Below are 144,179 nucleotides of genomic sequence, written 5' to 3'. Positions count from 1 at the left end.
AATTGATTATGCTATTGTTTTACTGGTCTCTAACATTCCAACATACATCTTAGTAGTAATGTGACAGTAATGTTGAGTCCAATCTTTAATTTCACTGGAAAGACTTCCAACATCCAAGATGTCCTCTCTCAACATATCAAAACCATCAAATTACTTAACTAAACCAGACATAAAAAATGATGCACAGATCAAGCGTACTGGATTGGTATCAGCAATGATACAGATATTACTGAAGACATCGAGTCAGACAAGACACACCCGTCACTTACTTTTCCGATTTATCAATCAAGTGTTTAGTCTATAAAATATCAGAAAATAGTGGAAGAAAACCAATTACACCAGAGACGTTCAGTCTTCAAATTGCTGGTTTGGTCCGACCAGCAGACCAAAACTCAAAGATATTCTATTTACAATGATATAAAACAGAGAAAAGCAGCTAATCCTCACAAGCGAGAAGCCGAAACCAGCAAATGTTTGCCATGTATGCTTGAAAAATGACATAAACAATGAATCAGTTATCCCAATTGTTGTTAACAAATTTTCTGTAAATCGACTAATTGTTTCAGCTCCAGGCGTATCGATTTTGAATACTGTTTTTAGTCACATTAAGACTGTAACAACACGATTTGTATAAATCGCCTGTAAAATAAAATTTGGACAAACCTATATAGGATTTTGTTTTATTAGTGTCTTCACTTGGAAGTGATGTGGAATTACAGACAGAAACACAGATTTTAAGGAAACTAAATTATAAGATCTACTATCTGATCAGTATTCAACATTAGCCACTAACTTGAGTTTAGATATGGGAATCCGTATGGGGAGATAAAATGCAGTAATAAGGCATTCATAATGAGTAATATAAACATGTAAGCATAAATGTTATTTTCATACAGCATCTGGCTCACCACGTCCCTCACACACAGCTGGTCAAAGCCATAACATCTGCTCACAACCTGCTACTCTTATGGATTAAACATATCAAGCCTAAGAGATCAGAGATCTGCAGACAGCTGACTCACAGCAGTGCACTCTGGATCCACTTCAAATTTAGGGAATGCAACAAGGAAATGAGATTAAAATCATGTAAAAATATCTGAGAATTATTTTGACATTAAAATGACTCAAAAATTCTCAGGAAAAGCTTTTTTCTATACCACAAATGAAGTCTAGTAAACTACTGTACAATTACGATGTGTTTTAACTGTTTGGACAGGGGTTAGCCCCCTAACCCTATCTGTCACAATAGAGTCACCATCTAAAAAAGTTTGGGAAACACAGTCCGAAGTATAAACTACCCGTACCACAACTGCAGCCGTTTTGACTGACATGTTTATCACTTCACTGTCAGGTTATTTTTCAAATTTACCACACAGTGTGCCATCTAAACAAGTCCCCTTAAAGCTCAGACAACACCCAAACTTTTACCAAAACATTCATGAACTCGATCCTGCTGATCCAGCTCCAGCTCATCACACATACCTGGCTTTTTTCTTTAGGGAGGATGGCTTTATGCGCTTTCTCCCCGCTGGGCTTTGGGAAGGACGGAGCCTGAAACGGTTCAAACTGGTGCGTGGAAACTGCATGATGGACCCGATCCTGCTCACCAATACCTCCTCTCCTCCTCCCATATCCACAATGCTAAAGGAATCCATGAATTACATTCCGGCACAAAACCTAGCTTTATCCAGTCCTGTTGGACACCATGTGAGTGCGGTGTAAATCTGTGCACTGCTCCGGTTTCTCTGTGCGCTGACAGTAAGTGTTGTTGTAAAGACTTCACTGAGTGGCTGTGTGGTGTGGAGCTGGAATGCAGGACGGAGTGACGACACTCTGCACATCAACACATTATTCATACCTGTCCCCTCCCAAGTCACCCTGAGGTAACACGCCCTGCATTCATGCCTGATGGCCATCAAAGCTGGTTTAAACAAGAATGTTTTACATTTGTTTTAAACTAGTTAAAACACTTTGGGCTATAACGTGACAATTACCTTTACCTAGTCCAGGTAAAGGTCTGGGACGTAAACTTTATTGGCCTTTTAGTGAAAGCTACACAACTTTACTTGAGCTTATTAATCAAGGTTTCTGTGTTGAAAAGATGAGGCATGGCATCAGCTATTTGCTTTGCTGTTACTATTAGAATTAAGTTAATCAAATGGATGAAGATGTTTTCTTCTTTTTCAAACTTTGTGGTTGATCTTGCATTGCAAACATTGTGGCATGCCTTAGCAGAAGATAGTTACTTATTGTAACATCCTAGTTCAACTTCATACCTGAGCCCTTAAAACTTTTGACATAAATAACTATCAGGTGGCTGAGTGTGGATGTGATGTAATCTCTATGAGAACAAGGTAAAGCAAGAGAACATGTCTCAAATTCCTCAAGTGCAACAGGTCTGTCAACATTGTCTGTGAGCTGCACCGTAACCCCTCACAAACTCAGTGACTTATATCACTTTTTCATTCTTTCTTGTCATGCTGATGACAGCCAATCTATCAGCTGAATATGTAAACAGACAGAATCAGATGCCTGGTGAGATTAGGAGAAAGGTGAGAAAAAGGTACTAGTGGTTTTGACACTGATTTTCACACATTTCATCTCAACAAAGATGTGTGTCCTACAAGGAAGAGCCTAACCAGCTACTTCAACCTCTACAGTTTGTCTTACGAGTGTTGAGCCTGACCAATAACTAAAATGACCTAAAACAAAGTATGACAGCAACATCTCCATAGAATACCCTCAGAGGACAAATTATGAAGAGGAAAAGGAGAAGAAGAAATCTTCATTGTTTGCCTCAAGAATCAAGAGGAAAAGCAGCATTGTCTTATTTTTAAACCTGGTAATAATACTCCTCACCATGCCAACAAGTTATAAAGCTTAGCCACAAAACAAAACACATTGTCCATGCTACTTTTCTAAATAGACAATTAAAAACAGGGACTACTGAAAATGTCTGAAAATGTCAGGGTGTTGTGATTGTTTCTTGTTTAATGGGCCCCAAACTAATACAGAGAATCAACAGGAAACCATCCAGTCTGAGAGAAGAATGGACAAAATGTCAAACTATTGTCTTATGTTCATACTCAGCACTGTGTAAAACAACACAAAGTAACCCCAACAAGAAACACGGTAATCCACTTGAAAAAGCGGCTCGCATAAAGTAAAACTGTTAAATCCTCATGGCTTAATTCCATCGCAAGCCTCCTAGCTGGCAGAGAATGCAACAGTTTGCTCACACAGTTTCTTGTCAAACCATGTCACAGCATGTAGGGTCTGTCCTATGATACAGAAAATCCTAAACAAAAGTCCCTAAAAAAACACAAAAAAGCACCAAAGTAAAACCAAAGTGTGGAGTTAGACAGAAGAAAACTGTTTTAACAACCTTGCTCAGCACCCATATCAAGATTAACCTAATAGTAGTGAAGTAGCTTAATCCATACATGAGCTTCAAGTCCCAACAGCCCCCGAGTCCACAGCGGCAGCAGAGTTCTAATCCTACCTGGCCTTGGCCCATGCGATGGCTCTGCCCGAGAGCAGCAGCAGGGCCGCCAGACCACTTCGCCCCCACGGCATCCTGCTGATGTCCCCCCTAACTGCTTCAAGCTGTGGGAAACAGCAGCTGCCTGCCCCTGGCAAGCTGTTTCCTTGTAATCTCTTCAGAGCAAAACACATAAGAACAAGGATGGTCTCACTGCTCTGGTAGGCACGTCACTATATCGCATCCTGGGGCAGGAAAGGAAGTCTGCATGGGGGGTGGGGGGCCGGGAAGGAGAGGAGCTGAGGGGTTAAATACTTAACTGGGGCTGGACAGAGGGCAGAGACTGAATGGCTGGTTGGATCGACAGTGCTGGAGCTGAATGTATTGGGCGCAGGACACAACAGCTGCATGCTTGACTGAGTGGCAGGCTGGCTGGCTGGCTGGCATGACTGTTTGGATAAAGTTATTCTGGGGCTTCATCATTTCCACCAGTGGGACAAAGAAAAGTGGAAAACATCCTTTGTTATTGGCAACATGCTAACATTCATTTACTGATTTACTCAAACGCAGGAATCTGCTTGACCTGTCTTTATGGTTGTCATCCGTTACTGGAGGCCATGATCCAATTTACTGTCACTTATTTACAGCAGGGTTGAATATCAGTAAATAGCAGGCAGGTCTCAGCTTGTCCACAGACACTTTTAAAAATGGGAATTAAATGACAGTGGCTCTTGAACTTTGGATCAGGCCTATAAAAGAAAAGAACAATAATGCAGAGTAGGGCCACAAACAACTCACAATACAACCTGTGTCCTGATACACCTTTTGGATATAACATGGTTTGACATGGTTTAAAACCAAAATTGAAATCCGATTTGCTCTTACGTTAGGAACCCTCAACACAGGTCAGTTGGGACCAGTCTGCAAACAGTTTCAAAAGCTAAAACATGGTAAAGTCATTATACTGTGCATAGATTGGAACAAACTACCAAAAGATCTTTTTGCATGAAATGTGCTCTACAAAGAAATTAGTCTTGCCTTGTCTTGCCTTTTTTTTAGAGAGCTGTGAGAGCTTAGTACTTAGGATTGGACTTTGTACCACAGCAGTGTTGAGTAATCTTAAGATTATAAGAAATGTATACAGTGTTTCTAGGAACATATGTGAGCTACTAGCTACAATGGTGTAGCTGACTTTGTTCACAGCAAAAAAAAACACTGGGACATTGAGAAAATGTGCTACCCTTACACACTGCACGTAATACCCACTAAGGAAAAAACATTTTTAATTTCTTTCACATCAAAGAAAATAACGTCACATTCAATCTAATCAGCTCCTAGATGAGGTTTTCTGCACAAATTTGTTCCTGTATTAAAAAAAAATGTTGCCATGTCAAAACAATAATTACTTTGTAGATACAAATTCCAGTTGTACAGTTTAGAACTAGTAAACTCAATACAAAATCAATTGGCATTTGGTGTGGCTAAAATCAATTGTGGCACCTCTCTGTTGTACAGTGAGAGATATCTGGTGGGATCAGTTTGAGAGTTTCAGCTCTCTGGCAGTTTGCCCAGTCATATCGTACACACAGTTTGTCTCTAACCAGATCAACACAGATTAGGGAGACCACAGGGATCCCTCTTGGCATTTGGCCTTTCTTACCTGCTCTCTGTCTACTCACGGTAACTCACTCCTCTAAGTCTTCTCCATAGTCTAAACAATAAACAATGGAGAAGTCTTTGTGGTCCCCAGTGTTGTGTCTCTTATCTCTCTAACCTTGAATTCAGTTCAGTAAAAAACACCATATCTGCTCTCCTGTAACTTCCCCAATGCCGTCCTTCGTTAAAATGTTTCTTTCCTTTCTCTCGAATTATCTCTGACTGTTGTACCTGGTAAGTCAAGCCTTTTCTCGCCTTCACTGACACTGTGACCTTAGCTCACAGATATGCCTTGAGAGAAAGGAGAGTGGAGAACATGATGGCATGTCACAGTGTGACCCTACAGATGGCATGTGACAGCCAGCTCAGCCTCATGGCCTGCTCATCCACCTCTTGGCAAGTAAAGCACAGAGAGTGAATGGGATGGGAGGGGATGGTGCAGGAAAGTGGAGCAGAGTAGAATACAGGAGAGAGAAAAATTACAAATAAGAGAAAAGAGGGCAAATTCTGATGGAGGAGGATAATACAGGAGAGGAGGAAGATGTACAGTAGAAAGAGTGTAGGAACATGGACAAAATCAGTACTGTTGGCCTTTGCTAAATGTTTAAAATGTGAATACAAATCAAGGACAAAAGAAGAAAATGTGTCCCAGGCTGAGGCAGACTCACTGACACTTCCAGATGGCTTGACTAACAACCAAATGGTGACAGAGCCAGACTAATGCTGCCTGTCACTTATACCAATAACTCAACACACACAATTAAAAACGTGGTTGCATGACAGCATGCTGTATATGCTCACACATACAGAAACAGAAGAGGCGAATGAACTGTGATGAACTGTGTCATCAAATGCTGGAGTTCATTTGATGCAGCTGATGAAGGATCATTTTCGATCCAATGACCACAACACTATCCTTCACAAGCCAACGAAAATATAGTGTAGATCTGCGGTGAACAGCTTTGTCACCAAGACCAGAGATTTTTATGGGATGAAAAAATAGGTCATGCGCCTGTGATTTTCCTCTTATACCTACACATAGGCAGAACTGCGCTGTAGCAATGGAATCCCTGCATTGCACCCACAGAGATGTGGGTGTTTCTGCTCATCATTATTTATAGCTGCGAAGTTTGGAATTCGTCTGGGCAATGGAGCTGAACTTGTTCTGAAAGCACAGATGGGATGGTGAGTTGGAGAAAGCTTTAATTATCTGGTACATATACATACTGATGCATCATTCAAAATAAAATAACTTTACAGTGGCCATCTCATAACTCTGTGCATCACTGAGGTTTTCTTTCTGTCAAAAATGTTCTTATGTCACGATTTCACCTGAAGCAGGGGTCCTGAAATTGTTTTCAGTGAGCTGAATTATTACCAAATGAGCTCATTATTTTACTAGTGCTGGCCAGCTGGGTATCTTTCAAAAATGTTCAATACAGATAGCTACCCGTGAATTCGATACAGGTAGACTACTTTTTTCAATACCATTTTATAAAAAAAAAAAAAATTACGATGTAAATCGTTTTTTATTCTTCAGCTCCTTGACACCAATGTTACGCACACTGTAATTAAAGCCTCTCAAAATACAACAACACACACGTGAGCCCCGTCTCTGTGAGTAAAGTAGTGTTTTTCCTGCATATGACCTGCATGGCGCTGCATGCTTATATATATAATAAAGAAACGAAACGAATCAAGCGCAATATTAGAGCAGTACACTGCAATAGAATTTACGGAAACAGTTGCTTTCAACTACATTTCTGTTATTGTGCAGCAGACAATGCTGTGCTGAACACATGCAGGAAGAAGAAAAAACGCCCATAGCAACAGGTCGGGATACCCTAGCAACCAGAAACGCTTCACGACTGGAGAACAGGAACACAAAGCCAAACAGCCAAACACATTACAACCACATATAGCTAGGTCAATTATTGTACGTCTGTTTCTAATACACACGACCTCTTGTTCAAGATAGCATCAGTTTTTTTCATCAGAGAATTTTTTTTTTTACAAATTGTAAAAGGTTAGCTAGCTAGCTAACGGGAAACAAAGAGGTCGTCTAAAGTAGCTAATCTGAAACAGTTTACGTTACCTGGGGAAACCCCGGCGACACCCCCGGCGTGAGAAGGCTCGACTGAGTTTGAAAAGCGATTTTTTTTTTCATGTAGCACAACAGTGATGAGTCTGGCTGTGAACGGTGACAACAAACAGATGACGGGTGAGAAGCTCGCCCTGCCTTCACAGATGAGATAATAATACATTCATGTATGAGAGAGGCTGCTCTCCTCCACTAACGGTCCACGTTATCCTTCACACGTTGCGGCTGACGTCACCACACCGGGCCTCAACAACAACAAAAGTGCCATAGGATGTACCTGTATACCGGCTGTGTGTACAATATGTTTACGAACTGAGGTGCCATTTGACCAACTCTGGTTTCTGCAAGAAATAATGCTTCAATGAAAATCCCCGGCTCCACCTGCATGCAAATCTTGTGATCTCTTGTCATTCCTAGAAATTTGAGAGAAAAAAATATGTTGGATTAAGAGGATCCTCAGTTAAACTCAACCCATAATCTTGTTGTTTTTAAATCCTGTCATCTGACAATTTTAAAGACAAATGAAAGATTATTCTGGAGGAAACTGAAGGATTAATTTGCTCATCAGACAAGTGATCTAATAGAAATCACGAATGTTATTCAACACATCGCCATAAAGATAAGAACCAGGAAATACAACTTTCTGTCACTGATTTAATTTTGAAATTTGTAACATTTATACAATACGTCTAAGTTTTCTAAGTCTCTCCCATCTTTTGCATTATTCGTCACTGAATTTAGAAATGACATTCAGTCTCTTATCAATCATAAGAAATGTCTACTATTTAAAGAGATTTGAAATTTGTAATTTTTACTTTTTCATCACCCTTATTCATTTATTTGACAATATTTTAATCAATATGTATATATTTAATATGTAATTCTAATTCCAAGTTATTCCATGTCAATTTGCATTTTTACAATACATTATTATAATAATAGATGTCTTGGTTCTATATTTGAAAAACACATTTATGGATTCTAATGGCATCATCCAAACTGACCTGACACGTATTACCTAGTAAAAGCTTCACCATGGACTACTCAAATAAAGTGAGATTTTATATGGCTGATGTGCTCTGTGTATTTTGAAGTTGAATGCCTTTATAAATGGCTTTTATGGCTGAGGCAGAAGACAAACTTTTTAATACCTTCACTCTGACTGCTAGGCTAAAGCATTTAACTGTAAAATAAAACGATTTGAATAACCCTTGCTCTCCAACAGCTTTGCATACTGGGATACGAAGTAAACCACAAAGAAGGAATACAGGATGTGTTAATATGACATTATCTTACTGTAACACAGCAAGGTTGTGTAAATATGCAAACTCTGATTTCCATTTAAATTGGTCAGTGTACACGAAATCTTCACTTATCCCTGTGATGTAAAGCCATGCAGATCCTGTAATTGTTAAAAAGAATAGTTCTCAGGAGACTCAGAATTTGTTGAATATCAAATTGTGTCGCATTCCACTAAATACCTGTAGTGTCGTGGACAGTGAGTGTAAATATGAAGACCTGTCCAAACATGAAGCAGGACAGGATAGATTACTCATCGGACCATCTGACCCTCTTTGGCGCCTGTCACAAATTTGAAACATGAATAGCACTTGAATCTTGAGTGAGTCACAATGTGACAAAATTCATGGCCCAAGGTCTACTTATTGAAGGCCACAATGTGCAGCTAAAAGTCAGATCATTTACAGTAAGTGCACCTTGTGCTTTCTCGTCAAACTGTTTTTTCCAAGGTCGCTAAAGAATCCTTAAGCTCACAATCAACAATGTATCAACTATTTATAATGGCAAATGAAAAGCCCCAGCTGACTCAAGTTTAGACCGCAGCCTCCTTAAACACATTCACAGCTGTTTAAACATGCAACATTATTGGTTATGTTTAGCCATACTAGCAGCACAGCTCCAGGGATGGCAATGTCAGCCGGTCAGTTATTGGTCCACCGATTTGGTCCGGACTAAAATATCTCAACACCTGCTGAACGAATTGAGATTACATTTTGTACAGACATTCATGGTCCCCAGAGGATGAATCCTAGTGAATACCTGCAGGATCACAACAATCAGCAAATACCTGCAAGACTAATGCCATTCCAATAAGCCTCAGCTGTACTTTGTGTTTAATACTAATTAGCAAGTGTTCACATGCTAACACTCTTAACAAAGATGTGTTAGCATTTAGCTCAGATCACCTCTAGAGCTGCAAGCATGGCTCTCAGTCTTATTTTATTATGGTTGGTGTGTGGGTGAAAAGTTCATATTGGTTATGGATTTGGCTTTGAATGGGATTAGTAAATTGAAAAAATACACTTCAAACAACTAGTGGAAATGTAATCTTTATTGTGTTACAGTAAAGATGTTAACATGAAGTGTGCCTATAATCGACATGTATGTATCAACCTATCACGTTCTCACATCACTGGAGAAATAAATCACTTACACTGTCGATACAGTACTGCAGTTGGAGTTATTTATTTGTAGATATCCCATTTCTAACATACTGTAAACGCAGCCTGACTCATGCATTCCATCCCTGCAGAGTGTCTAGTTGCAGCTTTTAGGTGGAAAGATCATTCCTCCTGGACAGATAACTTCTCTCTGGCATCCTGTTTTTGTTTCATTGTCTTCTCAGCTTTCTTGCAGACAGTCCATTTCATTCCAGGGTTGTGTGTGTGTGTGTGTGTGTGTGTGTGTGTGTGTGTGTGTGTGTGTGTGTGTGTGTGTGTGTGTGTGTGTGTGTGTGCGAGAATGTGAGGAGGAAACACACACAGACAGAAAGAGACAGGAAAAAAAAGAGAGAGAAACACAGTGATAGAGAGCACAGAGGGTCTGTAAACAGCCCACTCTCTTCCTGCCATTGTTTCATCTCAGGGACCCACATGAGGCACGACTAGGCTACGCCTCCTGGACATCAGCTTGCTCCCCCTCCTCATTGGCCCACTCCTGCGGCTGCTCTGCGTTTCCATGGAGACAGATAATATGCCTGCAGATGATTGCATTCCCTGCTGAAAGGCATTCATGGAGGCAATAATACAGAACAACCTGGAATTCTGACTGTTAAAAGAGCACCATAGATATAAAAACAATTCATGTGTGTCATCACTTAAGAAACATTTGGTAAACTTTTCCATGAAATAAGAAATTGAAACTTTTATCCTCTGACATTTCGTTTAGCGCCATCATCAGATCAAAATTTCAGTTTGTCAGCTTAATACTTGGTATGGTTTATGACTAAATATCTAAAAATAAGATAACATTCCCATCAGCCACAGCTGCACTTTGTGTTTAGTGCTAATTTCTAAATATTAGCATGCTAACATTGAACCTGCTAAACATCAGTATGTTAGCAGGCAGATGTTTAGCTCAAATCACCTCACAGAGCTGCTAGCACGGCTGTAGACTCTTAGGCTGCGTCTCATTTCTCTGTCTTAACCCTCTTAGTCTTTTTAAAGGGTATTTTAGGCTGAGACATCAGATAATTGTCTGAAACCACCATTGAGCATTTCATCCTTCAGTTTATCTGAAAACCTTAAAATGACCAATTATGGAGATACATGACACAAAACCTGTTTGGTGTGTGAGCTCCTTTTATGTGAATGGGTGTTTGAATGTCTATGGCACTTGCATGCATATTTCCACAAGGGAGTATCTGTGTGCATTTTTGCATGACCTCATAACAAGCTTGACAAATGATTGATTGAAACCCTATCTGCAGTGTGGAGCCTTATCTGTGCTAATGATCAAAGCCTCCTTTAACACTGAGTCACTGAGCTCCACTGAGCCATTTCACACACATGAACTCTTCCTGTCGATACCTGCTGTATATAGTTTAGGCTAGAGAGAAACTTATTTGCACTGATCAGAAAAAAACATTGATGCCCCATGTTTTTTTAATTTTTTTATTTATTTATTTATTTTTAACAGCATTTATTTAAAATAGTGAAGACTCCCTGGCCTTGTGCTATCTAGTGTTGTGTGTGTTTTTAAGGTCTGTTGCTGTTCTGTATGTATTATTGTTTGTTTCTTTTTACTTTTATGTTCTCATGTATTTTTTTTAAATAATTTTTACTCTCGTGAAGCACTTTGTGGTCTTGCTTTTCGAAATGGTATACTAAATAAACTTTACTTACTTACTAACTTACTTACCACTTACTTACACTGACATGCATTCAGTTGGATTGCTAAATTCTTCCCCTCAGCTGCTTTACTGTAGTAGACCTTGGAAAAGGGCCAGCCATCTGCTGTTTTGTGAAACCTGCCCTGCTTATGTGGTCCAGTGGATTATGTCGTGAATAAAAGCTTGTGTTTGGTTCTGTGAAAAGACTGAGTCAACAGTTTGCTGCATTTCATCACAAGTTTATCATTATATGAGCTTGCAGTGTTTCATGCATTTATATTGCACATAATTAGGTAGGAAGAAGGCAAATTGTGTCTTTTCTGAATAACATTTTTGGTTGCAAAAACAGGACAAGAAAATGTCACAAAGCAGCAAAAATGACTCTAGTTTAAAACACAAAGAAATCTCACGCAGTAAAAAAGAAAATAACTTGTTAAATATTTTCATCACTGCCTCTTTGTATTGACAGCACAGGTTAATGTTGATGTTGATGAAAGTTTGTCATTTAATTCATTCAGATGTATTCTGTCCTCAGCCTACCACAGCTACTCTACTATACTTACAATTATGGATTATTTTTCTGCTGTTGGTTTACAAAGAAGGGTTTTAACATGAGTGGAGCGATTACATACATTCACAGACAATGGACGTTATTCAAGCAGGGCTAAAACCGCTTGCTATTTTTAACCACTTTTATTCATACTAATATCCTGCTTTGGGATTAAGCCTGATTTAAACTAGGCAACAAAGTATTTGTGGTGGGATGTGAGCTCAGCAGCACGAGTTGTGATGACGTTTGATTAGGGAATTAGATGGCGAAAAAGGGGGAAAGAAAGAGAAAGAAAAAGACAATGAGCTAATGTAATGATGTAAATGAAAATGACACTAATTTTAAGACTGGGATCAGAATGATAACTCATTTCTCATGACTCAGAATGAACTCTCTGGACACAGGAGCAACTCACTTCTTGCCAAATATTCTGCTGTCATATCAAAATGATACAACTTTAATGAAACCTGTACAGTTTTGTTGTAGAATATATAAAATGTGATAGTCCACCAGTGGTCATTCTTTTTTTAATTAACTTTGTCATCTTCTCTCTTACATGTTCTTCTTTGTGATTCCTATGCAGTAGATTTATTTAAGGGGCATTAGTGTACTGAGTGATCAGAGAAAGTGCACCTGACGTTTTGCATGTTCAGTTTATCTTGCGCATTAATACGAATAAGTCAGCATGGTGCACTGGAAGGCAGTGCTTATTCAGCAGTCTATAATAGCTGTTGCTCAGTTGCTTAGGTAAGTAGAAACTGAGAGAGCATTACTAACCTCACTGTCACTTTGTTGTTCATGTGTTGAGGGACTGTAGTATAACACCACACCAGCGACCCTCTGTGTCATAATGTGGGTACTACAGAAGAGTCATCACGTAAACACTTTGTAGTCCTTACAACAAAATAATTTAAAAAAAAAATCCAGCAGGACATGAAGGCACAAAGACAGTGATGGTAAGTGCAAGCCGTGCCACGCTGCATGATATTGGCAACATAAATAGTGTTACTGTCTGCATCAATATTTTTTGTCATTGTTTCAAATATTTTACATGTAATTTACTAATGAGGCCACTAGAGAGAGCTCTTATCTTTCTGTATGCAAAGCTAAGCGGGAGAATGAGGGTGAATGGCATCATTTTGTTATTGCAATTTACTAACAGGGGGGACTATTTCTTGCAAAAACGTGTTTCTGCACGATCTATCACCATCCAATCTAAATAGATGTAGGGATGATTTTCAGTGCATTTATTTCAAACCAGGTGGTTTCTCTTGATCTATTCTGGAGAGAGTTATGTGTTCAAACTGCCTTTGATCAATTGTTTGCTCATTACTTGTTCCAAGTGCAGCTGTTAACACTCTAGAGGCAGTGATTCAAAGAAGACCACACATCTCATTTGTATACTGGTTGATTTTTATCTTGAAGACACTTGGCTGCAAACACATGTTTAAGGTGCAGCTGACTGGCAGGAATAGCTGTGCAGGGAATGATGAGTGTTGCACCAGATGGAGTTTTTTGCCTTGCATGGGGGAACATAAAGAGTTGGTTGGTATAGGTGGGGATTACACAGGGCTTTTTTTGTTCTTCTCACTTATCCTTACTTAGCAATTGTATATGGTCTAGAATGCTTCATTCACCTTTCAGTGGTCTATCAGATTTAAAAGAAAGTTTTCAAAGCTTCACTAAAACTGCACTGTCAATGTCTGCAGTCCATCTTAAACCTCGGTGGAGCTCCCACAGAAGCTTTGCTGCAGAGTCAGACCGCAGCATGCCTCCAGCAGAGAGCGAATTACCCCTTTGCTGTTATTGTTGGTGGATGTTTTAAGATTTGGAAACCTGCTGTGTCATTTTTGCACACACTGAAATAGAAACAGCAACTTCCGTACAGTAACTGACAGAACAGCTTAGACTTCTTGGTCATGATCTATACATAGATTTACATTTTAGGCATTCACACTCACTGGCACAATATGCAATATGACAGAGATACAATGCCTAGAAGAGAAAGAAGCAAGATGAGAAATCATTTCTATATTGTTGCCAGTTCAGATGAAAGAGAACAGTATGTTGCCAAAGACGAGTCACAGTATAATCTGGTTTACTGTCAAATCCTCCAAAAGAACACACAGACCTGCAGGTCTTACATCAAAGCTGCATTATTGTTCCTCTCACCGTGACGTGTGAGTGGTAATCATTGGCTGCTATGACAGGATGCATACAAGCTCGATACTCTGTTTGAGTGGCAGAATCTTATTGACGCAGATTGAATATCCTGTCTGCAGTGATGGAAAGTTCTGTACTTACAATTTGTATGCTACTTTATACTTCTATTCCACTACAATTGAGAGGGAAATACCAACATTTTTTAGGTCACTATTTGTATGACAACTGTAGTTACTTTACAGATAAAGATTTAACATGAAAAGACATATGTGTGTGTGGTATAACTGTCAAAGCTAAGGGAAAAATGTGAATTTCCCCTTGCAGGATAAATAAAGGCATATCTTCTATATATGCTTATAAAATACAATGTATTGCTAATGATTAATCCAGTGGTTTTTGGCTTGTGACCTCTTACAAAAAAGCAACGTCACGTCATTCTTGTCACGTTTGAGATGTCTATTGGTTGTTATCAGTTCCACCAAAGAGATGTTTCCCCTCTAAACTTCACACATAGTTTCATTCAAATATATGTTTGAGCTCCAAAGAGGTAAAACTGTCCAAGACTAGAATAAAATAAAATAAATATATATATGTGTGACGCACATTTGTTTTTTGTTTTTTTTTCATACATCATTAATCAACTTACGACCCCCCAGATTTATTTTGTGACCCGTTAGAGGGGCCCAGCCCCTATTGTGAGTTTGGAACCACTTGAATACAGAACTGTATAGTTAAAACTAGCTCAAACTCGATTACCTACAACATTAAAATGCTACTTAAAGTATGAAAAAGCAAAAGTTCTGCAGAAAAAAGGCTACATTGATGAATATGTTAGTATGACATTATTAGATTGTTTATATTGTGTTGTAATAAGGTACATTTTGCTGATAATACTTCTGAACTTACTACTGCATTTCTACATGGTAGCATTGTTTAAGTAAAGAATCAGAGTACTTCTTACACCACTACTGCAGTTCAGACATTTCACTATCAAACAAAACTACAAACTTATCAAAACATTATAGTGACACTGTGGATTCACAGAAAACTATATTGATACATTTGTGGATGACAACAAATTAATTGCTTAAAGTGTTTAACATTTCTGTTTTTATGGCTTTGTTCCAGTTGCTAAATTCATTAGTCCTCTCTTCAGCTGAGACATCAGCAATATGCAAATAACTTACAGTTATTTGCTCCCAGGAAACACAATTATTTGTGGATTATCTTTCCTTGGGCCATAATGATGACACCATCCTTTCAGTTCTCAGAAGAATTGCTTGCACAGCAGAAGTTTTTGCAAAAAAAATAAATAAATCTTCCACATTTGGATTTTTTGAGACTGCAAAAAAATGTAATTCGTGGGTGTTCAGGTTTGTAGGTCAATGGCTGATGTCATTTTTTCTTTGGGAGTGTTAGTAGAAAAAATGTGTAAAATGAAATGTCTTTCCACTTTACTGCACTTTACAGAAGAGTTAGAGCAGTCTGGATGAAGTGAATGTGGTGATTTATTTTCATACATATATAAATTTTCTGCATTCTGCAACGCCATTTTAACCATAAATAAAAACATATTTTCTATTACTGGGCATTGCAGATAGTATGTGAGAGTAACCAGAAACGAGAGATCAGTTGCAAACAATTATCTTCTCTTTCAATCATCTCCCTCCACCCTCCATACTGTTGCTGTCACAGTTCATTCAAATCTCTTGAGTCTGCTTGCTATTGAAAAATGCTTCTGTCCCCAGGAGATACACCCCCCCCCCCTCAGGAGCCCTTACAGGCAATTCAGCAGCAGACACTATTTCAATTTTCCATACCTGCAAAGTGTTCTTATTTTCTAGTTGAATAAACAACAAGAAAATAATTTGCAGTGGCTACATTTGCATCTCTATGACGCATACATGCTCATGTACTCTCCGAGTGCATTGCTCTGAGGGTCAATGCACACATTAAAGTCCCTCTTTACTCAAAAATGTATTTTGCTTGTTGTTCACTTGGATGTTCAATTGGACCTTCACTGTGAGGAATGATGTATGTGCAAAGTTTAACACAGGATATTTTCAGACAGACAGAAAGAGAGTCATGACAACTGTGATGACTGTCTGTAAGGATACAAAAGCCCAGAAGATTTCATTATTCTAAAGGACAATCAGCCCAAAGGACCTTGATCTGTTTTCGGTAGCTTACTTTCTAACAGTTTTGGAATCAGATCATTTTCTTAAAGTGACTATATGTAACTTTTAAATGTTTCTGAAACTGTGTAATGTTCCATTTGATGATCATAAATGACCTGTAACAGCAAACAAGACTAACAGTGAAAGCAATGCTATTTTTATATAGATTTTATTAATGCCTTTGCTCGAGTCCGACGGCAGGTAGATGGCGCTACAGAGCACACATTCTGATGGGTCACAGATTTCAGTGTATCACTATTGTATCCAGCCAGGTGTGGCAGGAGATTTCTTTATATTGGCCTAATTGTATTTTAATGTTATTTTAGAAGTTATCTGATGTAGTTATGGCTGATACTGGGGCAGGGCCATCACAGGAAAAGGAAATGAAACGAAGAACAACTAAAAGCTAAAAGGGAAAGTGAAAGACGACGTGTGAAAACCCGAATCACAGCTCGGTTGGGCTTTCAACAGATGGAGACAATTACGGGATTGTAAATGCAAAAATTGCAAAACCGACCCTAAATTGGCCTTCAGGTATGTAATATGTCTATTTCATCCATAAAATAACATTAGATTGCGCAATATGGTTGTGCGTCAGTAGTCTACATTAAATCACGTCCCCCTTCCATTTAGCGCCTGTTTTTTATTCCTTTTAGTCCGTGTTTGTGTTTGCCTACTATCTTCTTTTCTCTTGTCCTCCTGTCCTTGGGTTTCATGAAATGTGCTATATTAATTTAAGTTATTATTGTGTTCGTTGCTACAACAAACTCTTAATGCTTTGGCTCGTGACACAGTGACATTGATACCCAGTTTAGTTCACAATATAGCCAGGCTAAGTTACCGTATGCAACACTTGAAATGTAACGATGCATCTGTTACTTATTCTCTTAGTGTAAATGAATGATTTTGAAAACATTCATCGCAACTATGTGACCTCCCGGTAACGCTAACTCAGTAATCTAATGGGGGTAATACAGCACCGTAAAGAAAACACCTTTACGACAGCATGTGGTAAAAACACTACCGCTTTTGTCCAAAGTGGCCGCTAGAATCAACACAAACTGAAAGTTACAAATAGTCACTTTAAGCAGTAACACTAATGTAAAAATACAATAAAGTTTTACTGTTACAATAAAGTTTTACTGTTACTACAATTAAAGCTACAAGTAAAAGTCATGCATTCAAAATCTTACTTACAGTAAAGGGACAGTTCACCCCAAAATATACTCCATGAGTACGCTACATTCTGTGCGTTGCTACGGTTGGCGGGTGTAGTTTGGTAGAAATTGTTCCTTCATGAAACTGCTCACAAACGGGTCTGTGGATTATCTTGAGTAACCGGGTCATGATTTCCAGAAAGAGACATTAATGTTCAATTTTTCAAATGCACTTTTTTGTGGCGCTATGAGAATCACAAGCCAAGGCCTTCTAGTTCCATTATATTTTTTAAATTCACTTCTGAGACTTTTTTAAGCGAGAAATCCACTATATAAAGCTCAAATATGGGCCGTTTCACGAAAATTGATGGCTAATTGCAAATTTGGTAAGACGTGTCAGACTTTAGCTAGGAGCTCCACACCGTCTGACGAGAAAGTGGCAACCTCCATACCCAGTACGTGTTTCCCTGGGTACTGGACTACTGGAATACTCAGGGCTCAGCTGGCTGGCTGCCAGCTGCTGGCATAACTAGAGTAGCTATATTTACAGTTTGAATTTCGTCACGCCACTTATATAACATCTACCCCAAGGTCTTATAAAGCTAACAATGGTGTCCAATTTCAATTTAATGCATTTTTGTGAACATTATGGGTTTCGTTAGCTGCGACTGTCCCTTCAATCCTATGTGTACAGATCACGGCTAGTTAGCTTCATTTTCGGCGTAAAGTATATTTACGGTTTGAATTTCGTCACGCCACTTATATAACATCTACCCCAAGGTCTTATAAAGCTAACAATGGTGTCCGATTTCAATTTAATGAATTTTTGTGAACATTAGGAGTTTCGTTAGCTGCGACTGTCCCTTCAATCCTATGTGTACAGATCGCGGCTAGTTAGCTTCATTTTCAGCATAATTAGAGTCTATTTACAGTTTGAATTTCGTCACGCCATTTATATAACATCTACCTCAAGATCTTATAAAGCTAACAATGGTGTCCGATTTCAATTTAATGCATTTTTGTGAATTTTAGAGGAATTCTAAGAGGAGGCTAGCTAGCTCTCATTGATAGAGCTCCATCCAGCCACAGGCTCTATCAATGAGACTCGCGGACAAGAGGCGTTTATTTCCCCGATCGTTTGTTTAAATAACTCAACACATTATAATTACACACATTATAAGATTAACTGGAACCTACGGTAAGAGATTGCTGGCGTAACAAGCTCGCTGACCGCGCTCTCACTCACACACACCGGCCATTTAGCAGGAAGAGGCGAGCTGCAGGCCCTGGAGCGCTGTCAGGGCAGCGGCGTTTGGTAGTCCATTAACCCAAAAAATGGTAAGGCCGGGGCCGGGGTCTGTGAAGGAAGGCAGGCCGGGCAGCGAGGCAGCAACGCAGGCAGCACCGGCTGCTGAACTCCGACACACAGTCGGACAAAATTTGCAATTAGCCATCAATTTTCGTAAAACGGCCCATATTTGACCTCTACATAGTTGATTTCTCACATAAAAAAAGTCTCAGAAGTGAATTTAGTGGTAAAATAGCAGATGAACAATGTATACAATTTCTTGTTGACGTCAACTCGGCGGCTCGTTGAGATTTGCCCGTTCTCAGAGGCAGTTTCAAATTGTGAGATTTGCAGAGGAAAGAGGTGTCAATGGGATTTTGAGGTTCTATGTATGTCCTAGTTACCCACTAAACTGTCATTATTCAACTATGATAAGGTAAAATTGGTTTTGCATTCTATCACCCCTTTAATAAATAGCACTACAGGTAAGAACTGACCTTTTAAGTAAAAAAAGAAAAGAAAGAATCAACAGCAAAATGTAATCAAGGTATCAAAAGTGAATTCATTATGCAGCAGAAGGGTGTTATAGCCTATTATTGCTACTGATGGATTACTGGGTAAGGATTTTCATAGTGTAGCTGATGGAGGTGAAGCCACTATTAACTACTTTATATTCTATAAGATATTTTTACGTAATCTGAATCTACAGCTGTCAAATGAATGTAGTAAAAAGTACAATATTTCCCTTTGAAATATAATGGAGAATAGAGTAGCATCTATTCATGTGTTTCTGAGGTTATATCCACTTTAAACAGAATAAAATATAGTTTTAACACCATTGTGGTGTAAACAGCTCTGTCTGTTCACTCAGTGCTGTTAACCACAGGACGCATGTCAATAATATAGGCTGCAGTGCACTTTATAAAAGGACAATGCATTAATACTTAAATTACATTGTGTTAAACGACAAAAGAGCAGTTGATAATAAGAGCATACTCTATCTGCATTGATGTGCAAATATCTTAATGGGGGGACTTGACAACTTGGACTCATTGCTTGCAGGGCACTGATCCAGTCTTCACCACAGAGAGAAGAGAAAGATAAAGGAGAGGGGTGGATCAATGCAGGGCAGAAAGACATGCTGTGTATTGTTGGAGCAGATTTATAATCCAGTTTTTAATAGCATCACACAAAGAAAGATTGTCTTTCCTGCAATGCTTCTTCACAAAGAGTGGAGAGCTGCAACAGAATTGGATATTTTCTGTGTTCTTGTTCTCATTAGTCACCAACAGTGTGTCTTTTTGTCTGCCTGCTAACCATAAAAACTGATGATGGAAAGCGTCTGACTTGAAAACTCACTTTCAAATTTAGCACTTAGTGATCAGATTAATCAGAAGATTTATACTCTCATATCTGTCCATGGGATAGAAAACTGAAGCCAGAAGATGGTTAGCTTACTAATTAACATGCTAAATCTTTACATGCAGGACTATTTCCTGGCAGTGACTTCCTGGGCTTCCAAGCAAGTTTCCCCTTGTTTTCCTATAGTCTTTATGCTAAGCTAACTAACCACCTGCAGGCTGTATAGCTTCATATCCAGCATGCAAACATGAGTGTTATCAATCTTCTCATCTAATTCTTGGCAAGAATGTTTCCAAAAATGTTGGACTATTCTTTTTAATGGCTCCATAATAAACTTGAGGGACTTTAGGGACACTGCAAAGACCTAATCCTCATTACTGTTACTTTATGGTCTTTGTTTAGTTGTGCCACTCCCAACAAAAACAACCAGCCCTTTCTGCTCCTTGGGAGAAGTGGGGCAAGTGCAAATCCATAAAATATGTAAAGGGTAAAGTCTTAAGCCTGCCCACCATTTCCAGCTGCCATGGGACCAGGAAGATTAGGGTTAAGAGGAGAAAGGGGAGTGTATGAACAAATAGCCTACTTTACTCCCTCAACCATTCCTGCTGACCCAGATTCTCAGATCACAGTGTTTCCATGCTAAAACTTTTATATCCCCATTTTATCTGTGTGTCTTTGTCGACATGTGCATACATGTTTGGATATCATATTTCAGTGCATACTGTAGGCTACATCTTAAGGCACGCATGCAGTGATACAATGTTATGATCATTATCTTTACCATAAGTGTTGCAGATTGACTTCCTTACCTGTCATATTTCAAAAGCTTGGTGACATCTTCATATTGAGATTGTTGGTGTATGGTGCATTGAAGTGAACACTGTGATGATCAACGTGGTGGGAAAATAAAATTCTTCCATCCCTGAGCCTACAGGGCAGACAGTGTTTTTCTTTACTGGACAATAATAGTAATTAAATCATTGAATGATTAATAATTGAAAAGAGAAAACTATACCACCTCAGACATCTTAAGATATTCATAGTCTCTCTGGGGCTCCTAAGCACCTTCTACTGGAAAGCACCCTCGGGGGGCATCATGAACTGGTCTGGGAACTGCTCCTGTGACATTATACTTCTTTCAAAACATATTTGCTCTTACTAATTAGTAGTATATGTCATTTTTAGGAGACAGGGTTAAGCACAGTGTCCTCTGAATCCTTTGCATTTGCAGAATGTACCAAGTTTTATTGTGTAGTTTGTCTTACTTCTGTGACCCATCTATATATCGCTTTAAATTCCTATTTTATGTATTATTCTTTATTGCACACTAGCGTTTTTAGCACAGCCTGAAAAGTATGCCATCATGCATTGCACTTTGCATATTGTATGAACATGAGACAAATAAAACATTTAAATCTGAACTGTCAATATTCTTTCTTTGAAAACATAAAATAACAAAGAGTCATCTCAATGTTTCATTTGCAGCATGCATTTATATTTTTCAATAAAAATAAAAATGGACAGGCAAAGTTAAATGATCTCACTTTGTGCATGTGCGTTTCCATGCGATTGTCTAGAAAAGAGCACCACTCTCTTGTGCAAAGAGGAAGATCTCTACACTAGAATCAAGATAATGACACTTCATGTGGTGGGTGGGTGTTTGCTCAAGGTATGACCACAGAAAGACAGGAGACCTGGGATTAAAAGCAAAAAGAAGAAGAGAACACTAGAAAGGAAAGGAGACACAAGTAAGCAAGGGAGAGAAATCCCAAAGAGTGGGAGAGATATCTGAGAGACTCAGAGAGCTGCTCTCTTTCAAGCTCTACTGTCTCACCAGAGAGGCTGTGCAGACATAGCACTGATTTTAGTTTCAGCTTTAGTGTATTTGACACCTCATGAGCATTAAGACAAGTAAAAATACTGCTAAATAATACATTAAATACAAAGTCTTTGGGACAATATTGTTTTATCAGGATGAGTGTTCTGAATATTCAGTTAGCTGTTGAGAACTGCAAAACAAGAGTTAGAGTTACTGAATGATTCACCACTGACTTCAGATATATGCATCATTCTTTTAGTGTCCTAAAACCTAAACGTTTGGAGGTAAATGATAAAAATTAGGGCTGTCAGCGTTAATGCGTTAATCGTGATGCGATTAAGGGCCGACGCGATGCGATTAATTTTTTTTAATCGCATGCCGGCATTTATTAATTTATTTTACACTTCACTCGGCTTTGCGTCGTGCCTAACAGGCTACTATTTTGACCCTTTGCAGGACCGTTACTTATCATCAAGCTTCCACTTCCTCTTAACACATCCTGCTGCTGCAGGCTGCAGGCATGATGGAGAAAGACAGCAGCAATGAAATCCTGAATGGTGCTTTTTATTTTCCAAAACTCCCGGACGGCTCGTAGACAAGTCGAAAGCCATATGCACATTGTGTAAAGCTGAATTAAAATATCACCGAAGCACGTCAAGCTTGAGCTACCACCTACGGAGCTAAGCATAGTAGTACAGTTCACACCGCGAGCGGGTATGCGCAACACACGGCGGAAAAGTTGAGAGAAAGGAAAAAGAGACTGTGCGTGCGTCCTTGAGAACTGTAACTCGTATAACTTATGTTGTCAGTTAATTGTAGCATTAACCGGCATGCTACTTGCCGACCTGTGGATGAAACCAAATCCCAAAAAATGACTACAGCTGTATTGCGAAACGGGTGGCAACTGCAGACCTGTCAGCATCGTAGAGGACTGGTCTTAAAGACGTACTACGGTTGGCATGTTCTGACCTGTCTCGTTGCCGTCAAGGGGGACAGTAGTTTTCACGGATACACAGCCTGTATGACACGGAGAAAGCAGCCCAACTGGAACAGCTGCAAAGTGCTGCAAACACTGTCTCATTAACCGGTGATCACTGGACGTCAGTGAGTAATCAACATGATTTAGGAGTTACTAAACACTATATTGACTCTAGTAAGGACAGGGATTTTTAGTTTTTTAGTTAGATACTTGGAGGAATTGTGCAATAATGACAGATTCACACATTTTTCTTTTGTTTACAGTAAATAAATAATTACAAATCTTAAAATCAAGTTCATAAAGTAACTTTCTTTGCATTCATTTGATTCCCAATCAAGATACACTGGTAAAAATTGCTTTCGATTGTTAATATGTACTTAAAAACTGTTCTGAAATGCAAAATAATAGAATTTTAATCATGTGATAAAATATGCGATTAATCGCGATTAACTATAGAAATTCAGCGATTAATCGCGATTAAAAAAATGAATCGTTTGACAGCCCTAATAAAAATAGATTCAACATTATTGGCCAAGTATGTTGACATATACAAGTTCTCAGTACAATAATTTAATAAACAATGCTTAAAAAATAATTTACAGGATGATACAAATATAGACAGGGAAAGAATTGATGACAATGCTGAACAAAGATAGGCAAACAAATAGGCGAGTTAATGTGCTATGAAAGTATTGCGCTATTTTCTCTTACCTAACCTGGTGCCTGAATCGGGCTGTTCAAAAGTATATATTCAGTTCTGTTGTCAGGTCTCGGGTAATCTCATGATGTGTCATAATCATTGCAAAGATAATCTTTTTTAAATCAAAGCAGAGAGTGGGAACTGTGAAGTGCAAGTTTTTCTATTTTGACAAAATTTGGACACGTGAAGACCTCTACTTTGAAGTGCAAATAATTTGGAATACATTTTATATGCATAATCAAATCCAGTAAAGATGTGATCATAATTAATAACAGCATTTTGGGAAACACATGTTTTTGACCTCTTGCAGAGAGTTAGATGAGAAGATAAAAAACTTACAATTTAGCCGGTACTCCAACACCACTGATGGATATCCAACTTCAATAACTTAATAAGTCAAAAAACCATTGCAACAACAAGCGTGTCCCAGCCATGTGCAACTGGGACGTTTCCGCTGTTATCTGTGCTACTTGCAGCATTTCTGTAGGCTATTTAGTTGTGTTTTCTCTATTTGCAGTGTTGTTTCCTTTATTTCCTTGTGTTTTGTCTATTTGCATGTTTTCTTAAGTTGCAGTGTGTTGAGCTCTCAGGGCCACCGTGTATGATTCTAACTTTCAGTCTTGCAGAGAAAGTGACTAAACTGAGCATATTTCCCATAGTCTTGAACTGTTCCTTTAAATAAATAAATAAATATCATAAGAATTTAACTCCATCCAATAAAAACAACACATAGGCCTATCTTTGCTGAGGTGGTCAGTGGTGGTGGGGGCCCCTGGCGGTCTCGGGGGCCCCACTGTGCACCCCTGCCGTACACAGTGCGCTTCAGTCTCCGCCTCCCTCTCAGCCCCGCCCTCCAGGAGTGACGGATAGAGAGGAGAGAGAGGGACTCTGCAGACACACACACACACGCACACACACATTTGCACAGAGTCACACACACTGAGCTTTTCTCCGCTGAGTCTTTACTAACGGGACAAGTTTAGACCTCCAGGATATTTCTGCCAGTTCTCCGATTTTCTCTCGCCTCCATGTGAACATCCCGACCCGGAGTGAGGTGAGTGCACACATTTAGTTGCCAGTTTTTTTGGGGTGAGCCGTTGACTGGTTGAAACTAAACCAGGGGGAAGAAGAAGGGGATTTTCTCAGTAGAGGAGGAAGCGGCTGGCAGGAGGAGAGGCATGTCCGACTCCTGCTCTTCTTGGAGCAGTTTTTGCTAGCTCACTTTACCGCCTTTCGGTTGTCACTAAACGCCTCAATAACGTGTAATTAACCCGGCGAAAACCGTCGTTTCCGCTGCTGTGAATTCAGCTACGCGGCTTGAGATTAGCAGAACGGCTTCAACATCCTCCCGGGGATGTTGCCATTACACCGCTGTAATGTAACGTTACACACATGGCTTTTCTTACTGCATTTCTGCAGCTGATACTTTGGCCACTTGGACATAGTTTGAAACCGTTGAAGGCTGCAGAGATTTACTTTGTTTGTTACTTATAAGTCACGCTACAGAAGTGAGGAGAGCTCACCAAGGCTGCAAATGTTAACGTAAACTAAGGTAACGGTGTCTAAACTTTTGAATGGAAAATATGTGCACACTTCATATAAATATGTGCACACTGCCTGACAAGTAAAACAAATAGATTTGTTAGGGGCTGCTTATTATTAATCTCGATGAATCTTGTTGATTATTTGATTAACCGCTTAATGATGTGGTCTATAAAATATATTATTGTATTATATTATTTTGTTCGACTAACTGTCCAAAACTCAAAAATATTGAATTTACAGTTATATAAAACAGATAGAAAAGCAGCAAATTTATTAAAACGGCATATGTTTGGCATTTGTGATTGATTATGACGATGATTTTGTAACTGTCTGTCAATCATTCATTTAATAATTATAAATTTAATAGTTTATAATGATATAAAACAGAAATCCTCATTTAAGAAACTGGAACCAGCAATTAGCTTGAAGGGCTGCAACTAACAAAAAATGGATTATCGATCGCTATATCGATATCGATCTGATAATTATTTTCTAGATTAATCGTTTTGTCAATAAAATGGTAGAAAACTGTGAAAAATGTCAGTTTACAATGACCGAGAAGAGCATGAACTCCTCACATGTAAATGATGGCAATTAATTATTAAAATGGTTGTTTTATTTTCTGACAACCAATCGCATCAGCACCACAATACAGATTACACCACATTAAACATCTATGGTATCCTTTTGTACCATGAGGACATCAGAACTGAACCATTAGGCTCTGTCTCTCTCTGTCACTGCCTCATGTTCACTCAAAAGACTGAAAACATCATCACTTTGTTAGTGCCTGGCTGTGTTATGCATTTAAATGTTTGATGTGTGGGGACGACCTGAGATTATCCTGCTGTTCTCTCAGCATCTGCAACGGCTCTCAGCTCATGTTAGAGAGAGAGAGAGAGAGAGAGAGAGAGAGAGATGCTTACTGTACATACGGTATCTGCATGCAAGTAGCTGAAAAAGACCCTCAGGTCTGCATCACAAACATGCATATCCGGATTGAAATGTTTGATTACATAAACCTTGTGTCGTCTGCACAAGGCTCAGGACTAAAATGTACTGTGTATCGTTTTCTTTCAGCTGTGACATGTGAGGCTCACAAGTGAAATTCTGACACTGCAAAGAAGATGCTTTAAAAAACAAGTTACTCCAGCTTAAATCTCTCATGCTCTTTACACATAAGATGGTAAGATGACAGGAAGCAATTGACAAAGGGATGCAATAAAGGTTGGCTGGATTCGAACCACAGACATCGCTGTTCATGGTTGGCATCGTAACCTCTAAGCTGCCCTGGTTTGATCAGCAGCAGTAAGAGCTGTGCTTATTGGAAGATGGAGCAGCAGGGCAAAGACGCAAAGTGTAGTGTAGGTTTACATTACCATGTGTAGGTAGGTAGCAGGAAAGCCCAGAAAAAAAACCTAGCAAAGATTGTTTTGGAAAGGAAGCAAATGACCTCTTCTTCAGAGAGGAAGAACATGAATAAGAAGACAATCCAGAAAGGTTTGGGTCTGCACACATAGAATGATACAATCATAATCATCATAAACAACAAATATTGCTATGATTTCTTGCCATTATTGTTACAAAACCCATGACCACATTAGCAATGCACTCCTCCACATTACAGCCAACTGGTATTTCAGGCAATAAATCATTAGGCTGTATATAGTGTAATGGAAAAATTAGATTCCTCTGAGTGTCTGTTCCTCTCCGTCTCTGATCTCTGAGGAGCCCCACTGCTCTCCTTCAGTATGTCCTCTCCACTGATGAGCTGCCTCCATAATATATTCTCTGTAGTTTTGTACCCTAACTGATGTTTAATTATTCCGACACGGTGATTTGGCTGTTGCTCATAAAATATTGAAACAGAAGCGGCCCAGGAGGCACACTGAAAGACCCTGGCTTCACTCAATCCTTAATGCGACTCGGCGTGGAGCTCGGCGTGGAGCTCGGCGTGGAGCTCGGCGTGGAGCTCGGCGTGGAGCTGGGCGCTGTCTGCAACTGACATCAAAGTCAACACAGACGCACAACCACCGTATAAGTTGTTTAGTGAAATTTTTGTTTAAATAAAATACAATTTTCTTTTTTTTTCCCCCAGTCCTCGCAGGAAGTTTCATGTTTTAACGTGAATCTGTTCTTGACCTCCTGCTGCTTAAGACGTCTTCTCTGAGCCGTGCCTGAAACCAGTGTGCTTGATTACTATCAAAAAGCGATTATACTAGATCAGCGTTCTGATTACAGCTACTAACCAGGCACTGTCTGCTAATCTACTGAGACAGGCAAATCCCAGGGCAGCTATCAAGGCTACTTAGGAGCCTTTAAATTCCACCACCCCGTCTCTTGACCATTTTGTAATCAACTTTCTTGTAAATACACGTCACCTATTCAGTTGGTCCCTCCCTGGATGTTGATTTGATGTTGAGGTTTGACCTGAACACTGAAAAAAATGTATAAAGTTAAGAAAAAAATATTTTATTTTATTTAGACATTTTAAGCATTCTGATGGTTTTTCTAATGACAATCTTATGATTTTTTTTTTCTTCATGTCACTCTTTTTTCAGTGTTTTATTTTTTCAAACACATATTTGTAAAGTTAAGTCTGCTTCTTTCTGCCGATGTTGTTTTTTCATACAGAACCGGGTTGGATAAAGTTAAATTAATTGACGTTATGCAGAGGTCCGCCGTAACAAGCGCTAACCTTAGCTAATGTCAGTCTCTAACTCTGGGAATTCCAGGTGAACTTGTGAAAGCTGTTGCTATACAAGACAGAGGCAAACTGCAGTCGAGCAGGTCCGAATCTCACAAACCCAGAGAGAGCGACAAGAAGGAGCAAAATCAATCAATGCACTTTGGGCAGCTCTACAATAAAATAAGATTTTACCCATTTTGAATATTTAAAAAAATTAGAAAATCAATATGTGGCAGTCAACGCTGATATTGTGGCGGGCCACCACAAATAAATCAATGTATGGGAAACTCCCTGGTTGTGAGTTGTAAAATGTGCAGCAGTGGTATGTCACCATCTGTTTCTAGTGCGAGACAAACGGATACCAAATGAAAACCAGCGGGCATGCAAATTATACTAGTATTGTTCAGATTGTGTTTTTGGCTTTTGTAAATACTTAAGGGATCAGTGGACTTAATGGTGGACCCCTTGCTGATGCATGCTGGGATATCGTGTGACCACTCACTGAGAGGATAAAACCACAAACATTGTTTTGTAGAGAAGAGCTTTCGCATCATGTCATCCCAATCGATCAGTTGTGTAGGTGTGTGTGTGTGTGTGTGTGTGTGTGTGTGTGTTTTTGTGGCTCTTAATTTGAAGTTGGTCAATGTTCAGTTCAAACCATTTATATCCACATTTGGTGATTTTCAAGCTTTTGCATAAAGTTTAACCGGATTTCTCTGGGTTTTGGCTGGCTGTTGGTTGGACAAAACAGTACATTTGCAGAAGTTATCTTGGGTTTCCGGAGTATTGTGATATGCATTTTCTACCGTTTTCTTACATTGTATAGGCTATAACAAATGATTAATCAGTAATGAAAATAATAGATTGTTGCCCTATTGAAATCTCGAAATCCACTCCATTAGATGTAAAACAACCCTCATTACACAAGACCCTTTACATCCCTCCATAACTCATTCCAACCCCTCCCATCAGGCCAAATGAATGAATGAGCGAATGAATGAATTTTGCTATGCCACTTTCTGGTGTGACCTGGCACAGAGGCTTGTACAATCCTTGAAAACCTCATTACGTTAACTCAAAAAGTCAGTGTCAACTAGCCTAAAACAAGGCTGTTTTCTTAGTTTATTTAAAGTTTATACAGTATTTTGGAGCAACCTGATGTTCACTCATATAAATCTGTGTTTCTGCATACTGATGCACAGTGCAGTTAAAGCAAAAGTAAAACACATGCCTTTTTTTATAGTCTTTTCATGCTTACAGTGTCCTTTATAACTCACATTGTTTTTACACCCTTTTTTTTTTTTACCTTGTGCTGTATTTGTAGCTCATTGCATGTTTCTGTGTCAAAGCCAAACATGTAATGCAGACTGTGTCTTTAGCAGACCCACCAATCAGAGTCAGTGAAGTGTTGTGGACAGGAAGTGAGCTCATAGACTTTGTGGCCTGCACTCTGTGTTCAGGAAGGCGTTTGACCCAGGGGGGCATTGTTAAGGTTTTTTCCCCTCACATTGTTGTGGAAAGCACACAAGCCAGCCTCTCTGGTCTAGTTTGGTTACATGGTCACTTATATGTACGTACATGGAATTCTTGGATTCTATTCAAATTGTCTTCATAATGTTTAGAAAGCAACACATGATTTCTCAGCATAACTTTCCAACAGTTCTTCATACAGTCTATAGCCTCTAAAAATCTTCACTATCCATAAAGATCCATGCTTCATTCTGCTCTCCTTAGATTAGATGAACACAGCTGTTGAACTTCAAAGGCTAAATTCAGCCAACGTTGAAAGTGTTGTTGAAATTGTGTGTGTGTGTGTGTGTGTGTGTGTGTGTGTGTGTGTTGTTTGTGTGTGTGTTGTTTGTGTGAGCGCGCTTGTGTGCTTTTTGAAGGCTGTTTTAATGAATTTTTGAGATGGGGCCTTTTAATGTCTGGTTTGCTCCGTCTTCCAGCTCTGTCTGCGCTCTACAACCATTGGTCTAAAATTGACTGCACACTCTGGTGCCTGGTAGTACCAAGGCTGCAGTTGAGAGGTGTGTGTGTATATGTGTGTCAATAATTTGTGGTTTGTTTGTGCCCTTGTTGTATGTTGTTTCTTCTCTGTAAGCTGTGTGTGTGTGTGTGTGTGTGTGTGTGTGTGTGTGTGTTCAAGCACAGTGAGCCATCGTCAAAAAAAGGCAAAAAATTACACTTGCAGACGCATCTATGTTCACTCACACACACACACACACACACACACACCACGCTCTGTTAACCACTAATGTTTTTCCCATTAAGGTTTTATAAACTTGTGAAAACTGAAGCTCCTTCAGCTTTCAGATTTCTTAAGTGCAGGATTCCTTCAACGTGTGAACAGCTGTATCTGTTTAAAAAGCGATGAGTGAACACAAGTTTGTCTGAAAGCTTACTTTTAGGAATCCTCAGAAAAAGACGAATGTTTTAAGTTTATTAGTGTCTAGACATGTGGCTGGTGTCTGAACTGTTCAGCACCAGTTGCAGCATTGATTTAAAGAAGCAGCAAGTAGCTCAGATCTGGCACAGATATATGGCCCTCTGTTGCACCGGCTCTGATACACTGACATGCTCAGTGTTCAACTGCTATGGGTCAACGTCCCTGCTAGCTTTCGGTCCAGCTATCTAATTACCTGCACTGAGGAGGTTATGTTTTTCTGTCCTGTTTGTTTGTAAACAGGAAAAATTATGTTGACCGCTTTCAAAGAAATTTAGTATAAAGGAACACGTGTCCACTATTTCTTATGAAAGGGTTTCTTAATATTGTGAAATATATTCACAATTTTATCAAGAACTACTGTCATAACTTTAATGAAATACATCTGGCGTATTTGTCCACTGGATATACAGTAAGTTACTGTGTATTGATGCAACATCAAAATGACCACCTAGTAGAATAAAAAATCAGCAACAATCTGGATTTTTCTTTTACCAGTATGTTGTTTTAATTATTTGCTTCAAATACACACAAAAAACACCAAAAACTAAAAAATAAGTTGGAAATGTCATAAAATGATGCTGTCTTTATTTGGGATATTGGAACAAATTCTGGGAATCGAATATAATTTGAATAGTAAAAAAATAAATCCTAATTGATTTCTTAAATTACTATTCAAATGTTTATTTTTTTACAAATGTATTGGCTAACGTTAGCTTCTCAACTTGGCCTACTCGCATGTGAAAACAAAATGCTTTTGTTAGGTCATGTCTGATGAGCAAAGTTAGCAGGAGTGAGCAACACAAGACATTGTGAGGTCTTAAGGCACGGAGCTACGGTAGAGACAAAACAGTAGAAAGGGAGTGACAGGCTGCAGCTGGGAATCAAAAGAAGGATGAGTAATATTAAAATAAATGCTTATGGTATCATTAATTAACTTGTTCATGTTTCCTACCTGTGTCGCGAGTTATAGGAGCCCTATGGAGACAGCTAATGTTAATGTTAGCTACCCTTTAAAGTCCGTTTCGACTTCATATATTAAATTCTAATAAGTGTGTATTTTTATTACCATGACAGTCTGCAAGAAACAGTTTGCTAATAAACCACTGACAAAGTGATGACAGCACAGTTTTGCAAAGTTATCAATGCTGTTAGCATGGTGGCTAACACTAACGTTAACGTTACTCCATTGATGACATATCGTTTTGGCTGTGCTTTCTAACATGCTGTCAGTGTGCTAACCGAGCACCGTATGCCTTTACAACAGAGCTGCTTCGCTACACTTGTTGGATAATGTTTTATTAGAGTTCTCTATTATTTTTTTTTTAATTTGTGTTTGTCGCTGTGTGCTAGTGGTATCCTTTTAATACAAATTCTAACCAATCTCAATCCTCGAGCCTAAACCTAATCCAACCAACGGAGGCAACGAGTACTAGCCAATCAGAGGCGAGTAGGTCTTACCTTTGACCATTTCTGGGAAACGCAGATTTGTGCCCCTTCCAGGCTAATGTTGGTAATCCCTCTAGTGGACAGAAGGTATAACAACGACCACATGTTGATAGTGGCATTGGCAATGCATAAGTCTGAGTAGTGTAGTAAATAATGATGTTATATAACGGATATAATTTGAATATTAAAAGTAATAACGAATGAAATTTAAATGGTATTATAGAGGAAGATTGACATCTCTAGTCTTCACACCTGAATATGATTATCTGATTGTCCCACCTCCCTCTAATCCTGCTAGTCTGCCTTTCCATTTATTTACTGTTGTTTCAATCTGTTACCTTTGAAGTAGTCTTGGAAAATTGACAATAGTGTATGGGTTAATGGAGCGATGTGAGAATGACTGAAGAGAGCTTGGAATTAAAAATATAAAAAGAAGACAATATTGTATGGCATCGAGATGGGCCTGCATGTTCTTCTGTTCTCAGTGAAGCTTTTTCTTAGCTATAGCTAATCATGTTATAATATATGCACAGAATTTTTCCACTGGGAGTACAGATTGCATTATGCTTGCATTGCACAGTAACCATATCACAATTTACCGGAAATGACCTCTGACCACGTTCAGGTGTACAGTTTCTTAGTCGCCACGTGAGATTGGGGAAATAAAGCGTTCATATATTAAGCTCAACTGTCCCAGATTCAAACTAAGCTAGCAGTGTGAAGGTTATAACTGCATTAGATCAGAATTGCATGAACCTGAAAAAAGTTTTTTGATCCAGTATAAGTTATAAACAGTGTTGGGCAAGTTACTTCCAAAATGTAATACATTATAGATTACTAGTTACTGTCATTTGAGAGTAATTAGTTATATTACAATATTACTGTCTCTGAATTGTAATGCGTTACACTACTTTTGCATTACTTTTGAGTTACTTTCACCAAAATAACAGGGGAAGTTTGATTTGGCAGCTAGCTTGTGAATTTCACCACCGGATCAATAAAGTCTCCTCTTTATCCACTTTAATACATTATAGATTATTCATATTTTGTATAATTAATATAAATATGCAAAGTAACTAAAGCTATACAAAATAGATAAGTAAAACGTATAATAGGCAAGTAGGAGAAAATGAAAATACTCAATTAAAAGTACGGCATTGTTGTAAAATGTTTGTTTATAGCACTTCAATAAGAAATTCATGTTGTTTAGGTTAAAACACTCTAAAGGAAATGTTCAATTATAGTGTGATTAAAACTCACTATTAACATTATTTACAGTACTTGATTTACAGCTGATTTGTGAAAAGGTAGCCTACACAAAACTAAATTATTTAACAGTAATTTAGTTTTACTGCGAACCGTCACAGGAAGTGCTTTTATTTTGAAGTAGGCTACACGGAAGTTGTCTGTTGTGTAGCCTACTCTTGCTAGCTTACTGAGATGCAACATGTCCGTCAAGCTCAAGTTGTTCACTTTCTTGTTTGTAAAACTGCAACATATTGAACAGTAAATGGTATGATATTTACGTGTAGCAAGCCTCAACATTAATTCCCGACATGTTTATATCTGTCAGCCGCTGACGTACCGTCACCTGTTGGGACATACATGCTGTCCGTACCGTCTCTGGTTCTGGCTCTGACCACGGGAACAGAAACAGGACAGCTCACTTCAACGCAGCGTAATAACTCCTGAAAATAATATCCATCTCGCAAATGTATTTGTCTCTGCAGTCATCTCAACCATCGAATACAGCGACAGGAAAACAATACGGCTTTTTTTTTCCTGTGAAGAAATGTGTCGCGATGTTGGTGAATTCTTAAAAAAAACAATGCACCACTAAATGTTGCGTTAAAATGCGTTGTAACTCGCGTTACTGAGATTGTAACGAGTATAATATTACCGAAATTTAATTAGTAATGCGTTATATTACTGCGTTACAGCAAAAAGGAATACATTACTGTAATTGCGTTACTTTTGTAACGCGTTACTCCCAACACTGGTTATAAATGTGTTTGTTGCGTGACTGACACGTTTTTATTTGACCTTTTCTTTTTTATGGTAACGCTGGCAGGAGGAACAGATTGTGGAGATGAACTGTACTCTCATATGTTTTGTCTGCCTTGGCTTTTCTGAAACTAACAAATACAGACACATCTTTGTTCTGTAGTGTAGTAAAACGATAAATCAGCACATATGCTAGCGCTTACTCCGTACGCTGTTACTGTGACAGTGCAGGCTCACTGCGCACCCATCTTGGTTTAGTGGTGGATTAGAAGTGACACTGCAGGCTGTCTGAGTCTAAGCCTTGTTTACTCTGGCGGGGTCATAGCTGTGGATTCAAACCATCATTAGGTAGCAAAATTACTCAGTGGGACAGAGCTCCAGACAGGGAGTGAGAGAGAAGACTAAAGTGGGAAAAAGAGTAGGAGGAACAATTCAGAAAAGAAATATAAAAACAGAGGAATTTGCGTGACATAGAGTGAACCGAATGACTTCAGCGGGGGGGTAGCTAGAACCTGGAGGCCAGGGCGTGCTGTGGTCAAACCCTTTTTATAAATAAACAGACAGATTGGTCTAAAATAAACATGAATCGCTCATGTCAGTGTGAAGCAGATGGACGAATAACCCCACCCAGGACTGGGACAGGACAGCAGGCCCTAAACATGAGCTGCTGCTGTAGTGCAGAGAGGCACTGGGGGTGAGGCCCTTTTGTGAAACCACCCATGCAAGGAAACTGCAGAAAACAACCAGTTGAGATATTTGTCCATTTAAAAAATTGACTTGCAGAAAGATCAGGGATCAGTGTCGTGTCTTGTCAGGGGAGATTGGGAACCCTGACTGGAGGGTCTGGATCTCTTTTTGAAAGCTGTAAACCTGGTCTTCCCGCTGCCACTTCAGACATGGACGTTGTTCTGCTGATGTAACAGAAAGCAATAGGCTCATGGTGGGCAGGTGAAATAAAAGCCTTCCATTAATTAAAAAAAACATCTCAAGGAATGAAAGGAGCATCATACAATAACAGAGATAGTAAGCAAATGGAGACTACAGACTTTCATAACAACAAAGGAGAATAGGAAGAATACAGTATATTTTGGACATGGCAGGCCATGAATCTTTACTGCAAAGTGCCTGCTGGTGAGAAGCAGCTGGTGAATTATATTCCTTCAAAGTTAGCCTAATGGACTGTAAGACAGGAATACAGATGACCGAGTCTAGATGAGAAGACTTAAGCTGCTTACACACAGTGAATCTGCAACATTTCTGGTTAAATTATTTAGAAATGGTTCACAATAATTTAGTTCAGTTCACACGTACATCTTCTACTGTATATGGAAAAAGTCTGTGTCATGTCTTAATGTCTGTGTTGCATAGATTATGTAATACGTGTGCAAGAGATGGTATGTGGCTAGTGAGATAAGGTAATGCAAGATGTTAATGGGAAAATTCTCCACCTTTTTTAATGTGGATGTCCAATCAGTACTGTTGGTATATGTAGTCTACTTAAGAAATAAATGACCCAGTGTGTACTATATTGATTGAGAAAGCGAGTTCTTGGGCTCTTGGAGCCATAGCATTTGTGTCTACACGTATCAGGATGAGTGGCAACTTCGCTTGGCTCTCTTAGCTTTTTACTTAACAAAAAAAACTCACAAAATGTCAAAAAAGGAAACATTCTTACACCTAAACAGAAAAACCGTACACCTTCTTAATTCAAGTTTGTCTCACGGACCAAGACTAGATTAACTACCTGTTAACTCCTACTCTCTCTGATGGAAACGTAGCTAGTTTGCAATACAAGAGAAGAGAACAGGGAAGTTTTGCGTTGCGCCCCAGCTACCAGCGCTGAAATAGCTTGTAGTTCTTGACTGGAGGACGGAAGAACTACAAGCTACTACTAGAGAGGAGAGGAGATTTTGCAGCTGTGGTCGGATGAGCCCCAGAGACACAGAGAACATTAGAAGGAACAGCAGGCTTTTTTCACACCATATTCCTCATTTCGATAGAGATAAGGTTGAAAACCGCTGACATTTCACTTTAAAGGTACCCTGTGAAGTGTTTGACCACTAATAGTGCCATGAAGCATTGTTTTATGATCAAAGAAGCGCAGCAATGCGCCTGCAAAGAAGATGAAAAAGAAGACTACAAGCTAGTAAACATGCATAACCAATGCATTGCAGATATAAAAAATGTTTGCGAATGTTTTATGATTTATGAAATGTTTTTGGAGCTGTAATGAGTAGTTGATAAATTGATAAGTGGATTGGCAGAAATCTGCAACTTTTTTGATAATTGTGTTAAACACCAGACATTCTCTGGTTCCAGCTTCTCAAAAAGTGTATATTTCCTGTTTTCCTTAGTCATCTATGATATAGAGGATTGCAAAAAAACTCCTCATTGAATCATTTATTTTTCTTTTGATTGACTTGCTTGTTCTCTATCAAACCATCATGCAAGGAAAGCGTCACGCTGTGTGTGCTTTGCCTGGGAATGTTGCTGATTTGCTCTCACCAGAGCTTTGGCAGAAGATTGCTGGTATTCTCATTGAGTCTTGCTACAGCGCCTTGCATAAAAAATACATCTCCTGTTGCCACATGAAGCAAACCTGGCAATAGGTTAAGGTGCAAGAGGGAAAGAGGCTGAGAATAACACTTGACATGATTGCCTCTAGAAATGGTAATGGGGATGCTGATTATCTGTTTGGTCATCTTGGGTTTGCGAGAGTCCATTTTACTCTTGTCTAGTTTTTTTCCTCTTTGTAATGAGGTTCAATCCAATGAGTTTATTGAACTGATTGTGACCCCTAGGGATGTCACGAGAACCGATAATTGCAATACCTTCCGGTTCTAAAATGACAAAACGCTGACGATGTCCATTTTTTTGAAGCACCGTTAGCGACGATGCCAGTGTTAGCAGCATCGGTGTTGCACCTCTTCGGAAACTGATGGGGGCAGTATACGCTTCAGAGTGTTCCAGTCGATACATTCAGAAGTTTAGAGGTCACAAACAAGTGGCCGAAGTCACGCCCTTCTTCTTCCGGTACATATCTTTTGAAAAACTATGAACGAGAGTCAACGGAGATAGATTCTACCCGACCTAAAAAACGGCATGTTTACTGCAAACTCACGGTCCTCTCTTCCTGATTTACAGCCCCCCTCTCTTAGCTTCAAATAACTCACTGTTGTCAGCTATGGCCGCTGAACAGGCTATATTGTAAACAACCGTGGCCGCTTGCCTGCTCCTCCGGTAATGTTAGCTAGCAGTTAGCATGGCGGCGTTAGCCACGGTTAGCCAGGACCAGTCGAGATCACTTTACGGGCTATGTCTCAATTGTTTTTGCGAATAACCAACTCGGGTACTCTAGCTATATAATTCATTGTGAGCACACGAATGTTGAAATTACATAAAATGCCCGTCCCTTGTAGCCGTGATAAATTAGCCTGAAGCTAATGCTTAGCTACCTGTTCAGGAGGAAATTAGCCAACTCTGCGTCCTTTTGGGCTCTAAGCTGTCTCCATCTATTAAAATACATCTCTAATATTATCCCAGGGTTTGTAACGTCTCTGGTCACGCAACTGTTAGAAACACTGTTTTGTTTTGCACTGTTGTTTTTGCACAGTACCTTTTGAAAAGATGCCTGGAAGTCTGGAATGTGTCTGGGGACACTAGTCGTTGCACTATGACCATTAATTGCACTTTTATTATGTTGTTCTATGCTTTATTGCACATGTTTTGTATGTGTTGTTATGACATTTTGATATTTTTCAAATATTTTAATAAAGAAGTTAAAGTACATGGAATCTTAGAAAATCCTTTTTTTTAACCGTGGTATCGAAATCGGCATCGAGAATCCTGTTATTTTACTGGTATTGGCACCGACTACTGAATTTTTGGTATCGTGACACCCCTAGTGACCCTATGTCCTGTTCGAGGTATGTCTCCTGTTGATACACTGCATGATAAAATACAAGCACCACTTAAAATACAAGTTGATTTTAAAGGCTTTTACAACAAACCTCAGTCTACACTAGCAAAGATAAACAACAAGCTTACAGGGTATACAGAAAGAGTGCTCTAAATCCTTCAGTTTACACACAGTCTGCTGGGTAATCTGAGGCTTCAGCCTCCCTCTGACCTGCTGCTGACACTGTGGCGGGCTTGTGCAGGGATGGAAAATGTTTATGTATGTGTCAGTTGACATACAGATTTGTGTCTCTGCTACAAATAGAATATCTAGTGGTAAAATTACTATTTAGTCAACTAATGATTATTTATATCTACTATATACTAAACAAAAGAAAACATGCAAATCTTAACCCTTTTGTTAAAGAAATGTGCCACATTGTGCCTTGATTGTTGCAGTTTTGGATGCCTGTTGTCGAATGTGTGTGCAGTCAATTGCTGCACTTTGCTAACATGTCATGTGATTGGTTGTGCTTTTAATGTGTGGCTATTTGGGTGCGTGTTTCTTTATTTCCATCTGCGACAAATAGACTTGTGAGTCGAATATAAATCAGTTTGAAGTAAGAATTGCATCCTCTGTAGTTTCTTGTGCATTCATATTGGATTCAGAGAGCATACAAAGTGTTTTAGTTGTTTTATTCTTCTACATTGTACAGCTTCATTTGTATTCACACAACGGCAACAACATTCAGCAGATTGATGGCATATCTCAGTATGTCTCAATATTTGACACAGAGCAGGTTGTTTGTCCATATAGATGATGTTAACCATTTTAAATATTTAATTTTGTTTGATTAACATTTTTGCACATTTTCATTATATTCCAATTTACTAATTTAGCTCCCTTTTTGAATTGATCCCACTAAAACAGTGTTTTGTTACAGAGCTGCAAAGATAAATCGATTCATTGATTAGCTGTCAACTATTAAATGAATGGCCAACTATTTTTATAATTGATTAATTGGTTAGAGTAAAAATTCTCTGATTCCAGCTTCTTAAATGTGACTTTTGATGACAGTAAACTAAATGTATTTGCGTTGTTGACAATCCCAGACATTTGAGGATGTCATCTTGGACTTTGGGAAACACTGATCGACATTTTTTTTGACCATTTTCTGACATTTTATAGACCAAGAATCAGAATCAGAAAGGGCTTTATTGCCAAGTACGTTGCACATACAAGGAATTTGTCATGGTGTTGTTGGAGCATGTCACACATTCAACTATAAGAAGGATAAAAAGAATATAAACAATATAAGTATAAACATATACACACAGTATGTATTAATAACGATAAAATAAATTTAAATAAATAGTAAAATAAGTTAAACAGTAGTAAAAAGGAACGCTACAGCAGAGTAGGTACAGTGGCATGAGGAGCTTGTAGGTGTAGTATGGAGAGAGTCAGGGTGGTTTCCAGGCCTTGTTGATAAGGCTAGTGGCGGAGGGGAAAAAAGTGTTTGTGTGGCGTGAGGTTTTGGTCCTGATGGACCTCAGCCTCCGCCAGAGGGGAGTGGCTCAAAGAGCTTGTGTCCGGGGTGGGAGGGGTCAGCCACAATCTTTCCAGCACGCTTCAGAGTCCTGGTGGCGTATAGGTCCTGGAGCGGCGGCAGATTGCAGCCAATCACCTTCTCAGCTGACCGAATGACGTTGCAGCCTGCCCTTGTCCTTGGCAGTGGCAGCAGCGTACCAGATGGTGATGGAGGATGTGAGGATGGACTCAATGATGGCTGTGTAGAAGTGCACCATCATTGTCTTTGGCAGGTTGAATTTCTTCAGCTGCCGCAGGAAGTACATCCTCTGTTGTGCTTTCTTGACGAGGGAGCTGATGTTCAGCTCCCACTTGAGATCTTGGGAGATGGTAGTTCCCAGGAAGCGGAATGACTCCACAGTGTCAATTGTGGAGCCACAGAGGGTGATGGGGGCAGGTGGGGTTGGGTTCTTTCTGAAGTCCACAACCATCTCCACTGTCTTGAGAGCGTTGAGCTCTAGATTGTTTTGCTTGCACCATGTCACCAGGTGGTCAGCCTCCCACCTGTAGGCGGACTCGTCTCCATCAGAGATGAGTCCGATGAGGGAGGTGTCGTCCGCAAACTTCAGAAGCTTGACAGACTGGTGACTGGAGGTGCAACTGTTGGTGTACAGGGAGAAGAGCAGAGGAGAAAGAACGCAGCCCTGGGGGGATCCGGTGCTGATGGTCTGTGAGTCGGAGACGTGTTTCCCCAGCTTCACTTCACAAACAACTGACAATGAAAATAATCGTTAGTTGCAGCCCTATTTTGTTCCTCTAAATCCGCTTTCACACGTGCCTCGTTAACTTTGGTTGAATTGCACTAGATTTCGTTTCCCCCCTTGGTGCGGTTTGTTTGGGCAGGTGAGAACGCAGCAATCGCACTCGGATGCGCAACAAAAGTGGACCAAACAAGCGTACCGCGACCTTTGGAGCGGTTCATTTGTGGTGAGAACGTGATCCGACCTCGAACCGTACCAACTACTGTACGTGTACTCCACAAGTCTGAGCTATACGGCTCCTGTAGTCACGTGTGCTTTGCAATCTGTGATGTGGCAGAGCAGCAGACTGTAGCTGTAGTTGAGTGAAGGTGTCGTTTAGGTGCAGTATTGGATGTCCTTTTTATAGAAACATGCTGCAGCAACTAAAGTGGAAACATTTAATGACTTCAAACAAGTAACATATTTTGTTTGTTCTAGTGTCATAGCATTCTTTAAATAATTAAGTAGTGTTATTGGAATTGGCCGAATAAGCAGAATGTAAGAACACAAAAGACAAACTGCTGCTACTTGGTGATGGACTGCAATAAAATGTGAGAACATTACACAATATTCTTTTCAATTGACTTTGTTCCTGAATTTAAAAAGAAGGCTAGCTAGCAGAGCTAACGTTAGCGCTTTACGCTGCTAGCTAACATCGGCAGTCAAACAAGCATCAATGATCCAATATCTTTTTGATAATCTACACGTTTTTCTTGCGGTGGCCTTTCTACAATAAGCCATGGTAAAAAAAACATATTAGCTAGCTAGTTGATACGTTATGTCCCTGCTGGAGCGTCGGTTACTTTAGCGATGTTTAACGTTGGCTACGTTAGCGGTCGAGGGGTGTGGCGATGACGATTATCAATACGCACGTATGCGGCTTTTCCGTCCAAACGAAGCCAAAAGGGAGCCGTTTTCAATTTTTTTTTCACCCTGGGAACAGGTTTCAAAAGTGCGTTTTCAGGCAGTGCGTTTACAGGATTCGTTTGGACGATACGCCAAAACGATGCTAAACATGTGCATTTGCATCAAAAAGCGTCTCCGTGTGGATGGCCCCTCAGTATTTACAAGTATCAAATAAACCGCTTATGTGGACATAAGCTAATGTAGTTTGGTTGCTTCTGAGCTGAGTTAAGCTTATTCATGTGGATTCACTGTTGAATATTGAATTATTTTTTTTGGCACAAAAACTAAAGTCACCTGTTCTAAATGTAGCTGGCCAGTCGTTGCATCCTGTGGCACTTGCTTTTGTCGACATGCAGTCTGCTGTCTACCTCTGCCCTGCTTTATTACGACAGGGGAGACAATGACCCAGAATCCATTTGACCTGAGTGCTTTAAATCAAGGCTCCATCAGAGGAAAAAAATTCTCTCCCCACCAGCACGCCCAGCGCCAACTAGGACAAGTAATCCAGACAGAATAAAAATGTCCTCTTAGAGGACACAGGGGGAGAGAGGGATGGAGGAGTGAAGACATTACAGACGGAAAGAAAGGAGACAAGGTGCTGGATTACTGACTGGAGACATGGAGAAGTTGGGCACTGCTGCAACAACAACATGCTTTCTGACATGAGATAAGTTATCTCATGGGACACTGATCGGAGCAGTCCCATGGAAAGTAAATAACAAAGTTGTAAGAAAAACCTGTTTTTGCATCTATTTTTCTACATACATTATATACTTATCGGCAACTTTAAAAAGTACCAAAGGTGGCATTGAATTTCTGGCCACACCTATAGTCTTGTTTACTTATTCTTTGATCAGATAGTTTCTGATTAAAACCATAGTTTTTGCCAATTTTAGACTAGATTTTATTAGGCATTGTGCTAGTGTAGTTCTTGAAGACCATGTGATTCAGTCAAAAGATCCAGAACAAGCTGTTAAATTGACCTTGAGCTCCTTGAGCTTACATCCAGTCCACATGGTCCAGAATGAACCATCGAGTTCTTAACGTCACCAGTTTTTCCACTTATTTTAACATAGCCTTTTGCTTATTATAATATCTGAATCATGCAATCACAATGACAGATCGCAGCGTTCCGTGACTATAGTCCCAGTCATGTGCATCACTTTTTAGTGTCCCCTGGAAACAGTTTCTGTTGTGTTGTGAGCTTCTCTATTTGCAGCACTTTTTTCTAAAGGCTGCACGTGTCATTGATTTTGGTCAAATTGGTAAACATGTTTCTTAATTTGCTTGTGTTGTGTCTATTTGCGTGTTTTCTTAATTTGCAGTGCGTTGAGCTCCCAGTGCTACCATATTTCCCCCCTTTTCCAGTCTTTTTGATAAGCTAAGCTAACAGCTGCTGCCTGTAGCTTCATATTTTATTGCACAGACATGAGAGTAGTATAAACTCTCGTCAAGAAAGCGAGAGTTTAGCCTAAACGTTTGTTCAACATTTAAGAACTTTGGCTTTTTTTTGTAAAAAAAATTAACCATTTTAATATTGGTATTGTATCACCAGTGTTATAGAAACATTTCAAATGCTACACAGACCTGTTGATATGAAATGTGTTGTAATTAAGTGTTTGTCTTCAGATACTCGTCTAGATTTCACCAAAGGGGTGTGTGTGTGTGTGTGTGTGTGTGTGTGTGTGTGTGTGTGTGTGTGTGTGTGTGTGTGTGTGTGTGTGTGTGTGTGTCTCTCTCTCTCTCTCTCTCTCTCTCCATGGCTCACTGAAGCCTGCCCTGTTTATCTGTTTACACACAGCAGCAGCTGCTAATCTGCTTTTTCTTTCCACTCCTCTTGACACTGAATAAAAAATTCAGAACCTAACAGAACATAATGGGATAAAAAATCTAATAAAAAAACATTTCTAAAAAAAATCTTTTTGAATTTCCAAATAGTAATCTCATTCCAGCTAAATGCATACCCTGTTGTTTAAAACTAAATGCTGATAGAGATGGATGCAAAAATAATGGATTTGGCATTTTCATTAAACCCCCTGTTCTTCCATTACAGAACTGAAGAAAAACATGGCTTTAAACTAGAGAGGGAGAAATGAATAAAAAAAAAACATGTAGGTGATTAGTTTAAGCAAAGCAACCCAAAGCCTAATTAAACAATTAACATATAGAATACATAATTAGTATATAGTATCAAGACATTATGTAACTTGTGGTTTTACATGACAGATGTAAGGGGACACAGACATTTATAATACTGGAATCTGAGCACTTAATTCAAAAGACGAGATGAAACAAATGATACACAGCATTGAAAAGAATAAAAGAAACTGCGTCTAATTGACTGAGGGGAACTGCAGCAGTACTTCAAGCTCTGTGCAGGGTGTGTGTACAGTATACCACTGTGTTTCAGGTGTAATGTAGTGTGTGTGTCTCCAAACATAGACCTGCGTTCAGTCAGTTTGACTTCAGTGACTTCAGTCTGACATGGCCAGGGGCCGTGTTTCGGCTAATGGCTTTACGGTTGTCAGAAAGGTCAGATGTCAAATCTCAGTGCAGTAGTCAAAACCAACTGCTTTCTGTTTAATGGCCATGTGTTGTGTCATTAGCCTTTTGTGCAGTGTTTCCTCAACACTGACTCAGGGCCCAAATTAATTGCTAGTGTATGATAATGAGGACCTTTGGGTTAAACTGCAGTTCTGAAATGTGGGTCTGCAGTGAATTAAGTTTAAGAGCCGCTGTTACAAAATTTGAGTAGTGAAATAATCATTCACGTTTTACACAAACCACCAGGTCAACCAAACTTACTCAGAAGAAAAAACCAAGAACACAACAACTATGCAGTTTTCCTGTGCAGTGAGCGATTATTGAAAGGTAGAAGTGTTTGAAAGGAACTAGTTTGTACGACAACATTGGAAGACTAAAGCCGCCTACACATGATAGGCGGCAAAACCGCTTTGCGCAGGCCATTCCATTGATGTCCTATGGGGAGGGCGGTGGCGCCCAACTAGGCGCTGAGCTACCCCTGGTGTCGGGCACCGTTCGGATTTTGCGCTGCGCTCAAAGTTCAAATTATTTCAACTTTGACCTAGTTGCCACTGACCTTTCGAAAGCGCAACCAATGAGATAACAGCATGTCGTTGTTGTAGTAGAAGTTGTAGTAAACTAGAACGATCATTTAAATAAAAAGCCGTATTTGTTATTTTAGATACATATCTTGAATGGCAGCACGCAACAAATAATCATAAAGATTTGTTTCATGGTAAAAGTCACTGGCTTGAAAAATGACTGTGTCCTGATTAGCCTGAGTGTAACACATTGAACATTAAGATATTTCTGCGTGCTACATGCTTCAAGCACCTATTAGCATGTGATAAATGCCACACATTGTCGAGCCTCTTCTGGTATGCAAAGAGTGGGCTCATGCATTGATTTCTCTTCGAGTCTAATATGTCAGCTGAGGCTGTCATTTTCTCCAGTGACAGACAGCGTGCTAAAAAATGAACTCGCAGTCTGATGTTATGGATTTGGTTTTGTCTCTGATGACCTTAACACTTTGGTAAAGCTCATTATGAAATCAGAACAGGCTGTCATTTTGCAAAAGCCTTTATAGTCCAGCTAAACCATGAAATGAGAAGAAGTCATCTCATTCCAAGAGGCTGGCTGGATTGCTCATTTTAAACGGATAAAAAAATATTGGATCAAGCTCTTGCATTGCAAATGTCTTAACAAAAACATCCCGTTGTACTCTTCCAGAAGTCGTGTAAAAAATTGACTGATTGAAAGAGAAGCTTTGCTCAGTCAGACTCAATCTTTCATTTCACACCGGGGCCTTTAAGAAATCCTGTAATGAATTTCCAATTCTTTAAACTCTAGTTAACTACTTGGTGAATAGTCTTATATACTCCACGACCCTGAAACTTTTGGGGGGATACAAGGTTTCAGGAAGTGAATTGCTTGTATCTGAGCAGTGAATGATGATGGTGCGTGTCACTTGTACAACAGCTGTAACTCCTGCTACTATCTGGCTGAATTGTTGTGGTGGTGGTGCTTTTTGAATCAGCTTGGCCCACCCTTGGTATTAGTAGGTGTTTAAATGAATTAGTGGGACCTGGAGACATAAGTGTTGGCCTGTAGCACAGGGTCTCAGGGACTCTGGGGTCGGGATTGTGATGGGAGGGGGCACAGAGGAGGGACATAGTTTTTATGTCCGTCTGCTGAGGCCACAGTTTCACAAGCAGGCACGCAGGCAAACACAGGGTACACACTCTTTCTCATGACATAGGGGGTTTGTACAGCACACATGTAGATTAAATGCAGATACACACACACAAACTCTGTCACACACACTGGCCCATTGTGTGTGACACTGCCGCCACTGTGTCTCCTTGCGGAGCGTCCTGACACAGCACACGCCTCCTCACTGCTAAATGTCATGCACTGTTACTGACATTATTGGTTAAGCAAAGTGCAGCGAGTGTGTGCGTTTGTTTGTTTGTCTGTTTGTTTGTTTGTTTGTGTCATGTTCTTCTGTATTACTTGTTATTGTTGTGTATGCAGTAGAAGCAATGAATCGGTTAGTCAATCAAAAAAACCGACTGATATGTTATGGAAACTTGAGTATATTTAGGTTTTCTCTGTTTTATATCATTGTGAACAGAATTTCTTTGAAGTTTTGCACTGTTAGTAGGACAAAACAAGACATTTGAGTACATCGTCCTGGTTAATTAGCTTGGTTAATTGATTAATCAAAAAGAACAATCAGCAGACTATTCTATGATAGAAAATAATCATTAGTTTCAGCACGATGTGTTTTCATTCTGAAATCTGTTCAAACTGAAATTTGAATGATTGATGATGAATCCTAGTCCATTTAATGTCAGAAAAAAGCGGAAAATGCCCACCACAGAGCCCAAAGTGATGTCTTAAAAAAGAAAAAAATATTTACTAACATATAAAACAAAGTGATACTTTCCCGCCAGAGATTTATTTACATTTTTGCTGTTTGTTGTTCGACTTATCATTTCAGCTCTGTTCTGTTTTACTGTAGACGTCCTCTTTTCCCTGACGTGTTTACCTCATTCTCCCTGGCTGTGTGTCTTTTGTCTTTGCGTTTGCTTGTGCCAGGCAGAGCCTGAACAGCATTAGCTTGTATCCTCATACTAGCAGATGAACTGTGAGGAGGAGAGGGGCCTGTGAAAGTACAGCAGGATTCACCAGCCGCACAAGAACACAACACAAACACATGGGGCCCTATCTTGCACCTGGCGCAGGGCAGCGCAAAGCATAGCCCGACGCAAGTGTCTTTGCTAGTTTAAGGCCGACACAGTTTTCAATCCTGTCCAGCACCCGTGTCGTTTAAATAGCAAATGCACCTGCACCCATCTTTGCGCCCATGGGCGTGCTGGTCTTACAGGGAGGTGTGTTCAGGTGCATTCTTGGCGTCTTGCTATCTTGAGGCAGTGGGAAGTGATTGCGCCATTGACCAACAAAAACCTGGTCTTAAGTCAATAACACAGCATTTCATTGTTATTTTAACAGTGAATTAGTAAAATGTGCCTAGGCTTGTGCACAGCACGCGCACACTATGCTTGTTACACACACAGGGAAGCGCAGCAGCACACAAACATGCAAAAGATTACAAATAAAAATATTACGGTGCTAATCCACCATCATAATAGCAATGCGCCAATTGACAAACGCGCCAAAACACACCTATGAATTAATGAAGACACTAAGTACAACCCTTATGAACCATACACCTGGCGCACGGACCCTTTTTTCCACCGTCAAACTAGCAAAAGTGGATTTGGACACACCCTAAACGCACCTGCGTCATGCGCTTCACGCTGTGCGCTTAGATTGTTAAAATAGGGCCCAGGCACTCTTTTGTGGTGCAGTGCTCGGCCTCCTTCTTCTTCTTCTTGCTGATTGATGGGGTCAGCCTCAGTGGGTGGAGTATTCTTATTTTGGCAACTTGCTCCTATAACTGTCTGTTATAGCTCAGAGGGCAGCTGTGAAACTTTGCACTTCTAAGTTCTCGTCTTTGTCACAGTCAGAAACAAGTGAAGTAATTGGCTGTCAAGATGGTCTATTCAGCACCCGAGGAAGATTACCATTGTTGTTATGAAAAGCACATCTGTAATAGGTTATTTTAAAGATGGGAATGGGAAGTCTTTTAAAAGATATGATTTTCATTTAAAGTATTATTAAAATCTTTTCTCAGCTACTGAATAGAGAATAGAGAGGTCAGAGCAAAACTTTTCGCTGGAAATATTTTTGGTTTATTAGCATTTCTTTAAACCAATCACAATCGTCTTGGGCGGTGTGAAGCACCGGACAGAGCCACGGTGCCGCTGCGAAATAGCCTCAGGAAGGAACTTGTTTTAGTGGAATGTGTACGTTCAAAAGTTGTTCTAGTCGTGTAACAGAAAACTCAGATTGGACAGATAGTCTAGCTAGCTGTCTGGATTTACCTCGCAGAGATCTGAGGAGCAGTATTGTGCTGCCTTTATCTATAATGTACGCCTATTGGCCTCCGTGCCAAATCACCTTCATAATGATGATGGAAGGTCCAGAATGACCTCAATCCAGCTGCTTTGTGGAGATATTAGTGTATTAAAACTGATGTCAGCACAGCTCCACACACACACACACACACACACACACACACACACACACACACACACACACACACACACACACACACACACACTCTCTCTGTTGTGATGCTATAATGTTTAGGCCTTCATTGAAAAGCACTCATTTCCTGAATTTTTAACACAATTTCATTAAACTTAAATGTACCTCTTAATTCTAATCGAACAGCTCGTTTTATCAAGCAAGGACTTTTAAAACGTTTATTTGAGTTTGGTTTCTGTCCTTGAGAGGACATTTGGGTCTCATAAGTGTGGAAACTCATGAACACTCACAGCTGTGTTAAAGTTGTGATGAAAAGGAGATAATGGACCTGACTGCTCAGTGACAGAGCCTTTGTACTGAACTGTCAGGCGGCCATGACAGGCGAAATGTTCTCAGTGCAGTTGGCCCAGTGAGATACAGTAAATGGCTTTGTTTGTAACAATTCATTATTAAGATGTTTACCTTGGACACTGTGTTTTTTTGTATAGGGTTAGAGTATTTATGTATCTTTTATATTGCTTTCATAATATACATTTGTATTAATGTTCTGGTCTGGAAGCAGATACAGATTTTTACAAGTGTGTCAACTATGGTTTGAGGCTGGAGGATAAAGTATTCTTCTGAAAGATGTCTGTTGTCTTTTTAGGCAAAGAAAAAGCATTTTCTTCAGACCACTTATATTTCATTTAGGAGTGTGAGTGGTGTTGCATATTTGTGATCTTGTAATCACAACAAAGCAGGGGCTTTTGTGATGCGTAGGCAGCTGGCAATTTATGAAAACAACAACCTGAATAAAATCAAAGACAAAACTGGTAAAATTGTTAGTAACTGTTACTCTGTTGATGGTTTACTTTGGGCATAAATATTTTTTTAGCAGCAGCTGCTTGCTGTGCTTCATCTGGCCTTATTTTTCAAATAATTGGTGTAAGGGTTCGGCTGTGCCTTTACCATAAAAATGTGAAACACAGTGTGAGTGCAGTCTAACATTCTTATCTGCAGCCTGGGAGCTGATTGAGGTCAATCTGTGATTTGCTGCATTGGCCCCGGGGACCGGCTTTGCTATCACCAGAGGGCTTACAGTTGCTCACAGCTCCCCGAGTTTTACATATCTTCAAACAGTTTGTCTTTGCCTCCTGCTAGGGCATCATGTCATCTACACAGAGTGTTTGCAGTGTCTATTTTTCGTGCACTGCTGAAACTCTTAATGTGCAAGCTAATCTTCCTTTAGGGCAGCAAATGAGTTATTCTCTTCTATCTTCAGCTGTTTAAAAAATGCTATTGTAAATGTTATAGAAACAAGACTACAGATCAGCATGAGGGGGTCTTACAGTTCAGAATTTGTCTTAACTGTGAGAGCTGTCAGTTGATATGTCAAATGGAAACTTCTTTTGTAAATATCCCCCACCGAATAATGCATGAGAACAGCTAAAGCTGGCAATGTGATGAGCAGTAAAACCGCTGCCTGCTTGTTCAGGCACTGGTTTCCTACCAAGAGAGCGATGTTGCTCAGCAGCTCGTCGTCCCTTTCACTCATGTGGTTTCGGGCTGTTTGGGTGCTTGTGAGAGAGTAGGAAAATGCTCATCAGTCTAAAAATCTGTGGTATTTTTGGAAAAAATCATGCTAGTTTGCCAACATCCTCTCCACCCAGTGGTTTTTATTTTCCATGAGTGGGCAATAATCAAGTACTTAATCAGAGTGTTGAAATAATAAGGACAGCAAACAATAGACTGATACTGCTCTAGGTACATGATAATAATATTATCGAGGGCGTAGGTTTGGTTTCAGAAGTTGGGAAACGCAATGAAGTCAAGGGTGCTTTTACAAAAAAGTTTGGTTATCCAAAATCATGTTAATCCACCAAAAATGCGATGTAAATTCCTGGATCAAATCTCATTTTCATTGAGATGATTCACAGAGACATATTGACATCTTTGGCTGCAACTTACTAACAATTATTTCACTATTGATTCATCACATTTTTAAAATTAGTTATTTGGTCTATAAAACATCAGAAAATGATAAAAATGTGCCCAACACAATATCCTAGAGCACAACGTGACGTTTAGTCTTATTTTAACAGACCCACAGTCCAAAATCCATATAAATATTAAATGTGCTATATTGTAAGATACAAAACTGTTAATTCTTACATTTGAGAACTTCAAATCATTAAATTTGTAATTTTTGCTTGGAAAAAAATGACCTATAACAAAATAGTTGATTTCCTTTTGAATGATTAATTGAGTGATTGTTAGCGCTTTCTATTTGCATACCAAAGATAGTTGTTAGCATTTAAACATCCTCCAATATGCTCCATCCTAGCACAGAATGTAAATAGCCTGACAGACAAAAACCCAAGACAAAAAGATCCATAAAGTCTACTTGTGCTGCTTGTAAAGTGTATTACTATTAACACTCAGCAGCATACGGTATGAAGGCAACCCAGATGAGTGTATCAACATCTTTATCAGGATTACGACAGCTTGAAAGTCGGTGGACACTGTTAGAGTTTAGTGAGTAAATCCAACTGAAACTGTGAAAGTTGTAGAGTTTAGATTCTCGGCCCGAGCCCGACCCGAGGTCCGGTCTGGCTCGGGTCGGGCTCGGGCTCGGCCGTTATTTTCCGCCACATCCTCGGGCCGGACCCTTGATCAAGCAATTTTTTTTTTTTTTTTTTATCCATTACCTTATTATCCTATTTGGGTGGGGAGAAAGCTATGCCATAATCAGAAATATTATAAATATATATATAGGCTATATAAAAGTAACAAATGTGTAGCCTACAAAAGTTAGGCTGCAGTTACAAAATGCAGCACTTCATGCGCGGAGTCTCCTCCTCTCGCACGCATCACACCGGGAGCTTGAAGATGTAAAGAAAAACAGGAGAATTAACTTTGAGCAAGTGTGGAGGAAAGTTGGAGGTATGGAAGCAGTTTAAACAAGTTGTGGACAGTGACAACAATATGTTGTTCATCATTGTTTCTTTTTTTTTTTTACGTTTCTTCATTCAGATCCATTTGCGATCCGTTCCATTCTAAACAAACAGCGCAGTTTACAGGCTTCGTCCTTGTTGTATTATTCTAAACAGATTTCTGTAGTTCAAACAACTCTGAATTGTAGTTGAGAACGTCAGTTATAATGGCCCACATATTAAAAAAATTGTCGGGTTTAAATCGGGCTCGGGCTCATAATTACAGTTAATGTGTCGGGCCGGGCCGGGCTCGGACGCAACGTGCTCGGGCAGGTTCGGGCTTGATTTTTTGGGCCGATCTAAGCTCTAGAAAGTTGGGGACCAAAGTAGGATTTTGAAGTGTGTGTGTGTGTGTCTGTGTGTGTGTGTAATATCATTACCTCTGCTCTGATTCCCCTGATTTGATCAACAGTAGCTCCTGGGTTTCATATTCCCGTCACTAATGCCATTGACCATCAAAGACAGCTAAAGAAAACACTGGACGTTCCTTGTTTGTCACACATCCTGTCTGAAGTTAATTCACTTTGCCCACTGCACTCACATCTCACAGAGAGAGAGAGAGAGAGAGAGAAAGAGAGAGGGGTACGCCGTGCTTGAAAGCATTCACGGGGCATTAGAGGAAACTTTTACCTTGTAAAACTCAGCATGTTGTAAAATAAAGCATTTCATGTAAAATGTTTTATAAATGTCAGCGGTTTAGGGTCATAGTTGTTCTTCGACCCAGTTTGCTCATTGGCTTTTTCTGGATCAGCTCCACTGTGTGTGCCTCTTATTGTGATATTGGTTAAAACTTTAATCATCCCAGGGGAAAATGTGATGGTATTTGGACTGATGTTGTTGATAGGGCTGCACAGTATAGATTATTAATTATCACCGATGTCAACTTGCGCCATAAACATTGCAAAAGACTGCAATATTGCACTTTTGAGTTAGTTGATAGTAGTAGAAAACTGCACTTTAAAATGTAACTTTCATACATTTTAAAGATTATTTTTTTTTGGGCTTTTCTGCCTTTAATTTGACAGGACAGCTAGGTGAGAAAGGGGAGAGAGAGGGGGAAGACATGCAGGAAATCGTCACAGGTCAGATTCAAACCCTGGACCACTGCGTCAAGGCATAAACCTCTCAGTATATGTGCGCCTGCTCTACCCACTGAGCCAACCCGGCCACATCTTTCATACATTTTATTGGTGCCTTTTATGTTCAGTTGAATTTGAGAATGTTGGAAAAAATTTCTTTTTCATTTTTTTAATTCAACAAGCAATTTATTGTATTTAAGCAGTATACTGAAAGCAGTGGAAAAGCATAACTAAGTACACTTTAATGTCTGTTCATATCGCTATTGCAATATTAAACAACGTTATCTTATATTTTTCCCAAATCGCGCAGCCCTAGTTGTTGTACAATTATTCTCTAACTTCTCCACAATGTGTACTGTAGACTAGAGGACACCTTAGAGTGTATTCTCGCACCATATGCACCGTGGATACTCTTTTTATTGTAACTCTGGAGCTGTGTGTGTATTCTGTGAAGCATGTATTATTTCATCAGTTTCTACACTGAACTCAGCCACTCAAACCAAAGAAGGGTGGCTGACTTTTTGGCTACAGTTCAGCCGAGTAAACCTTAATTTCACAAAAAAACTAAGGCAATAAAAACTTTACAACTAAGCAAACATATACAAGTAAAAAGTAAACGTATAATATGAGCAAAACAATTAGAATTGCAGTTTGTTTAAAATGTCTAAGATTAAAAATGAAAGACATGAGCTGTATGTGGTGTTGCTCATTACCTTCATCTTTATTTTACTCATCATCCAAACTGCTTTTGACCCAGCATGGTGTGTTTCCTGTTTTAGCACAGGCAGTTGTTCCATGTCATTACTTGAATGGATGTGCTTCTATCAGTAGGAACAATGTGTCAGGAACAGATGACAGAACAAACAATACTTCGATATTTATGACCTCATTTGATAATATCACACTATTCTGGGGATAACTAGCAGTGCAGTGAGTATACAGTATATTTACATGCAAGACATTTGAGAAGAATTGTTATTATTATTACCTTGGGTATGATCACCATATATTAATACTTGTATTGCTCCTTTAAAACATTATATTGTTTACTTTGAATGTTACATTGTAGCTACATAGTCAAATGATTTTTACAGTGTAATTGTGTTGTGGTTGTTCCTTTATTTACAGCATTTTCTGTTAATAAGCATTCAAATTGAATTTTTGTTTTATAAATGTAATATTATCTTCTCTTACTGCAATTCTTTTAATTAAGAGTGTATTGAGACACTGATTTACACTCAAAATAAACGTACTGTAATAAAAAAAACCTTTATTTAGATTAGTGAATCAATAACAAATACATAGATTCCAAATAACTTTACCAATAAGGTAATCTGGTTGCCACTTTGGATGAACACAATGACGTCAAATACACACAAAAAGCTGAAAATGTATAAATAACATCTATTAAAATTAAAGCAACACTAGAGAACTTAAAAAACAAAAATAATGTTTCCAAAATCGTTTCAGTGGTTCATCACCTCGTAACAGGGTGAACGGCACATCTCCATTCGCTTTGCGGCTCTCTATCGGCTATGACCGCACTATGCAAGTTTGCCAGATCGGGTAGCGGATCTGTAGTTCGAATGAGACGTAACGAGACAATTCCGCTTTCAACCTGTAGGAAGACTGAAGCGGGAAAAGTTCTCTAGTGTTGCTTTAAGAACAGAAATGTATATTAAGTATGTTGACCTCCAGTGTTAAACAACCTATGTTGATGATAGATCTTTTAAATATTTATATAATGACCAGAATTTGGAAAGGTCTTAAAAAAGACAAAGTCTCAATTGTGTGTTTTGGATGCCTTTTTGAGTTATTAACTAATGTTCACTTACACACAGAAACACACAAACATATTTAGCTGGTAAACTGTGGACTGAAAGTGATGCTGCTGTAGGAAGTGATGCTGCTTGTTTCCTGTCCAGGTTTTAGCAGTTAGTTAGAGGACGTAGAGCTGCAAAAGAAATGTAGTATGTCGGTGGCACGCTGACTAGATGCACATTGCATTGTGTAGCTTTTCATCAGGCGATGCTGCTGGTTTCATCAGGCAAGGGTTGCAGACATGAGGGAAATATTTATTAGCATTTGTGAAAGAGTAAGTAAAAACATGTTTGATGCATAAAACATGCATATTTAGTTTTTAAAGCTTTGAAAATCAAGTGTCACATATTTTTCTGACTGCGGTAATAAGATTTCTGTACATTGTTAAGGAGTGGGGTTCAACGGAAGTGCTCAATCACTGTGGATTTTCTACCTACTAAATGTTTTTTTCTTTTTAACTCTTCAGGTTAATTTTAAAGGTTTAGTGTTCTGCTTTTGACCTGTTATGTTGATAGAAGTTGTTTTTTCCCCTCTAGACGATCATTTGTAAAGAAATCCATACATACAGTGTGCTCCTTTCTTGGTAGATCTCTAAAAGACGATAAGAATCTAAACCTGTTTTTATTGGTTCACTGACAAGCATAACTTTTAATTGTCAGAGAGAAAACATGTTAAAAGGCCGCCAGGCAACAGCAAGGTAATGATGACATGAAAAATCCCCGCTTCAGCTCACTGCTCTAGTACTTTTCTCTTTATCAGTTGCTCATCATACTGGCGTCTACATGTAGCATTCAGGAAGTGGTTAACCTTGAAGGAGGATGGTAGAGAAGTCTATAACAGCTCAAAAAGCAAATGGAAAATTGAGACGGCAACCAATGCTCAAATCATTTAGATAAAAATTGAGAAATTCGTAGAGTTACATTTGTCCCATTTCCTGAACCCTTAAAGGTATCATCTTGATGGAGTGTATATCATCCAGGTAAATGGAAGAAAATGGAGTGATTAAGAAAATAAAATATTGCTTTCATTTTCGGTTTCACCGGGATGTTAACCAGACAGTGTTTGATAGAACAGAAATATGATTGTATTTACATCTGACAGAGAATGGGAACATGTGACAAGAAAAAGTTTTTCAGTGCTTGGTTGCATGGTACTTTGAACTTGGGCCTCTCTACAGTAACTAGGCCACAAAAATGCATCTCTGTGCACTTTGGTGTGGTGCATTAAACCAATGCTCACTTTTGAATGTCATTGTTTCCTCAGTGTATCTTTCTTAAAGATTTACGTCCACATTTTATTTGCTGATGTACTTATTAAAGTTTCAAGTACTAAAAGTGTGTGACTGATGCCTTTATGAACAGTCCTCTCTCTCTCTCTCTCTCTCTCTCTCTCTCTCTCTCTCTCTCTCTCTCTCTCTCTCTCTCTCTCTCTCTCTCTCTCTCTCTCTCTCTCTCTCTGTCCCCTCACTCAGGACATTTACTGCTGCCAAAAGGAGGATGATGACGATGATGATGGGAGGAGGCCGCGGCCGAAGGTGCAGCCCTCGCTAGAATCATACTTTCTCCCCCAACTTCACCCCTCCACAATCCATCCACTACTGCCGTCCCTCCTCCCAGCGCCATGGCCAACCATCTGGAGCTGATCCAGGAGCTGCAGCAGCTGGACAAGGTACCCAGCCTGGAGAGGCTGCGGGCGGCCCAGAAGAGGCGTACCCAGCAGCTGAAAAGATGGGCTGTGTACGAGAAGGAGATGCAAAACAAGAAGCGAAAGGCCGACAAGAAGGGACGCAATGCCAACAACCTCCATCAAGCAGAGTCCAAGAGGCATGTGTCGTTTGCCGCCAGTGTGGCACTTCTGGAGGCGTCGGCCAGGAATGATCCAGATGAAGGTAGGGGCAGTAAAGAATATTTATGATATGTACAAATTGGAAAATAGAAGTGTAGATTTATGGGGAAATGTGCTCAATGTAGTGAAAACAATAAATTACACAGTGCTCTAAACACATGTGACCATTGGACACACAAAATCGAACCGCGGTAGATTTATTCTCATCGTAACGAGGCAACACACTGAAAATATGTGCTGGGGTTTCGTTCATAGGCTCAGAGTCAAACCCAGCACAAAGCTCAGTGATGCCACGTTTGAATAATTACTCTAATTTCAGCCTCACCTCACTACTTCAGCTGGATATCAAAATGCCAAGGTCAGGAAAACGATTAGCTGGGCCTGCCCATTTAAACTGCCAGTGGTACTCGTTCTGTTCAAGCTGAATTTGTTCTGCTAGGAGCCTGTTTTATCATTGCAAAATAATGAAGTTGTCACACTGAGATGAAACTCTGCCAGTCTTTTAATTAAAATTTCTACGGCTGGTGCCCGCCTATTTGGAGATAATCATTGTTTTCCTCCAGTACAAACAGTCCCAGGTCACTGTGGCAGTGCTAACAGTGTGTCTGTGATGCAGGAATGATAACAGGCTGCTTTTCATTTGGATACGACATCTAACTTCACTCTTAACTTGAAATTAGATTGAACTCTTTATCATAACGAATACAGCCCATGGCTGTGCTACTGTACATTCTTTGCTTGTGCAAGCTGTGGTTACAGATATGGAAACTGTACTGTACAATAATTCTCACAGAGCAGACACAGCCCTGCACATATATGTACACACATACACATACACACATATGCACATGGACTGTGAACTTGCACATATAATTCCCAGCTGGAGAATGAGTCGGTGGAAGGTTTTGTGTTGTCTTGATGGCCTTTTAGATTTTATCATGTGTAACCTAAATAAAGATCTGATAAAACCAGCAGGCGATAAAAAGATATCACCTAATTGGGTAAAAATGAGAAGCTCTTTCCATACAAAAAAAGTATATCAGTTATGTTGTTGTTGTTGCCTCATCAAACACAGAGAGAGGTGTTACAGAGATATTTTAGAAATGGTTTGAAAAGTATTAAACGTTTTTTTGTTGTACGATGCTGCGCTGAGTGTAGTTCCCAGTCTGCTGAGCCAGTTAGTGTAGACTTTGAACCAGGATGTTGTGGCTGTTGGTGTTCATGTCTGTCTTTAGTTTGAAAAACCACACAATGTGGAACATGCAACATATAATATAATCATTTACTTTCAGTTTCAAGAGATATGTATGAACCAATAACTTATAATATATTCTATGTATTCAAGGTCAGATTTATACATGGTCAAGTCATTCTGTGCATTCATTCAGTTCAAATTAAATGTCAAAGGGTAGCTTTTGTTTGCTGTTTTTTTCAGTCTTGAGAGGACAGACAAAACACAGGAAGTGATGGGTTGCACACGCTTTTTCAGCAAAACAAAAATCCCTTGTACAACTTTTGAAGGCCATCCTGCCCTTGAGTGTAGATATTTGGCGCCTTCTAAAATGAAAATGATTTTCATGATTTAAGGGAGTATTTTGACTAGTCTTTGTTTAGTCTGTAGCCTTGGCCAATCAATATTGGAAATTATAGTTTAGTGTGAGGGCAGGGGTTTGTATATTGATACAGTAGGCTGAATACATGTACAAATAACACTCGACTGTTCATGACTGCCGTAGATGTGCATTTATTTACATTTTTCAGTAAACTTGCCTGCCATTTACGACATTATTTTGCCTGGAATATCTCCAAACTATTGGATGGATTGTCTTGAACCTTGATACCCACATTTGTGTTCCCCTCAGGATGAATTGTGACAACTTTGGTGATCCTGAGTTTTCCTTTAGCGCCATCACCAGTTCAATTCAGTTTATAACCTCAGACCTGCAAAACTAATGCCTTTTCCATCAGTATCGGCTGTACTTTGTCGTTAGTGCTTATAAGCACATCTAACATGCTCAAACTAAGATGGTAAACATGCTACGGTATTCCTGCTACAAATGAACATGTTAGCATTGTCGTTGCGAGCAAGTACAGCCTCACAAAGCTGTCTGCATGGTTTAGACTCTGTCTTGTTTTTATGTAGCTAAATTCATGAAATAATGATAATAACATAATGACAATTATCAATACATCTCTGATGCTTAAAGATGGCATCAGTTATCAGTAAGGTAGTTTCAACCCCCATATCTGTGAAGCCCAGTAATTACAGTAATGTAAATAATAAATGTATTGTTACATTAGTTTTCAGCTGTGTTGATATTTTATGTAATTTTCACACATCTGAATAAATATACCAGCCAGTGTCTCTTAGTGTGCAGCATTGGACACATTGAGAGCAGATTTATTTGCTCTGGTTTGAGCATCACTGATAACTGCAGAAGCTTTGCCAGTTCTCCTGACTGCTGACGGTGCCTGGGCATAGAAACATTTGCTATCGTTGCTGTTTAATGAGGGTGACCATGAAAGAGGCAGAGAGATGAAAAGCCAGGGAGACAGGTTGTAGTGTTGCCCACACAGCTCCAGTGGCAGCTGGCTAGCTCAGGAGCCTTATAATCTCCTCTCTCATTCCCTCTGGTCCCCACATGTCCAAATAAGCCTCATGACTCTACATGCTATGCTGCTCAAAGCACACTGCTAACAGGCTGTGGGCTTCCTTTACAAAAATATTATCTGACAGGGTCATTTATTCTCTCGCAATCATTTAAAAAAAAAAAAAAAAGGTTATGTAAAAATAGAAAAGAAAAATTGAATGTAGAACATGATGGAAATGAGTTTGAGCATCTTAGAAAAACAGGGCATCAACACTAACTTTGACATTAATATTATTTTTCATACATTACAGGTAAAATTTAGACCCCTGACCTGCAAGAACAATGACTAGTAAACCAATATCAGCAGTGAAAAGTTACAGCCATGTTGAGAAATAAAAGGATCCATCCATCACCTCTTTTTCATGAAAGAGAAAGGGAGGGCGTGAGAAGTAAAAACAACAACATAGAGAGGGACTGGGATTGATTTTGACCCGAGGCTGACTCCACCAGCCTCGAAGCCATAATAAGATGAGAGGCTGGATTGGCTGGACTGACGTCTGCTTAATCCATGATTGGTTGGATCGAGTGAGATGTTTCCTGTGATTCTTTCACTGCTTGATCTTCTGTGTGGTTGCAGTTAAAGCATCACTCTGTGTGTGTGTGTGTGTGTGTGTGTGTGTGTGTGTGTGTGTGTTCATGTTTTATGGATGGAACATTGACTGTTGTGTACTTTGTAAGCTTAACAGTAGATAGTGTTATTGAAACTAGAATGTGTGAAGAATGCAGGTGTGCATACTGTATTTATATGCTTGTGTTCAAATGGTATGTGTGTTTGTGTGTGCATCTGTGAGTGTGTGTGTTCTGTTTCCTCTCTGAAGTACAACGTCCCTGTCATTATAACTCCCTCCCTGGAAGCTGTGGGATCAGACTCACCAGGCCGTGAGGAGATGCAGATATAGTAAAGCAGCAGAGGACACAATGTGTACTCGAGCTGCAGATGTGTTGTGGTTGTGAGATGGAGAAAGGAAAAGCTGAGAAAGTGTTTGTGTGAATATTTAAGATGTCATTAATTTAAATAAACTTTTCAGTGTGTGTTTCCATAGGAAAATGTGTCTGTATGTGTGCTGGTTCGCTAGCCAGAAGAGGCTTTGATCTGAGGGGATAAGAAAGGAGGGAACAGTAGGCAGGAGAGGATTCGATGGAAATGGATGCATCCTGAGTCTGAGCCCATTTCTTTGCCTTCCGGCTGCCACCGTCCTGAACCCTCTGCCCCCTCACTGTGATGAGGTTTGATAGCTGTGAATTATTGTGAAGCACCTCAGTGTCTCTGTGCAGCTCTCTGGCTATTGAGACTGATAGGTTTTTTCCTCTCCAGAGAGTAGCTATCCTGCAGAGGAGCAGCCATCAGGGTCAGAAAGGACAATCAATACACACACACACACACACACACACACACACACACACACACACACACACACACACACACACACACACACACACACACACACACACACACAGAGTATGAACTGACCTGACATTTCTTTTTAACACCGCTGTGTTATCTGATGAAGTTGTCAAACAACTCAAGTCGGATTCTACAAATTCTAAAAAACATGCACGACACAGAAAATTACAAAAAGAAAGAAAATTACAAAATCGACATTTATGTTTACATTCATGTTCAATTATTATCCAGATTGACTTGCAAAGCTGCTCAGTATTAATAATTAAGACTATCAGGTCAAGTCAATGTAAACATTTGTTGAATCGAATCATCCCACTGATTAGCTGATTGCAGGCAGGTGAAAAGTGGCATGGATGAAAAGGTTGTTTAGAAATCCCAAATGTATTATTATTATTTTTTTTTTTAAAGTGTCCTTGAGCAAGGCACTGAATCCCGGGCTGCTCTTGATCCATCATCTGACAAGAATGATGAAACGGCTTCACACTGCATGTATTTTATTTAATACAGTTCATTTACCAAGTGAAAGTATTACTACATTGTGTAAAAGTTTGTGCTTATACGTTTTCATGGTTCCTTACATTTTTATTTAAGTTGTATAGTAGTTATATGTGTATTTCTTGTAAAAAATAGCTAAACTAAACTTCTGCACACTCATAAAACTTTGAGTCATTTTATTAGATATTGATGTTTTGGTGCGGCGTTCTTCATCAGGCATTTAATTTAGAAAATTACAATAAGCAAATTTTATAGTATACATAAATATTTAACAACCAATCCTAGTCTAGAGGGGCAGGTTGTGTTAGGTTGGGCACAATTATTTTTTGTCGTTTTTTTTTTCCCTGCAGCAGCTATTTCCTATACGCATAACAGTTGTTTATATTGCGAGTTCAACCTAAATGATTATAAATGTATCGTGAAAAGTATAAAATGCAAGGGCATCAGTGCAAAACAAATCTTTTTGTTTAACTTCTGGACCTGAAACAGACTGCTTTGGAGATCTACAGATCTGTGACTCTAGTCTTATTTACTAAGAAGTCATTTATGGTTGAGATCTTGAAGATTTCACTAGAAGTGTGTTACAAAAAATGTGATAATGTGACTGGCGGCAATGACAAAGTCAGCCAGTCTGTGTTTTACAGCTCTGTGTGTTTCCCACCCATGGACTCTATTTATTCACCCACTCTCATGGCAACACCCAGCTCACTAATTACCACTTATCCCCCACTTAAAATCATAACTTATAACTTGATGTTTGAGAAGCCACGCTTAAAATCCATATTCCATTTTTAGCCATGTGGCTTACTTTTGGTTCACCGCCTTTTTTCTGCCATATCATCACCATGTAAATGCAGAGGAGAAATGACTCTTAACCTTCAGGAAGGAAAAATACTCCAGCAGAGAGTATCGCCTCTCGGAAGCAGAATTCGCAAGTAGATTTATCTGTTTTTTTCTCTTTCTAGTTTGTGTGCAAATTAGGCCTCGGAGGAGCTTTTGTCTTCTTCTGCTGTCTTATTAGAGTGGTGAGGTCTTTTCCATAAAGGCCCTAGATAGGCTAAGCTGCTCCCAGGCATATAGCAGCAACCGAGTGGCATTAAGAAGAAACGAAGATGAGTGCAACATAAACAGAAGTACATCACATCACATGCAACTGATTGTCAAGAAAATGCTGACCTTTGGTAGTGATGTCTGCTCTCTCTTTCTGTCACACTCCTCAGTTCATTCTGACTCCAGCTTTTTATATATAGGAGGTAGGGCTGCACGATATTGGAAAAAACTAACATCACAATATATATTTCGTTCTGCAATATGAAAAAATAGCCTACAGGAATTTTCGCCCTCTTGGGGGGCAAGCTCCCCAGAGGAAAATTGTGTATCCTACATTTTAAAGTTACATGCTTTAATATGGTGCAGATTGACAGCGAAATTAAAAGGCTATAGCTCTATGAGGAACTTTGTGCTCTTGTAAACAATTTATTCATAAACACATTGGTTGTAAATGTGATGATGTAGTTTGCTCTGCAACAAGATCAGTATTGCTGCTCTCTGTGTTAGATTACAACGACCAAGACAAAAGGGAATTGGTAAACTTCAGTTTTCACCAGCAGACATAAAAGGATGGACTTTTGAACCAGATTTACCAGCTAATGAAAACCGCCTGAAGCTTGTTATGCACCATTTCTTTCAAATGCCTTCAAATACTCTAAAACATTTGTTCTGATTATAAAGACAAGTGATTCAGCGGCTCGTTTCTATCATCCAGAACCTAATGTGAACTATGTCTACTTGTCCTTTTCTTCTATTTAATTCATATTGATTATGAGGCCTTAGATATCTTCTGAGAATTGTTTGATTAGTATGTGACCAAACCTTGACCTATTTTAAAACTGTGTATCTAAACACAAATATGATCAATATAAACCTTGGTTATGCCCAAGGCCTTTTAAAAAAGCCACCGATTTCTAAAGCATCCTTACCAATAGATGTTTTCGCTCAGCCCTAACTAGCCATCCGTATCAGGAGGTTGTTTACTCACATGCTCAGCTAAGCTGATGTGACTTCCGACCTTTGACAACTGTAGTGCAAGCTGGTCAGTCTCTCTCGTGCATCATGCGTCACAACCAGGTTGAGCAGTGTGTTAGGACAAAGGTGTGTGTGTGTGTGTGTGTGTGAGGATCTCTAGAAATGAAGAATTATAGCTCTTTCAATGAACTGCAGCTTAAGACAACACATGCACAGCATTTAGAAAGAAATGCTGTAAGGTGAGAAAACGCAACCACAGAAATGTACAGACAACACAACCAACTACAGAAATGTTGCAGGTCAAACAGAACAAAATAACAGAATTTTTAGGAGCACCAAACATGGCGGGCACATTTATCACTTTTTAGTGTCCCGTGCAAACTTAACTAAGTTACTAAACTAAAAATTCTGTTTTGTTCCATGCGACTTGCAGTTACTTTTTTTTCTTGATGTGTGTTTGTTCTGTCTATTTACATTTTCTTAAGTTGCAGTGTGTTGAGCTTTCGTAGTCTATCATCTCTCATTTTACAGATATCACAGTTTGAGATGATGCACTTTTTTGATGTTAAACTATGTTTTTATGATTTCTGTCATCTTGTGCATGTAAGATTAAACTGGAGCTGCAACAATTAGTCGATTAATCAATTAGTTGATTGATATAATTAAGCAAAAATGCCTATGATTTATTGCATCCAGCTTCCTGAATGAATGTGTTTTGGTTTTCTTAGTCTTTTATGATAGTAACTGAATATCTTTGTGCTGTTGGTTGAACAAAGCTAGCATACATGTCATATTGGCTTACTGTTTTCTGATATGTTATAGACTAAATTGCAAAAATATAATCCAGATTTATCAATAATAAAAAATAGTTAGTTGTTGCTCTAGATTATACCACCGATGTGATACTTGCATATGACCACTGACCAAAGGATTTTAATAATAAAGATATACACTATAACACTGAGGCTTTCAAACTGTTTTCTGTGCTGTGAGCTCAGATGTGCACTGAGATCTGCGACTCAAATCTCAATTAAAATCTACCAAGCAAAAATTCTGCACTTAATGTACTGACATCATATAGTACCATATGGCTTTTCTGGATGTTTTATTCATTCAATCATGAGACTGAGGATGAGTGCAACAATTTTTACTACCCCTGCATCCTTTCTGGTGACAAAATGAAGCTGCTTCTCTTAAGGCCAGATGAACGCTCCTTCACCACAGGCTCTTTGCATTTTTGCTTTTTCCTCTTATGCCATCAGCATTGATTTGATATGACATATTCAAGCAGTTGATTACTTAAGTGGGATTTGGCACTTCATGCCCTGAGCAGGGCCGCGGCAATGACAGGGCTGAGAGCCACAGATAAAATGTATCCTTGTGGGGTAATGTCTGTTGAATGCTTCTGTAATTAGGAGGACTAGTCTTATTCTCCTGGCATCAGTGGATTTTAGAATCTGTTTTTCTCTGGCTGTCGACCTTATCATTGCTGCTGTTACTATTGATATTCTTCTGTCTTTTCTTTCCTGTCATTAGGGCAGATTTGAGGCAGCCCTTCAGGTCAACAAAACTATTTTTCTTTCCTCTCTGCCAGTGTCTTTCCCCTCCTTCTCTTGCTCTGTCTGTCTACGGGCTTTACTCTCCTGCCTGACACACGCTGGCACTGCCTCAGCCTGTGCAGAGGGGGCTGACTCATCCTGGTTGATTCATTCATTCAATAGGGATTACAAATAATAATAAAGTAAAAATGCAAAAGTGGAAGCAGTGTGATTGGTTGAACTAAGTATGTACAATGTTGTGTGGAGTGTAAATGTTTGTGATATTGTGTCAGGGGTTGTTGAAAGAGCAGGATGCACTGGACCGTGGACTTCAGGACATCAGGATTTTGGCTTATTTAGCTTCATAATTGAACATGTTTCTTGGCCGTGTAACTGTCAGGCAACAACAAAGGGTCATTTATTGAACTTCAGTACTTTACAATCTCTGTTCTCTAGTTTCAGTACAGCCCTCATTTCATTCTTTTCAAACTGCTCAAAGACATACTATTATTGTTATTAATATTATTCACTGTGGTCTTTAGTGAACTGTGCTACACTAAGCGGTAGTCTGCCAACGAGCTCTGTGATATCTCCTCCCTCTTCTCCTCTCTTCCACATCAGTCAAATCTACTGGGAGTGCCCCAACTCTCAAGTTAACTCCTATTTCCATGGTAACTGAGGCAGACATGGAGAGGTCCAGGCAGCCATGGCCACGAGCTACTCAGCCGAAAACGCCCAAATTGTGCATCATCATTGCTGCTGCACGGCATAGTATGTGGGAGATCGTCGGATGTCTGCTGGGTTAACTCGCCTTCAAGTAAAACTGTCATGGGTGGAAGTAAATGCCATGATCCAAACGGATGTTAGGAAAGTTCTATGAGGATAATTTCGGCATTATATCAAAGATTTAATTTACATGATAAACTCTCCATTAACTATACAAAAAGAAAATTGGAAAGAGCGCTCAGTATTAAGATTTCAGATAATCATTGTGTACATGTGTAAGATAACACCACACATGACAGAAAGACAGTAGTTCCCAAGACGGCGGCCTCCTGTATACGAGAACGCGACTGTCTTTATAATCTATATTTTTAATAAACTGTCTGTACACTTACAAAGTTCTCAATGCTTCGGTTAACATTTAGGGGCCCTCATTACGCTACCGTTGAAGTGTGGTGATATTTTGAGTCTTTTTAGTGGTATAAATAGCGATTTGTTTTTACTTTCCCTGTGCCCCGAATACTAGCGTTGTAAGCTGATCAGCGGTCCGCGCTAGCTTGTTTCAAGCTACAAACACATTCGATTAGCATGGAAACATGTCCCAGAGAGCGATCGAGTGGGTACACATCTGTTATTAACCCCTAGGTTCGTTTTGCACCGGAATTGTCCTTTAATCGAGTTCAAGTCAAGTCCAAGTCAAAACCAAGTCCTAAGGCAGTTGAGAGAGACCAAGTCAACAACGAGTCCAGAACAAATCAAGTCCTGTTCAAGACTTTAATAGGCAATAGTGTCTTTCCAATGCTAATATAGCGTCATTTAGCAGTAATATAGTGATTAAGGACTAAGGAGTTAAGATGGATCTTCTAACATCAAACTAATCAATGGATAGAATATAGGCAACGTTCTGTACAACTGATCCTGAGTCAGCAGCCAAGAACAACTTGACCAGTTCTCAGTAGCCGAGCCGAAGACCGTTCCGAAGCAAACAAAGTCACGAGACCAATAAAAAACCCAAAAAGTGGACTTGAGTCCGGCACCCCGCCCTAGTTTGTGGTGGATGCAGGCAAAAGAAGTCCATTGTGCGTGCAATGTTTCTGACTTTATTATGATTTATTTCTCCGAAAAACAAGCAAGCAAACAAAGAAACATATACATAAATTTAAGGTTTATTTTATCTGCGACTTAAATGGACTTCATACAAGAAGAACTGAGCTGCAGATAACTCCGACCGTACGAATGAATCATTTTTCACCAGTCTCCATCTTTTATCCTATGAAGTTCACACTACGACCTTATTAGTGACTGTTTGAAGGCCACGTGCCTGTATGCTGGTCTGCCGACGGCGTTTAAGTGGCAGTCGGGCTTGATCCACTACTGCCAATCCCCTGGTTGCCTGTAGTGTTCAGCACCCTGCTGCTCCCCCACCTCAACATCTTCCAATGTCTCTCCACCTGCCCACCTACCTCACCCCCTCATAGTGAATGAAAAGCCCTCCAAAATACGGTAAATCCTGCAATAGGATTCTGGATTATCCAACGGGGATTAGGTCTCAGCAAACCAAACCGGAGCAGCGTGTTTCATTAACAACACTTAGATTGATAATGTTAAACCCTAGAGGCCCAGTGAGAGACCTGTGGCCTGGGCGGACGAATTTAAGGCCCTGATGCAAAAGTGCCAAAATTACAGGTTTCAGATCTTTGAATTGAACCGTTAGTTAAGTGTTTATATTATATTTGACAAATAATGATAGTGATGAATGAAAATATGTATTACTTTTTTTTACATATACATCTTGAAAACTAAAACTACTGTATTAAAGATTTAATAAGGGTTTAAAAGAACTCAGGGTCAGAAAGCAGATTATGTACTAGATTCAGATTTGATAAAATACCCATAATAACATCAATCCTACTCTCTGCCATTTATATCAGTTATTACTGGAGCTGTAAAATCGAAATGGGGGCAGTGGAGTCAAGCTGAGCTGGGATGAACAAATGGCAACCGCTGTAGCTGGTTATAGCCTGAGGAGCTGTCAATCAAGGCACACAACAGGCCAAAAATACACCTCTACATTTTTAAGCCTCTGAAACCCCTAACCCCAACACTTTTCAAAATGCCATATGAACTTTTTTATTCCATGCATTCTTTTTTCTTGTCAAAACCTGCCGCCACAATGCAATTCAACATTCAACGTCGACAGTGTTTATTGGTGTTTTAAGCCCCCAGCGTCTCCTTCCAGGCAGCGCTGCCTGGAAGGCACTAGGATTAGGCAATGGTTATGGTTAGGGTTAGGGTTAGCTGCCTGGAAGGAGACGTTGGAGGCTTAAAACACCATCAAGCGTCGACAATAAAGGCGGAGATTTAGGTCTGTTATGCTACAGTAGTAACGGCTAATGTAGCTTTGAGCAGAGATAACGAGCAGGCAACAGAGGCCTGGTACGATCACTTCTTTCTAACTCCACACCCCCAGACTTTTTTTTTGTTCAACTGACAGTGCCTCAAGTGACACGAGTCAATTTATCAGATTTCACACAGCTGCCTCTGGAGACACAAATGTCTTTATCCGACTTTTTTCCGCATATGCAGTAGTACTCGTGACATGTGACTCAATGAGCTCTATGTTTAATTTTTTTTAATTTTTTGGGCTTTTCCGCCTTTAATTGATAGGACAGCTAGGTGAGAAAGGGAAGAGAGAGGGGGAAGACATGTAGGAAATCGTCACAGGTCGCACTCGAACCCTGGACCTCTGCGTCGAGGCATAAGCCTCTCAGTATATGTGTGCCTGCTCTACCCACTGAGCCAACCCGGCCACCTCTATGTTTAATTTGACGTTAAAAATGACCTCCCTTTATCTTACAGTTACTCACTGGCAGTTTGTCTCACTTTTTATTGCTCCTTCTCTTTCATTATAATCAGTAAAGGTCTGCTATCATAATTCCTTTTAGTAAGCATACTGGAGGTAATTGGATAGAGCACTGCTGCATAATTCAGAGTATTACTGAGACCAGCAATACTGATGCTCATCTCCGAAATTTATGTAGAACTCTTTCTTTTTTTTTTACTCCTGTAAATCATACGCTTGTACAGACTTGAAAATTACTTTTGAATTGTATTTTAGTTTACACATTGGGCAAGTTAATTATTAAGTTAATTATGTCAAAAAATCCTGTGTATGAAACCTGCAAGAAGCAGTTGGAACTCAATTATAAGAGCTAATGTTGTATTTTAGGGCAGCTTGTTTTCAGGTTTGGAAGATTGCTCGAGAAGAAGAGATAGAGATAGAGAGAAGGGATGAGTTTTAATTGAAATTTTTGGTAAAATGGAGGTTTTTTTTCAAATAGGTGTTGCCTCCCTCCATCTGTTTATCTACCTGATATGATGTGACTCTGCACTGATATGACTGATTATGAAGCCTGAATTGGTTCCTGGTCTCAGCTTCTCATATTAGGTCCGCTACAATAAATGCTCAGTAAACATTGTCGTCTTTATTTTGTTTTGTATATTTTTTTAAGCCACACTAGCGGCATATCTTTAGTGATGGCAATGTTGGTTTGCCAAACATTATTATGTTAGAATTGTCAGTGTGAGCATGTTAGCTTGCTGACGTTAGCATTTAGCTAAGGTGACCAGATTTCTGAGACAAAATCCGGGGACATTTTCAGCTCAGAAGCGTAATTACCTCCAAAACAGGTAATGTTTTTATCTTTGTAAACTTAAAACGAGGACACTGCCCCAGGGGGGTCACTAGACCTAGAGCTGCACTGGGGCACAAGCCCCCCTATGGGGGTCCATGGGCATGCTCCCCTGTAAGAAAATTTTGTCTATTTTAACGTTTAAATGCCTCAATCTGGTGCACTTTGAAAAGAAATTCAGACAACAAGCAGGAGGTGTTCTATGTGTGGAGTAGTTTTGGAGACATGCCTCTTTGTAATTATTAAAAAAATGATGGCAAAAAATACTCCCCCAAATTATGCATATGCCTATTTTTGAAAAGTAAGTGATGTAGTATAACCAGCAGAAGACTAATTATATGTGAGGGAAGTTTAGAGACACAACTCTATTTAATTATTTAAATATTAAATGTTTTTGGCAAAAAAATATTGCCCAAAATTATGAAGATGCTTATTTTTTGAAAGGTTAGTGCTGTAGTACAACCAGCAGGGGGGCTTCTATGTGTGGAGTAGTTTTGGAGACATGACTCTGCCTATTTTTGAAAAGTAAGTGCTGTAGTACAACTAAGGAGACAAGTTATAATTGAGGTAAGTTTGGAGACACTACCTTATTTAATCATTAAATTAATAGCACTCGTCTTACTACTGTCTCGCCGCCGGCTGCTCGTAGAGACCAATGTTATTTCTCCAGGTTGGAGGACGGCTCGTTTTGATGAAAATGAGTTTGTAGCTCGTTGTTTACCTTACTACGGTAGGAAAGATGCGTCGTTTGTGATTTAATAACATTTTGCTGCAGAGTAATTGATCCCGGAAGTTCTAATCTGAGAATATCTTTCTAACTTTACCGAAGTAGTTGAGCCCTGAGCAGCGCTTGCTCTGGCTGTCTTGAGCCTGCGCGTGTAGGTGCGCGACTATACGGTTGGTCAATGATTTCTTTCTTTCATTCCAATTTCGGGTCTGTCAGTCACAGTGAAAACCAGGGACATTTCCGGGGAGAGCTCCAGCCGCGGACAGGTCACCGAAACCGGGGACTGTCCCCGGAAACCGGGGACGTCTGGTCACCCTACATTTAGCTCAAAGAAAAAGTCTTATGGCTGTAGACTTTTAGCCTTTTATACATACATGCAATCACAATGTATCTCTTTATTACTATCAAGAATATGGGGAATACATTTAAAAAAAACTGCTATTTATGAATGCGTTCATTGTGATCTTTGACCCTAATTAGTTTGAAAATAGATTAACAGCTCTGCCTTAGAGCTTAAACAAAACCCATACAGTGTTGGTAGTCTCCTGGAAAGAAAAGTGTGAAAAGGCTCATTATTTTTGACAAGTTTATGGACTTGGTGTTAGTCTGATCAGGTATTTGTCTTTTATATGAGCTTTATTTCTTCATATTTCTTGATAGTGCCAGCTAAGGTTTGTGAACCACGAAACAACATCTGGGATTTGTTAAAGGAACACGCCGTAGCTTAGCCGAGCACAGATCCTGGAGGTAACCGGTTCCGGAGTTTGTATACGGTTAGAAGACGGTTGTGTCTCGTATGACCTTGTTATTTGTACACGCTGTGACTATACAAATCACAACATGTAAATAGGAAAATGTTGGCGTTATTTTGTCACTTATTCGGAGCAGTAGGCTAGTTGGAACCTGTTACCTCCAGGATCTGTGCTAGGCTAAGCTACCGGTTGTGCCGCTGGACAGAGTTACAACACGCACGGAGATGAGAAGGGTATGTATGGACTTATCTAACTCTGGGGGTTACAGTGAATAAGCTAAAGTCCCAAGTCGTCGTGTTCCTTTTAATGTGTCCACAATGTCAGATGTGTCTGTTAATTACATTAATAAGAGTGCTTTAACTCTGTCTTGCATTGAGAGCGAGTTCCAATCAACTTTTCAAATTTACACCTGAGATCATTGGAGTATTTTTCCTCTGCTGCATCCCAATCCACAGTTTGTTGTGTTTTCCAATTGCCTTATGCTGTGCCATCTAACTACATCTGTTAAAGCAGTTTTACATACAATTAAATTCCCTTAATAGCTCATCATGTGGAGGATAATTATAACACACAGTGGAATGCTAATTATATCAGTGATCTTCTCTCCTAACGTCCTACTAAAACCAATGTCATTTAGCTGCTACTTATGGACGTGCCAAGTGGCCTACTTTCTGCACAGCCAACAGAAAGGCAGAGAAGGCTACCTTGCCTGAAGAGCGTTTGGAATGTAATTATGTTATTTTCTGCAAACTGCTGCACTGGTTGATATGTTTAGGGCCATTTGACTGTTTGAAGAGTAAAGTATCTATTTTGTGGGAACTGAGACGCGTGATGTGTGATACGTCAGCTTTTTACCATTGGCAGTGAATAATTTAAATGGGGTCGTAGCAAAACCTTAAGATTACAGAAATGAATACTAGCAATATTTTGATCAATTACCTCAGTATTGCGAGCAGAATGAGACATTTAAAGAACAGAGTGGCCTCTAGATCATTTCATGTATCAAAATGATAAAAAAGAGCCCAATTTTAACGGTTTAATCACGCTGTAAATCACGCTGTAAATCACGCTGTAAATCATCAAACTGAAATTCAGTAAAATATCATTAACTTAAATGTAAGTACTGTTCTTAAGTGTTATTAATTTTTAAGCCAATTTAAAAATGTCAGACCTACTTCAGAACTTGCATATAATCATGTTTCTTCTGACTTGGAGTCTCATGACAAAAAATCTTTGAATAAACATCCTGCTGAGTGAGTGTTCACAAAAGTCATCGAATTAAGTTTCTTAACAAACATGGTTAGCTATCTATCTAAGAATACTTCTCTGCATGTATTGTATTTGGGTTAAAAACCTCCAGAAAATCCTCTTTCTCCTAGCTTGAGGAATATTTTAGTTGGTTTATTTTGATTTGATAACAATTAAAAACAGTAGTTATAGTGAAGGTTAAGGTGCGTTGGTCTCAGACGCCGAGTGGCTTGACAAAGCGGCGGTATTGGGAATTAGAACGAGCTGAACACCCTGCACACCCACGTGGGGCCAGAAGGCTCTTTGCTGACACTTATAAACGACCCGAACACCGCGAAAAAGGAAGAAAATAGAGAAAATCCATGGAGAGGGCTGGGTCTCTGCAGGTACAGACACCACCACACACTTCTAGTGGGTCATAAGTGATGATTGAGAGGAATTACTTTAGTATTGGCCTATACATTGTTTTTTTAGTAAACTACTATATATTATAGTATCTTTTAAGAACATGAAGGGTCCAAATGTTGAATGTTGTTGGGACAGAAGGCTTAAATTGCTAGCGGTTGATAGTTAATGCTGGTTCGAAGCACACCACAAATATTGACAGGGCTTTCTTCCACTTGCTCTTAGTTAACTCAATGATGCCATAAGAAATGCTTTATCCAAAACTTCCTCCAAAATGCCTTTATCCTCTTTTGAAAAATACATTTCATTAAAGTGAGGAGAATTCAAATTTCAGTTCAACATTTAATTGAACAAAGTCACGGAGCAGCCTGGAGTGTATCACCTTTGTCTCTGTATTTCATTTTATTCATCTTGAAATGTTTTATAGTGCACAAAAGACATATCAATGTTGCCTCCAGTGCATTATAATCTGACCTCTCGCCAGCATATCACTGTTTCAGTGTGATTATAAACCTCAATTGACATGAGATGAGATGTGAGGGATTCTGTGGCAGATGTTATTGCTGTACAACAAATATTTGCCTCTTCAATACAGCAAAGAGAGATACTTTGGAGAGAAAATCAATTCTCCACTTGGACTAACTGTGTCACAGCCGCCCTTATATCACAATCTTTACTTAATCCTCCACCGGTCGTTCTCTCTTTTCAGTGATCACTGGCTGTGAGATATGAGCCTACAGGGGGATCTGTATGAGTCAGCATCCTGCGCTAAACCCTGACAATAAGAACATCCATGCTATTAACTGTACACCCACTAACAAAAGGGGTTCTTTTCCATGACAAGAGACATGCATGTGTTATGCACCGTGTTAAAATTCTCAACATCCGTGCATGCGAAATGCTGTGATGTGAGGCTCCCTCATCAATTATTTGCCAGTAGGCTCATAAAAACCTAAAAATCCTTCAAATGAACTCTGAAAGATTCTTATCTGAGTAGCTGCAAAGATTGAAGGTTTGTATAAACGACTCAACTTCCCAATATGAGCTGATATGATTAATGAGAACTCTTTCTATACGGTCTATTCGTTTACTGTTTAAACTCGACTTTCTGTGCAGCTGTGTTGAGATAATCTGAATAATGACTCTTCACTGTCAATAAACATAAAAGGCAACATTACAGCCACGTTAACAGATATTGTTTGTTAAACAAGTTACGTTGTGTGATGCTGATCCATAACCACAGATGTAGTGTGCAGCTCTCATATCGGTTTGGTCAGATACACTTTAGGTGCAGTGGTGATCATTTGTTGGAAGCTTTATGTAAACTTTCTGTTCAATTAAAGAATCCTGATTACAAGGCAATAACTGTGTAACAGTATATTGATAAAAAAAAAAGTGGCCCTTTGTAATGAATGTTTAATAATTGTGTAGCCTACATAAAAACGTAAAGTGAGAGGTTAACTTGACTTCTAAGATTTTGCTAAGAAACATCTAATCACAGAGCCTAAAATTCTGTTACTGGCAAGTGGGAGGTAAAGATTACACTAATAACATAACTGATAATACAATATGTATACTGCAATTGTGACGACAAAGTGTTTTGAATTTGCAACAGCTCTGTTTTGTGCCTCTGACTAGTCTCTTCTCCATAGCAACGTCAACCAAGGTTCATGGGTATTGTAGAATTTAGAGCCATCTGCCATATTCAACTAAAAGAAAGTTGAAATAATTGAAACTGGTGGCCATAACATAAACCTGTAGGGTTGTTGCATTGGCTGGGAGAGTGCTGCGTTTTTATGTTCAGTAATATTGAGGAAATCATTAAAAGAATTCTGAACTGGAAATTCAGAGTGATGAAAAATACTTGTGAAACAAGTGGCTGAGTTGAAAAAGAAAACAATAGTAAGGTTTGTGTGAAACGGAGCCTCCTGCAAAATTGCACTCCAACTTGAAAAAATAATGTTTGATTCATAATTTATACTTTCCTACATTTAAATGACATAACCCCTGGGTGATTGCATGTACGGGTCATGTTTTGAACTTTGATTTAATGGTGCTGATGTGGAAGCAGACAAACAAACAAATCACTTGAGATTAGGTTGAGTAGTAAGTACAGTATAATATTGATTTACCATAGTTTGAGATTAGGTGTCTTGTACAATACTAAAATAATGCTGTGATTGCAATATGTGCTGTAATCCTATAGGTTGGTGTCTTGGGAGGAGAACCAATCTTGTAAAGAGGTGTGTGAGCTTTGAAAGCATAACTAGTGACTGACTTCTGTAATTTTGAGGGAGTGTGGTCAAATATTTCTCTGACTTCTGTAACGGGGTAAGTCATCTCTCTCCAGGAATATCTTTTGGCACTGCATTACTTGATTATATAGTTGCTCCATCAAATGCTTTGTGTGTTTCATTTCTGAGTTCTTACAGATGATTTTTCCACAACAAACTTCTGTTATATTTTTGCTGTGTTCTAACCTGAGGGCAGACATACCATCACACCTGACTTGTCTAACACATGTTACATGCAGGGTCACATGCAGAAACTGTATATTTTACAGATGTGTAAAAGCACAAATATAATAAACTTGTGACCCTTAAGATCTTTTTTTGTGACAAGAAGATGTATGATATCATCTGGGGAAACCTCAATCTAAAGTCTAAAGAGGATTTAGAGTTTTAACAAGAGCAGCCATAGAAAACTAGAATCCTTAACAGTATATCAGTATTCATGATATTCATGAACCAGGCTTTACTTCGGAGCACACATTACATAATACAATACATTTGTGAATAACCACTTATCAGTAATCAGAGTTCAGGAAATGTATGGCCTAAATAATATAACAGTATAGTCAAAGTTCATTCACTCGGGATTTGTTTCGATCTCTGACACACTATCAAACACACTCACGTACAGTATTGTCGAGGCACAGTAAGATAACAGGAAGGAAGGGTGGGTTTCTTTTCCTGCGCTGTTGTTTATTTATGTATCTTTTATCTTTTGGGAAGCATCTCGTCCAGCTCCGTCCCCTTCCTCAATGGGAATTTATGGGATCTGCCCAGGAAGACATGCATGAGATTTCTGCAGCGTTGTATTACTGACTTTTTGTGGTGGTAGATAATCACCATGGTGACCCTTCGATGTAATGGATTGCTTTTTAAAGATTTTTGTGTTTGTGTGTTTGCTCAGCCCCATAGGGTGGTGGTACAGACAGATAAGAATCACATTCACGGTTTGTGTCGCCAGCTCCAACTCTATTTTACTTTCTCTCCCCTCTTTCTCTGCATCTCTTAGTACCAATGGATCTGTCTGTGTGATGCATGACAACATTTTATCCCTGGCAATTCCCTGTCAGGGTTTGTACGATATATTCTCTATGATCCCTTTTCCTTTTATCATAAAACTCATATACCACGGGTGAGATAAAAGTAAAGAAGTTGCGCATTTTCAAGTGCCATTAGTCATTAAGTGTGAGTCTACATGCTGCTAATGAGACCTGCTGGATGAAAAATAACCCGATCTGTTCATGTAAAAAGTCTTTAAGTTTGAAGTAACTAAATCACCACTGCAGCTGCAGAGGTGGGTGTTTTTGACCAATTTACACAACTTCTCAATCGATTAGTCAGTCAACAGAAAATAATCGACAAACTTGAGGTTTGATTCATTGTTTTATTCATTTATCAACTAAAAATGATTTGTTCCAGCTTATCAAATGTTGGGATTTGCTGGTTTTCTTTTTTTTTTTCTCTAGCCATGCTAGTGTCGTGCCTCTAGGGATGACAGTGTCGGTCTTTCTGTCCAGACTAAAATATCTTTAGTTTATTTTGGTTTATTTATTATTATCGTTTTTTTGACATATACAACTCTAATACACATATAAAAAAAATATTAATAAACAATTCTTCATTGTCATTACATTTTGATTGAGAAAACAAGGCAAGTTTATGCTGACTGAAAAATGTGTAGTCTGAAGCCTGACACCTACCATTTTTACATTCATTATTTTGTACAGTCCAAACAACTAATGGAAATTTGGTTCAGACATTCATGTTTTCCTCACATTGAATTGTATTGTTTTTAATGATCCCCAGAGTTTTTATCTAGTGCCATCATCAGGTCAATTGGCCAATATTTTATGACGAAATATTTGCAAAACTACTGACATACTCATCAGCTTCAGCTGTACTTTGTGTTCAGTGCGAACTAGCAAATGCTCGTCAGCATGCAACCTGGTTTATTACTATGGAGCTCATTTAGCTGTTTTTTAAACCCGCATATGAAAGTGCTAATGCCAGACCTCTTTTATAGCTGATGAATCAATCAGCTAATTGACATTTTAACAGTGTCTATAATAATTGTAATAACAGAGTAAATGTCCCATTTGTGAGGTTTTGTCATTATTTTGTCTCTCCCCTGTGTAAGTTAATGTGTCCAAAAGGTTATCGGGTAATTACAGTATATTAATTAGTTACCGCTTTTAAAATCACTTTGTTTGTTGTTTGTTGTTTTGGTGTTAATTAGTGCTCTTATTTTTAAAGACAGAATGTTTTAGCCATCGATCTATTAGCAGGCAGGGATTGAGATTGAACTGTCTCATTACTGTGTGTGTGTGTGTGTGTGTGTGTGTGTGTCAAATCATTATCTTTTTTATGACAGATAGTGATGTGTTAGAGGAGATATACATGTATTACAAAACATAACTGTATAACATGATAAATCCAAACAAAAAGAGACAGAATTCCAGTTTGAGCATCACTGTACATACAAAGTGATTCAGATCAAACATTCTGTTAAAAACGTCAGCTAAATGAAATGTAATGTAATTCTGTTATTTGAAATTTGAAATACAACAACAAAATACAACCTGAAAATGCATTTTACATTTTCCCTAACATGAAACTGACTGCATTAACCGAGAGATACTGTATCATGTCCTTGGTTAGAGCTTCTAAGAAAATCTGGTTTGTTGCTGTTTGTCATGTCTGAACGCTCTTTTTCCATTTTAAGCAATGAGCAAAAAATAAATATTTGCCGTTTTTCAGCAGAGAGAAATTTGTTCTGAAATTGCCTCAGCGTTGATGCATTTGAATGCGTCACTGTGTGCACCGCTGTATGACATGATAAAGGAGGACACCATCATGCACAGACACTCTCACACTGTCAAATACACACCTTATACCTGTAAGCACATTCACACACCACCTAGCAACTGCAGTATGTTGTGTAAAACGTAGATCATTTGATTTTCATAAGCACTTTATTGAATGTTGTTCATACAAATTGATTCAGACGGACCAAAGATTGAAAACAAAAAACAAATATTTAACCCAGACATGAAAAAAAATCAAACGACAAAACACAACATAAAACATGCATTCAAAGAAACAAAACAGAGCAACAGAAACATTCATGAATGTGAAACGAGTCATCTCTCTGTCTTTCTCCTTTAGCTATTTAAACATCACTCTCGCGTGCACGCTCTTTCTTTCACATCATTCTCACCTTCAGATGCATCACACATCACAACTCAAATCTATTTCATCTCAACAAATGCATCAGCGCCCACCCTCTCTCACAGAGAAAGCAATTCAGCGCCAATGCATATATTTTTGTTGCATGCCTGTCTAAAAAACAAATCAAATATCAGGCTGTTTTGGTGGTGGCGAGTGTGTCTGTGCTGCCTGCATGTTCATCCGTCTCACTCTGATTTCCAGCACATCATTTTTTTTAAATGTATAATTTCCAGCCTGAAGAGCAGGCAGAGCTATCTGACTTCTGCCTCCGACAGACTATAAGACACAACTGTCACCTTCTGATTACTTTTCCAGACTCATATGTGATTTATAATTTAGAAAGAGTTTACATACAGTGGCTATATATGTTGAATCTGTGCACACAAACGCAAACACACAAGGGGCTCCCACGTGAATGTTTTTTGCTTTGTGTACAGTATGTACCACCAGTCAGTATGTAATGGAGATTAATAGCTGGGTGTTCCAGCGGGGGAAGTGAATAGTGACAGGCTAGTGTTTATCTAGTGCTGCTGTTGTCACTCATCCTGATTATTTTTTTTACTTTCACACCACTTTATTGTTTATCATGAGGCTAGATTGTTTAAGTCATGCTGTAATAGAGTTTTGTTCATGCTGAATGCAACAGAAATTAGATCTTGGTTATCGGATCATAGCTTTTGGAAGAAAAAATAGAATTTTTGCTTATTCCCAGTAATGTTTTCAAGGCTAGGATGTGAGATTATTTTGTGGTTAGTTTTGTATAAGCGAGATGTCAGATGGATGGGACTTCAAGTTTAACTTCATCCAGAGCCCCACAACCTTTCTGGCACTTTAGACGACAATGTGCAGTATTACTGTAGTAATAATGCAACCACTTGTTGAGTGTTTCTTTGTCTCTTGTATCTATAGATTTAGAGAGGTTAAAAAAGACGCCATTCTTCAAACTCTTTATCTGTCTGCCTTGTATCACTACAGCCCCATTCAATTAGTTGCGGCATGTTAAAAAATCAAAAGCTTCACGGCGTTTTGAATCAAAACTGACATTAACTGATGTTTTGGCCGTATAATCAATGTCTTTGAGGATGACCACTCTCTACACTTCTTTAATGATAGGATTTAGAGCAATGGTTGGATGTATCATGCAGCGTGTTCCCACTTTGTTATGAAATGTGGTCTTTTGCACATGCATGTATGTGTTTTTGGGGTTACAGATATGAGAATATCATTAGCATGTTTAGACATATAGTATAGCAGTAGTTCTCAAAGTGGGGTCAGGGGACCCCCAGGGGTCCTTGAAGGGGTTCCAGGGGGGTTCCCAACAAAAAGGGGAATACTTTATTTTCACTATAATTTCATTTTCACTTAATCCATAAGTAACACAATGACAGATTGTATGACTATTTTGCTCATGGGTTTCATTCACTTTCTGTAATAAAACATCTAAAAGCAAAAAGTCTATCAGGTAGGGGACCCTGGGACAAAGTCTTATCAGATGGGGGTCCGTGGTCTCATTTGTGTCAGTTTAGGGGTCCTTGATGTGAAAAAGTTTGAGAACCACTGTAGTACAGGACCTTGATCCAGTGTCTGTGTCTGCAGCTGTAGTGCTATTTAACAGGCAGGGGGCTGTTGGCATGTCTGTTATAAATCACTTACTCACACTTCATGTGGCCACATTTATTTTCATCTGGTTGTATTTCATCTACAATGTAAAAACTAAGCTTCAAATTTTCAGTATCTACAGTGTATATATAGACTGAAAACATTAGTTATAGAAGTGGTTCTAAAATATTTGGTTTAATTAATCAGGTGTTGAACCAGAATACTTTGTTTAAGCTCCTCTTATACAGTAGCAAGTATCTTATTATAGTATCCTTCTACAAAACGCTCCCCACCGGCTAATGTGTTGCCCCACTGTATCTGAACTCTGACATCTCTGCGTATGTTGGCAAGAACAAGATTAATGTCTACTCTGAAAAAATCATTAAAGAATCCTTTCATGACCTCCTGAAATCCTCTCATTACAACTCTGGTGCACCTAGACTGTGACTCATTGGTGTGGTTATTCATTTGCTACGATAAATTAAGAATCAGGAAAGTAAAGGAAAGTGCAAATAAGTAATGGTGTCAGGAAGCGATGAGGTCTTGCATTCTGAATGCATTTGCATCTGGATTTATCAAGTTTCAAAATGTTTTTCCGTCTATCACCATCTCTTACATGCTGCTTATGGAACTGACCTTTCTTTGTCACTGCAGTCAATATCAGCATTTCAACTTTACATTTTTGTTATGTTACAGAAATCCGGTTTCTGGCATTGACTATATTAAATAACATTGTGTTAGTCTTTCTTTGGCTTTCATTTTTCTCCATTAGAACAGACAAATACTGCACGTTTTGCTTCTTAGCTTGTATTTCTTGGTGCTTTTTTAGTTATTTAATTGCTTATGTGTAACGTTCTGATATATATATATATATATATTTTTTTTTTAGAAATGATTAAGCTGTAATAAATCAGACAATATGGTGCTTTCAGACAGTAGAAGACTCAAAGCTGTAATCGCTGTCTACGCACAGTTTTATAAATGAGACCCCAGGTGAAGACAAATATCACTGTTAGATGTTGACAGAAATGCTTATCAGAAGCCTAATCGAGGTCTAATAGCTGCAGGATTCAGGAAGTGGGATAATGGAGTTAGGCCGGTGATGGCTGTATTTCCATCAATCTACTTTACTGTAGAAAAAGCACTCCCTCTGCCACATTTTGTATCATTATCGTCGAACAGCACTAACATCTAACTCCTACAACAGAGCAACTGTGCATAAATACTGACCTGTCAACTGGTCAATTTTCATTTATATACGTACATCTTGTTTTCATGACCTGCCTGTTTTAGAGGATTTCCCTCCTTTGTCTTTATTTGCTGCCACATAAGATGGATGGATGGATGGATGATGGATGGACGAGCACCCACTTCCGCAATGTATACAAGGGCTAAGTCTTATTTACTCACTAAAATCTCTCTAAACAGTGTCCTCTTACTTCCCAGCTCACAAAATCAGCCATGTTTCTCAGTCGGCTGTCTCCAGTGTGTCTGACATTACAGATGTGCCTCTATTGCAACCTATCCATCTACCTACAGGCTGCATAACCACTGGCGTTTCTCTCACGCTTTAGGCCTGTAACCTCAACCTCACGCATATTGTCTTATGTTTCGTGGGTGTCAAAACACAGGTGGCCTGTGTAGATACAAGCACGGGACACTGCTGCTCTGCTAACGTTCACAGTAGGGCACTGATTGTTGACTGACTGTTTTTATTGTTTGTTAATCTGTTGATAACGTTCTTGATTGATCGGTTAATAATTTGTTCTATATTATAATGTCAGAAAATAGTAAAAAAAAAAAAAAGGACTCTCTCAATACTCAGAAGACCAAGGTGACAACACCCTCCCTTTCATAAACCATACCTACGCCCACATTCATGTGTGTACTGTGCATTTTATTGCATGTTTCTCCAGCCTCTACGGTGTGTATAACCCTCTGGCCTTGTGTTTTATGTGCACATAGATGTATCTACTTCATGTGTATGTGACTGTTTGTCTGGCAGTGTAAGGGACAGATGTGATAATTATCATCCCAAATCTCATTCATCTCTTTTTCAGCGTCATAACCTGATTAATGCACTTGCTGTTTTACATTTCTTTGTCTTCTGTGAAATAAAGGCACATGGCAGCACTGCCAAAAAGAGGGGATAATATTGACGTGTAGAGGAGCCCTGTGTGTGCCAGCGCTGCTTCCTGCTCAGGCCAGCAGGTTTAGCAGCGTTGGCAGTCAGGCAGCTGTCCAGTGTGCAGACTGTAATAGCTGATATTTTGTGAATTAGGGTCTGGGTAGAGGGTTTATCTGTTGGGACTATGAGGCAGACAAACAGTGTAATCCCAAGCATCATTACATCATCCTCCATCACCAACCCTCGCCTCGCCCTCACCAATCATTCATCCATATTTCCAAGGTCAGTTGGGTAACATCCTGGCAGGGCTGATAATTTAATTTGAGAGATTAAACGTCCTGCATGGATGCATCACAATGATGCGCTGATATTAATGGATTGCAGATTGATTGGTGATGTCACTGGGTAACAAAAGGTTAAGTAAAGGTGCACCTGCAGGCTGTGTGAGCAATCAAGAGGAATCTCATCATGCTTTTATCCTGCATCCATTGTTTTGTTTTTTAAGCAGCCAGCACATTGTATTCTCTATGAAATTTTGATTATAATTGCCGTATCACCATGCAACACATGTGACTCTTAACATGCAACTTGTGGCAGTAAACTGAATATTTTTCAATTCTCAACTACAAAATAGTGTTTCATTAGTGCAAGTGAAGCATGCACTGAAGTGAGGCCTCTAAATGGGGTTAGATTTGTAAAAGGAAATGCAGTTATTTAAGCCAACTAAAGGAAATCCTGTATGCTATTTAGTTATTTAAACTTCTACCTTCATTTATGTGTTTTTCCATCTCTCGTCCACCAGTGCGCTACCTGCTGAAGAACAATGTGAGTCCAGACCTCTGCAATGAAGACGGCCTCACCGCCCTGCATCAGGTAAGAACAGGGTCCCCGCGGGTCCTTAAAAAGTATTGAAACATCTTAAATAAAATTTTCGATTTTTAAGGTCTGAAAATGTCTTGAAATCTGGATTTTACGATAAGGTGGTCTTAAATTTCATGTGGGACCGAGTCCGACTCGTCATCCGTTTCTTTTTTTCTTTTTTTTAAACCGCAATTTGACCAGCGCACCATCTGGGGGCAGCACTTCGATCTACGTGGGTGCAACCTGCATCATTGTGACTGACGAGTAGGTGATTGATGAGTAGGTGATTGATGAATGCGTTGCATTTTCTTGGGGGACAACCCCCCAAACCCCCTCAAGGCTATTTGGCAGCCACATTTACCCATAATTTAGAGAAAGGATGATGAGTACTTTAACTTTTGTGTATTTGTGGGCTTTTGTAATGTCCTGGGGCTGTCCTCCATGTCTTTTTCAAACTGATATGAGGGGCCAGAATTTAGAAATTACCTGAAGTACCTTAAAGGCGGATAGTTTATACATACACAGTCAACCATGTCAAGGTTATAAGGCGAATCAGCACTTGGTATAAAAGTTGTCGTGTCCCTGTGACCTGTCTTGAGCGTGGCTCTGGTGAGCTGTGCCGCGCTACGCTTGGCCACACCATTCTGTCGTGTCGCGCTGAACTTTTTCCTGTTTTTTTTTTGTCGTGGTAAAGTCTGAAATTTTCCTTTTTTAGAGGACTAAAAAAGGTCTTAAAAGTTATTAAATTTTCTCTGTTTGATTTCTCTGAAACTGTGGCACTGATGGCATCTTATCTCAAATTAAAAATGACAAAATTATGTAAAGTATTTAGATAGATTGTTAGTTTAATGGTAGGTAGCTGTCTATTTATCACAAGTTTATGGGTTAGATCATTCTTCTGTCCTTATGCCAACACAAATTGACTGAAAATATGACTGAAAAACACATCTTGGGATACCTTCTAGTACCCAACTTATACAATACTTATTAAATCAGGGTTTCATGTACTTACAATAGAGACATATCAATATACCACAGCCACTTGTTGAGAGTCACAAGACTGTGACTGGTGTGACTAGCAGAGCAAGTGTAATATGTTTACTAGTGATCACGTGCAGTGAATGGTTAATATGCTTTTACGTCTGTTTTGGTGAGCCCAGAGGGAAAATATGGCATTTTAAAAGTAGCCTACATTTACGATAGCTAGCTAACTGTAGACTACAGAGAAAGTGTGATATTTTTACATCCGTTTCGGAGCGTGTACAAAAAGCCGTCTATCAGCAGTGATTGCATGTCGGAGAATAGCACGAGTGGGCACGTGCGCCACTCGGCGGAAAAGGGAGAAAGAAAAAAGAGTCTGCCGCTGTCTGGAGTGACAGAGGGAAAATATTTCAGTCGGAAGCGTTCTAATCCGGTCCGAATACTACCGTTGGCGGGTTTCGGTACCCAACCCTACTTACAATATAGACGTATCAATATACCACAGCCACTTGTTGAGAGTCACAAAGTGACTGGAGCGTATGCTGGCTTCCCGTTGGGCAAAAGGAAATAAAAGTCTGATATAGTCTGATATAGAAATAAAATGGAACTTAATTTCTATATCATTTTGATGCACAATGGGTAAAATACACTTTTATTCTTCAAGACACTGCTCGATTTCAACATTACATTTGATATAAAATACTGAAGACTAAACAAAATATAATTTTGTAAAATGTATTCAACCTGCCCTTTCATGCTGTGTGATGTATTCTTGAGTTTGTTCTGTTGTTGTCAAACATTCCACATAAAACATTATGACTCAAACTTTTATTAATCAAGTCCAACTTTACCATTACGATCTCAGTCTCTGTTTCAAATATAATTAAATAATTTCCTGGTGTTATTAATGTGTAGCAGTATGATGTATAAGAGCCATGTGCAGAATAGAGTGTTGAAGTTTTCTGACAATGAAGAAATAATTTTTAATGGTGAGGAAATGAGTTCAGTATTGGGGAAATTAGTCCATTTTGATGCAGGAAATTGATAGGGGATCTGGCCCATTTCCACTTGCTAATTAGAGCCATTACTGGCGTGTTAATTAAAGCTTCCACCTCATCCAAATCAATGCACCGAATCACTTCTCACTCAAAACTGCTCAGTCTGTGTAAATAATGGACCATTAGATGACTCATCTAATCACAAATCAGCCTTTCAATCTTTTGATTTGAAAAGTTTTCCTTCATTCCTCTGACTTATAGCCAGTTCCTGTCACCACAGTTCAAACGTGTACAAACATTTATTAGACTCCAGGTAGCATAAAATAACAAAGTCACCAAGTACAACCATCAAATCAAATCCTGGGAGCAGTTTCACAAAGGCCTGGTCTTAGCTCGAACTAATAGTCAGACTTCAAATGGACGTCTAAATACATCCGCTGCACAAAGCTGTCTAGATCTTGATTTACATACTTAATCTTATTGCAATGAATTCTGGATAAAAAAAGATCTTTTTCAAAACATGTCTGACGAGCAAATGCATCAAATCACCCTGCACTAATCAGATCTTTGAGTTGAACTTAAGAACATATTCTTCTGAACAAACTGGCCAGAAAGGATGGATTACTCAAACAGAAGGATTTCCACAAAGCCGCTGCAATTGCTAACCGTGCTGGTTCACCTGCTACAGGATGGAGACACTGAGGTAAAAAGCCCAACCTGTATACACAAACAAGCATGAAACCATTTTGTTTGTGCCTCGTACACTGAAATGTCAATCGCTGGTAAACTCAGAATCTTATTTTTGTAAAATAAACCCACATTGAGGTGTGGACAACGTCTTTATGGGCAGAGAAGGAGAGGGCATGGAAGGATGGCACCATAAAGCATTTCAGAAGGATTTGATGCTCATTTATTACCTCAGTTTCTCCTCTGCTTTTCACCCTTCCTGGCCCCTCTCATTTCTCTCTCTTCAAAGTTGTGCTATACACCTCTGACTGTTTATGTCCCCTCCTTTCGCTCTGCCTCAGCTAACACAGCCGTCTCTCTTTCCCTCTCGGCTGTTTAAAGCCTAGTACTCTGGCACCTGCTGGGAGGCAGCAAAATGAACAAGGGGAAGAGAAAATTGAAGTCCATCAGTCACCACCGGTGTGGCTGGTGTTTTAAAAGCTGTGGGCTGTTGGCTGCTGAGAGATCAGATTGACCTTTTGGCTTTCTGTGTGTGTGTGTGTGTGTGTGTGTGTGTGTGTGTGTGTGTGTGTGTGTGTGTGTGTGTGTGTGTGTGTGTGTGTGTGTGTGTGTGTGTGTGTGTGTGTGTGTGTGTGTGTGTGTGTGCCAGATAATCTGCTATTTGGATGGGTCAGCCTGCACACTGTCTTCAAGATGAGACCTTTTAACTCCTACTACAATATGAAAAATACCACCATTCACACAGGCACACACATCGGGAATTGTGTGTGTGTTTGTGTGAATTCCCGATGTGTGTGCCTGTGTGAATGGTGGTATTTTTCATATTGTAGTAGGAGTTAAAAGGTCTCATCTTGAAGACAGTGTGTAGGCTGACCCATCCAAATAGCAGATTATCTGGTACACACACACACACGCACACACACACACACACACACACACACACACACACACACAATGTGGCAGAGGGTGAGATAAATAAAGGGAAGTGGTTGTGATGTTTCTCTAAATGAGATGTCATACCTACCTAAGGTTGGTCTCACCTCACTGATATGAGACATTAATCAATAGATGGCTTTCAGGGGAACTGATTGTGACAGAACACACATGCACGCACATACACAAGCATGCTTGTGGAGGGAGATGTTATCGTTGCTAAACACACCCACCTCATGTTGTCATATCTTTGGTTGAGTCATCGGTTACCGGTCACTGGTTATCTGGCTCTGCGTTGTTGTTTTGCTTCAGAACCTCGGTGTGGCTGAGTGGACACGATGATACAGAACATCAACAGACGGCTGGAGTCACATTTAAAAACATCTTACTTCAGTGATTCTACCCCTCAAATATTTATGCAGTGATGACAGAGACGGGTATAGAGATGACGGAGACGAGCTTTTAACTTGTGCTTTAATGATCATCTGCAGGATTTGAGATGAGAAGACCGCAACCCTGTGTGGTCCCAGACTGTTCATTAGTCATTCAGCTCTTCATTACTGCAGCCTTTGAGGAACTTTAACTCAGACCTGCTAGCCTTTCAGTACCATGTTCTTACACTCAGCCCCCCAAATTCAAAAACTGTCACTCTAGTCTCCTGTACTTTTTGTTATTGTGTTTTCAATTATTTTTCATTTAGCCTTTTAGGTCTAATTCTCAACATTGGAAGTTTCTGCACACAACATTTTAAGCCTTTTTATCCTTGCGTCCTGCAGTCTCAGCCACCTGGTCCTGGTCTTGCTCACTTAGCCGCTCACTATTTCAGTTTCATTGCCAGCTCTGTCAACCATGGCCCTCATGGTGCTAGCCCAGAATGTCAGTCACAGTCTCAGCCTTATTTCCTCGACATTTTGCTCCTCAACACAGACCACACTCCTCTCCGCCCACTGACGGATCCCAGCAAGACTGTTGCTGTTGTTTTCCAGCCACATAATCTGAGCCTTTATCCAAGCCACACTCTGATCCTTGTGTGAATAGTTTTCATGAAAGGCACATTATTTCCTTACTTGCCTCATTGTCTTGTTGCCAAAACAAGAAGAGTGGAGGCTGGTGGGATCTACAGGGGTTGGCTAGGCTTTGGTGGAGTGACTAGTTCCTAGAGTAAAAAGCTAAGAGATTAGTTTAGTCAGCTAGCAGGTGGGCTGAAGTATGGGTTTATTCAGAAGGAGGTTAGGAGATTAGCCTAGTTGTTGGCTGGTGTGTAGGATGATATCTCTTCTTTTTTTTTTGAAGACATCTGTCATGCCACTGCTGCAGGCTGGAGCTTTAAATGCAAGGTAATCCATCAGTGTATCAGATGTCTTTGACAAGCTTGTATGTCTTATGAGGGTGTTCATTCCCCCTGAATTATATCCTCAAGCTTGCCAATTACCAGACTCATAACTTGCTCTCTGAATTACCATCTCTGTGTAAAAAGAGGAAGAAAATGCCTTCATAATGCTTGCGCACACACATAGTGCTCTTCTGTCTTTTGCCTTGAATCTGATGTCTTTGCTGCCCCTTTAACGTCACTGACACCGGAAGTAGTTGACACAAATAAACCAGTACCACTTCTGCTTTTGGGAGCTCAGAAGAGAGAGAGAGAGAGAGAGACAGAATGAGCATGAACTGTCTCGTAAACAGTTTATGCTCATTCTGTCTCTCGCCTAGGTTCAACTAAATTTAAAGCTGTGTCTCTCACAGGTTTGGACAGGAACCTTTCACACCATTCTGCAGATTGCTATAGAAAAGATTCAGAAAAACGAGAACCCTCAAAGTGACCTCATCCTGTGCTCTGTGACTGGGACCAGGATGTTCATACTGTACTGCTTCATGTCTGTCTTCTTTTTCTTTTCATGCTACCTGATTGCTTTTAGTATCCTGTAGCTCTTTGTCCTTCTCATATACAGTAATGCCAATTAGTATCTAAGTTCCCTAATATTAGCCACCGAAAGGAACTGGTGATACCTGACCAAGTAAGGCTGTAGCAGCAGAAAACCCAGAGGAGTGAGGGTGAATTTTACTGCTTTTTTCTAACAGCAAGATTGTGTTATTTGTTCTTTAAAAAGTTTACATTTTAATGTCAATTATAGAAATATAACGTCCACATTCCTAATCCTGCCTGCAAAGGTCTGATTGGGTTGGTAGGGAAGCACCTGTCAATGAGAACAACACTAGAATTATTAGAATTGTGGTAAAACAAATATATGAGTGTGTAACCAGGCCACATATTGCCAGGTGCATTTCTGCTGTTTTCTACTTCTACACACTAAAATGATCTGCAGCTCAGACTTTCCGCTTCTTCAGGAAACATCATGTAAACAGTGTCTCTGTAGCTAAATATGGATTGGCTTTTAGTGGTCAGTTAGAGTTAAAAAATGAATCTGTCTCAGGAGAAAATACAGAGATAATTCTCATGTTAACCTTTTGGACTGTGAAAAAGCGGTAATCTTACTACATACTTTTCACCGTGACTGAAGCGTTACTCACAGGATGTTTGTCAGCCAGTAGTGTTTCCAATCAGTCAGCCTTTGTGTTTTCTGTGCATCTATTTCACCTTATCTGCTTTCCTGCTATCTGTCCTCTGCATCTGTGAAGTAATTTCATTTCCTCTCTTGTGTTGTATTTAATTTATGTGTACTTCCCCCCACACTCCTGTCAGAGCTGTCCTTTTCTGAGTAGCCTTGGCAGTTTAAGCTACAAAACTCCAGAGAATGCACACAACTCATTTTCTCCTTATGTGGTCTTTTTTTATTGTTGTTTAAGAATTCAGATAAATATATTTTTTAGACGGTAGGCAGGCAGAGACAGAGAAAGGAGTACAGGTGACTGAGAAGACAGATTGAGGTTTTGTTTTAAGGCTGACAGGGAAGTATGTGGTACTAAACGTGGCGCTCTCAACCATTAAATCAACTCAGGGTCACATCTGGTCGCCTCGTCACGAAACAACAGCTTCTGTGCTCAATTCTTGTTGGCTGGATTACATCACACTCGATACTCTACTACAAGGATATTTATTGTCCGGAAAGCAACATTTACTATTTGCTAGTAAAGTTAATTGCTGTGTAATGTTCTGTTGTCTTGAAAATATGGTTAGTCATTTTTCGACCCATTAATTTTTGATAAATTGGTCTGTTACTGGTGCCTTTAGCCCATTGTCTAAATGATGCCAATAGGATGCTTAAGAAGAGAGTCTGCTGTTGCATTTTCCAAAGTGAATTTAGGCTGTTTTCTAATCTCCCCTTCTCTTTCATAGCATTTCCACCCTGTTGCTTTATATTCATGTTTGTACCTCCTCTCTTTTTTACTGTGACTTGCTCTCGCTCCTAATCTCAGACACTAGAAACCTCTCGAGATTGCCGCTCATCGCTCTATGTAAACCCATGAAAAAGGAAAAACAGTCGGCTTTGCACACCTCAACTTCTTTGGTGAGCATTGTGCAGTGTGGTGGAATATTTAAAGACGGAGTGTAAAAGGTGAAAAGTTATTTTTAGGGGAAATAAGTTTATCAGATGTGTAACAGCATCTCTAAATTAATTGGGTCTTCAAAGTGAATGCGGCCAGGCTACCTAGCAGGAATGAAAACAGTCAGAAGCTCCTTTCAAGCATTGAATGCCTAATACAAGTTTGACATGTTGGTGCCAAGTCTGGATAAGCACTCGTGTCACCTTAAAGCTGTTTCATGCTTCTTGCGTTCAGCGTGGTCGGGGCGCTGCCGTGGTCATGGTCGCAGCGAACCGTCTGGTCTTTCATACTGAGTGCGGTCAGAGCAGCTCAAAGAATGGACTTCTTCTCTCCTGTAGCCAATCATTGCAACACGGTCTATGCGACCACGTCCGCATTGTTACACAATCTTAGAGGTGTGCGTTTACGTCATATCGCCGTCCACACTGCGCCGACTGCGCTCAATGCTAGAAGCATGAAACCGTTTTGTCATGACGACAGTATTATCAAGTTGCACCAAGTAACTTTTCTGTAACACTTTCAACACTGCACAAGTCTGAGTCTAATGCTGTCCAATGAATGTTAAGGTTACTTATTTCATGTCTGAAAACAGCTAAACTTTGGCTCAGCAGTACAACTACAAGAGAAACCTACAGGACAGGAGCTCCTTGAATCCTGCTCTATAAGTTGTTGTTTTTAACAATGTTTTTATTAATTTTCATTGCAAATACAATTTTCAACCCCTCTTCTTGTTAATTTCATTTTTGTGAATCAGTGACTCATGTTATCCCTTAATTCTTACAGGTCACTTTATTTTTTTAATTCATATCAGACATTTCTGGTTAAGGCCTTGACATATTACTATTAATGTCTGTAACTCAGCTACTCAGCTACTGAGTTGCAGGCATTAATAGTAATATAGAGTTTGGCTGGTACTTGGCCAGATGCTGATGTTGTTGGTATCTAACTTCCAGCCTGTCCTCTCTGCTTTAGAAATGACCTTCCCTGGCTCCCATTTCAGCAATATAAATCAATATTAAGTCAAAATAAAATAAGAATAAGTATTTATTTGTATGTGACATTTTGTTGTTTATTACTCAAAGTTTTCCTGTGACCTAAACCTTTTGGGACTTCCTTTCTAAGTCAGTTGTAGCTGTGGCAGAGTTAGAGCTTAGATCGGCCCAAAAAATCAAGCCCGAACATACCCGAGCCCGAGCACGTTGCGTCCGAGCCCGGCTCGGCCCGACACATTAACTGTAATTATGAGCCCGAGCCCGATTTAAACCCGACATTTTTTTAATACGTGGGCCGTTATAACTGACGTTCAAAACTACAATTCAGAGTTGTTTGAACTGCAGAAATCTGTTTAGAATAATACAACAAGGACGAAGCCTGTAAACTGCGCTGTTTGTTTAGAATGGAACGGATCGCAAATGGATCTGAATGAAGAAACGTAAAAAAAAAAAAAAAAACAATGATGAACAACATATTGTTGTCACTGCCCACAACTTGTTTAAACTGCTTCCATACCTCCAACTTTCCTCCACACTTGCTCAAAGGTAATTCTCCTGTTTTTCTTTTTTTCTTTACATCTTCAAGCTCCATGTTGCACTTAAGATACACAATACAGCACACAGACCCGGTGTGATGCGTGCGAGAGGAGGAGACTCCGCGCATGAAGTGCTGCATTTTGTAACTGCAGCCTAAATTTTGTACACATTTGTTACTTTTATATAGCTTATATATACATATTTATAATAGTTCTGATTATGGCATAGCTTTCTCCCCACCCAATTAGGCTAAATAGGTAATGGATAAAAAAAATAAAAAAAATGCTTGATGAAGGGTCTGGCCCGGCCCGAGGATAGTGACGGAAATAACGGCCCGAGCCCGAGCCCGACCCGAGGTCATGTCGGGCTCGGGTCGGACTCGGGCTTGGGCCGAGAATCTAAACTCTAGGCAGAGTCTTGTTGATGTTAAATGCTGTGAGATGACAGAGGTAACTTAATAGTGTGTTATCCCTGTGTCCAGGGTGTACCTCGCCTATTCACAATGCGTGCTGGGATAGGCTGCTGCTTCCCAGAACCCTTAGCAGGATAAGTGGTTCACACAATGGATGGATTTATTTGGTTCTTTTCTTTTTGCTATCTCCATTTTGTTTCTGTTTATTACCAACAGTTCTCTCTCCCCCCTGTTTTTCTGTCTTTGTTTAAATCTTTCAGTGCGTAGAATTAGGGATTAATAGCACTCTGCAAATTTAACATTTCATCATGACAGATGTCTCGTTTTCATTTCATGGCTTCTCACAAAAGAGAAAGTGCTCTTTGGTTTAAAAAAAAAAAATACAAACATGCAGCTGTGCCTGGGAACAGAAAATGATTTGTATGACTTTTCTTCTTCTCGGGGTTCCAACATAAGATTTGATAGATCAGATTCAAACCCACAACTTTACCAGCACAAATAATAACACTGGCTCTTGTTGAGATGCCCCGCTCAGACTTTGGAAACAACACTTGCTCTGAATCTTTCAGTTTTCTGATTATACCTGAATCTCCTGCTGTGATAAAGTAATCCCATTATTTGACTTCATGTCTACTCCTTACACTGTCTTCCTCTGTGTTGTGTTGTCTTTGTCTTTCTTCAGCAGCGTTGCACTGCCACACACACACACACACACACACACACACACACACACACACACACACACACACACACACACACACACACACACCAATTAGCTCTGATGGAGAAAACTGCTGTTACTGACAGCAGCTACGTATAATGGAGGATGGTTTACATGGAAAAATTCTCCTTCCTCCCCACCCAAGTTAACAAGGAAAATACGTTCTGTCCCTTTCTGTCTCTCTGAGTTATGGGTGCATTTCCAGCTTTGTCACAGATCCAGGGAACAACCCACACAATGGGTGAGATGTCACAATGACTGTGTCCAAATTGGCCTAATGTGTTTTCAGTTTTTTCACTCTGCAATATGCAATTAAATGACTTTTGTAGAGATGCCGTATGACTTGGTACATTAATAGACTTCTTGTTCGTCTGTGCTCTGGTGACAAATTAGTCTCTTTTTGTTCCTTTTCTGCGATGATTAAGGTGCTGAAGCATCAATGCAGCACTGCTGAGTACTTACTGTTTGAATTATATGCTATATCAGAACTGTAGAGCTTCTTTTCAGCCAGCATTTCATTTAACTTTCTGTTCTGCCTTCTTGCCTCCTGTGCACTGAATATCATTTCTCTCCTCTTTATCGATTTCTTTTTTACTCCCTTTTTCCCCACCATGTTACATTTCTTCCCTCATCTAACTCAATCTAGGGTACTAGCAAGTAATACCGTATCAACAATTAAACACGTCTTCTTTTCCCCATCTCCCTCCCCCTCTCTTTGACTACAGTGTTGTATAGATAACTATGAGGAGATGGTGAAGATCCTGCTGGACCGAGGAGCCAGCGTCAACGCTCAGGACAACGAGCTGTGGACGCCTCTGCACGCCGCTGCTACCTGTGGCCACGCAGGACTGGTCAGGATACTCATTTCACAGTAAGACATGCAGAGACACTACACCAGGGTTTCCTGCAGCACTTTCTAGTGGAGGTGAAATAAAGAGCACCCATGCTTAAGTCTAGTAACTACATCTGGGTTTGTGTTGAGAAAAGTCAATTAACCCACTCAGTCACAATCAGGTGCTGATGTGTAGGAATAAGTTCCTATTGACCAGCTGGACTTGTATTATCAATGGCTGTCATCAGACAGAATGAGGGCACCGCTTACCTGTACACGCATGCATGCACACGCACGCACAAAAAAGTCAAAATATAGTATGTTGAAAAAAGTCATAGTATAGAATGTTGAAAAAAAGGCATAGTATAACATGTCAAAAAGTGACAGTCATAATATGTCGGAAAAGTGATAATAAAAAGTCAGTACAGTATTTCCAAAATTGTCATAGTATAGTATGTTGAAAAAATGCTTAAATTTTATTTTTATTATTTCCTTTACATTAAACTACCGATTTACAGGAAACAACTTAATGACTGAGAATGAGTGTATTGGCAGTTTCATTTTGAGTTTCCCTCACCTGCGTCCTCTGAGAACAGCTGACAGTAAGTTGACGTTTTCACAGCGCTGAGCCAGCTCCAAAAAACTGAAGAAACAACAACAATCCTAAAGCAAAAGCTCTCCGTCTCGCTGACTCACACAATCCTAGGCCGTGTGTGTGTGTGTGTGTAGCCAGTTAAAACATACATTCCACGGCACATACACTCCAATAACATGTATATGTGTGTATATATATATATATATATATATGTATGTATATATGTGTGTGTGTGTGTGTATATATATATATATATATATATATATATATATATATATATATATATATATATATATATATATATATATATATATATATATAACATTTTTCATTTAAGTTCATAAAAAAGAAAACGCATTGTATTCCTGTATGCACTTTATGTTTGTGTCTTGCGTTATAAAAAATAAAAAAGTCACAGTATAGTATATCGAAAAAAGTCATAAAAAGTCATCATATTGTATGTTGAAAAAAACGTCATGAAACCCCGGTCAGAGTCTGCAGTGACTACTTGCTGGTTGCTCATTGGAGCAGTGCTAACCACTGAGCCACCCTGACACCAAAGACTTTATGTTCCAGAAAAGCCTTTAAAAAGTCATAGTATAGTATGTTGTAAAAAGTCAATGTATAAGACAGAATATGGAATACAGGCCTGTTTTATGTTGATTAAAAGCATTAAGGATGTAAACAAACCAATTATCTGAAAACAACACAAAATGATATTTAGCAATTCTCCACATTTGGATTACAGATGATGCCCTAAAATGTAATACATAAAACACCTTTTCCTCATATAGTCCTCATGTTAGCCATGGATATTTTACATTTAGAATATGTATTAGCCTACAAAATTAATATTCCAAAGTTGTTAATCATTTATCTTTGTCTACCACAGCGGTGCAGATTTGCTGGCGGTCAACTCCGATGGGAACATGCCATACGATCTGTGTGAAGACGACCCAACGCTAGACATCATCGAGACGGCTATGGCCAACAGAGGTAGAGTATAAATGTTTGAGGAGATGGCACGACCACAGACATCGGGGTTCGTGGACAAACTCTTTAGGCTGTAGCTCTTAGTTAATAAGCACAGTTTTTGTGCTTTCTTAAACAACTTTGGGAATCAGTCTCACAATGTCTGCAGACTGAATCGATTGAATAAATAAGGAATTGTAGCTTCTCCCCCCCCCCCCGAGTTAGTCCTTGAATTATTTTTATGATTAAACTAATGTAAGATTAGACTACTATGTTATTTCAAGAGAAAAGGCTTTTTATATGAGGATAATGTTGATGCTGTGGGGATGCTGGAGTGTAAACGTCCCCAAAATCCAATAAGTGCAGACCAGAGCTGCTAACGGTAAACTGTGATAGCATCCAGGACCGGCTTCTACACACTGGATTTAAACTGGGCTTTTTATTAAACCTAACTGGTAACCCTACATACTAATACTGTATAATAATGGATAAATACTGTTGGCTTTGAAAGTAATGCTCGATTACTACTGTAGCTAATTAGCTGGGCTTGCTACAACTGCAGCTTACCTTTAGAGCAGATAAACGCACTGTTTAATCCAGTCCTTACACTTCCAACATCCTCGAAACTCTTAAAATGTTAAGAGTATTGCCCTTACTATAGCCCCATACACACAGTTTTGCTTGTCAGACCTACCATGCCAAGTTATGTTTGCTAAGCTATGTTTGGACAATTGCTGTTCAGGGGAGGGGTTTAGCTAATGTTCAATATTGTACAATTATTTGTATTTGATAGTTGTCTTTAACGCTTTCCTTACTAGTAACTAAAAGTATAATTCTTCCTTAACCGTAATAGCAGGATAAGAGTGTTTGTAGCTTCTAGCAGTGTTAAATTATGTCAACCCCAGAAATAGATTAAGGAAGATGGCAGTGGGGTTGTGACCTCATCAAGCACTTAGTGTCCCGCACCGTTTCACGATTGACACTTTGAGAAGCTCCGAGATACTCACAGTTCTCTCACCCCCGACGGGATGCAGATTGGAATACTGTATATTCATGCTCTATCGCTGTAAACAAACAGTGTGCAAAGTTTGACGTAACTGAGAGAGAGTTCAAGGAGATCAGCACCAACATGCACATCAGTGAGGGAAGAGGGGGAAACTCACGCTGTGATTTACATGTTTGCATTTCTGTCTGTGTTTGTGTGATACGAAGGAAGACTGACACAAAGAGAGTCGGGGTGAAGGGCAGCTTTATTTACACTGGAGTTAAATCACACTCAACCTTCTTGACATAAGCCCTTCTCGTCAATGTTTTGTTTTCTAGTAAACAGTTACATCTACAGGCAGACATGTGTCTGACACAAAGCAGCAAAATCTGTGGCTGCGGGGGCTTTGAGTGTAGAAACATGCTGTAGTGTGAATGCACAGGTTGGCTGCTGAAATGTAGTTGGCTTAAAGGAGTAGTTCAGTTTTTTTGGTAAATCTTCGCTTTCTGGTGGCGAGTTAGATTACTGATGCCCCTCTAGACGCCTATGCACTCGCTCGCCTCTTTCGTTGAGCAGTGACATTTAGCACACAAAGGTCTGTGGCTTATGGTTAATGCTGTTTAGTTAAATGCCTTTTGTTATTAACATTGTTAAAAATGTCAGTTGTATTTTTAATGAGGTTGTCTTTCTTCTGGAACAGGACCTGGAAGTTTTGGTTTCACTTTGGCTCTCTGTAGGGATCTGCTTTCGGGGCAACTTGCAGCTAACCAGACTAGCGTCCTATTCATCTTGTTTGTTTACTGTACATGTGTGCGGCTGTTGGTTGCTGTCGATTTAGCATGTGTACATGCTAGAGATGTAGTACCAAATGAGCAGGTTGAAAATAATGGAATTTTCCTTGGTTAAGGTGCCCTTCAGCATGAAAGTAAATCCCAAATGCTTTAGCGGAGCTGCTCAGTGGTAAACAGGAGAAATCTGTGTGGAAGCAGGGTGCTGCTGAAGAGCATCATGAGTACTCTGCCATATTTCCCTGGACAATTCAAGGTCGGAAAAAGCCCTGTTATATTAAGTACTGTATTGTAAACAAGTGCAGGGTTAATGATTTTAAGTTGATTGATAGTTTTAACGGTGCAGATAGGGCATGTGACACCACATCATGTGGGTTGTATCCTCAGTGAAACAATATTGGAAAGACAGAGGGAGAGGCTGCGGGCTTGGAGAGGGAAAACATAGACCGCCGAAAATGAGGTTCTCAGTTTACAGTGGGATATCTCAAGCCGCAGAATGCAGATAGTGGTACAGTAGGTAAGAAGAATGATTATTAAGCCGATCAAAGTGAGTGCAATGCTGCTAATTGCTCCCGTAATGTTCTTAGCACTGTACTGCTGGATTAGACTTCTCTCTCCAGAGACGCCACAGGGATGGGCACACTGGCACTCTCTCTCAGACACACCCACCCACCCACCCACCCACCACTGACTCTTTCATGATCTATGTAAATCCGTGAGCCCCAGTGATAATGGTGAAAAGTCTACCAGGAACAGAACCGGTGAAATAGATTGGGGGATGCAGAGCAGTCAAACCACACAGTTAATGTTATTTTGTACCACCAATCAAATTCAAACCTGAAGAATAACATTATAGACTGCTGATAAACATGGCCATAGCATTGATGATATTACCCATTATCGATTTAAATATTCAAATAATTTGTTAAAAATACCAAACATTTGGTGCTTCCAGTTGTTCAAATGTGAGGGTTGGCTGCTTATCTCTGTTTTTATATTATTGTAAATTGAATATCGTTCAATTTTGGACTGGTCGGACAAAACAAGACATTTGCAGACATCCCATCGGGCTTAAGGTAGATAAAGATTAAATGATCAACAGATCAATCCGTTATCAAAATAATCCTTAGTTGCAGGCCTTAATTCGATTTGGATTTATTTCTCTGCCATGTTGGACTTTTATGGAGCTTCAATCTTATAATCTAATATGGGATGAGTGAGTTCCAAATAGCAATGCTCACTCTTATAGACTGAGACTTACTGTCAATCATGCAAACTCCCCCAAAACATACCTCATTTAAGAAGAAATCTTAACAGACTTCATGTATATTTCGAGACAGAAGTTTGGCCTCTTTGCTTGTCAAAATAGATTGAGATAGAGTTGTGACATTAAGTGTAGTGTATCCAGTTGTGCTTTTAGCCACAACTATGCAGCCATCTGTGAGTGAATTAGTCTTAAAAATCTCAGGAATTGTTGTTATTGCAGGACACAGCTAAACTTGAAGTTTAGCTCAGAAAAACAGGTCCTGGGAACAGTTAGATGTCCAGTTTTATGATTAGCTTGTTTCCTTATTTATGTGATGATATATTGTCAGTTTTTCTTTAAATGATATTTGTTCTAGTATGACAGTGAGGAATGTTTGCTGTATTGTACATTTTTAAATCCTTTGTGGCATTGCTAAACTGTGGGGCATCAGTGTAGCTAAGAGACGGATGCTTACTAGCAGAAAGAAGAAAATAGTAGCTGGAGGATTGCATTTCATTCAAGTCGACAAAAGGGACTGTCATCGCCCTGATTCCTGCACCACACCCTCGGGCTGTGACTCTGATTGCGAATTCAGAGAGAAATACCGGTTTACCTCCTCACCATTTTTCAGAATCACTGGCCATCACATGTTGGTATGGGCTATGGCTAAAAGAACACTGGAACAGGAGCTTGACTTTAAAATGGCGGGGATATAGATTTGCCTTCAGCTTCACTCGCCCAGGTTCAATTTATAACTCGGTGTCACAGGAAAGGTCTTAGGGCTGAAATACTGACAATAACATTTGCACAGTCATGTGATTCCTGTCTACTTCTACTTTTTATTTCAAGTAAAATACTCCACAAAAAGGTGTATCTTTAAATTACTAATACCATAGGTAAGATTCCAGCTATGAGCTTTTATTTCCAACTGCTGTCACTTGAAGGACATTTTCATCTGACAAATAAATTGTTTGTTTTTTTTAATGAAGGAATCAATCAGTTGATTTATTGTAATTTTAGTAATTCACATATTCAGTCACACTGCAGGGAAAATAAGAGTCACAGTTCTGACTGACAGGCTGTTTTCATCATTGTTAATCTTTCCTTAAATTTGCTGGACAGCATGGTGGGGGAAGAAGTCAAGTGTGGTGGTCACAGAATTGAGTCCTACCTGGCAGTAAAGCGATGGATTAAAGGAGGAATTTAGAGTGGCTGTGACAGACAGAATCACCTGAGCTTCAACTGGGCCAAAGACCACAAAAGTCTTTGCCAAAGGACCGTAGGAAAGCCAGCATGAAAGTAATCTAGTGTATGACACTTAGACAAAACAGTCATTTCATTTTGTTTTTCAAATATTTAAGATCCAAATACTGTATTGTAGGCAGCTCTGTGTTTATCCTACAAATGGTGTGCCCAGGTTGAAAACGTTGAAATAAGTATCTGAAAGTGAATTTATTTCCTTTAATCATTAACATTTATTTTCTTTTATTTAAATGTTATAAATTACCCTACTCATGTCTAAGTTTGTGCCCATTGCAACACAACAAAAATCAGTATCTGCTGCTATCCCATTAAAACTTCCCTCGAAACCATAAATTTCAAAAGAAAAATCAATACTTGCTGAGAAGCGTTTATCATGGACCCCATGAACCATTCCTTGTAGAAAATCTCCAGTGTAATTTAAAAAAAGATGTTGCTGTCAATCCAGGAAATGAATTTTTCTCTACAACATTCACTTTTTGAAGTTAGTTTTTTATGTACAAGCATTATGAAGTTTTCCTGGTCCCTCCTCTCTGTCCCTCCATGTGGCTCAGATCAATGAAGTGGGGAAAACTGTCCGCCCTTGTGATTAACGATGTGGTCCTGCTTGTGCATTTGATTGACAGGCATCACCCAGGAGATGATCAACGAGACACGAGCGTCAACAGAGAGAAGGATGCTGGGAGACATTCAGGAACTGCTGAGTCGGGGAGAGGAGGTCAACCAACAGGACTCTCAGGGAGCCACGCTGGTGAGACTTTTTGCTCCATTAGTTTTGACTTTTCTCTACCAATATCAATTTTAAACAAGCTGACTAAATGTTTTTCGTCATTTCAACAATTACAAAATATGGCTGAATCAAAATATCTCTTCTCTTAGGACCAGGGTATAAAGAAAATGTCAAAACACCAGACAAAATATTAAAACAGTACAATAAAAGTTTGTTTTTTAAAGTACATACAAGGTAAAAATGAAATAAAACAAAGTAGCAGTTAAAATGTAACAAGATGACTAGCATGGGTGTGTATTTGCTTTGTTGATTAATTTTAGTATGAAGGGGCCATGTAAAATAATCATACATGACAGTTACTATTTTTTGGAATGTGCCAACAATACCAATAATAACCAACAATGCTGTTGGTCTTGAGGCAATACATTGTTTTTTCCTATGGAAAATTATCTTGCTTTTAAGGTTTAAAAAGGAAGCGGGGACACACCTGAGTGTGGCATTTAAAGCTGCTGCAGCAGCAGCAGCAGCAGCAGCAGAAGCAGCCTGTACTGACACCAGACAGGGTGCATCCATAGATTCATGCAGTTTATGTGCACTGACACCATTGTTATGTTGCCACAGAAACTGGGATTTATTACACCAGCCAACATTTTAATATGAATGATATGGCAATAAGACAGGACATGATCCTAAAGCTGTTTGGGCATATAATTGGGTAGACATGATTGATCATTAGCTTGCAGCTGTAAAAAAGAAAAAGAAAAAAGAGAGACTAAACACTACAGAGCTATAAATAAGTAACTCTTTCACAGCTGCCTCCAAGCCTGCAGACTCTGTCAAGAGTCTAAGCTGTCATGGTGTGACAAAAGTGCTGCAGAAACACACATGACTCTTATAAAATTATCAAACATCACAGATCTGCACTAAGAGGAAAAAGGAAAGGGTGTGTAAATATTCAGAGGACCATCTTTATTATAAATTCACCTTTTAATGATTATGTGCTTTGCAACACTGGCTCATAAGGCTATAAAACCGTTGAAGCTAATCAGGCATTTAGAGACTCATTATAATCTTCTTAAAGGCAAACCAGCCGTAGGATTTCACAATGCTCTGCGGATATAAACGTGATGTGTTCGTGAGCACTGAATACACCTGCAGTCATAATTTAAAAATGATGCAATGTTAGATTAGAATAAACCTTTAATGATGAATATGTATGCATGAAGGAAAACAATAATATATTGAGAATTGACTGACAATCATAAACGCAAAATTATCACAGCTGAATACATAATAATAATGATAATTTACTTAAAATTTAAACAATCCACCACTGGCCTAATAAATGAGCACAAAAGCTTTGAAAAAAAGATTGGCATTAATTAGAAATTAATTGAAACAAAAGATAACTTCAAACGGGATGATACATTAATTAACAAATATGGCAAAAAAAAAAAAAAAAAAAGACGTCTGTGTTATTATGAGCAATAACAAAAGCCTGGCTGAGGTGAAGTGGCACATTTAGCCAAAATAAATTAACGATACACAGCTGCTGTAGGTTTGCATCGGTAAGGCAATAAAAAATCTTAATGTAGCCATCACGTCCTTGTGGTATAAAACTGCTTTCATTCTTGCATGTTATGTCAAATGCATTAGAGAGGACCAAAGCATGCATGGGAATGATATGAAGACACTTTCTTTTGCGTTAAATAGTGAGTCACAGCCACATACTCCTGTGTGGATAATTCATTTGTTTTAGTTTTATTGGTAAGGTGTACCAACTAAAGTGGTCACTGAGTTTGTTTTGGAAGTTCGGTGCACTGATGCATGAAAAAGTCAAGTAAGGCACAAAAATATCATTGGCATATTAATGTCCCACGCCTTAATGAAGTCTTTTAAATATGAGGGATTTATCTACGCTGGGGAAACAACGTGACAGATCACTGGATGAAAATAGCCAGGAGACATTGCATGATAGTAGTCCAAAATAACCCTGTTAAGCTTTAAAGTCTAACCACAGATTGTCTGATTGAGCTGCTTGTCCCCTTGCTTTTATGCGTCCTGTTAATCTTCATTCGAGCATGATGAAGCAAACTAGAGCATGCCTTATTAAAATCTCTGGCAAAGAAGAGAGGAAGATTTTTGTATCCTTGTTTTGATTGGCTGCCAGGGACAATGATTTTCATCTCTTGTGGTTGCAAATGGGTTTACATTTCTCAGACAGATTCACAGGGATTGGCAAAATCGAAAACCACCCAAAAAACACACTAATTGTTAATCTAATGATTAAACCCTGAACATACCTAAACATGTCTAAATGCCTAAAAGGAATCCTCGCATTCAAGAAATTCACTTTTAAAGTTGACCTTGTACAGTTTTCCCTTTTTGTTTCCTCTCAAATCATCTTATACCACACACTTTGATATGATCACATACATAATTTATATCAGCTTCTGCAGCTCCTCATCAAACATATGATGTAGAGCTGAAACAATTAGTTGTTCAATCACTTAGTCACTATAAAATTAAATTATCAGCAGCAGTTTCAATTAATCAATCTTTTTCTTTCTGGTCGCAGCGTCTCATATGTGAATGTTTAATGGGTTTCTCTGTCTTCTATGAGAGTAAATTAAATATCTTTGGGTTTTGGACTGCTAGTCAAGATGTCACCTATGGCTCTGGAAACTTGCGATTGGCATCTTTCTATTTATAATTCACCCCTATGTATTTGTTATCTTTGGAAACTTTGGTATCACCACTAGAATTTAAAGTAAGGGACAGTGGGTATGAACAGTGTTTGGCTGTATAACTTAACGCCATCTTCCCACTGGCACTTGAAATCAGCTCTGTAATACGCAATACGCCCCCAGTGGAGGTCGTACTACACAGTTGAAAAGTTTCGGAAGCGACTCACAAAAATGGTGGAGAGACTAGAACGACTGATAAGTGTCTGAATGTACGATTCTCTATGACCTCTCTTATACAGATATAAATAGAAAGGCTGCTGCGTGGAGAAAAGTTGCCCAGGACGTTGACATGTCACGTCGGTTAAATGTGATATAGCGGTATAATGTCAATAGTTCGATGTCTGTTGCTAGCTAACCAATTGGCATTAGCAGGTTTGTTTATCAGTACCATAGCAGCACTAACTTCCGCTGGAATTGTCGGATAGGAACCGTCCGTAGCCTTTTGCAAGAGTTACATTTTTTGAACGCATCCGGATGACCAACTGATGATTTTTTTCGCACCGCACTCGTTCGGACCCGGTTCAGACCCATTCGCATGCAGTCTGCGAATCTCCATAGGAAATGGTTTCGAAGCCGTATCGGAGCTGATTTCAACTGCCAATGGGAAGGCGGCGTAAGACTAGAGTTGATATCATGATAGAATAGATATATTAATCTTCCCTTTCCTCTGCTCCTGGTATAATTGTTTCCTCATTCAAGTCTGACCTGGGACATCTCAGGCCAGCAGGATCAGTTTGTATCTCTAACTCTTAATGCAGTTCAGTTTACAAACTGCAGAAGAGCTGTTTCAGCTGGACCCAGCACCCCATCAGCCTTTTTACAATGTTGTGTACTTAATCTGACAAAACATCCACACCCACATCCCCAAATTTGGACCCAAGTGAATATCTGATGTACATTTTTGCAGGTGTAGTGCGATGTCCTATATGGTCAGCATTTTTGAGTTAGTATTACTTTATTATTTGGCATCTAAATTGTGTCTTTAGTGTGAAATCCACGCTGGATTTTATGCACAGAGCATATCTAAAGCAAATCCTGTGCACTGGAACAAATCTAATCATTGTTCCTCCTCTGCCCTTGCAGCTCCACATCACAGCAGCAAGTGGCTACGTGCAGGCTGCAGAGCTGCTGCTGGAGGGGGGGGCTCGCATGGATCTGAGAGACTCGGATGGATGGCAGCCTCTTCACGCTGCAGCGTGTTGGGGTCAGGTAAGGTAAACATAGCGGGAAACAGATGAGCGCATACACAAAGGTTTCTGAAACCATTAACTTGTAATTTTCTGCTGCTGTTTCAGATGCATGTGGCAGAGCTGTTGGTGTCTCATGGAGCCAGTCTCAATGCCAAGACCTTCCTAGATGAGACCCCCATCGGTATATTTACACCTCACTCTATCAGTGCACCTGGTGGGGGGTTAAAAAAGCAAATATCTTACCTCAGCAGGGTCTCATTTCCAGATTTTTCAGTCAATGCAAGTGTTTCCATGAGTTTGTTCTGTTGTTCTTGTTAAGACAAATCTAAACCTTTTTTGTGCTGTTTTCAGTACTAGTCAGCTTTTGTCTTGATGGTTGGAAAATTATAAAATGGTGACGTTTTACAACTTCAGTATATGTTAACAGTCAGTGTAAGAAACTAGTGTATTAGATAGATAGATAGATAGATAGATAGATAGATAGATAGATAGATAGATAGATAGATAGATAGATATTCATTCATTCATTGATTTCATCCCGAGGGAAATTTTAAGCATCCAGTAGCTTAGACAACCATAACACAACAAACACACATATCTCACATACATACAAATCACTCACAGAAATGTAAAGAGTTAAAGGTGCTAAGGTAGACTGTGTGCAATGGTGGCAGTGCAAAAGAGAACAGTGTAGGGATTTAGCACCACTAAGGATAAGTATCTAAACAAATTCATTTTATAAACCTGGTTTTGTTAATATCTGTAAGAGAGTAGCAAAGCACAACAAACAGTTTTATTTGAAAGGAGTTGACATTTCCTGTCCTTCATCCTTCTCATTTAAAGATCTGTGTGAGGATGAGGAGTTCAGAGCCATCCTGCTGGACCTGAAACACAAACACGACATTATCATGAAGTCACAGCTCAAACACAAGACCTCACTGTGCAGGCGAACGTCTAGTGCAGGGAGTCGTGGGTAAGTGCTGACATCTGCTGGTGTTACCACTGCTACTACAAATGGTATTTAACATTGTTTATTTACTTTGTTGTTGTTTTTTTTTACCCCCAAAGAGACCTTCTTGTCCTTGCCAATGAAGGGTACTGTTAGTACAGTGTGCAGATTTTTATGTCGGAGTTCTGCCTTCTGTAGTGTTTCTGTAAATGTTTCTCTGATGTTTAGACTGTTTTTAGATGAGCAGAGCAGCCTCCATTAATCTTCAAATGTAAAATGTAAGAAGTATAAGCTATTCCAGAAAGTCTAATCTAGAAATGAGTATTGTATGAATTGTGATTGCGCTTAGAAATGCTTTATTCATATTTGTTGGCATGTTTCTTTCATTCTTGCACTTTCTCACTGGAAACTCTTGTGTCCACAGGAAAGTGGTTCGGCGAGCCAGCCTGTCGGACAGGCATAACTTGTGTCGGAAAGAGTACGAGACGGAGGCCATCGTGTGGAGGGGAGGGAGGGAGGAGCAGGATGAAAAAGAGAAAGAATCTGATCAGGAGAATAACCAGGTGGTTACAGTGAGTCTTCAGGTTATTCATGTTTTGTTCTTGTTGCTAGTCGCTTTTATTATCATTATTATCAGGTAAACCTAAGCATAGTTATACATTTGTTTTTTGTTATACAAAGTTTTAAAAGTGGCATTTGAGAATTGATCCTGTGTTTGTCAATTTTGTTGTTTTAATGTTTTAACTTCCTGCACAAAACTTGCCAGATATATATGACTTATGACTTAGATATTTTCGCACAGCCAGCACGGCAGTAATCTAATCATCTACCCCACACATCTGAGACTAAATGTCAGATTTCAGTGTAGGTGTGTCAGAGTTATGGAGGCTTCCTTCAAAACTCTCTTGATGATCAAACAGTCACACGGAAGAAACCCACAATGGAAAAACAAAAAACTGCAAGACAATCCTCCACCAACAGTGCACTCAATAGATAAGAATGCCACATACCATTTGAGTGCTACAGTTGCTTTTCCTCTACTGGAAAAACATCCTCACTGTTAAGCTTCCACACACTGACTGCACATTATCAACAGATAGCTAATCAAAAGGGTTTAAGAGAAACATAGGAATGATGATCTGAAATGGAAGTACATTGGTGGAAGAAAAGTACATTTGAACCTTTTAGCACAAAAGAAACCCCTGACATACATCGAACAACAACTTCTGAGGGGAGACTTTCTCTATATACAAATACAGTACATGGGCTTTACAGCTCATTTTATTTGAGCTCAAGCACCAGATCAAAGATATCAATCTCCCCCTTACAGAGTCAGGCCGGCGTGTATTTAATCGTCTAAAAGAGAAGACTCATAGAGGGATTAAAGTTATCTCTATGTTCTTGATGTCCCGCAGGTCAAGCCAGTCATAGCTGTGGAGCTGCCAGACACGCCCAAGCTGCCCACCATCCTCAAAGATGGCAGCAGCAAGCAGAACGGGCTCATCTCCACGATGACGTCCACGCCGCCGCAAGCGCCCTCTAATGGTAACACGGCATCGATTGATTCCTCCACTCAGGAGGAAGCCTGTCCGAGGGAGCACGCTCTGACTCTGTCTGAGCTCAAGAAACAGAGGTCCGCCGCCAAATTGTTGAATCACCCCTTGTTCAACGGTCACCTAGGTAACGGCTCCACAGACTCCTTCACTGATGCCAAAAACAACTCCGAGGACCCCCGCATGCCGCTGGTCTCCTCCAATGGGAACGCGGTTTACTACACGCCAGCCAGTGGCGACCCACCCCTCCTCAAACTGAAACAGCCAATAGAGGAAGAGCAGCCGAAGGCGCAAACCTGCTGCTGCGTGTCATAGCACAGCACCCTGGTCACTTGACTGGTGACGGAACAGTGTTTGCACAGAGAAGCAAGGAATGTGCTGTAAGAGTGAGGAGAGGAAGTAAGGAAGGAAAGAAAGTGTGTTCCTGTCTTTTAACATCCTTTTCCTCCACGTCTTTAAACTTCTCTCAGAGAATATGGCTGGCCTAAAGAAAGGTTTAGAAATGTATCCTTGTACCTCCCTACCATTAGACTCCTGCTACAATAGGAGACACATTCCCCAAACGCAGACGTGTTTCAAGTGTAGCAGAGAAGAAAAAAGGAACTGGGCAGTGTCACTTGGATTAAAATTCCTTTTCTTAAATGGAGTCTATCTCCAAGACAAATGGATGGAAAGAGTGCAAGAAGCTGTGACTCTGGCCCTGCTGTCCCCAGTTCACCATTATAAGAATCAAATTGTCGACGCATTTTATGAAAGCTTTTCACAGGGAAAGGGTCGAAAAGTTTGAATCAGGAAAGTAGAGAAGATCTCAAGGTACAAGGTGCATGTTCTGCCCTCAGAGATGAGTTTTTTTTTCTACCTTACATGTGGATGGTTATCATGTAATTAAACATTTTCTTCAAGACAAACTGACATTGTTGTCAAACCACAATATTCTTGTTTTCAAATGTGCAGGAAGGCCATCAAAGAACGGTCCACAGATGTATCGCATTACATCACGTTGTACTACAACATATCAGAAACAGTGAAACGTAGCAAAAAGAGATCTGTGACGTCTCTTATGAAGTATCTGTCATGTTAAAATGCTGCCTGCGTAAGTAAAGTGAAGGAATGCCATGAATCAGTGGTAAAGCAGTCAGGAAGTGTACTTCTACAGCGAGAGATAACAGAAAAGAGTATAGTTCTGCACTAGTGTTTGAAACTGTCACTATATTCTGTCAACTATAGTTCACCTCACCGTCCTCTCATATCAAGCCTGAACTGACAGCTCTGTTTTATGCATAACCCTCTTTGTGCTCTCTCGTTTAGGTAATTTAAGCAAACATGGTTTAAAAATGACTGTACATTTCTTTATTTATGAAATGAATGCAATGTGTTAAAAACAAACAAAAAAAAAAAAACATTATGGTTCCTTAAGTTGAGTGTATTTATTATTTTGGATGGTGTGTGGAGAGAGTGAATGCAATATAAGATGAGCTGGGGAGTCTTCCAGCAAAGCACCTTCTGACATGGAACTGATAAGTGAAGTAAGGGTTACTGTCTGCTAAGTGTACATGTTATTAAAATCACACAAACAAGCCATCCTATATTGGACATTTGTGTCACTACAAATGACATTGTTATTTGTTCATGTTTTGGGTTGTTTTTTTCTTCTGGTGGCCATTGTGTGGCTTTGTCTTCTCCCAGTCACTGTATATGTTTCATTAACAGAAATTGTAAATGTCATGTAATGTATTACTGTAAGTATAGTATGGTATGGTAGTATGCTTGCCTCAGTTAAAAAAAACAAGAGAAAAAAACATTTATCCACTCATGGATTTGGCAGTCTCTGAAGCGAGCCCACACCATTGTATCAGGTGCACTTAAACGCATCATGGCTTCAACATAAAATATAAAAAACTACTAGAAAAAAAAGGTACTAGAATGAGCTTCTCTGCTTAATTGAAGAAATAGTTGACAGGTTAGTTGAGAAGATCGATAGCACTCATTTATGTACGCTAAAAGCTGAAGCTGGAGCCAGCAGCTGGTTAGCTTAGCGCTGCCTACCAGCACCAAACTATTTTTTTGGCCATTGACTTTGATTAAGTAACTTCCTGGTTCGATATCAGTCCGGCACATAACCTGTTGGAAAACCACAATGTTTTTGGTTTTAGTACAGACTAAACAAACGAGATACAAGGTGTTAACTGATCTTTTTCACAGCACATACAGTATTTTGACTCATCATAGCAGGAAAGGCACAGATGAAACTTCTAACACCAACAATGGCTTTGTTCCATTAAGTGTACCAGGAAGTCTCTCCAGTGAGCCAAGGTGTACAATACCCAACCTGGCTCACCTAAATCTTAATGGAATACATCCATCATTGTTATTAATTACACGTGTGCCTTTTCTGCTTTGACATGACAAAATGCCTGTTGTGAAAAAGTGAGCTTTTACCCATGCTGGTAGGCAGATTTTTGTTTTGCAGAGCCAGGCTAGCTGTTTCCCCTGATTCCCGTTTTTCCAGCTTCATATATTTAACACACAGATATGAGTGTGGTATCAATCTCATCTAATTCTCAGCAAGAAAGTGGATAAATATATTTCCCAAAAAATTTAACTCAACATTCTACTTTTTCTTTAATCTCCTTGTGAGTGCCAAAGAGTCATCCATGAATAAAACAATTTATGAGGACATTTTAAACTGTGGGGGAAGACTTTCTTTGCTGTTATGGTGATTTGTTTGTTTCTGATGTCCAACCCCTTTAAACATTGGATCACCCACAATGCCACTACCACTTTATCCCCACAACTTCAACTGTACAGTGTCAAATATTTTGTACAGATGCATTTGTAAATATGTTTGTATAAGTATGTCCTTATCTGGTCCCATGAACTGCATTTACATGTCTGTGTTGTTACTGTTGAAGAAAAATACAATTAACCACATTGATGAACAGTGTTAGTAGAGATGTGGTTGTCGAGGGGGAAACTGAGTCTATTTAGACCCCCTCAGTAGTCCAACAGTCTAAAATCTATCTGGAAAGTCGAGTGCACCGAGGTGTCATCATCATACTTAGTATGTTTCTTCCTTCTGTTGCGGTGACCAGCGTCTGTGGTCTTTTTCTGCAAATGTCAGTTTTTTTATGTTAAGTTCTCATAAGAAGAAGTTTGTTTTTTTTAACTCAATTTGAGGAAGTACAAACTAAGTCACATTCAAAGAGATTGCTATATCCTCTATTTTTGGTTCCTTCTTTTTTTTTTTTTTTTTTTTTTTAAAAGAAGTGTCTAAAGGCAGTGACATCATCTTGTTATGAGTCAGCTTAAACTCACTGGAGTTCCTCCAAGTTTGCGTTTATCCAAGCTGCTGCAATCAATGCAATTTACATGTCAGTTCTGCTTCCTTATTAATTAATGAAATCCAGATACATCCAATTGTAATTTTGAGCTACGACCTGGTCAGTATTAGCCACGACAGTCAGCTGTTAAAAATAACCCTGTGTCCTCATGGTATATCTATATCAAAGCTTGTGTTTGTCTGCAAGCCTTGTTGCCTATAACAATAAGATTATAAAGATGGAAAAACTACTGATTTTGTAATTACTGGAATATTGATGGTTGCATTAACATATTTTGAATAAATTGTATATTTTGAGAATTTTACATGCTCTCTTCTGAATTAGTAAAGCTGTAAAGCTCTTGTTGTCAGGTACGATGGATTTCTTACAGTTTTATTAAGAATGTGCCCTGCAGGCCTGGACACCAGCAGAAGTGTTAAACACCAGGGTGCCCGGGTAGCTCACCCGGTTGCGCCCCATGTACAAAGGCTCAGTCCTTGCCATAGCGTTTGTGGGTTCGAATCCAACCTGCCCTTTGCTGCGTGTTGTTCCCCTTCTCTCACCCCTTTCCTGTCTTAATATGTCCTGTCAAATACAGGCTTACAAATGCCCAAAAAATAATCTTAAAAATAAGAACGTAGTAGTAAACATCTTTGTTGGATAAAACAAGACATTTGAACACATCACCATAGGGCATTTCATAGGTCAAACTATGATATGATTAATCGAGAAAATAATCAGATTAAGTGATAGTGAAAATAATAATTAGCTTGCAGTATGCATAGTTGTCAGCCTCAAAGGTGGATGCATCACTCGCATATTGAGAAACCCTAACTACTGTTACTGTTGCTCATCTTTTGAAAGCATTATTTTCTTCAAACTGTATTCAGACACTTTATTGCTGGAGTCAGATGAATATACTGTGTGCAGCTCACGTTTGCATGCCGTATGAAGGTTACGAACAATTTATCTCACTCTGACACGTCTGCTTACTCTGCCCTACTTCAACAGCTCTTTTCTGTTCTGAAACAGCCAGAGGCTGGACCGTCCTTCACCACACAGCTGTTAGGGTCTTGGCCCAGCATCAGCTGCTTCCTTCAATGATGTTCTGTGTTGTCTTTTTTCCCCTCTGTCTTTCTGAACTTCCTCTCATTCACTGGCTGTGGGGTCAGCAGGGTCAATATTTCTACAGGCTGCACCCAGCAGTCATTTTCAGACACATAACATAGAGACAAGTAAAGAAGATTAAAAAATGGAATAATAATATTTAGTTAGTTTTTTAAAGAGCCACATTTTGGGGATTTCTGAACATTTCTGCCATTAAACATGTACACTGTACTTTCTCCACTTTCAGATTCTCCTGTGGCAGTTCACATGGAAAACGGCAGCCACTGGCTACCACTGTAGCTTATTCATCCCTTTCTTCACTTTCATTGCTGTTGATTTTAGGGGAGTGCCCTTTAGGCACTGATAAGTATTTCTTATCAATATTTACAGTACCTACTGGCTAATGTACTGGTTTTATTGTCAAGTGTCTGAGTATTTTTGAAAAGTGCTGTAATGTTAAGTGTCAGCTCAGGGATTTGAAAACATAACATTAACTAATTTGTCAAACATCTCCATCAAGTTACAGTTCTTGATGCGTCTTGAGCAAATGGTAAGAGAATCACCCTTTCATCCGAAGCTCCCTCTGTATGTCTAAGGCATATAGACAGAGAGGAGGACAATGGTGCTGAAAGCACATGATCCAGGCTGCATTAACCTCCTCTGCGTGGCCTGGCTTTTGCTATTGTGCCTGAGCTACACTGAGTCCAGGCCAGCTGGCTCAGGTCCCAGTCCTTTAGTCCTCTTCACTGAAGGGAAAAGTGGATCAGTGCCAGAATGAGCATACAGACGCATACTGACCACTCTGCTGGACACATAAATAGAGGGATGATGATGGACGGCACTGAGGAGCATCCAGGAGTGCGGAGGATAAAGTAGGAAAATGGACCGATGCCAGGAGTTGCTTAGACACTGACCACCATGATGTAGGGATGGGTGGAAAGAAGAGACGTTTGCACTGATGAAATAAAGACAGCAGGCAAATGAAGGGTGGAAGGAAGGCCTGAAAGTGGGCCTACGCTGGGAGGAGGCCAACCATTGACCATCCTGCCAGCTTGTTAGAAGACAGATAGAGGAGCTGCACAAAAAGAACGCATGGATGGCTCAGTGGGTCAGAACTTCTGCCCGGTTCCCAGGATCTGTTGGACTTAACTGGGCTTCAGTGTCCAATTTGACCTGAATTTAAGATGTCTAAGTAGAGCGAGTCGATGTCTGTCTGTCCTACCGCTGATAAAAGCTTATCGATCGAGAGGATTTACACTCAAGAGATTGAAGTTACATACTCACTCTAGAATGAGACATGTTGTCAGTGCAACAGCTACTGACACTAATGCTGACTGATATAGTTGAAATAATTATCACAATATTCATTATTTTAAGCTATACACTAGCAACGTGGTCCAGCACAACTGAAATATCTCAACAACTATTGAGAGGGGATTTATGTTCCCCTTAGGATTAATTGTAATAACTCTGGTGATCCCCTGACTTGTCAGACAACCATTCCAACACAGATAGAAATTCTCTTTACACCCTCTGCCATTTCACCGCTCAATTCTTTAAAGCACGGGTAGCATCAGCACATTTTCTTACCATGCCTGTTTCTCGCTCTTTTTTTTTCTTATATATAATATTCTTATACTAATATTGTAACTTTTATACTCCATGTGTTCACCTTTTACTATTGTATTTATGTGTTTTCATCTTGTGTGTCTCGCACTGTGTTGTTGTTGTTGTTGTTTTTATTGCTACTGTGGCAGAACCAATTGCCCCTCGGGACCAAATGAAGGTCTTCTAGCGCAATAACAGTAAAAAGCATGCTAACACATTAAACTGAGATGATGAACATGGTAAAGATTATACCTGCTAAACATCAGCATGTTAGCATTGTCATTGTGAGCATGTTAGCAAAAACAACTTGAATTTTAACTAAAGAACAAAATGTTTCAGTTCACAAACAGTTAGGCTTGTTTCAATACACCAGATTAACTGGTTTGCTGAGTGCGTCACCAGAGCTGCAATACTTCCTTCCTTCAACGGCAAATGTCCACCTTTAAGCGTCCCAAATGAATAACTAACTGTGGGTGCAGTACTCAGTATGTACACCTCTCTGCATCAGTCAGGTGCCAGGTCAAGGCGCCCTAGATACTCCCAACAAACAATCACAAGCAATACTCCAGAAGAATGATTTGGAATTAGAGGAAGGATGGGTGAGTAAGTAACTGTGTGTGTTTGCCGTGGCTTCACTTATTTTGGTTTGGAACCCAACAGGATTTCAGTGTTTTTTTTTAACTACACTACGCATTGAATGTACTGATATTGCTGTTGAAACAATGATAATACTATATAACTCACTTTTCAGCCTAATTCACAACGTCTTATGGCCTGAAAACCCAATCAATGCTGACTGAGCAGAGAATGTGACATGGATGATGTCCATCCAAGAGTCGCTCAGGACAAAACATGGGAGATTTATTTTTGTAAGCCCTAATCTGACCCTTTACACCCACATGACCTTCATTAGGGAGTAACAATATTTCTGGGGAATATTGCAGTCATCTTTTTCCATTTCATTCTCTATGACTGTACTGTCTTATGATGTTATCACAGATAAGGAACTAGGGCAAATGCCTTCCCCTTCCTTCTGGCTGTGGGAGTAACAATACATCTGACTGATACTCAGATATGTTAATGTCACTTTTTAACATTTACACTTAGTGATGGCCCCTCACTGGCAAATAGTGTTTCATTCTGTTAGAATAATTTCATTATCAAAAATAGACCGAGACCACTGAAGAGATATTAAAGTTCATTTTACTTGAGAATCCAACAAGGAGGCCTTCTCCGCACCACGGAATAGTACAGACAATGACCTCACGAAAAGCTCTCTACAGCTGCTTTTTATAATAAGTGTAATGCAAGAAATCATGATACAAGAGTTGATGACGTCTCCCCTATCTGGTCTGTGAGGGCATGTATGCCCTCTGGAACACACAGTGTTCAGACAAGGACACGCAATGGCTCCATGTTATCTTGTTTAGAGTATTCAGTATAATATTCTATGCAAACAGTTTAATAATAACAAGAGAGAAAGTATGTAAATAATAAAATGATATTTTACCCAGCCACAAATATGAAGCTATTTTAAACTCAGCCCACACGTTGATCTTGTGGCTTTGCTGAGAAAAGGCCAGAGGCTCTGTTGCTGCACTGACTGTGGGCTGTTTTCTGTGGCTTCGTGCCAAACATCCCACCCTCTTCTTTATCTCACCTCCGACTCACTCACTGCTCTCTCTGCCTTTTTCTTTCTCTGTGTTGATGCATTTCTAACTGTGGTGTGTGCTTAAGGAAACGCTGCAGGAAAGAATTACTCTTTTACAACTGAAAGCAGGTCACGTTTATCACACAATGCAACGATTACAACAGACATGAAACACTACAAATATTTAACTTAACTTTTTGACACTGAGGAAAATGTAGTTATTTATGATCTTGTACTTTCCCACCACTTCCTTTTTGGTTGGGCTTTTGTAAACACGTCTGTCTGGTTTTGCAAAGGCATGCACATTTAAATGAGAAACATAAAGGGAATGTAATACATTTAACAGCTACAGCTACTTTGAAGATCAAGATTTTACATACAAAACAGATGATCGTCTTATAAATGATGATGCATTTTTATAGATTAAACTACTCAACAAGAGTAAATAAAGGTATTTAAAGTAGTTCCACCTCAACCAGTTCAACAATTAAAATGCTGCAGTAATGCCTCATTGATAACCAAATAATACAACACTGACATTGTACAGTGCATTATATCTTACTTTTTTCATGTGAGATCTGGATGGCTACAAGACATCATGCTAACTTTTCTTTCTGCTGGTTGAACAGCCTTACCTCCCGATAACACTCTATGCAACACCTAAAAAAGCACGGATAATGCCAACAACAATGAAAAGTATTTTGTATTGTTTATCATAACCATTTATTTTGCGGATGTCTTTGTTGTACCTGAATTCAGCATGCTCATACATGTATTTTTTCTCTTTTTTAATGGACTATTTGTGATTAATTGTTTATAAAAATGTGTTTGTTTATATTTTATGTCTTTTTATGCCTTGCAACTTTGATCCTCCTCACCAGATCTTTACTGTAAACAGCATGTTCGAATATAACCTGGTTAGAATAAGTTAATGAATAGTTGCTTGGATTGTGGAGCTTGAATCAGCTCATCTCCTACTTTGCTCTTACAGAGGACAACAACTGGAGCAATATTCAAGACTCAGTCTCTCTACCTGGCATGGAGGATGATTATAGAGAAAGCATGTGGGATGGAATATAACAAATAGATCAAATTTGTAGCCTACTTAACTTTACAGATTTAACTAGTGAGTCAACAGCCTGAACCTGCAGAGAATTTTACTTATTGAAACTGTACTTAAAACAGAGCTGCCTGGCTTTAAAAATACATGCATTAGTGCCAGTTACATACTCCACAGACGTTTGATGACATAGCCGAATTGTAAGAATTAACACGGTTACACCTTTAAATACCCCCTCCCTTCGCGTGAAGCTTTACTATCTGCGATTGCGCGTCAGCTCTCATTGGCTGTTGGGGATAATCGGTCACCAAGAGGACCGGAGGGAGGCAGGAGGGCACAGGGCAGCATGTTATGAGCTACTTACAGTCATAATTAGTTGTTCAAAACGATTTACTCGCTTTATTAGATTTTTATTTTTCGGAAACACTAAGCTCGTTTCAGGGCGGTCGTCGACAATGTTTTTGTGCCGCACGGGGAAGCTGTCTGCAGCGGCTCTGGATCAGGCTTTCAAGTCATCGGGCTCGTTTCTAGTGCAAGTCAAAGCAAACAGACTGAGGGACGTCACTTTGACATTACGCAAAGGTTACACGTTTCAACGTTACCGGTGTTTCTGTGTATCCGTCGGGGGGCTCGATGCAACTCCTGTGCACCTGGGGAAACAACTACAACCGGGCCGGCAACCTGTCCGGAACCGGGACTTATCGTGTGCTTTTAACTGGGGACACTTGGACCGGGTGGCTACTATAGCTGTGAATCTCTCCAAACGCGGGCAAAGTGAAGGCGGTAATGTAGATATTATCACGCAGCCGCTCGTGCATGTAAACAGACGCCACGGCAGTAGAGGAGAACCGGTGGGTAATGGTTTGTTTACAGGTAACTGGGGGGTTTCCAGTCGACTGTGCTCTACAGGGACCATGCAGACCAGAGCCTTATCCACGAAGAAGAGCGACGCTGGCGAGGAGCAGAAAGCTAACAACAAAGGGGTAATTTAAACTATTCAGCTCAAGTGTTTGTCTAACCCCAGTGACCAGTTAATAAGAGCGCACAGGTCCCGGTCTATGTCCACACAGTGTTCAACTGGTGGGGGGAAACCCCCATGTCCCAGTGGTGCCCGGATTGAACTCAAAACCATGAAATATGCAAAAAGCTGCCTGCCCGCCTGCCTGGGCCTCTGAAGTAACAGCCAGACAGGCTTGTTATACAACACTGTATGACGGCGTCATGCACGCGCACAGCTATGTGGGCTGTCTATTTGCAGGGAATTCGCAGTAGTCCATGCATATTTAAACTGTCTTCACATCTTATTTACAGAGTTGAGAGAGAGCACATGGTCAACAGGCTCACAGACACCTGACTCTGAAACTGGATAGTCATAGTAAGAATGAGTCACTTATCCAAACTCATTTAATTTGAATAAGATGAAAATTAAGTAAGCACTTTGGCATGTGCTCTTTTAGTGGCGAGTCAGTCAACAGTGATGTGAAAGAGTAATAGAATACAAAATGTGGGTGATCTTGACCTGAAATAGGCAGTTCTTGGGGCAAAGACACTACTAAACTGTATAACTCAGTGTTATGCAGGGTTTGAGTTTAAAGGCGTATTCTGAATTATACAATGATTATGTTAGATAATTACACAAGACTAAGCGTCTACACCCATGCCAGCAAGAGGCTGTCCTCAGGCACATTATTGCTTTAGCTAAATGCTAACATCAGTATGCTAACATGCTATGTTCTGGTCTAATGTCTGCCATGTTTACCATCACCATAAGCATGCTAACATTTGCTAATTAGCACAAAATACAGATGAGGCTGATGGGAATTAGCTTTGATGAGATGTGATTACAAACCAAAGTATTGGAAACATAAAAATGCTGACTTGGGGGCGCTAGAGGAAAAGACAGGGAATTACCAAAAGACCAAATTACCAAAGTCATTTGGATTAATCCTCTTTATCTCATGGCACCATAAACACCTGTACCAAATTTCACAGCAGTGCATCCAATAGTTGCCGAGACATTTCAGTATGGATCAAAGTCGTGGTCAACATTGCTACCTTGACTAATATATATATTACATATACTAATATTTGGTCAAAACCCAGAAGATCTCTTTTCTTGCAAATAGTGAAAATTTTATTTCGGACATGACCGATATATAGTATATTGGCCGAGATCCGCTTACTGTAGACATATTGATGCTGATGTTGGGTGACAAGTAACAAGAAATTGCAATAAAGAAATGCTAAGATATATGTGAGATAGGGTTTGGCGATGTGAAAAATCTTGATTGTTGGTGAGCTTGGGGACAATTCATGATTTTAATCTAAATGTTTTTTCCCTCAGGAGAACCAACACATAAAGAACAGAAAGGTATGAAGGGAAGGTCATAAGTCTAGCTGTAATCTAAAGATACATTGCAATTTTTTTGGCCAATTCGTATTTCCGGTTTTTTTTAAGTCTGACCTGCCGATTCCGATTTTGGCCATTACTTGTCAGAAAGTCTTTCATTAGGAAGAACCCTTGAGATGTAGCATCTCATTTTCAAAGGGGGTCCCTTAGACTTCTTGACTTTCATGTGTACAATCGGTGGAGTTCCCCTTTAATGACACAATAAATTAGACCGTTCTGTAGCAGTAGGTGACTGTTTTGTTCAGTTCGACTTTTGTGTCTTATCAAGACACAAAAGAAAAAACACTCAAATCCGGTGTAAAAACACTCAACAGTCACTGTTTAGCTTCAGCTTGAGCCTCTGACAGGAGGGATTCACCACTCTACCATTTTCCTCCCACTCTGTCTATATGTGAGTGTGTCTTTGTCTGTGTTTGCATGCCACTGTGACTTTGCATGTGTTTTCATGCATCTAAAAAGCTGTTATCAGACACAGCAGTCCCACTGTTCCCCTCCTATACACCCTCCTTAGTACAACTCCCTTTGGCCGCTCACTCACATGACCCTCCCACACTGCTGTCTGCCTTTACTTTTTGCTTGGCCTGACTTGCCTCTGAAAAGCAAAGGCCTGCTCCCTCGCCCACTCTGGCCTTTCTATTGTCCATTGTTGGCAGGCCAGTGAATACGTCACCAAGACTGGTTTTATCCAGGGGGCTTGGGACAAAATTTAGCAAGACAAATTGCTGCAAAGAGAAAAGATCTGCTTGTTTTTTCTGCTGTTCCCTTCTTCGTCATTGTATCTGCCCTCTTGATTAGTTGTCTGATTCAGGCCAACAAAGGAAGACAGTCTGAAGCAAGCAGAATGTCAGTGCAGCAAAAAAGGCGTAAAAGGATATGAATGAAAGTTACTGTATGTTAGGTCAAATGTGACTCATGGCAGTGAATGGACAGCATCTGCCGTTCAGTCCTATTTTAAAATAGATTCCTGACCTTTTCACCAGAATGTCACAATTGCATACATCTCGAAGACTAAAGCCCCTGACACACCCACCCAACGGCTGACCGTCGGCAGAAAAGGCAGTTGGACTGATCAGTCTGCTCCCCGAGGTTCAAAAAGTCCCTTGGAACACACTGAAGCAACGGCGTCTTGAGCATACGTTCTGTGCATGCACGAGACGTAATACAAAAAATGGAAATGATGAACGCGTCACGTGGGTCTGGCTTCTCCAGCCGATAGTAATGGCGGCTTGTTCGAAAAACGATCTCGTATTTTACGAAAATAGTTCACTGAAACGTGTTTCTGAAAACATTTTAAGCGAGAAATAGGCCATACAGTTGCTGAATCTGTCTTCATTTCAGATCGACAAAGGTCAGTTTAAAAGATTTTCGTCAGATTTTGAGAGACGTTCGTCACTCATCCCGCTTGTTATTTCCGGGTTAGCGCTCCACCAATCAGATTGGTGGAGCGCATACACACCAAACAGACTCAAGTCACCGACCTCGCCAGACTGTCCGACGGCCGATTATCGGGTCGGTGTGTCAGGAGCTTAATACACCAGTGGGATGCTTCCATGTTCAAAGCAGATATAAAAAGGACCACAGAGTTACTGTAAAAACGCAGTTTGAGGCCCTGCAGCACTTTGTTAAACATGTAGAAGTTACAAATCAAGTTCCATAATCAACAATAAATATGCCTTTTATACATATTTTAGCTATGGAACTTGGTGCTTTACCCCTTGTGTCCTAAATCTACTGTATTACGTGGCCAAAACTCCTATTTGTTGTATATTTCAGTTACATGCTTGTAATGTATCCAGTTGATTATTATTTTTTCTATTTTTGTAAGACAAAGTTACTCTTTTAAAATCAGCATAGTTATGAAGTTATTATCATAGTTATTATCAAGATAACATTTTTTTAATCAGCCTATATTTCATGGCTGCCCCCTCCTAGTCGATTGAGATTTATTTAGTCGATTAGTAATTTTTTTTTGCGTTTTCATGCCGAATGACTTATTTCCTAGAAACCTATGAAAAACTGAAAGTTTTACAGATCTGTCAACTAATCAATTAGTCGAAAAAATGATATGAGTGTTAGTCGGCTAAGAATTTCTTTAGTTGAAACCAGCCCCACTATATTTTGCCCTCATCACTGTTCAAGTTGACATGACTTGATAGACAACTATAATAATAACTTGCCTGTTAAAGAGACCACTGCAGTATTATTTGTACTTAATAAGTTGTCTCAGCTTTGTAGGCACAGTGTCAATATTGTGTCTAATAATAGATGAATTCCATACAGGCCTGAGCTACTTCCTGTTTTCTCAGAGAAGGATTGTTACCTCCTGGCAGAAAATATATTAGAATAACTTGGCTTCAGTTGGAACTGGACACAATGCACTCCTGTCAGCTGCCCTTTTTACTGTTTAAATTTCAGTTTAATGGCCCTCATCATAAAAAAAAAACAACAAAAATAGTCAAATTATTTCCCCCCCCATTATCCTTAACCATAATCTCTAATTAACCTGAAAGGGCTCCATAAAATCCATTTAGTTGTAATTGCATTACCACAGCAACATGACCAGGCAAATGGGTAACCTTGGGCACCGACAGATTTGTATCCATAGCACTGGGTACAGACTGTACAGTACCAAATTTTGGCTCTGTATGCACTCTTGGTCTTGTTTACATATTTTGTTCAAATATTTCCTGATTGAAGTCCTACTTTTATATGAACACAGGGCTGCCGTTGGACAGCTCTCTGTGAGTTGAAATGTTTAAGAATGCTGAATTTCTGTGATTCAGAATTGTTTTTTACTTTAAACTCCACTGCATTGTTACTTCATGATCTGCAATTCTTTATTATATTCATTATGTCCCTATTTACATTCATGTCCGTTAGTTCTGGTGTTGGTACATACATAATTTCAAAATTTCCTAAAAAACAATTTCCTAAAAAAAAAAAAAAAAAAAACCTAAAATTTAAATAACACACTTTTAAAGTTGAGCTTGTTTTTGGTGTATGGTGCAGCAGGGGCTCCAGTCACAGACAGATCTTAAATCACATGGTTTAAAGAGATTTTATAGCAGTAAGCTGCCAAAACAGGTAGAATTCATAGCCTGGGAAAATGTAGATAGCAGTTTCACACAGTATTTACCACACACAAAGTCAGGACACTGACTAAATGAGTACCTGAGAAATCAGTATTATACCAAATCAAAATGATAATTAGGTTTTGAGGGGGGGTATGATGAAAGGTTTTCACATATGACATGACAACAATTTTAAGCCAAATGACCACAAAGCTTTGTTTAGTCAACTCAGTACCGAGTACATTCACAAACATACACAAATTCAATTTTCCCTTATATTAAATTGTGAAGTCTTGTGTTTTATTAACTGTAAGAGTTTAGACAGTGTTAAGGCCTTTACACAATGGGGACGTTTTTTTTTGTGTGGGTAATTTGCACGTCAACATACTAGAGTACTTTCATACAGAACATGCATATTATGGCTGCAGGAGGCGAGCATAGACTGTAGGCTTCATTCGGCCCGTCTCTGCTGGATTGGCTGGGCGTCAGGCACTGCCAAGATGGTGATGGCTGAAGGAGCGCACTTTGAGCTTCATTCTGGCTCTTCAGAAACGGGTGACGTCACGGAGACGACGTCCATATTGTATACAGTCTATGATTGTGCTGCGTTAAGCATAACCACTGTTTTAAACTGCAGCCTTGGAGGATTAGGTTTACTGACATGCTGTACAGTCAACATACTGCAGGCTTTCTCTCTTTTCTTAAAATCCCTGCACTCCCTATATGCTCCTTCAGTCACTTCCACACCATCAATGCTCCGTTGCAGTCTGTTGTCTTATTGTTGTTGGAGTGACCTGCCTGCTCCCTGCTACATGTCAGACAGGCGGATTGTGCCTGGTGCTTGTTCAACAAACAGAGTAATGTGTGTGTTTGTGCACTTCTGAGAAGCTCTTTGTGTGCGTGCTTGTAAGAGAGAGTGACTGACTTGGTGCATGCGAGTGTGTGAAAGGATAAGTGATAATGTGAATTGCCTGAACCACACAGCAGCAGTCTATGTTTAATCAGCTGACTCGGCTGCATGATGAATAGAGGAAGCTCATAAAAAGTACAGGCTTTGTTTGACCTACTTGTATGACCTCAACTTTGAACTAGATGATGCACCAATTAACAGCACACCGTTTTTCTTCTATATTTTGATGATGCATGCATTTTTTTTATCTGACCTTATATTTATCTGAATGAAATAAAAGATTGTTGTAGCTCAGTTTGAACAAAATGTCTTCAACATGCATCTTTGTGTGGTGATTCTGCGTCAGGGAAAGGAAATTTTGGACGTTGGATTTGTTTTGATAAATCGTGTGATAGGATATTGTTTTAGCACTCAGAGTGGGTCAGTACTACTGTATAAAATAAGGACGTAGTCTCTGTGACGTCACCCATAGATTTCTGAAGAGCAAAAATGAAGCTCAAAGTGGGCGGCTCTCGGTGTCTCTGGCCATCACCATCATGGCTGTGCAATGATGTTGCCTAATCCAAAAAAGGGCAAAAATGGTAAAGTGTAAATGGCAGTCCCTCCAGGATTTCGTGGCCTTTTTTTTAGATTGTTGCGGCCCAAAATGGCTGATTTTGCGGGAGCTTTTGTAAAAAATTGCGATAAAAGTTGCGATATCTTTTGTATGTTTGTTGCAATGAAGTTGCGGGAGGCAGTGAAAGTTGTGATTTTTTTTTTTTTTTTTTTTTAATAGTTCTTTATAAAAATAAAAAGGAAACTTGTTTCGGGGAGAATAAAACTACTCTGGGCTGAGTTTTCCTAACCTTACCAAAAAGGCTCAGGATGCTGCAAATGTTGGTATAATATGAAAATGGCTGGTGGATTTAAGACAAAAAATAATTTATTGAATGAATCAAATATGAACATATGTGTCGGCTTGTTGATCTTTACATTGTTAATTTCCTAACCTGGCCTGGGACACACATTCGGTTTGATAAAGTACTTATTGGACTTTAACTTATCATTGCACTTACAATAACGAGCATAGCTGTCCTCAATTTAGGTCATCCTGTCGTCTCATCTCCGGTTTTTCCTGTATCCACCGTGTGTGTGTGTGTGTGTGTGTGTGTGTGTGTGCGTGCGTGTGTGTGTGCGTGTGTGCGTGTGTGTGTGTGTTCTTGTTTAACTATATTCGTGGGGTCCAAAAACCGGGAATACAGTATACTTGTGGGGTCCGGACAGCTTTGTGGGGCCAAAATGCTGGACCCCACAACTTTAAAGGGCTGTTTGAGGGTTAAGACTTGGTTGTAGGATTAGGGTTGGAATTAGGTTATGGTTAGGGTGAGCGTAAGGGTTAAGGTTAGGCATTTAGTTGTGATGGTTAAGGTTAGGGTAAGGGGCAATATATATGTCAATGACGGGTCCCCACAAAGATAGTGAGACGCACTGTGTGTGTGTGTGTGTGTGTGTGTGTGTGTGTGTGTGTGTGTGTGTGTGTGTGTGTGTGTGTGTTTTGTGTTTGTGGTGTGTGGCGGGGAAACTGAGCAGCAGCCCCGTCCCCGCCTGCTGCAGACAGCTGACAGGATTGAAACAGCAGCCGCTGACTTCAGAGTGAAAAATCGTTACAGCGTACATTGATGTTAAAATGTATATAGGTTGGCAGGGCGGTCTGAAATGTTTTGCACGGTCTTTTGCTGTACGTTTTGTTGGTAAACGTGAGATGTTCGAGTCTCGTCTTCATTATACTGACGTAAAGTCTGGCACGTGGGACTGCTGGGATTGGTTGAAGTTGCGGGAAACTCCAGTTATTTGTCAAATTTGCGGAAAAGTTGCGGTGATTGGTCAAAATTGAGAGTCGCACCAAAGTCACAGTGATTGGTTGAATTCGCGTGAATTGGCGCGATCGCGACATCGCGAAATCCTGGAGGGACTGAAATGGAGCTGAGGCTGGCTGATTGAAACCTACAGTTTATGCTTGCCTCCTGTGACAGCACCCTTTGTGTCACTCATAGTGGAACGCCCTTAATTATGCATAACCTTAAGCCTGAATATAATTTAAACAGGAGAGGAATACATTTTATTTCTGCTGTAAAGTTGGGCATCCTAACATTGGGATCTATGGGGATTAGTCTCGCTTTGCCAGACCTTCCTCCACAGCGCTGCGAAAGGAGGGTCTGGCTTATCCACACCGCATTCTGGGATGGGAGAAAAACGTGCTGCATTTTATTGGCATTTCTTTAAACCAATCACAATTGTCATGGGCGGTGCTAAGCCCCTGGAAAAGCCACTGTGTAGCTGCAAAAATCCTCGGGAAGGAACTTGTTTTGGTGGAAAGTAAGTTCAAAAGTTGTTTTAGTCGTGCAACAGGAAACTCAGATTAGACAGTCTAGCTAGCTGTCTGGATTTACCCTGCAGAGATCTGAGCAGCAGTTAACCATAGTATTAATAAATCAATCAGGGTTTAAAATGCCAACACAAAGAAAACGGAAGGTGACTGACATCCGGCTGAAAAGAGTGAAAACCGGCCGAATTTCCGACGGCAACGGAGCAATCCCAGAAGTGGAACGTCGTAGAAGACTACACCATTTTGTCTTTCACGACAGTCACTATGTCAGACTAGACAGATGTTGCCAAATATTCTTGCTGTGTCTTGGACAGAAGAGTGGCAACACTATAAGTATAACACAACCAGCCCCCAGACCGATTATCGTGTGCTGTCGTGGAGCAGCAGCCTCTCAAAAACTCAAATCTTTTAAACTGACCGTTCTCGATCTGAAATAAATACAGATTCAGCAACTGCATGGCCTATTTCTTGCTTAAAATGTTTTCAGAAACACGTTTCGGTTAACTATTTTCGTATTATAAGAGATTGTATTCTGAACAAGCCGCCATTATGGTCTGTTTTGAAATCCGGGAGCCCCACGTGTAGCATTCGCCCAATTAGGTGCAGCCATTTTAGTTGTAGGAAGGTGTAGCCTGTTTTCTTTGCTTGTCAGTGGTCAAAGTGAGGAGAAACAGATAACTGCTAGTGGCTAGCCCACTAGCGTACAATGCTGGGAAGCGGGGCGATCCATGCCATGAAAAAAGCCTATATGGGCACTGTGTGTATCTTTCCTCCACCTGACAGCAGCCGTAGCTTCTCTCCTTTTTCGCCATGTTAACATATGTGCGCCAGAGAGCGCTCTCTCTTCCTATTGGTCAATGTCAAGGAACATGTCGTAGAACATGTCACACTAGGCGGAAAAAGACAAAAAAGTCTGACATGCTAGACTGTCTGCGTCGTGGTATTGAAGTGTCCCAGCTGATCTTTGATTATGTCCCACTACAGGAGGTAATGGCAAACGTTTGTCGGTCCCGACCCTCCTTATCGGGCACGACTTTGAACATCTGTCTGCGACGTTTCGTCGGGTCAAAATCGAGTTAAATTTGTGTAGTCTGATGCTGGCATAATGGGGATTGACTTCCTTATGGAGCCAGTCTCAAGTGGTCACTCAATGAACTGCAGTGTTTTGCACTTCCACATTGGCTTCATTTTTCAGCACCGGAGGTTGCCGCTTGGTAGTAAAGGCAAACAGCAAAAACTTTAAGGTCAAAGGTAATTAGAATTAGCTTATTGCACCTGTAAATGCTACTAAATGATGTCGAGACAAGAGTAACAAATCAATGTCAGGCTTCTGTGTCACTACGCATGCCAACACCAAACGAACACTGTCAACTCATATCAAGTGGATATTGAAGGAAATGATTGCTTGGTTCTTTGAGCTTTTCTTCCTTGTGTATTTAAAAAGGTGCTCTAAGGTTTAGCACCTTAGAGTAAGCAATGTTGGGTGACGTCACTTCTTGTTGACGTTCAAAGTATTGTCAAACAAAACAAAGTCTAGCTCGCCCCTCCCTCCTCCTCATCCTGTCCCCTCCCCCTCCCTTCCTGGCACTAACCCTCCCCCACCCCCAAATCCTTCTTGTTGGTTATTGGCTGGAACGCTGTTTGTTTCGTGGTGCAGGTTGGCACAGTTTGTTTTTGTTGCCGTGTGTGGAGCCTGGGCTGTCTACAGAGACCGTGTTTTTTTTACAGTGTGTTCAGTGGACAGGCAGCTAGCGGATAGTGAGGAGATGTTTGCTGTGTGACAAAAATGTTCTAGCCTAAAAAAATGCGTGACATTGCTTAGAGCACCTTTAAATGAAAACAAAAGGTTAAATCTGTGACATCAGTTGAAACAGTAGTGAAGCCTCCATCTTGAAGCTTGTAAGTTTTGTAGTTTGAGGGAATACTTGGAATACTAACACGAAAAGTTTCACGATTTTGTATGCCAAGTGGAAACTATCCCCACAATTTTAATCCACTTCCTCTTTGCCATTTGTACCTCCTCTCCGTTTATGTCTAGATGTACTCTGTCTCCTTACAGACACGTTCTTTTTCTCGGCTTCCTGTAGCACCAGGGATTGATTCTCAATTCATCCTCCCATTTCATTTTGTCCTGCTCACTCCCTCCAATTCTGCTGTCTTTTTTTGTCCAGGACGAGCAGAATTTAAAGGAGGCCTTAACTACCTCCTCATCTACAGCGAAGGCCCTGGGGGAGCCGGAGGGAGAAAAACCAAACAAGACCCAGCAGCTAAAGAAAGTCTTCAAGGAGTATGGAGCGGTGGGAGTTTCCTTTCACATTGGAATCTCCCTGATGTCCCTCGGAATGTTCTACCTCCTCCTATCCAGGTGACAAAACGTCAAATTATTGCTTTTTTCTACAGGTGGGGGACCAGTGGCTACATATAGGAAGTTCTGTTAGCAGCTGGACATATATTTTTATTTAGTCTTTATTCCCATTGTTTCAAAACGAAGATGAGGGATTGATGAAATTGAAGTGCAAAATCAATCAACTCCACCCTAAAACGCCTAAACGCTGTTTTAACAAACGTGTTGGGTATACATCTGGTCCTACTTTCTTGTTTTGTAATATAACATATTTCTTACTCTTGTTGATTGTCTTAATAAAGATTCTTAATAGATTATTTGCAGCAAAGTCACAATTTCAAGTGTGGCTACAATGTGACAGAGAAAAAACACATTTTTAATTATTCCCGAGAATCAGACAGTAAGAGCATATTTCTAGATACTGATTCTCAGCAGGTGGAGAAAAAGAGATTCCTTTGACGACAAGCCGTATAGTCCCCATTGATCATACACAGGCTCTATGGTGTTTTAAGCCCCCAACGTCTCCTTCCAGGCAGCGCTGCGACCGTTGACTTCAAGGCACCTAACCTTAACCCTAACCATAACCATTGCTTAAAACACTGATAAACCATACACAGCCTACAGCTAAAGGCAACATTCTGAAGTATCCACGTATTTTGAGAAATGTCGGAAATCACTGACTGAAGTAAAAGCAGATGAAGCAGGCTGAAAGGGAAAGCATACTACAGAAAAGTAAAATGTACTCAACACATTACAAAATAGCTCTGGAATGCATAAAACATCACTTACTGATTATCTAGCAGTGTAAGAGCATCCGAGTGTAACATTTCCTATAAAGATGTGCACAGGAAATTACTGACCCGTGGGCTGCTTTTACACCGACGAATGCAGAGTGTCTGGTGCAAATTGTCAGAAAAATGGGACCTGTTATGAGAGAAAGTGAAGCACGGGCTCTTGAGAATGTCCACTCAGTCAGCCACATTATGCTGGTCCTGCTGTTGTTAAAAAATTACTGCCAGAGTCAGACAGACACTAAAATCATGTTGAATAAAACATGAGTCCATTTTCTCATCAAAGTGTTTCTTTTAGACTTGTAACTTTACAAACACATGCAAAATCTAAAATCTTTGACACTAACTTATGCACTTTGTAATCTTCTATTTAAAGTGACAGACAGTGAAAGGCTAAAGCAGCACAGCACAACCTTGGTTTTGTTAAGAGTATCACTCCAGACAATTTCTGGGCCCTTGTCTGGCTGGCTGTCTGGCCACATACCAGGGGCTTGAATACCAGAGAGACTTGGCAGAGATTATCCGACAGCTTAGACATTTCCTCATATAGCTGATAATGACCCTCGACTGAAAAGTGACCCTAAATGTAACAAACATTGAGCATTATCACTGCGAGGCCACAAAGCCCAGGCATGTGGCCTGCTAATGCAGTGCTGTGTGCTGGGTAAACAGTTGTAAAGGTGCAGATGGATCCTTAGATTTAGCGGACTAACGTTTGCTGAGTGCGACAGAGAGCTGTTAATGTGAGAGAGAGTGAGATGCCGTATTGATTGAAGCAGCTCTAAGCCTCGTGTTTGCACATTCTTTACATATTTATTTCCCAGAATAGCTCAGATGAAAATGCCACGACTACAAAACTGTCTCGCAAAGGCAGTGATACATGTAGCTTGTTAAACCCTCTTTGATTTGTGTGATTTCAGATTGCAGTGCTTCTTATGCTAATGTCATCAGTTTAAATGGTTCAAAAGGCTGCTAAATAAACTAGTATTCATTCTTTATTGAACACAGCTCCCTCTGGTGGAGATAAAAGTGATTTGCACTGCTAACCACTTACGTAAACCCAAAAGGGATTTGTTTTCTTTATATTTAATCTCTAGAAATCATTGAAGATGCAACCAGCCAGGAGCAAAAGCTTTGCAATAACAAAAATAAGTTGTTATTGCAGTGTGAGGCATTTAGGACTTATTTCTTGGGCCCTGAAGCACCTGCAAGTTCAAATCTGATTTTCTTTTTTTTCTTTGAGATGTTTTGTGTAAATGTTTGTTTTGGGTTTGTGGACTGTTGTAATCCAGATAATGGTCCATAGAGAGTTATTGTTGGAGTTGCATTAGGTTTTGTATGGCTGATTGTCCAAATATAGTCTAATAATAGTATTTATTATTATTAATTATTATTACTACTACTACTACTACTACTACTACTACTACTACTACTACTACTACTACTACTTATTTTACTATTGTGTATATATTCTCAATATGGTGTACTTGTGTTCATTTATTTTTTAAATGGTTGATTTTATTTTGTTTAAATTAATTGATTTTTATTTTTTTCAAATGTTTTTTGTTCATTAGACTTTAAATTTCTCTTAATTTTTTTTTCATTCATTTATTTAAAAAAAATAGTTTCCCCTCCTGCCTCATGTTGAAAGTCATGTTTATGATTATTGTTCCATGTCATTTATTAAAAAGAAAATGTAAGGAGAAAATGTGTGATGGATTGCCTAACGTGTGTTCTATGTACTTCTAACCAGTTTTCTGTGTCATCCGTCTCCCCAGTGGGATCGATATGACTGGCGTGCTGTGCAAAATGGGCTTCAGCGAGGCAGTCGTTCAGTCTAAAATGGCAGCAGGGACGAGCACATTCGTCTTGGCCTACGCCGTCCACAAGCTCTTCGCTCCGGTTCGCATCAGCATCACGCTGGTGTCCGTGCCTCTCATCGTGCGCTATTTTAGAAAGACTGGTCTTTTCAAACCACCCACACCTGCACCCTGATGGCTCTCCTCTGCTGCCTCATCGAGCAACTGACTGTTAATGGCCATAATTAAAACGCCTGTATATATCCTTACTCATCATCTAGAAATGCCTCCTCTTTTCTCTGTTGTCATTGTGAATTCAGGTGAAACATTTCCTTTGTTAGTTCCAGAAGAATCAAAGTGTTTAAATTGTGTTTCTGTAGGATTAAAAAGTCTAAAGTGTAACAGCTCTTTGAAAAACATGTGCATTTGGAGTCATGTTACATATGTGTGCATTCCAAAAACAAAGGCTGAAAAAGCTCGTATTTATTTACAATCAGAGGTATGATTAGGGATTTAAAGCTCTTTCAGGGGGCTGGTTTGTCTCTTAATGCTGTGAAGGTTCCCCGTAGGGACAAGTGGAAAAAGCTGATCTCTCCTCCACTGTTCCCCGCTAGCTGACTAGGCCATGTTCTGGTGTTATGTGAATCAGCAGAATAAGTCAGGCTCTCTCTGTGTCCTACCTCGCTCCTCTCGCTCTCCTTTTCTCTTACCTAGCTCAGACTCTCTCCTACACTGTTTTTATTTTCTGCTGTTTTGCTCCCTGCAACTTTTCTTCTTACCTCTCCTGGCATCCACGTTCTTCCCAGTATATCCCTTTGCTGTTGCCCTACTATCTTTTTCTCTCTTATCTTCTCTCCCTCTTGTTCTTTAATTTTGCAAATGCCACTGCCCAAGCAGAAATGTTGAGGACATTAATCTCTGAGTGAAGCTGAAGTTCATTGCAAGCTTTCGATAACGAATGTTGGTTTGTGAGTTTTTTTTTCTGATTTAATGGACTGTATTTTACTATTAAAAAAGGAAGCGGCCTTTTATATTTGGTATGTTTTTGTTATGAAATACCACCATCACACAATAAGTCAATAAGGTTTTATTTGACTACAATTAAAGCTGCTATAATCTATACTTTCATATTAACAATGGATCAAGTGACTAATGGGGTTGTGAATCTACACTGGTCTCACGATTCAATTTGATTACGATTGTCCTGTCAATTCGAGTCACCTTCTGAATATTATTATATATTGCTACACGTGGCTTTCATTGATAAATTCAAGCAGTCAGATTTATATGAACTCCCCTTTTTATTGTATCTACTCTTAAAGACACGTCCTGAATGTAGCGGCGTCTGAACACAGCAGACAAAAGGCAAAAACTAAAAAAGCAGTGACCGGCAAAACAAGTTACATCAGTAGACAATAATTGATTATGGTCTGTCACCGCATCGATGCATAATCGTCCAGGTCCGCATCGCCACTATAATGTAATATGTAGTCGCTAGTAGTGATAAACCAACAAAGACTTGACTGACTGCAGTTCCCCTCAGTTCTACACTTTTAGGTCACTGTTGTTTTTTTTACAACCTGCAACTTTACGGATTTTATTCTCCCTCACTATATTCGACAGCATCAGATAGCAGTTTTCAACAAATAGCTTTAAAAACCCACAGTGCACTACCTGCCCAGCACCAAACTGCACATATGCAAAGTTAGCGACTAGCTGATGAACACTGTGGAGCATTAAACAGCTATAGAGACAGATTTTTCCCTTGGGATTTGATGGAGACTCTTAATGAATACTATGTTGCTCCATGTATGCTGGAAGGGAAATGAACACCTGTTTGCTAGTCATATCAAACCAATTTGCTTCAGAAGTTTTCATATTTGTTGTTGTATAATAGTTTATTTTTAACAAGAGGAAGTTTTTCCACAACCAGTTTGCTTTTATCCTGGAGGAAACAGTTAGAATAGCTGCTTTGCACTTTTCCAATTTTGTGCAGTAAGTCCCAGCAGATAGAGACAAAGCTTAAGAAAATGAACTATATTTATTATGTCACTGCATCACTTTCAACCTAATATATGGAGATGTGCCACCTTTGGTTGCACTTCTCCTTTTCTACCACACTGGGGAGCTCCTGAACTACAAATACAGTGCTGTTCTTCCTCCATCACTCTGAAACAACGCATCATACAGTTCTCATCTCTCATAAGATTGAATGTCTTTGTACTATTAATGTCTTCAAGATGGATACCAGCATTATATCACACGAAGGAGCATCACGCCTCATGCATCCCACAGATATGATATAGTTAAACGCTTCCCAAACTTCTTTAGTGTTGTTCAATGTGACAGATCAGTTTCTACAAAGCAATGATAAAGTCAGAGTACAAATATTGTGAAATCACTCAAACATGAAACCGTTTACAGAATTTTGTCACAGACAAATGGATGATACTTCAACTTGAAACACTAGTGTTAAAAAAACTACATTATTAAAAGGTTGAAATAAAGCACTGTTATGACGGTGTACCGTGTGGGGTTATGTCATTATACAGTAACCCGTTTTAGTCCTCCTAAGAAATTTATTATTTCTGGCTGTATTTTATCACAGGTATGATGCAATTTCTCTCCTCTCTATCTTCCTTTCCTCACTCTCTCTTTCCTTGATGGTTTGAAGGGTCAGCCAGCACAGCAAGCAAACCTCAGCTGGTGTGGTGTCCCTGTAGTGAATAGTAGCTGCCTTGAACAAGACCTGATCTCCTCTCTCTCTTTGTGTGTTTCTCGGCCCGGTAAATAATTCAGCCAGGAGAGTTGTATATGGAGAACTAAAAGAATGCACCGCACAGCGGTCTCTGCCAGATATCAACCCCGGTTTTTCAAGAATAGGAGCTTTGGCAGCACTGTGACACGAAGTGATATAAACCGATCTTGCACCCCCACACACACACACACACACACACACACAGAGGAAGAAGGAGAAGCCTGGGCCTCATTAGCCATGATGAGGACAGGGAGCTGCCATCACCTCTCCATTCCCTGCATGTCCCCCATGGCTAGGAACAAATTGGTGACAGCGCTCCCAGCCACTCTGTCGGACTACCTGCGATGCACTGGGCTCTGTCAGCCTCCTCTCCTTCCACACTGCTGTGCATTTGCGTATTAGAAACGTGTGTGTGTGTGTGTGTGCGTGTAGAGACAGCTAAACACACATAAGAAAAAAAAGAGAGGAAAGATCAGCTCTTTGGTTACACTCGCGTCACCTTTTGCTCGACCCAGAACTGAGTCATGATATGAGTGAACACTTCATCCGGTTGGCCTCGAGTTTGATGAAGGGCCCCTCCCCCAGCACGAGGGGGTTCAAGGGGGTTCAATCCTTGCCTCAGCTCCTGACTTGTGCCCGCTGCACCTTTTTATTAAAGTCAGATACACCGTCAGCGTCACCACTGTCAGAGCAGCACACACAGTGAATCCATTATGGCTGTATATTTAAACCCAGGCTGCATTTCTGACACACGAGTTTGAAGGTGTGTGTGTGTGTGTGTGTGTGTGTGTGTGTGTGTGTGTGTGTGTGTGTGTGTATATATATAGTAATTGCAAAGTGCTGATGCATGCAGTAATATAGAAACATGGCAACAGCACATACTTTCTCACACACAGATCTTATACACACACACACACACTCCCTGACAAGCTGCCTTTTCTTCCTCTTGCACCTTCTTTTATTTAATTTCTTCATTCTATTATTTCTTTATGTTTCCTCTCCCATCATTTTCTGCACCTGCTCATTATCTCCACTTATTACTTTTCCCCTGCCGTCTCCCCATCTCCTGATCCGCTCAGTAAACTTGTTAGCCCTCCAGAATGTCTGCGTCTAGACGGAGAGGCAACCTCGCAGGTTCAAAGACATCCCGTGTATTTCTTTACAGGAAGGACGGGCATAAAGTTTCAAAGTGCACACAACCATACACACTGCATACACAAACGCACACTTATTCTCTCCCTCTCTAGTGCATGCTCTCTATCCTCCATCTTCCTCTTGTTTGCATCTTCTTCCCATAGTTTTTGTCCATTTCTCTCTACCTTCTCCCCCACTCACTCTCTTGCTCGAGCATCTTTTTCTTCCGCTTTTTTCCCCCCTCTCTCCCTATCTCTCCTCTCCTGTCTCCGAGTTAAGTTTAGCAGATACACCTGATGGCAGCATCATCCTGGAGCACCTGTCAGCTGTCTGCCTTCATCACCGCTCCTCTGCTGCCACAGGGGCCACGGGGAAGTAAACCTGGAGACAGTCGCTACTATCAACAGCTGCATCTTATTATTTTAAACACTGGTGCCAGTCAATTTCCACCAGAGATGCGTGCATTTATTTATTTTTTCGTGCGTGCTGCCGCCTCCGCATTCTCATTGCTCCTCAAGATTCAGAAGCTCAGCTGTTAAATGTGAGCAATTATAACTGAGCAGAGAGGGAGGCAAGGTTGGAAATGGAGAGGCAAAGAGTATGTCTAGCATGTGAAAGAAGAGGAGGGAGAGGAAGCAGCAGGCATAAGTTTTTTAAGTGTTTTTGGCAGTTGTGGATTATGTTTTTGACTGTGTGTTACTGTAACTTGGCTGAATGCCTGTCACTTGTCTAACAGGCAGCTGAGTCATTCAGTTTGCGCTTTGTTAATTCAATACTTCAGAATACTAGCTGCAGTGTACTGCGGCACCTCCGTCCTTTCTCAGTCCAATTAATCCTCCCCTTCTTAGTCAAACTCAATTTAATACAAAGCATACATTGGCAGAAGACTGTGGCCTCCATCTTGTCTTCAGTGGATTCACAATATTGTTTTTAAAAAGACGTACTGGTCACAAAAATATTCAAATGGCTGAAGGAGTAACCATGGGATTTGTTTCCTCAAAAGATTTTCTAGTGAAGATTTACTCACAATAAAAGTAAAAACGTATGCAGCATTAGTTTGCAAAATTAAATACAACCAGCTCTCCTACATCTGGTGTTTTCATATGGTTACCTTTCCATCCAGAATTGGTAGGTTAGGGGCTAGTTTTCATGTATTTTAATTGTTTACCTAGAAATTATTCTTATCCAGGTAGATCACCTCTAAAAGCACACTAAAACAATGTTTCTTAGTCGATAACAGGATTAGTTTACAGTGTGTGGTTTTTGAAATGTTTAAGTGTTCAAAATGTGTGTCCAAAAGGGCAGACAACATTAGAGGGTTTCAGGTTTTGAACAAATTAGCAAATTAACCTTATTATGTATTTACTTATTTGGATGTCAAAACAAAAGTGCCCATTTTTGATTTGTTTATACATGTGCACTGCAATACATATCTGTGCTATCTGAGCTCTGCATGATCTAATGACAGTTCACCCAATTAGAGCTGGGCGATATGGAGAAAATCAAATACCACGATATTTTTTAACCAAATACAATGATGTCAATTATGCGGCGATATTGTAGGGTTGACTATTGGTGCTTTCGCAAAAAAGTAAAGGCACGATATCCAAAATTTAAGACGATATCAAGAGATATATATATATATATATATATATATATATATATATATATATATATATATATATATATATATATATATATATATATATATATATATATATATATATATATATATATATACATACATACAGTGAGGAAAATAAGTATTTGAACACCCTGCTATTTTGCAAGTTCTCCCACTTAGAAATCATGGAGGGGTCTGAAATTGTCATCGTAGGTGCATGTCCACTGTGAGAGACATAATCTAAAAAAAAAAAAAATACAGAAATCACAATGTATGATTTTTTAACTATTTATTTGTATGATACAGCTGCAAATAAGTATTTGAACACCTGAGAAAATCAATGTTAATATTTGGTACAGTAGCCTTTGTTTGCAATTACAGAGGTCAAACGTTTCCTGTAGTTCTTCACCAGGTTTGCACACACTGCAGGAGGGATTTTGGCCCACTCCTCCACACAGATCTTCTCTAGATCAGTCAGGTTTCTGGGCTGTCGCTGAGAAACACGGAGTTTGAGCTCCCTCCAAAGATTCTCTATTGGGTTCAGGTCTGGAGACTGGCTAGGCCACGCCAGAACCTTGATATGCTTCTTACAGAGCCACTCCTTGGTTATCCTGGCTGTGTGCTTCGGGTCATTGTCATGTTGGAAGACCCAGCCTCGACCCATCTTCAATGCTCTAACTGAGGGAAGGAGGTTGTTCCCCAAAATCTCGCAATACATGGCCCGGTCATCCTCTCCTTAATACAGTGCAGTCGCCCTGTCCCATGTGCAGAAAAACACCCCCAAAACATGATGCTACCACCCCCATGCTTCACAGTAGGGATGGTGTTCTTGGGATGGTACTCATCATTCTTCTTCCTCCAAACACGGTTAGTGGAATTATGACCAAAAAGTTCTATTTTGGTCTCATCTGACCACATGACTTTCTCCCATGACTCCTCTGGATCATCCAAATGGTCATTGGCAAACTTAAGACGGGCCTTGACATGTGCTGGTTTAAGCAGGGGAACCTTCCGTGCCATGCATGATTTCAAACCATGACGTCTTAGTGTATTACCAACAGTAACCTTGGAAACGGTGGTCCCAGCTCTTTTCAGGTCATTGACCAGCTCCTCCCGTGTAGTTCTGGGCTGATTTCTCACCTTTCTTAGGATCATTGAGACCCCACGAGGTGAGATCTTGCATGGAGCCCCAGTCCGAGGGAGATTGACAGTCATGTTTAGCTTCTTCCATTTTCTAATGATTGCTCCAACAGTGGACCTTTTTTCACCAAGCTGCTTGGCAATTTCCCCGTAGCCCTTTCCAGCCTTGTGGAGGTGTACAATTTTGTCTCTAGTGTCTTTGGACAGCTCTTTGGTCTTGGCCATGTTAGTAGTTGGATTCTTACTGATTGTATGGGGTGGACAGGTGTCTTTATGCAGCTAACGACCTCAAACAGGTGCATCTAATTTAGGATAATAAATGGAGTGGAGGTGGACATTTTAAAGGCAGACTAACAGGTCTTTGAGGGTCAGAATTCTAGCTGATAGACAGGTGTTCAAATACTTATTTGCAGCTGTATCATACAAATAAATAGTTAAAAAAAATCATATATTGTGATTTCTGGATTATTTTTTTTAGATTATGTCTCTCACAGTGGACATGCACCTACGATGACAATTTCAGACCCCTCCATGATTTCTAAGTGGGAGAACTTGCAAAATAGCAGGGTGTTCAAATACTTATTTTCCTCACTGTATATATATATATATATATATATATATATATATTTATATATATATTAGGGGTGTACGATTCAGACAATGTCACGATTCCGATTTTTAGGCTCACGATTCGATTCAATATCGATATTCGATTAAAAAAACGATTCTCGATTAAAAAAAAAACGATTCATAGTATGTAAATGTTGTTACTTTTCCCATGTGATTGTAGTAGACATACAATTTAAAAGAAAAGAAACAACAAATTAAATGTAGTTTGATATTACTTTATATGTCTTCATACAAAAATAAAAACTTTTGCAACTAAAAACTGGCCAGCTTTCAAATACATTTAATTCAAGTATAAAACTGTTAAATAAAAAGAGCTTTTACATTTAGCTTTAAAGTGCTGTACTCAGATCAAACAAAAAATACTGCTAAATGTGGTTTAAGGAGTACTTCAGCTACCAGGTTGACTGTTGAAATGTGAACTTGACTGGGCACATTGAACTTCCTAAAATTAGGCCCTTTCTTTTTAGAACTGTGGCAACTACAGTCCATTCAACAGAACTTTTGTGATGTGTCAGAATCACATAATGGAAACACATTTAGGTGTGTGTGTGTGTGTGTGTGTGTGTGTGTGTGTGTGTGTGTGTGTGTGTGTGTGTGTGTGTGTGTGTGTGTGTAACCAGTTCATAGTCCACCACTGGCTGGAATCTGTACATTCTTTTGCAGAAACAGAAGCTGGTCTACGTTGTCACTGCCCGATGTGAGTCGAGTGCAGATGTGAGTCACGCATGCGTCACTTTGCGACAAGTAGCCTACAAGATGCTAACGGCTTTTTGAGCTAACGCACAGTGTATGAGCTAACGTTAGCAATCAAACAATCATAGATAGCTAAAACGTTTTTGAAAAGACTGCTGCTGCTGGCTACAAGTTAGCAGTCAAACACAATAAAGGCTGTCACTTAATGGCGTTTTGAGCTAACGATAGCAATCAAACAGTCATAGATAGCCAAAACGTTTTTGAAATGACTGCTAGCTAAAAGTTAGCAATCAAACACAACAAAGGCTGTCACTTGATTGGCATTTTGAGCTAACGTTAGCAACCAAACAGTCATAGATAGCTACAACGTTTTTGAAATGATTACCATCTTCTGTTATTGTATGTAAAGAGAAACGTTTATTATTTTATAGATTTCACAAATTTCAGTATGACACGTTATGCCGTAAACAGTTTAAATCTGAGCATGCGCGACTCACATCTGCACTCGACTCACATCGGGCAGTGACATACGTGTCTTGGAGTGAGCATGCTCCGCTGTGCAGTTACGATGTCTCCGGCAGTTGAGAACACTCTCTCTGACGCAACGGTGGGAATTTAGAGCATTGACAGAGAGTGCGTTAGTTGACTGGCACGTTAGGAGGAGGTACTTTCGGTTGTTGTTCGTACACGTCTTTAATGTTAATCTCTGGGTGATGCCGTACCATGTGAGTTGTCAAGTTTGTGGTGTTTCCAAAATACTTAACTTTCGCTTTGCAAAGCCTGCATATAGCACGATTCCTATCAAGTCCCGTCTTCCCCTTGAGGTTATAAAAGCCGAAATGTGTCCAAACTCTCGTCTTCAATGAGGATGGAGCGTTCTTTTAATACATCCATGGGATGGAGCAGGTTGAATAATTCTTTCTGTGAGGTTTGCCATTGTTTGTGCCGACTAAACTACCCATTGACATATATATATAATGGACCAACAGATCCCGTTGCTCTGGACGGAGACCAGTGAAGGATATTAGAAGCACTTTTCCGGTGATGGCTGAGCGTTACTGCGCAGCCTCCAACTGAGAGAGACGACGTAGATGTGACGTGAGCAACCTGTCTGAAAGTTGGAAGTCTTCTGGTAGCTGTGCCAAGAGAAATCTCAATCATTCCCAATCTTGCAGAGACGGAGAGTGTAGGTATATGTAAGGAGATGACATGGACACAGGCTAATTATTGATCACTAAAATGCTAGTTAACATTAGTAATTACACTTAAACAGCTAATGTGAGACAAAACTGCCTGCGCGCTTCTCCTGTACTGTACGGTAATTTATCTACTGTGCGACAGTAAGTCGCGTGGTTATGACACAATCGTTAGCCAATTTTTACAAAGGTAAGGAGCCTTTTATACATTGTGGTGTTTCTTTAGAAATAAACAATGGACAAATAGTCTTTAAACGCTTCAGATGTAAAGTTATTTGCTGTCAAAGTGGCGCCAAAATGAATGGCAGTCAATGGAATGCTAACGGGAGGTGATGGCTTGGTAGCATCAAAATGGCACCATAGGAGCTACGCGGTCCGAGGAGAAGCTTACCCCTTGAAACTACCTCCGCTGCACTCGTTCTTCTTCTGATTATGACAAGAGTGCCCAGGCATCAGTATGAATTCGACGCAGCGCCATCTATGGGAATGGCGAGGTAATGTCATTTCAGGACAATAGTGTCAAAACAAAAAGAAAAAAAAATATCCATTTTTGGAATTCTATGAATCGATTTTGAATCTGTAGAGCTTGAATCTCGATTCAAATTGATTTTTTGTATACCCCTAATAGATAGATAGATAGATAGATAGATAGATAGATAGATACATAGATAGCCCAGCCTTACACCCAATGCTGCATCACTATGTCTGCAGATCTCAGTAATGAAGTTGTTGAATCAAATTTTATCATAACGGAGAGAAATGAAGGCCAAAAGTATGAAAATATTAAGACCCAAGTTGTTGAAAATGTGATTATCTTCTACATATCTTCTATCTTTAATTATTCCGGTATAATATTATCTTCCTCTTTGACAGAGGGACTAGATTTCTGCTCATAGAGATGAGGGCAAAGGGCATTTGAACTGGCTGCTGCATCAGGTAGGTTTATGATATCTTGCTCAATGACTCTTTGACAAATATGGAATTTGACAAAGATGGAAATTGAACATGTGTCCTTCAGATTTCAAAACAAAAGTTCACAATTGCCTCCAATTGCTTGGACACTATAACAATAAAAAGCAATATACCAAGAACTTAATGACTTGCAGTAAAAGCAGCTATAATCCCAAATCAACATTTATTGAAGTTCCTTGTGTGGCATCTAAAACAATATTTCAAAATCACAGGGCAGAGATTATCAGTCATAATCAGTATGTTTGCACTCTGGTAGAGGACTGAACCAAAACTACAGCAAGTGCAGAAACAGCATCGTAAACTACCACTGAGCTGCCATTACCGATCGAAGTCTGTTTGCCTGTACACACTTCATAATGAATGCATCTCATAAATCCTCCTTAAACGATTCCTCCTTAAATGATTCCCACAGCTCAGACTGTCTGCTCAGTGGAGGGCACTCATGGATCAAACCATTAACAGGAAACAAGGCCAGGGTGTCGAGTGGAGGGCAACAAGCTCAGGCCCCAGATCGTCACCCCGCCCCAACCCACCATCCTCTACAAATCTAATGGAAAGCAAACAGACAGACAATTTCTTTCAATTAGCCTGAACTGGCCAGCCCAATAAATTTTAGTTTGTTTCTCAAGACATAAGGGCCCTGTTGCATGTCCTGCGGAAAATGAAGACTAATGGGGTATTGTGGAGCTGCTGAGAGCTTGATTTTGTGCCACTATACCACTCGGCAGCTCTTCTCTTCTTTTTTCCCCTACTCGCCTTTCCTCCTTCTTTGAACTAACTGGAATCAGTGCTGACCAGGCACAACACAAATGTTTAATACATTTATTCACAACTTGGACTCATTTTCTGTTTTAAGCATTATTCCTGAGTAGTTAGGCGGAGCTATTCATCACAGCTTGACAACAGCTGTGAACGTAACCATTGTTCACCTCTCCGTGTCAGCTGAAGGGAGTAAGCTACCTACTAAATTACTTCCATGTTTAAAAAATAAAAATTATATATATATATATATATATATATATATATATACACACACACACAGTTATATGGGTTTTTAGAGCTATAATTAAAACTTTTTAAGATGAACCTGTAATACATGGTTCACAATAGACTATAATGTAGTTTTAGTGTTTATTAGTGTACAGTATTTGCCAGCAATATAACTTATCCTAGTTAGTAGCACTTTACAGTTGTATGTGTATTGGCGCTAATTGTGTCTATGTGGTTTACTCCAAATCTTTTTTAAGATGATCATGTTTTGTAAATGTAAAATCACAATCTGAAAAGTAATGAGTAACTATGGCTGTCAATTAAATCTTTTTTTTTTTTTTTTTTTAACGTGTTTTTATTTGAGAAAATAAGTGCTGGTCACAGATATTCAACATACATCATTTTTCTTATTTTCTTTCCCCCACCCATCCCCGCCATGCTGCCAATCCAAAAAATAAAAAAATAAATAAATAAATAAAATAAAAATAAATAAATAAAATAAAAATTAAACAAAATAATAATAATGATAATAATTAAAAAAATAGTAAATAGTGAGAATAAACTTGAAAAGCACACCTCCATCATTACACTGAAATGTTACAAGCATGAAAATTTACAAGATTGAAATAATAATAAAAATAATAATAAAAACAATATATGTACATATATATATGCACACACATACATACACACACACAGAACAAAATAATTAATAAATAAATAAATAAATAAATAAATAAGAGAAAGTGGATATTCAAGACAGTACAAGTAGGCTATATGCCTTCCGTGATTATCACTACGCAGGTTTTCTGAGGTCCCTGAGTCTCCAAGGAGGTACAAGCACAAACACAACTGGATTTATTCCTGCTTAATTTTCAGTTTTGTGGGAGGACTTCAAGTTTCTCAAAATAAAACAGTAGAGGGGCCCATGTATCATGGAATTTTTGGGTCGACCCTCTAATGCAATATTTTATCTTTTCTAGCTTAAGGAATAGAATCAGGTCTTTCATCCAAGAGGCGGCTTTGGGTGGATGTGCTGATTTCCACTCCAACAGGATTCTTCTCCGGGCCAGGAGAGTTGAGAAAGCAAGCACATTTTTAATTTTATTTGTCATTGATATACCCTCCCCTGGAACTCCAAAAATAGCCATTACAGCACTGGGTGGAATATCTCTGCTAAAAGCTTCAGATAAAGTTCGAAATATCGTAGTCCAAAAATTATATAACTTATTACAGGACGAGAACATATGGGCCAGATCGGCCTTAGCAACATGACAACGTTCACATTTTTCACTTACATTAGAATATATCTTAGAGAGTCTGACTCTACTATAATGGATTCGATGGAGAACCTTGAACTGAATCAAGCCAAGGCGGGCACATGGGGTGGACACATTTACTCTATATAATGCACCATCCCAGGTTGTATCTGAGATATTTATTCCAAGTTCTTCTACCCAATCTGTTCTGATCTTATCGAGCGATACTTTATTAAGTGATGCGATACTATTATAGATTTTTGAGATGAGACCTCTATGATGCATGGGAATTTGCAGAATGATATCTATTCCTTTTTTTGGAGGTAAATTAGGAAAGCATGGGCTAATGGTATGAACAAACTGGCGAATCTGAAGATAGCGGAACAGGTTAGAGCGCTGTAAGTTAAATTTGGAGGAAAGAGCATCAAATGTAGCGAAAGTACCATCTATGTAGAGATCACTGAATTTACTTAATCCTGCCCTCTGCCACTGGACAAAGACAGGATCTAATTTGGCTGGGAGAAAGACATGATTATTGCAGATGGGACTATAAAGAGAGAAGTCCGTCAAATTGAAATTTTGTCTAAATTGTGACCAAATTTTTAAGGTGGAGATTACAATAGGACATGAGGAGTATTGTTGAGGAGAGAGGGGGAGCTTCGAGGTAACTAATGCAGGGAGTGATGATGATATACACGCATCCATTTCTGATTGGCACCAATCAGCATCTGGTCTTTGAATCCAATAAACTATTTTTTGTAAGTTTGCTGCCCAATAATAATACATCAGATTGGGCAGGGCCATACCTCCCTCTGTTTTATGCCTCTGAAGGAATGTCTTACGAATTCTAGGATGTTTGTTACCCCACAAGAATGAAGATAGTTTATCAACAAGTCTGAAGAATGACTTTGGGAGGAAGACTGGAATACTCTGAAAGAGATATAAAAACCTCGGCAATATGTTCATTTTAATACATGCTATTTTGCCTGGTAGGGATAGGTTCAGAACACTCCACTTCTGAAGATCGCATTTAAGATTATTTATCAGGGGAGTGAAATTTTTGTCGTATAGACCAGAGAATGAGCGGGTAACATTGATTCCCAAATATTTAAATCCTGATCTAGAGAAAGGGAAGGGCAAGTCTGTTTCTGCAATTTGGAGGGCTAAGTTGTTGATTGGAAAACATTCACTCTTTAAAAAGTTTAATTTATATCCTGAAAACCTGCCAAATCTGTGTAGCATATTCACAATGTCAGGGGCAGATGACACTGGGTCTGAGATGTAAAGCAATAAGTCGTCTGCATATAAGGACACTATGTTCTAACTGTTTTCTGTAGATTCCCTTAAAGCAATGTGAGGTTTTCAGCATAATGGAGAGAGGTTCGATAGCTAAAGCAAAGAGAAGTGGACTAAGGGGACAACCTTGCCGGGTACCCCTAGACAGTGAGAAGGACTTAGAACACAATTTATTAGTAATTATGCATGCTTTAGGAGATGCATATAACAGCCGTATCCAAGATATAACTTTGGGCCCAAATCCAAATCTTCCCAATACCGCAAATAAATAGGGCCACTCAACCCGATCGAATGCTTTTTCCGCATCCAGGGAGACCACCACCTCGGGAATCTCCCGGGATGCGGGAGAGTGAACGACACTGAGGAGCTTGCGTATATTAGAAAAAGAATGGCGACCCCTAATAAAGCCTGTCTGATCCGACGATATTATGTCCATCTTAACAGTATCCAACCTAATAGCAAGAAGCTTAGCTAGTATCTTAACATCCCTATTCAGTAGTGATATGGGCCTATAGGAGCCACAATCAGCTGCGTTTTTGCCAGGTTTTAACAATAGTGTAATATTAGCTTCTGTGAGGGTTTGTGGCAAGGCTCCCTGATCCAGCGAATGATTGAACATTTCAAGTAACAGAGGGGCTAGTTTGGATGAAAATCTTTTGTAAAATTCGACTGGGTAGCCGTCTGGTCCAGGGGCCTTGCCACTTTGCATTGCTGAAATAGAGCTGATGACTTCATTAAGTGTAATGGGCTTATCCAAATCTGTCCTCTTATCAGGGTGCATAGAAGGGGCATCTAAGTTATCTAAAAAATTTAGCGTGTCCGAGTCATCCTCTGGGAATTCAGATGTGTATAAGTTTGAATAAAATGTCTTAAAAATATCACTTATTTCAACTGGGTCAACTGTTAGCTCACCAGAAGACTTCTGGATCTGTGGTATGAGCTGAGCTGCCGATCTACATTTAAGTTGGTGGGCCAAAAGACGGCCTGCCTTTTCACCATGCTCGTATATAAAACCTCGAGACCTGAGCAGATATTGTTCCGTTTCCTGTGTTATTAGGTTATATTGCATTTGTAAGACTAGTCTCTCTTTATACAGTTCAGGGGAGGGTGATGTGGAATATCTACGGTCCAAGTCGAAGATTGAGTTTATGAGTTGTTCCTGCTTCCATTTCCTGGCTTTGTTGCGTGTTGCTGTGTAAGATATTATTTCGCCCCTAATTACCACTTTCAGTGTCTCCCACAAGATAGACGGTGATACGGAGTCTGATTTATTTGCCTGTAAGAAATTATCTATAGCAGTCGATATTATTTCATAAAATTTCTTATCTGCCAGCAGAGTTGAGTCCAATCTCCAATTGGGGCGCTGAGCTTGATTAAGGGGAAAGCCCAAATCCAGCAATACTGGCGAGTGGTCTGACTCCACAATGGCCGAATATTCACATTTCTTAACGAAGGGAAGCAGGGTTTTATCTATAAAAAAATAATCAATTCTTGAATATGATTGATGTACATGTGAAAAAAATGAGAACTCTTTATTACGCGGAAAAAGAAAACGCCAAGGGTCTATACAGCCTGCCTCATTCATAAATGTAGACAGGGCATGAGCCATCTTGGATGGAGACATAGACTTGGGGTTAGATCGGTCCAAGGTCGGATCCATAACACAGTTTATATCACCGCCAAAGATCAAACGGTGAGAGTTCATGTTGGGTAGAACAGAAATCAGCCTAGATACAAAACTGGCATCATCCCAATTAGGAGCATATATACAAGCAAGTGTGACTGGAATATTAAAGAGGGAGCCAGACACTATGACAAATCGGCCCTGTGGGTCTGATATGGACTCCTTAAGAGTAAACTGTACATTTTTATGTATTAATATCGCGGTTCCTCTTGCCTTGGTATTGAATTGTGAATGGTAAAATTGTCCTACCCATGGTTTTTTTAAGTTTGCTGTCAATTAAATCTAAAGCAGTAAAAAGTACAACATTTTCCTAAAGTATAAAGTAGCATGAAATTTGAAAATTCAAGTATAGTACTGTAGATGTTGTTGGTTTCTTTCCACCACTGGACTTAAATGAGCATGTTTAGTTAAAGTGAGATGAGATAACCATTAAAAAAAAAAAAAAAAAAAAAAAATACTGGTGGACGCCACTTTTCCTTTTGGATAAAACGGACATAACAGCAATGCCAATAACAACAATAAAGATGAATATTTTATTTTGTATATTTGCCGTCAAACGCTGATGTATGGGAGATCCTCAGGCCACTGCTGGTTGATGAGGGTAGAAACAAAGTTGCTTTGTCATACAGAGAAATATTAACTACAAGTGAACAGGCGGCAAGGAGACATTGATTTTACAATTCAGGACTCAATCAAGGAGAATTATGATGGCAATACTACTGTGATTTGCCTGTGCTGCTCATTAAGCTTAACGTCCATAGTGTACCTCTCCCCCCTGGCAATGTAGGAATAAGATTTACAGGGATAGGTTAAATACAGTTCAATACTTGGGAGAGGTGATGTCACATGATGCTCAATAAAAGGTGGCTGGAAGAGGTAGTCGGATACAATGCAGGGTAAGAAAGGAAGAGGGAGGTGAGAGAAATGGAGAGGAAGAGGAAGTGGGACAGATAGAATAGGAGAAGGAAAAAGGAGAGGAGGAGAGACAGTGAGGGAGAGAGAAAGAAAGAGAAAGTCTATTATTATAGCCTGAACAGATAAACTATGCATCAAAGTGTAGCGTTTATTGAAAAAACATTTTTATGTGTGCTTTGAGGGCATGAAATGAGAGCCTTATGTTCAAACACATCAATACAACACTGCAGCAGCCAATGTATTTTTTTTTTCTTCTTCTTCCTTTCCCTAAGATTCCCAATCAGATCTGGTGGCTCCCTGCAGGCTTTTATGCCAGCCACAAATTGTGCGACTGCCAGACTGACAAACACGCAATCACTCAGAATGGAGAGGGGAAAAAAGAAAAAAAAGAAAACAGCCTCTCTTACTCAGCCTCCCATCACAAAGGCCCTTTTAATAAGCCCATGAAAAAGAGCAAGTAATCCTTTGTAATGATTTCATTAAATGCCCTCATCACACCTGGAGATAATTCCATTATGATTGTGGCAATAAAATGAGGTTTTCATCAAGACCCGCAGACAGAAGGAGGAAAAGCTATTATTCCTCTCATATTCAGATATGACGTTGCCTCGAATATTATGATATTAGGCTATTTGGAAGAATTTATGACACTCGCATCAATCCATAAGGCTTGTGGAGAGTTTCCCCCACTGACAATACCAGACACTTAACATGCTTCACGCTTCATCCATGGAGGGAACTTGTGGTGTTAGAAATCACACACAATAAAGAAACTGCATTATTTGTGTGCACCGTATCAGTAAGTGAATGTTTTCAAATTACTATGCTGTGTAAGGAGAAAGAAAAACAATCTGATCAGTTTATTTAGTTTCCTTTCCACCCCCTCC

General features: G+C 39.6%; 3 protein-coding genes across 8 annotated transcripts in view; 2 read left to right on the top strand and 1 right to left on the bottom strand.

The window, feature by feature from the left end:
• Positions 1-7,467, bottom strand: part of LOC116051386 (rho GTPase-activating protein 40) — a 22,919-nt gene extending 15,452 nt beyond the window's left edge. Inside the window, exons 1-2 of one of the 3 annotated variants that reach the window (XM_031301763.2) lie at positions 7,233-7,467; positions 6,174-6,302 (exon numbers count right to left, since the gene is read on the bottom strand). Coding sequence is in view for 2 of the 3 variants with exons in the window: in XM_031301765.2 (XP_031157625.1) it covers positions 3,503-3,675 (173 nt within the window). In the remaining variant the exon portion in view is untranslated. Of the gene's footprint in view, positions 1-1,482; positions 1,875-3,502; positions 4,231-6,173; positions 6,303-7,232 lie in introns of those variants that run through there. The other 2 variants (XM_031301765.2, XM_031301764.2) reach the window with 2 other exon arrangements.
• A 16,981-nt stretch (positions 7,468-24,448) lies between these two features.
• ppp1r16b (protein phosphatase 1, regulatory subunit 16B) lies at positions 24,449-108,210 on the top strand. 3 transcript variants are annotated; one of them, XM_031301760.2, is made up of 11 exons: positions 24,449-24,616; positions 54,812-55,228; positions 80,895-80,965; positions 91,444-91,589; positions 93,038-93,141; positions 98,023-98,147; positions 101,957-102,082; positions 102,169-102,244; positions 102,907-103,036; positions 103,437-103,584; positions 104,428-108,210. In XM_031301760.2, the coding sequence occupies exons 2-11, from the start codon at positions 54,961-54,963 to the stop codon at positions 104,878-104,880; spliced, it is 1,647 nt and encodes a 548-aa protein (XP_031157620.1). In that variant the 5' UTR covers positions 24,449-24,616; positions 54,812-54,960; the 3' UTR covers positions 104,881-108,210. The 3 variants fall into 3 exon arrangements, with proteins under 3 accessions (XP_031157620.1, XP_035858010.1, XP_031157621.1); XM_036002117.1 differs by lacking the exon at positions 24,449-24,616 and adding an exon at positions 24,743-25,114; XM_031301761.2 differs by lacking the exon at positions 24,449-24,616 and adding an exon at positions 53,498-53,614.
• Positions 108,211-113,577: 5,367 nt separating this feature from the next.
• fam210b (family with sequence similarity 210 member B) lies at positions 113,578-128,032 on the top strand. Of its 2 annotated transcripts, XR_004897631.1 has the most exons (4): positions 113,578-114,294; positions 124,239-124,432; positions 126,981-127,326; positions 127,370-128,032. XR_004897631.1 is itself a non-coding variant. In XM_031301758.2 (3 exons), exons 1-3 carry the CDS (start codon positions 113,767-113,769, stop codon positions 127,195-127,197), a joined length of 939 nt encoding a protein of 312 aa, XP_031157618.1. In that variant the 5' UTR covers positions 113,578-113,766; the 3' UTR covers positions 127,198-128,032. The 2 variants fall into 2 exon arrangements, 1 of the variants encoding a protein (XP_031157618.1); XM_031301758.2 differs by having other exon boundaries at positions 126,981-128,032.
• Positions 128,033-144,179: the final 16,147 nt, after the last annotated feature.

Source organism: Sander lucioperca, chromosome 6 (genome assembly GCF_008315115.2).
Source record: "Sander lucioperca isolate FBNREF2018 chromosome 6, SLUC_FBN_1.2, whole genome shotgun sequence".
NCBI classification, from domain to species: domain Eukaryota; kingdom Metazoa; phylum Chordata; class Actinopteri; order Perciformes; family Percidae; genus Sander; species Sander lucioperca.
Note: the sequence above shows the minus strand (reverse complement) of the source record. Positions and strands in the feature narration are given on the sequence as shown.

Excerpts from the sequence above, each read along its gene's own strand:
- ppp1r16b (XM_031301760.2), top strand. The coding sequence starts at position 54,961 with ATGGCCAACCATCTGGAGCTGATCCAGGAGCTGCAGCAGCTGGACAAG. Across the intron at positions 55,229-80,894 it reads CAGGAATGATCCAGATGAAG|TGCGCTACCTGCTGAAGAAC; the intron begins GTAGGGGCAGTA and ends CTCGTCCACCAG. Across the intron at positions 93,142-98,022 it reads GACGGCTATGGCCAACAGAG|GCATCACCCAGGAGATGATC; the intron begins GTAGAGTATAAA and ends TTTGATTGACAG.
- fam210b (XM_031301758.2), top strand. The coding sequence starts at position 113,767 with ATGTTTTTGTGCCGCACGGGGAAGCTGTCTGCAGCGGCTCTGGATCAG. Across the intron at positions 114,295-124,238 it reads AGAAAGCTAACAACAAAGGG|GACGAGCAGAATTTAAAGGA; the intron begins GTAATTTAAACT and ends TTTTTTGTCCAG. Across the intron at positions 124,433-126,980 it reads TTCTACCTCCTCCTATCCAG|TGGGATCGATATGACTGGCG; the intron begins GTGACAAAACGT and ends CCGTCTCCCCAG.